The sequence below is a fragment of the Carassius carassius genome, chromosome 47 (genome assembly GCF_963082965.1).
Source record: "Carassius carassius chromosome 47, fCarCar2.1, whole genome shotgun sequence".
NCBI lineage: Eukaryota > Metazoa > Chordata > Actinopteri > Cypriniformes > Cyprinidae > Carassius > Carassius carassius.
In genome coordinates this window covers 24207620-24316494 of record NC_081801.1, presented here as the reverse complement: position 1 = coordinate 24316494, position 108875 = coordinate 24207620, and the positions used below count along the sequence as shown (strand labels likewise).

Here is a 108875-nt window from a genome sequence, read left to right as displayed (position 1 = left end):
TCTGCTATTTTATTGATGCTAAAGTTTACTGAGCATTCTGTGCAGGTTAATCATTCCCAAGTTTGTTTCTTGCACATCTATCTTGGTTTGCCAAACATGAACTTGTGTTGACATCAATACATTGTCATGCTGAAATGCTCTAAATTATCAACAAAGGTAAAGGTTGATTATGAAGGTGAAGGATGAGGCCTTCAAAGCAAACCAAGAACATGAACTCTTACTTCTATCAAATATGTGGTATTTGACATTGAGACAAACTGCACAATGATGCAACCGAATTGTGTATTTCATGCTCCTTCTGAGCCGTTCATCGCCGTTGGCAGATATTGTGCAAGAACAATGACCCGATTTACTGCACTTCTGTTTGTTAAAATTCTCAAAAATATTTCTCAAAAATATTAATAATATCTAGAAAGTCACTGTCCACATGTGGTCCATAGTAGGGTTTCGTTTTCAACAAACTGTTGATCATCTTCAAAATATTATATAACATAATAAAAATTATATAACTGTTAAATCAAGTGCTTGTATAGGTTTTTGTTTGATAATAATAAGCATTAGTTAAATTTTTTTTTTTTTTTTATAAAAACCATGGCCAGCACAGGTATTTTTGAGTATGTGAGTAAATTCCTCTGGGTTCAATGAAAAGGTGTCATATGCACTTAACCATATCTGCTATTTATAGAGAGTCACTAGAATCATTGCTTTACAGCTCCAGTGTTTATGTAGAATTATTCTCGCAATTATAGAGATTATTAGTGGGTATAACTATTGTAATTGAAAGTTTATGATACAATAGCCTCGTAAATAAGCAGCTGGACGGGTAAAGAGTTTGTTTAGTGTTTGTGAAGATAGACAAGGGTATACCTTGTTTTACACTATTTACCCTAATTAACTATCTAGTGATTATTTTGTTAAATAGCACACATAAAAAAAGTAGCTAGAGCACACATAAAAAAAATAAGATCTTCAACTTCAACTAGGTCTGCAAGGAATCAGTGGTATCATTCGATGTTAACCAATTTAGCCTTTTTAATCAATCACAGGGTTTCCTCTTCCATCTGAATAATTTAGACACACATTCAGCTTGTATTTTTAAGTGTCAAGAATTATAACTTGTATTTGGACTTCCTAATAAAAAGTTCTCTTTGAACTTCATAACGAATTACATATGTAGGACATCATCCACATGTTTTTGTTACGGCGGTGAGAATATTTTTACAATATCCCCCCAATAAACTTTATGACCTCAGAGGCAGCTATCAGCAAGCTTGTGTTTACAATTCTCCTCTTACCAGAAATAGAGCAATGATAAAGAAAAATGGGACAATACAAGGTAACAAGACAGAGCTAAAGAATCATTAAAGCCTCTTTATTAAACAGAATACTTTCAAAGACACGTGCAATGCCGCTACATTTGTCTCGTATGGATAAAATTGTTAAATTTTCACTTTGAGGACTCACAATATATTGGTTTCGTACCTTGAATAATTTAGTGCCATCACTATGTCAATATTATTTAACAAAAGTTCAAGTTCATGATTTCACTTCAACTTCACGTGTTATCACAGTATTTAATTTTGCATATAAAAAAAATAGTTGTATATAAATGATATACACAGAGGTACATAGCAAAGCCCAGTTATTCTGCTCCTATATGCGTTAGCACATTAATGAAATGTGCCATCGTTTTAAGATAAGATAATTCACTCTGTGTCCGACAGAATATAAAGTCTATTTCTGAAGCATGGCCATGATGAGCTAAAGACTGATCACAGTATCTTCTCTAACCTAAATATACCGTTCACAAAGATGAAGATGGACATATGGACACTACACATCAAGTTCGCAGACAGATGCATATTGTTTGCTCAACAGTCCCTTCGCCTCGGCCTTTGGACGCCACACCCTGGCTTTGTTAACGTGGTCATAAAACAGGTCCTGCTGCAGCGGCGCTGTATAGAGGAGATATGTGCTGCCCGTCAAGCTGAGCTTCTCTGTCCCACCGATGATAAGAGAGTCCAGAGTGTGCTTGATAATGAAATAGCTCACAGTTTCTCAGCGTGCACTCGTCTCTTATCCAGCGATGCCGTTACACTGTGCAAACAGCACCAGCTCCTGTTCTAGTGCTGTCTATTCACTCACACGCTAGTCGTTGTTCTCCTGCGCTTCTCCATTTCGATGAAGTGCAGATAAAACACATCTGACATTTTCCTCAATGCTTTACACAGAGCAGTAGCACTCTGGGTGAAAATGGAAACACCTTCAATAAAGCTGACAAATCAATGCTGGACACAAACTGCTGTTTCTGATATCTGAGGGAAGACACAGTTGAACAGATATGAAAATGGATGGTTTCTCCATGGCAAGTCTGGAATGAATCGATTTGCCACGATAAAACATTTATTTTATTCATACAAATCACTTAAGAAGTACACTTTTTTTTTTAATTCACTTTCACAATCTCAAAACATATTAAAGTTTACAGTGATGAGCATAACACCAGCAGGAATAAAGTATTAGAATAAAGAAACCGACACGACCAGAGGAAAAACACAACGTTTTTCTCATCCATTTCAGAATGTTGCTGCATTATTTTTCAATGGACTACTTTTTATTTCAGTCTTTGTCACGGTTGCTCCATTCATGGTGAGTTGATTTGAAAGTACCCTGTGTGTAAAAGTGTAAAAGGGCTCTGTATAAACTTCAGTACTCTTCTTTGATAGTCATTGGCATGGATGGTGATACCAGGCCACCGCTGCTGCTGGTCACCATTGCAACATTGCCAGGCAGAGCTGATCCAGGGGGGGTCGGTGTGGTCGTGGATGCCGGCTGCGGCTGTTGCATTTTCTTTTTATTGACTTTCCTCTCTTTAGCACGCCGGTTCTGGAACCAGATCTTCACCTGTCAACAGCACGCTATATAAGTTAACTGAAAAACATTTTCATTTACATTTATTAAGGTAAAAGTTGCATATTTCATCTACACTGCATTACATACCACTGATCGCAATCAGCTTTAAAGATTACCTGGGGGGGGGGGGGGGGTCACAGTGAAGCCATATAAGAACCATTTTTGGTTCCCGAAAGAATCTTGGTGAACAGTTCTTAAAAGAACCATTTCTCCATTATTTGTGGAATGAAAGTGTACATTCTTAAAAATAAAACCTAATTTATTGACATCTGTGGTTCTGTGTTTCACATCCATGGAAACTTTCCATTCCACAAAGATTTTATAAAGGATCATAATGGAAAAAGGTTCTTTAGGGAACCCAAAACATCTTTTGGAACCCCTAGTGTCTCAAAGATGTTAAAGGTTCTTCGTGGAACCAAAGATGCCAATAAAGAACCTTTTTACAGCATGAACAACCAATTCTACATTAAAAAGGTTCTTCATGAAACCATAAATTCCAAAAAAGAACCTTTGTTTTTAAGAGTGCATTAAAGACTTTTAACATCCACGGAACCTTTCCATTCAACATAATTTTCTTTATAGTGGAAAACTTAAAATGTTCTTCATATTAAGAGAAACATTTTTTCTTTTTAAGAACTGTTGAATGAAATGTTTTTGGGGGAATTGTTTTGTGGCATCACTGCAAACTCCCCTTTTGGAACCTTTAGAGTAAAGATGAAAAATATGTTTTCTAAGAAATTGTGGACAGTATTAGAGCAGCTGACCTGTCTCTCTGACAGACTGAGTGCGGTCGCCAGTTCTGCCTTTCTTCTTATTGTGATGTAACGGCTGTAATGAAACTCTTTCTCCAGCTCCAGTCGCTGATGATCCGTGTACACTACCCGATATTTGTCTTTTGTTCTGGTTTTCCCCCCTAAAAGACAAAAGGCATAACAAAAAAAAAAAGATTAATTAAGAGTCGAGTCAATTTTAAACAAATCATTGTGAATCAGTGCTTTTGAGAAGTATTTTCTATACAACCCTTTCCTTTTCACGTGTAGATGAGTATTTCATCACATGACAGAAGAATAATTTTAGTGTACTTTATTATTTAGCAAAAAATAGTTTGGCATATTTAATGTAAATCTGGTCCCTTTAAATGCTATTTTCCCTTTTTTTCCACTGAAAAAAAAAGATATATATATATACTTTTTTTTTTTGTAAAGCTAACAATATGTATTTTGAGAACTGCTAAACAAATCAAACTGACTATGATTAATGATAATGTGATAGAAATAAAGAGTCATTTTTTTTAGTTAATGTCATTATGTATTTATCTTTTCTATTAAAAAGTAACTGTGTTTGCTCCCTTAATCAAGCCAATCGTCAAAAGCACACATATATTAAATACCAAGATGTCCATGTTATGAAGGTCTTTGGAATCGTGTCTCCATATTTCAAACTCGGTTTACCCTGTCAGCGGCAAGAGGGGACTTAAGTGGCCACAAGTTAAATATTAAAACATGAGCGGCACAGTTAGGACAGCGTCTGTCTAGGGCAACCGCCACAGAGGGAGGAACTCCAGATAATTAGGCTTCTCCACCACAGCATCTTCAGGCCATAATCTCTTGGTATCATTAACCCAGAAAAGCAACTCTCACAGTCCTCCATTTAAAAAGCCAGGTATTGAATCATGTTATATAAAATGCATCTGAGTAAAATAATAATGAGCTAATAAGACATCATTTTAGGCTTGGCTCCAGACTTTTTTCAATGAGAAAGTCTGGAGACTGAGTTGTATTTTAATGTGTGGTAATTAAAATTTAAGTCTTGAGGAATTGCATCAAGATTCTAATTTAATGGCATATGTATTTTTCATATGTATTAAGCCTATAAAGCTAAAGCTAAACTAAATTTGCAACAATTTCTCCAACTTGCATATTATGTCATGGTATGGCATTCATATGAGGAAGAACTCACAGTTAATTGTTTCTTCATGTTCCAGTCATAATATAAAGGCTCCTGAGCTGGGATAAAATACCTTATTAACAATATCAAACATCAAAGTTTATTATTATTAATTTATTTTTTACAGTAATTGCACTAATTACAAATATCATTGGTGGGTGTAAATATAAGGCCCAACTGTACATGTAAACATAATTTATTCTTATTTTTTTTGTAATTTTTTTTAAAATCAGTAATATTTAATTTAAGCTTTAACTGCGTGTTTGCTGACATTTCTTCCAAATCCTGTGAGCAAGGTGAGCTTTCATTCTGTTACACATTGTGTTGTTTTTATAAACAAAAACAAACAACAAACAAAAAGATCCTATGAATAATTAATCTTTTAAATTATCTCTTTTTTTATTTTTCTATATTTTTTCACTTTCTGCTGTTTTACTAGCTATTAAATGTTAATTGCACATGCGCATCCGTGTATTCAACAACTTCGCGGCATCCAGGCAAAAAAGAACAAAGAGTTACATCAAAGTAAAGAAACTCACACAAATCACTATATTAGCATGACAAACGCGTGAAACAGGAAAGTTTTCTTCCTAACTATTACGAGACCGGGATTAGCAGTAGTTTTCCCGAGGCATATACCTACAACACAGGCCTTTTTTTTCTTTCTTTTTTCTTTTTTGCGATTACGATAGTTATTACTCTCTATAATAATTATTAGATTATATTTTTCAAAATATAATAAACTTTTTTATTTTATTTTTTATTTTTATTTTTTACGTTTATAGAGGTTTAAAGTAAGGCACCTGAGTTTGGCGGCGGCGCGCTCCGACGCATCCAGTCGTAGGGGTTCCGTCTCTGTGAGTTGGGCGACAGCTGACCGACTGATGTGTTTATGGAGGATGGGAGAAGGCCGGACGCTTGAACAGATGAAAACTCTGGAGGACTGAAGCCCAGCTGACCAGTGCTCGAGGTCGAAGCTCCAGTTCCCGGCCCGTAAGGTGTCCATTCCTCTCGCGGAGGAGGGTACGCGGGATTCCAGGCTCCTGTCTGGCTGTGGTGAGGGTCGCTGGGAATTCCAGGGACGTGATGGTATCCTGTGAAGTCTGGATACTGAGGAGGTGTGGGGACAAAATTCTGAGGGTTCAGGTTTAGGCTTGAGTGTCTTACGGAATTCGGGTACATACTGGTGTCCTTCTCCAAGAGATAACTCACGTACATTTTCCCGCCTGATGACTCCAGTGCATACTATGCACCCAAACAGTTGATCTTGGCTCCTTAGACCCAGGTTTCCCTATAACCTGACGGCTCCTCTCCCTGGCCAGATTCTCTGAACCCTCAGCCTCGGTGGCTGCTAAAGGTTGCGTCGTTGACGTCACTTTTATGATCATGATAATCACCCTCCCACGGTATCGAAACCTTGTCTTGGTGATGTTCCAATTCACAGAGGCCCTCGATAGAATGCCATTCAGAATGTTTAGGCAACCTATGAAATTAGTGCAGGCCCACGTGCAAATGCAAAAATGCAATGCAATTTTGAAAAGACAACACGTGCAAATCTACAGTAGGCTATAATAAACGTTTTAAAAATTAAAATATGATTTAGTTCATTACTGGCGGACACACAGACACACACACACGTTTGTTTTTGTGAAAAGTGTGTTCATCCCATAGGTGTAATGGTTTTATTACTGTACAAACTGTATATTCTATGGCCCTTCACCAACCCTACACCTAACCCTCACAGGAAACTTTGTGTATTTTTACTTTCTCAAAAAAATAATAATAATAATAATAATTCTGTAATTTTACATAAAAATACAAGTCCAATAAATAAACGCTTATATAACCGTTTTGAAAAATGGGGACATGGGTCATGTCCTCACAAGTCACCCTCTCCTTGTAATACCTGTGTCATACCCATGTCATTATACAGAGTTGTGTCCTGTGTGTGTGTGTGTGGGGGGGGGGGGGGGGGTGTGTGTTATTTTACAATGAATTATGTATATCTATGTTTAAGGTAAATTCGGCTGTTGTTAAAATTATATTGTTTAAAAATGTCAGCGTGTTTGTTTAGATTTTACTTCAAGTTCAAGTTATTCTTAATTTTGTTTTCATGAGTTGTAATACATTTATTTTGATTAGTTCAGTGCTATTTTTGCATTTGTATTTTTTATTGGAAACATTGCAGGAGAAAATAATAATCAAGAACAACAATTCTTATGTGGCCTTACATTTTGCCATTTGTGCTATTATCATTTTACATATAAAAATAGCCCAAATGCATTTGTATAATATTTTATGATTTAATGACATGGACTGTAATACTGTGGCGTAATACAACGCAGTTTCAGTGTCACTGTATTTTTTATCTTATGATGGCAAACAAAACTACCAATTTTTTGCCTAATTTTTTCCAGAACATTATTCTTGCAATCGAAATAATTTTATATTAGTGAACATAACACACGACATTCGATTATCAGTTGGTTCAAAACAAAGAGCAATGTCTATGCGTAGGCTACAAGGCATAGATCGTGGTGGTAAAATAATAATTACAAATTCTACAGAGTATGCATGATTTAAACGTACATTTTTAGACAACACTGATTATATACAACTTTTTTATTTTATTTATTTATTTATTTTATATTGAACTGATGTGAACCGTGTTGAAATAGCTATGTGACGTCGTGAAGCTGATATTTTAAATTGTATACGTAATATGCACTGCTGATCAATAATATTTATGATTGATTGTGTTCATGTTGTAAAGACAAATAAGTGTGTGTTTGTGGGCTAATAATTTTATAATCGTATAGTAGCTTTTATTCCACTGTTCGGCTTGAAAACGGTGGCCTATTGATAAGATAACAACATGGAAGACACTTTATTACATTTTGAGTGGTTTACATATTTTTATTGTGTTTAACCTTTATTGATCTATATCTTAAGATGAGTTACTTAATATTACACACGATGTATCAAGCTCTTCATCAAGCTGTTCTTCAGGATTCAGTCATTTCTCTTTGCGGAGAGATATGAGTTTGTCCATATATTTGACTCATGCATTGCCAACTCTAAGATTGACATGCCATTTATGTTAATGTCACCATCTGAAAACCGTGCAAACACTTTACAGTCCATTAGGCACAGCAGTAAATAAACAGTTTCTCAGATCCAAAGTAAAAGACCTCGAGGAAACAGAATAATGCAATCGATTTTGGATCGGTTCGGAAGGAGAACAAGGTTTCAAAGCGACCTGAGAGGATTTAGATGTGTGGGGTTACATTTCACATCCAAGTGTGACTTCCTTGTGTTTGAAAAAAATAAAATAAAAAATAAATCTTCAGAGAATATTGTCATCGACGGACAGCTCTGATGTGATGGTTCATATGAATTACAAATCAAGCATATTAATATGAATAAGAATCTATTAACAAATATGACATTCAATGTTGATTACAATTATATAATTATTATTTATTTTTTGTACAGTGTAAATTGTGTATTTTCTACACCTGTGGAAGCTCAAAACGACCTAAACAGAGCTAAAGTAACGCTGATGATTGATAATAACTCGAGGAGAAAGCATGTCGTCGTTTAAACCACGAAGGGTAGTCAGGTAAAAACTGTACTGAATAAATGCATACAAATATTTTAATAAATGCATAATAATAAGTAAATTAACAGCATTATAAATAAACGCAAAATGAATGCAAACATGCCAAAAATGAAATAAATAAATAAATAAATAAATTAAAATTAAAAATAAATAAATAAAATAAACAGAATTCACTGATTTGTATTTAGTTCGCTTTTGTGTACATAATATATACAACTCTATAAACAATTTCCATAGCCCTATTTACATTTTATCACACACACACACACACACACACACACACACACTGTCCTTGTGGGGACTCTCTCTATTGTTTGTATACTGTACAAATCGTATTTTCTTACCATATTTCCTACCCCTCACAGAACATTTTCAGAATTTTTACATTCCTGATAAATAAATTTTCAGTTTTAAATTTCCTATATTCAGGATAGGATAACATACACACTCACACAAATGGATGAATGTTGGTAATCAAATATTTGCTATATATATTCCTTTTTTTCAGTACAATGGAAGTCAAAGGCTACCAGCAAATATTTGATTACCAACATTCATCCATTTGTGTGAGTGTGTGTTTGTGATATATATACACAAAGTACCGCCCCTCCCTACACGCAATGTAAGCAGTCTGCGTAGGGCACCAACTCCCAGAGGGGGCACCATCCCAGTTGCTCAAAAAAAACAACAACAACAACAAAAAAACCTTACGCCATTTCCCATCCGCGCTCGCGCCTCATGTTTGCGGCTGAATGTTCACAATTCATGGATGGACATCTATGCCCGGGTAAAGGACATCAGCAATCCGGCGCAGAGAAAAGAAAACCACAGAAAGCAAAAAAAAAAAAAAAAAAAAAAAAAAAAAAAAAATCTCAAGTTTAGGGACATCTAGTTTACAGAAGCTGCAGGTAGCTTATGAGAATTTTACTAAAGAGACCTAGATGGCATAGTGCAAGTGAAATGTTTGTGAGTGCTAGAGTAATCACTTTTAAAGCACTGTTACGAATTCTTATGTATAGATTTATCTGCCTGCTAAATGATTAAAAAAATGAGATTATTGTGGGTCTATCAAATATAAGGGCTAGTACTACACGGTATCAGTCATAGCTGTGGAGACATTGGTATTGTTGCATTTTGTAACTTTTTATTGTGTGGGTTGTATATGTTGTCCTATTGTCTTGGTTGTTGTGTGTTTGTTTTTTTAATTTGGACCTTGAGTCTGTAATAAAAGATTGATTGATTGATAAAAACAACAGTAATTGTTCATCTAGGTGTCAGCTAATGCACAATTGAATTGAATGTTTGATATTTATTAAAATAAACTGTAAATCATATGTAAATTATGTTACTTTCTCACATGGGCTCAAACGCAAATGTGAAGCTCAATAGCATTTGAGGAGAAAGACTTGCAGACATAAAAACAACTGTAATGTGTTCATTTAGGTGTCAGCTACAATGCACACCTTATACATTTTTAATATATATTAAAATAAATTATAAATCATTTAGGTAAAAACTAGGCCCGTTAATCACTTTTAGGCACATTCCTGTGAAAGTTTTTTTTTTTTTTTTTTTTTCAGGTTCCCTTATGAAAATGACCCATGGTTTTAACAATAACACCACAAATCATCGTTCTTGTAGCCATGGTAACTGCAAATTAACCATAGTTTTGTTACTTTAAATAATAATTTACAAAGAAGTATTAATTTACTGTAATATTTTGTTGTTGTTGTTGCTATAAAAACAGACCTAAGCCATCAATAGCTTTTAAAATGACTTAAAATGCATTATGTAAAAAAACAATGAGGCAATAATGATTGGTTAATAATAACACTGTTAAAATACATAATGCAGGCAAATACAAAATAAACAATTTATGTAAGCTATTACAAATGCCTGCAAAGGGAGCCGAATGCCATGTGATTGCTGCTGTTACACTTACAGGACAATCACATCCTTGTTTAGGCTACTGACCAAACATTTATGTATATAACATAAATGTCGACAGCTACAATTGAAATTTGTAAATAATACAATTTATTCATTAACATTTTTATTTGATTAAAGTTCTATTTTCACCCCTCTAGTAGGTTTTTTTTTTTCGTCATCATATTTGAGGAAGGGGGGCACAACAATACAATCCTGCTTAGGCAGCGGCCCTGTGTGTGTGTGTGTGTGTGTGTGTGTTTGTGTTTATTTATTTATATATATATATATTATAGAAATCAATGGGGACCAGAAACTGTGACCCCTCATTTCAAGCTGTAACAGAAATGACATTAAAGTATTATTTAGTACTTTAGGACATATTTAGAAGAGAAGTCATTATGAATTTCTGTACCGAACTCTTACTTAAGTGGGTCAAAAAGCACTCTAGTTCCTCTAACTGCCTTTAATATAATTCAACTATAATACATTTTCATTTAATTGTAAACAGCATGCAGTTAAGGGTCTGAAAACATTGCATTTTGTTCATTTAAAGTGTAATGACAATTAAAAGTAATGCATTACAATATTGCGTTACTCCCTAAAAAAGTAACTAATTACATTACTTAGTTACTTTTTATGGAAAGTAATGTGCTACGTTACTTTCTTGTTACTTTTTAAATATGAGCAGGACTTGATTGTTTTTAATATAAGAAGTTCTATTTCTAGCAAATATAGAAGCCCTTTCACACCAAAAAGTGTAATGAATAAACCTCAGGCTGAAGGAAAAGTAAATTCACGTCTGTACAGTAGAACACAGGAGAAGATTCAACACTCTGCAGCAATATAAAACATTGATTAGTTTATCCAACGTCATTCTCGCTTATTAGTATGGTTGAACTGGATCATCAAAGGTCAGCAGCAAAGACACTAGTTAATAAAATGGGATTAGATAATTATTATAATTATTATATAATAACAATAATTGCAGGTTTGCATCAGTTTGCATTTCACTGTTTGAATTCATTTTGATGAATACTAAACCCATTTTTTTTTTTTTTGTGAGTGGGATGAATTAATTAGCATTAACATTTAGTCTAGAACTACATCATGTTCACACAGTGCACACAACGCCTCTGTACTTCAGATTTCCCCCAATATGGGGACAGGAGACTCACCAGTCAATAAATAGGAAAACAAAGTAACTGGTGTTACTTTTTTGAAAAAGTAACTCAGATATTTTCTTGTAAATTAAAAAGTAATGTGTTACTCTACTAGTTACTTGAAAAAAAGTAAAATCTGATTAAGTTACGTGTAATGCTTTACCCCAACACTGGTAATAATAAGTCTATTTAAAGGTATGAAAAAATGTTTGTCTTTTTCACAAGGGGGCAGTACTACTATCTAGATATCTCAAAGCACTGAATACCCAATGAGGTCATCAGATACATCCTCCATATTTCTGTGTAAAAACAATGAGGCATATTTCAAAATCATATATTTCATTATATATATATATATATATATATATATATAAAACATAAAATATGAACACAACTGCACAAATTATTTTTCCATCACCACTGAATTTTAAACTGTAACGGCGAAAGAATCGGAACAGTCATTTCTGTCTATTGTCCATCACCAATCATTTGATGAAAATAAGGAGGAGCACATTAGCACTTCTCGTGTTCCTCCATTCAACAAAGAGAGGTTGTTTGCTCGTCCCTGATTTGTCTCATGCTTCCACAGAATGCATTTGTGGGCAGAGGTTGGTTTGTGGAGAGCTTTGAACGGTCATACAGTTCCAACATGAGGTCCTTAAATGGTATTTGACCTGACCCCAAGAAGACCGTATCATCCATCCACCAATGCCAGTGCTATTGGGCATTTGTTAAGAAATATCCAATGAGCTTGAACAAACAGCTTGTACTTGTAATATAGAGTTGAAATGTAATGACGTCCTGCGCTGGTCTCTTCGTGGTCTCCTGGTGCTCAGCAGCAAGCCATATGAATTTTACATTACAGTCAAATAGGATGCAAAAACAGTTGAAACATAAGAGGTCTGCAGGTGCTCAAACCATTGTTAATAACTGTAATTAACCATTGTAATAGTTTCACAGTTCATATCATTTCACCAAATGTTGCAACATTGCATTAACTTGACGTTTTATTTGCTCAAAAGAAATAAAAGACAATCAAACTGCTGTAAACAGAATTTGTCAGTACAACTGTAGTATAATAATACATGCAGTTTTATAAGCTCACACAAATATTGGTATTTTTCGACTTGTTATATATACCACACAACTATCAACCTCGGTTTAATTCTTTCCCCGCTAGCACTTTTTTAAAAAGTTGCAATCCACCGCCAGCGATTTTGATGATTTTCACTAAAAGCCTCCAGTATATTTTGCTGTATGAATATTTGAATATGCAATACATAAAAAAAATCTGTTTTAATCTAGCTTAAAGCATTCTTTTTTTTTATCAACACTTGAATATTGGTAGGTTTGCATATTGCATATTTTTGAGCAAAAGGGTGAGGAAATCACATTTTTATCAAAAACTACATCAGGATAATATTCAGTATGATTATCAAAGAATAAATCCAGTAAATCGCTTCCATCATCACCTCCAAAGCTTGCACAGTCATATACCACTTCCTGGATCAACATTTTACTCTGTAACATTATGCAGTTTTCATTTATATGCTGTCTATTGCTGATGTGCATCTGTTTACATGAGAGAGCGCTTGTTTCTCCGTCCTCGTCGTGTGTTTCTGTTCGGGAGGTTTTGTACTCGTTCAGAAGATGTGTAATAGCACCCCCCAGTGTATAACAGTGAAAACACGGAAAGCCGTAAAACAGCAGAAGAATCTTATATTTGTTTTGACATAATCTTTAAATTAAGCTTCTTGAAGAACGATTGTACTTTGCAGAGCCTACATTTCTTTCTTTTGCGATTCTTTCCTCTCTTGTAATAAATTCCATCCCAGTTTTCCTGCTTTTCGTCGTCGTTCACCCAAGGTCTCCATGCACCGCCATTCAAACTGGGGTTAGCGCGGGCATCATCTGGCGGGTAGCGAACAGGTATTGCAGTGCGATTGTAAAACACTAGCCGTGCTAGCAGTTCCTTGACGACGTCAGGCCTGTGCGCTGCAAGGTCATGCCGTTCATAAGGGTCGCCTGTAACATTGAAGAGCCAAACTGATTGTCTTTTTATTTCAATCTGTCGCTCCAGGTGCCACCAGCTGCTAGGGAAGTTTGTAAGGATCTGGGGCGGCACCCAATCCCCATGGCCAGGGTCACCCGTCAAAAGCTTCCAGTCGCCCACTCTGATGGATGCTTGCACGGTGGTGTCCCACAATCCATAGCCGTCCTTCAACGAGCCCTGACTCCGCCTATAAAGAGGGTCGATGTTGTGCAGAATTTCCATTCGTGGGGATTCCTTTCCTTCACTAATGGTAGGCCAAACATCAAACCCGTCTAAGCCCTGATGCTGCGACACATTGCCCCCAGCAAGTCTAACTAGAGTTGGATACCAGTCAGTGATGTGTATAAGGGCTCTGCTGACCCTTCTTCGATGGCGTATCAAGGGACTGTGCACGAAACCCACCCCTCTAATGCCACCTTCCCAATATGTCCCCTTGCACCCTCGTAGAGGCCAGTTACTGCCCCCTGTTAATGGCTGGGCTCCATTGTCAGTGGAGAAGATGACGATGCTATTATGGTAGAAGCCATACTTTCGCAGCGCGTAAGTTATGTTTCGGACTGCCTCGTCAACGATAGAAACCATGGCTGCGTATTTCCTGCGGGGGACATTGCCCATGCGGCGGTATGGGTAGATGTACTCTTTGGGTGGCTTTAGAGGTGTATGCACCGCCTGAAGGGAAAGGAAGATAAAAAGAGGCTGACTGGTTGAGTCGTGTGTTGCTAAGATTTTGCGCACTCTTTGGGTGTAGAGGTGAGTTGAGTACTTCCCCGCTTTCCCCCATGCCACTGACTCACCTTCGTGGAGGTCAAAGCCACACAATGACTTGCCGTCACATGAGCCATATGTATAATAGTCTACGCTGCCGGTCAATGAACCGAAGTAGCTCTGAAATCCCCGACGTGTGGGCAAACAGTCTTTCCGATAGAAGCCCAAATGCCACTTCCCCACCATGTGAGTGGAGTAACCGACTTCCTGTAAGCGTTGAGGGAGTGTGACCACATCCAGAGGGAGGCAGCTGGGTTGACGTGGTCTGATGATGGAGTGCTGGAGGCCAGTGTGAATTTGATATCTAAAGAAATCATAAATAAATTCCCAGTGCTTAGACACAGAGGACAAAAAATGAATTGAAACAATAAGGTCTTGCTTACACCTGTTATGAACTCAAAACTGACTCAATACTTTCTGTATAAACATCCTAAGATCCTAAGGGGCCATTCACACATCTTTGCAACTAAAAATGAGAGATGTAGCACTCAGGAATAGCGCAGAATGCCTCCTTTGCCATGTTGCAGTAAAATAAAACAGTTGCCATGCAACTTGTTACTGTGTACAAAAGCTTGCAACACTTGCCCCAGTCTTAGGGGTCTTCTGATTGGCTTCTGAGTGTTTACATAGAAAAACAATGTATAATACGCATATTATACATTGTAATGAAAAAACGTGCTCTGTGTGAACGACCCCTTATGTTGCACAATTGATCAGAGAATATTATTGTTATCAAATACAATAAGTGTTAGATCAACATCCATTTTTGACCTATTCCCCTTTATTTGTCACAGTTCCATTGGAAATCAATCCCTGATGTCTTGGAAAACAGCAAAGGACTAAAGCTTTTCCAGGAACATAGAGCTTTAAAAAAATGACAACAAATGTCCAATCAAAACACATACATGCACAAGATTTCACGCATCATCATAGATTTTGATGTGAGAGGACAACAAGGCCTTTTTCATTAGACTAGAGGATGTGTTATTATAGATTATGGACTCATATTTTAGCCTGAATCAATGATTTAAAGTTAAAACACCTTAATGGATTAGTTTCAGCTTTTGGCTTCACGAGATGTTAACTGATGGATTGGATTACTTTTGGATAATGTAATCAGCTGTTTGGACTCTCATTCTGATGGCACCCATTCACTGCAGACGATCCACTGGTGAGAAAGTGATGGAATGCTACATTTCTCCAACTATGTTGAAGAAACAAACTCATCTACATCTTGGATGGCCTGAGTGGGAGTGAACTTTAAGCAAATTTTCATTTTTGGGTGAGCTATGCTGACCGCTTGTTTTAGGGTCATAAATCAATTGACCTATATCTTCCAGATCTCATATATATATATATATATATATATATATATATATATATATATACTCCCTACGTTACAGCTCAGATTTGATATCAAAAACTGTTTTTTAAATAGTTTTTGCTATCAGTTATGTTTATTAGGGTTTTATTTTATCTCATGTTGTTTAATTGCATTGTTGTGTCATGATTGCGTTTATACATATAGCCTACACACCATCTGTATATTAGCATTTATCTCAGCTTGTGGAAAGCTATTTTTGAAAAACTTTTGACACTGCATATCGTGCGAAGGCAGAGAGGTGAATGACCTGCCTGTGATGAGCTGGCTGCGGGACGGGGTGCACAGCGGCTGGACATAGTAGTTCTCCAGGCGCACTCCTTGTGAAGCCAGCTTATCCAGCGTCGGGCTGCGGATGTGTCTGTTGTGATATCCGATGTCATTGAAACCCTGGTCATCTGTCAGTATGAAGATGATATGTGGGGGTCGTTTGGGTCCTAAAGGCGCAGCTTGTTCAACCCGAAAGCGCTCGGCGTCTTCTCTGCTCGACCTCGCGTCACTGCAAGACGCAGAAGTTTGTGGACTGAGGATGAGGAGTCCGAAGAGCACGAATAATGCCATATACTTCAAAAGCAGTGGCAACTCTATGAGCGTGCTCATCAGCTTCGGGCTATTAATCTTCTCTTTCTTGCTGTCAGCGCGACGTGGCGATGAAGATCTGCTGCTACTGCTGGGTTGCGTCGCCAAACCCCCCCCCCCCCCAATGGTATGTTCCCCTACTGACCAACAAATGGGTCATATTGTGCAATTCACCCACAAAAAAAAAATCGGCGTTTTTAAACAAGCCTGTAATTCGTTTATTTCGTAACACATAATAGGCAACAATGAAAAAACAAACAACAACAAAAAAAAACATGTTTTCTATATTAAAACCACGACTCCTCCTTTCTTTTTCTACAGTCCAACCCCATCATGACGAAGGCGGTAAGAACTGAATAGTCGATCGTCTATCTCTCAAAGCCTCTTGAGATTTGAAACAATGTTCAGAGTGTGATTTCATCGTTGTGCATATTTATGGCTTTTCTTCCCTTGTATGTGCAGGCCGCATATATCAGTCATTTAAAGGAACCGTTCACCCAAAATGCGATTTCTATCATTTACTCATTCTCAAATTGTTCCAAACCTCTACGAGTTTCTTTCTTCAGTCGAGCACAAAAGAATATATTGACAATTACAAAAAAATATTACTATCTGAACAGTTGGCGGTAGCCATTAACTTCCTTTTTTCATACTATGGAAGTCAGTGGTTACTGTAGGCCTAATTGCACATTTAAATACTGAGAATGAATAATTAACATTTTACTATTAGGAAAATTGCACGCAATTATGCATAATTTACTGTTATTACTGTGTAACTACATGTGACATGCAACAAGGACACTAAAATCAAGTGTTACCAAAGAACTGGTGTAGGGTTTGTAACAACAGAGTAATGTACAAAAACCATAACGGGAAACATACTTCTGCATTAAAACAGATCATTGTCATGTTTTATTATTATTGTTACACTTCTCTTTGTTTTGTGAAATATATCAGTGAATCCCAAACTTTTGTCCTTGAAACCTCACATATAACCATACAGTGGCCCTTTAGATCAAAATACATATTCGCAGTCTCCAAGAAATTTGATGATACAAAATTTCATGTGGAATGGGAAAAGCATTAAATTAAGCAAGATGTGCCTGGGACATGTCCTGATTGTTAATTACCTAATTCATATATATATATATATATATATATATATATATATATATATTAGCACCCCCCAAAAAACTGAAATTAAAACTGGGACTGGGAAGACAGTAAAACAGATTGGATTGATCTTGAATGCAAGTTGTATACTTTACTACTCTCATTTAAGTATTATGTACGAATGCTGGTAAATCTCACAAATGCTGCTCATTAAAAACAGAATGCAAGACAAATAGTGTAACTTGACGGGATTTTCATGTCACATCAAGGAGTGTTATAATCTTATGGGAAATAAATGCTATATTAAACCTTTTAGAGTACGAATCTATACTTCTAAAATATTGTTAACACCCATGTTATGTCTGGGACCCTAAATATGGATTTGATCGTGCTGTTGTATATGCCTAAGGCCAGGCTAGCATTAGCAATGAGCAATAAATTATCTTTTCTGATTACTGGAAATCTCTATATTGGGTATATTGGCAATCTACACACTTACCTCCACAGAAGCACGCACATAAAAACACTTTAGAATCTTTAGAACACATTTATTTTCAGTTGGGGTAACAAATAACATGTACATTATTTTACATCAGGACGCTTACTTAGGGCTTTGCATTTACTACTGATTCAAGAGCTTTGGCCACTTGATCGACGTTCATGTTGTCCAGTGAAACACTGCGCTCTTTGCCAAAACCTGAGGCACAGAGATGCATCATTATGTATATGTGGTCGTTTGTATGAATAATGCTTTTGTATTGTTTTCTGGAATATTTTCCTACCGTATCGTGCCCAGAGCGTGGGCTGAACTCCAGAGCACTCTCGGATCAGGATGGGCAACTCCGGGTTTGCCTCCTTTAACGTCACATAATGCTGCTCAATAAAATCTCTAAAATAAGAACAACAAATAATAATTACAAAGACATAATTAAGAAGATGACTCAGAACTAGTTTCACATTGAACAAAAAAATAAAAATAACAATGGTCGCAATTGATCAATTTGAATAATTTCTAATATAATGATATGGGGCTCAATTTCTTTTTATCATCAATGTTTAAAACAGTTTTTACTCCTTAATATTTCTGTGGAAAATGTGATAGATTACCATTTATGAGTCTTTTTTTAAAAAAAAAAATAATATTTTTTTTTTTTTGTTTATAAAAAAATTCACAAAAATGTATCCTTTTTCAAGAATTTCAAATGGGGGGAAAATCATTATGATATAAAGGTTTTTCTCAAATACTCGTTAGACTCAATTGTTGCCCAAGAAATTATTATGAGCAAAATCTCTAGTATATTCCCATTTATATTCAAAATTTTTCAGCACTCCAGCGTTATTATAAACATGAAATTATCCAGACATGGCTTCCTGTTTCTCAGAAATATAAAGAGGAGGGAAAACAAAGGCCAAATTCCCTTTATCATCCATTACAACTAGAAAAACCAAAGAATATATTTCTGATGTGCAGCAAAAGATAATTGAGCTTCACAAATTAGTGAAGTGGCTTTAAGAAAAGAGCTAGAGCAGTGAAAATTCCCATTTCCACCATCAGGGCAATAATTAAGAATTTCCAATTAACATAAAATGTTTATAAACTGCCTGGAAGAGGACACGTGTCTATTGTGCGGTGAGAAGGAAAGTTTGAGTGGCTAAAGAGACTCTCCAAGGATCACAGCTGGAGAATTGCAGGAAACGGTTGAGTCTCGGGTTCAGAAAACCTTTAAAAAATTGTCAAACAGAACCTACATCACCACATGTTGTTTGGGAGGGTTTAAAAAAAAATCCAAAAACAAACTAAAGCATATTCAGTTATAAGACACGACTGGAACTTCAAATGGGACTGGCTTCTATGGTCAGATGAAACTAAAAATGAGTTTTTTTAGGAGCAAACACTCAAGATGGGTTTGCTGAACACAGAGATAAAAAGTACAATAAAATATACAGCTGTATTTTTGATGTTGTGGGCCTATATTTCTGCTGGAGGTCCTCGACATCTACATAGCATCATGGATTCTGTCAAATGCCAACAGATAAAAAATCCGTAAGTGACTGACTTAGAAATCTTATAATGGGCTATGTTTGAATCTTACAACCGTTCAATAATTCAAACACAAACCTCAAAAACAACACAGAAATGGGTCACTGAGCTCAAAACCAAGCTTCTGCTATGGCCATTCCAGTCCTCTGACCTGAACCCTGTAGAAAATGAATGTGGTAAACTGAAGAGAAGAAGCACCAACATGGAGCTGGGAATCTAAAGGGTCTGGAGAGATTCTGGAAGAAGGAATGGAATTGTGGCCAATGTGTATTAGAGAAAAACATTTATTTCATAATGATATTTCCTCCCCATTTTAAATTCTTATTATCCAATGAAAGGATATTTTTTTTGTGAATTTTTTAAATAAAAAATCAAAAGGATTAACAATGCAGATTAATTTTCACAGCCTTCTTTGATCATATTTACCAAGGGTGCCAATATTTTTGGCCATGACTATATATATTATACTTGTTATATTTATACTTAGTATATCAAAATTGGACTGAAAGATTAATGTTCAGGGGATAATCAGTTGTTGTATATATACAAACATCTGATTATTTATTGAACATTTATCTTTCATTCTGTCAACTTGTCCGTGATGTTTATTTAATGATTGAAATAATAAATAATGATTTAATTAGCCTCTTGAAGTTTACTGTTAATTATCTGTAGGAACCCTGTACTCTGAATTAACAGCGAGTGTGTCTCGTGCAGTTTTCAGTCACGCGGGCTGTCAGTCAGTATCTATAACGTGCATAAACATTACTGCAAGTGATTCAAGCAGCTTCTACAGAGGACAACCACACTCTCTACAAAACATCCACCCGTGAAGGGCGCCAGTACTGCACCTGGTTCCCTGACTGCCAGCTGATTTCTGGCATAAATGCAGGCGGACCTCACGCAGATGTTTGGACAGATTTGAGCCGATCCCACGAACCACCGCCGCCGCCGCCATCACTGTCACCTTCACGAACGGAAGTCTTCTTCTTCCGTTGTTTGTCGGCTGCTGGCAAACCGATGTCTACATTACCCCACCTACCGACTGGACTGTATAAGTTCCTGATTCTTTTTTTCTTTTTTTTTCTTTTATTAACCAAAAAACAGAAATATACAATAATAAACATTAATTTACATAATAATGCACAGAAATAAAACATACCAGAGTGTACAAACCATTGATTGATTCATCAAAAAACTGAAAATTCTTTAAAAATATGACAAGTCTTCCTTGCTTTTTTATTTATAATGTTCTCCAAACTGGTGCAGTAGTCCTTTGTCTCCTGAAGAAAGTGAATAAAATTTGGCTTGGATCCTGACCATTTCTTCTTGTGTATATGAAATTTTCCCAAAATAATAAACAGTTGTACAAATTATTGTAAAATTATTATTATTATTATTGTTATTTTCATTGGAATAATACATACATATATCAAAATTATTTAATTTAAATATAACAGTTGTTTTCCTTCTAATGAAATTTGCCACATCCACCCAAAAAATTGTTGTGTATATACAATTACAAAACAGATGGACAATAGATTATTTTTCCATTGAGCAAAAATCACATAAATAATCAATCTCTAACTTAAATCTCTCTAACACACTTTTAACTGGATATATACCATGTCAAATTTTAAATGTAACCTCTTTTACTTTATTATTTAAACAGTATGCTTCAAAAACACACCAAGCTTTTTTCCAGTTTATATTCCCAAATACATTGGTCCACAACAAGCTTTTATGAGTAGCTGTTTCACCAGTTATAATATTCCTAATATGTTTATTTGTACACCTATGTTTCGAAATATCAATATTTCCTATAAATATGCTGCCTTTAACAAATATTGCTTCAGAAATCACTTCCACAAGCTCTTACAAAATGTATAACTTGTTGAGGTATGGCATCAAATACAACAACATACTCTTTTGGCGTTATTGGAAACCCAAATTTTTCCAAGAATTCACTATAAGATAATAAATTACCATTTGAATTTAAGAGTTAAGTGTCTAATTAACACAATATTATTTTCATACCAACTATTATAGAAGAGAGATCTATTTTTATATTGAATGCACCTATTATTCCAAATAATGTATTTATTTGGGGAAAAATTATGCTTAAACACCAGCATCCAGGCCAATAAAGCTCGTTTATGAAATTTGGCCAATTTGACAGGTAGTTTTTCAATTTTAAAATCACATCTCAAAAGAAGATCTATGCCGCTCACCATATCAAACACATGTTTTGGAAAAGTATACCACCAGTGTTGGGGTAGTTACTCAAAAAATGTAATTAGTTACTAGTTACTAGTTACTTCTGTAAATTGTAATGAGATTACTTTACTAGTTACTGCATTTGAAAAGTAACTTCACTATTTATTACTTTACTTTACTTTTTATTTTTCTCAACTCCTTTTTAATGGTTACATTTAATTGTATTCATCAAAAAGCATGTCTAATTCATTTAATTCATAACACATACATTTTCACAGCAATTTATTAAAAGTTTAACAAAAATAATAATAAATGTTCAGGGCCCTATGAAATGTTTTATTTTTTCTTCAGCATATGTTTTTTTTTAGCATGTGTAATTATTTAAATGCATAAAAACAACTTCATTTATAATTTTTTTCTTAAAATAGCCTTATGAAATGTTTTTTTCCCCTCAGAAATTCTGTTGTGTATTTACATTTTTCTGGTTATCAAATGAAGGCATAAAACAAAACAAATTTAGATTTTATTTGAAAGATAAATTGCATTTCTTTTTTCTTCTTCTGAGAAATATATTTTCAATCTGAGTATGAACAATAAACACAAACTATGCAGCATATAGTAAAAACAATTGCACAAATTGTCTTCAACAATACATTGCAATAACAGTGCAAATGATTCACAAACTACACACAAAATGAGTGAAAAATATTCAGAGTGCAACAGAAAAAAATAGTGCAACTATCTTTATGAACTGTATAATTATATAATGATTTACTTAGTATACATAATATGCATATTATAAATGATCGATTCGTTGGCTGTAATCTGTGTCAGAATCGATTTTACTGGGACATCGCCTAACGACCCAAGACATAAATCCCAGTACTTTATCAGATATGTGTTTCTGTCACAGTGTCTGGGTTGTGTTCCCTGGGTTTCCACTAGGTGTCCTCAGTTCCCACGGTGTTTATCATATTATCACTTCCTGTCTCCTTATTTGGTCACCTTCCTCCTTGTTTAGTTTATTGATTGTTCCCCACCTGTCTCCTGTTTCCCCATTATCCTTTTGTGTATTTATACCTGGTCTGTCTGAGTCTTAGTCACGGAGTCCTTGTTTAATGTGATGTTAATTCATGTCCGTCATCTAGTAGTGCCCTTGCCTTCGACCCGGGGCTCGTGTGGGATGGATCAGAGCCATCGTCTCACCATGGCGGACGGAGAGGGAGAGGAAGCGCACGTCCGCCACGGTGGCGCCACTGCCCATGATTGCCGCGAGTCCAGCGCCACGGTGCAAAATGGCCGCCAGCTCAGCGCCAACGCCCAAGAAGGCCGCAGACTCATTCTTGGATTATTTCGCTACGCTGTCCAAGATCCTAGAGATTCACAAGACGGTTAACGTCATGGCTGCAGAGCCAGCGCCTCAGCACAAGATGGCCGCCAGCCCAGAGCCACAGCACAAGATGGCTGCCAGCCCAGAGCCAGCACAAGATGGCTGCCAGCCCAGAGCCACAGCACAAGATGGCCACCAGCCCAGCGCCACAGCACAAGATGGCCGACTCAACGCCTGAGTCTCCAGACAAGGTGTCACCGACTCGCCATCATAGAGGGCGGAGGAGGAGGAGACAGGCGTCACCCATTCCTCAAAGCCCAGAGGACGTTCCCGAGGCGGTGCCCGATGCTGTTCCGGAGGCCGAGGCAGTGCCCGATGCTGTTCCGGAGACCGATGCTGTTCCGGAGGCCGAGGCGGTGCCCGATGCCGAGGCGGAGCCCGATGGTGTTCCGGAGGCCGAGGCGGTGCCCGATGGTGTTCCGGAGGCCGAGGCAGTGCCCGATGGTGTTCCGGAGGCCGAGGCGGTGCCCGATGCTGTTCCGGAGGCCGAGGCGGTGCCCGATGGTGTTCCGGAGGCCGAGGCGGTGCCCGATGCTGTTCCGGAGGCCGAGGCGGTGCCCGATGCTGTTCCGGAGGCCGAGACGGTGCCCGATGCTGTTCCGGAGGCCGAGGCGGTGCTCGATGCCGAGGCGGTGCCCGATGCTGTTCCGGAGGCCGAGGCGGTGCCCGATGCCGAGGCGGTGCCCGATGCTGTTCCGGAGGCCGAGGCGGTGCCCGATGCTGTTCCGGAGGCCGAGGCGGTGCCCGATGCCGAGGCGGTGCCCGAGGCCGCTCCCGATGCGATGCCCGAGACCGGTCTAGAGTCATGGCTAGTTCCTGTTGACCTTCCAGAGTCGAGTCAGGTGCCAGTGGACCCTCCAGAGTCGAGTCAGGTGCCAGTGGACCCTCCAGAGTCGAGTCAGGTGCCAGTGGACCCTCCAGAGTCGAGTCAGGTGCCAGTGGACCCTCCAGAGTCGAGTCAGGTGCCAGTGGACCCTCCAGAGTCGAGTCAGGTGCCAGTAAACGCTGATCCTCCAGAGTCGAGTCAGGTGCCAGTAAACGCTGATCCTCCAGAGTCGAGTCAGGTGCCAGTCACCGCTGATCCTCCAGAGTCGAGTCAGGTGCCAGTCACCGCTGATCCTCCAGAGTCGAGTCAGGTGCCAGTCCCGGCTGATCCTCCAGAGTCGAGTCAGGTGCCAGTCCCGGCTGATCCTCCAGAGTCGAGTCAGGTGCCAGTCACCGCTGATCCTCCAGAGTCGAGTCAGGTGCCAGTCACCGCTGATCCTCCAGAGTCAGGGCTAGGTACCATGGACTTTCCAGAGTCAGGTCAAGTCACTGGGTGGCCTTCTGCTCCGCCCTGTTGGACTCCGGCATCAACCACAGGGGCGTGGTGGTCATCCGCTCCGCCCTGGGGGGCTTCCGCTCTGACCACACGGACGTGGTGGTCTTCCGCTCCGCCCTGGGGGGCGCTTGCCCTGACCACACGGTTGTGGTGGTCTTCCGCTCCGCCCTGGAGGACTCTGGCCTTGACCACAAGGGTGTGGTGGTCTTCTGCTCCGCCCCGGGGGGCTTCATGTTGTTTTTTCCTTTTGTTTTTGTGTTAATGTCTGTCCCTGTTCCTTTCTGTTAGTCTGGCCCTCCGTCCCTCCCCCTGAACCTCCTCTGGTCCTCCTCCCTCCTGGTCTTTCTGTGTTGTGTTTACATTCTGGTGCCTGTTCCCCATGTTTTTCTTTTCTGTCCCTCCCCCTGAGCCTCCACCTGTCCGCCTCCCTCCTGGTCTCCGTTTTGTGTCTGTCTTGGAGCGTCTAGGAGCCGCTCCGTAGAAGGGGGGTACTGTCACAGTGTCTGGGTTGTGTTCCCTGGGTTTCCACTAGGTGTCCTCAGTTCCCACGGTGTTTATCATATTATCACTTCCTGTCTCCTTATTTGGTCACCTTCCTCCTTTAGTTTATTGATTGTTCCCCACCTGTCTCCTGTTTCCCCATTATCCTTTTGTGTATTTATACCTGGTCTGTCTGAGTCTTAGTCACGGAGTCCTTGTTTAATGTGATGTTAATTCATGTCCGTCATCTAGTCGTGCCCTTGCCTTGTGTTCATGTTTTGTTTATGTTTTGGATTTGGATATTCTGGTTTTGACCCTGCCTGGACTGTTTACCCCTTCGGATTACCCTTTAATAAATATCATACCCGCACTTGGATCTCTCTGTGTTTCTTGTATCACCACACGTGACAGTTTCATCCTTGTTTTTGTTTTGTTTTATGTCAAAGTACTCTGTCGAGTGTTTTTTGTGCTTTTTCTGAGAGTTTTCTCATGCAAATGTGTTATTGTGTGTTTGTATTCATGCACTCACGACAGACTTTACTTTCACTTTGTTTTCGTTCATTTTCCAAAGCAATAGGCTATGTTAAGTAGTAGTTCAAAAGACTACTTATTGGTTTAATATGGGAGAGTTTGAGCCAATCTGCGCACGGGGGTGGGACTAAGCGTCAACAATCATTTCTGTTTGGCTCAGAGGAACGAAAGCATTGGTTTCTTCTGACGAATCAATGTTGTCAAAATGCGATGACGTAATCACATACACTACGGCGCCTCTGAATATCCATAATGAGTCTTTAAGGGTTAAGCGCTAAGATCAATCGTTATCGGGAAACCCCAGCCAGAACTCTACACACAGGCAAACACGGCATGTGTAACGCAGGAAAGCGCGTTCCTATAGTTTAGTAAAGTAGTGTAGTTACCAATATTATTAGTGTAATGCGTTACTTTATTTCGTTACCCCAAAAAGTAATATAGTTACTGTAATCCGTTACTTTGTAACTCGTTACCCCCAACACTGTATACCACATACTATTCTTTTCTTTCATGAATTTAATTAACCAATGAATCTTGAATGTATTGTTTAAAGTGTCAAAACTAAGCACAGATAATCCACCTCTGCTCTTTGGTTTACATAGAATTTCTTTTCTCAAATAATGGCATCTATTTTTCCATAAATTAAATAACATTTTGCCTAATTCTTTACATACATTAGATGGCATATCTAAAGCTAAAGACACGTAAACAGATCGTGATATCCCTTCTGCTTTGGATAGTAAGACCCTACCATTCAGAGATAAATCTCTTTGAAGCCAAATATTCAATCTAGTCTTCGTTTTGTCAATTATTGACTTGAAATTGAGCACACTACATTCACGCTTATCTTTATGTATAATAACTCGTAAATATGTGACTGTATGTTTAATAGGAATATTATGTAATTCTGTTAAGTTACATTCTTTAAGTGGAAACAGCACTGATTTATTTATATTAATTTTAAGACCTGATACTGAGGAAAATTCTTTAATACAATTAATTGCTTTTATTATTTCTAAATCATTTTTAAGAAAAATAGTAGTATCATCAGCCAATTGACACAATTTAAATGGTCTCAGTCCAGAGTCGAGTCAGGTGCCAGTCACCGCTGATCCTCCAGAGTCGAGTCAGGTGCCAGTCACCGCTGATCCTCCAGAGTCGAGTCAGGTGCCAGTCCCGGCTGATCCTCCAGAGTCGAGTCAGGTGCCAGTCCCGGCTGATCCTCCAGAGTCGAGTCAGGTGCCAGTCCCGGCTGATCCTCCAGAGTCGAGTCAGGTGCCAGTCACCGCTGATCCTCCAGAGTCGAGTCAGGTGCCAGTCACCGCTGATCCTCCAGAGTCAGGGCTAGGTACCATGGACTTTCCAGAGTCAGGTCAAGTCACTGGGTGGCCTTCTGCTCCGCCCTGTTGGACTCCGGCATCAACCACAGGGGCGTGGTGGTCATCCGCTCCGCCCTGGGGGGCTTCCGCTCTGACCACACGGACGTGGTGGTCTTCCGCTCCGCCCTGGGGGGCGCTTGCCCTGACCACACGGTTGTGGTGGTCTTCCGCTCCGCCCTGGAGGACTCTGGCCTTGACCACAAGGGTGTGGTGGTCTTCTGCTCCGCCCCGGGGGGCTTCATGTTGTTTTTTCCTTTTGTTTTTGTGTTAATGTCTGTCCCTGTTCCTTTCTGTTAGTCTGGCCCTCCGTCCCTCCCCCTGAACCTCCTCTGGTCCTCCTCCCTCCTGGTCTTTCTGTGTTGTGTTTACATTCTGGTGCCTGTTCCCCATGTTTTTCTTTTCTGTCCCTCCCCCTGAGCCTCCACCTGTCCGCCTCCCTCCTGGTCTCCGTTTTGTGTCTGTCTTGGAGCGTCTGGGAGCCGCTCCGTAGAAGGGGGGTACTGTCACAGTGTCTGGGTTGTGTTCCCTGGGTTTCCACTAGGTGTCCTCAGTTCCCACGGTGTTTATCATATTATCACTTCCTGTCTCCTTATTTGGTCACCTTCCTCCTTTAGTTTATTGATTGTTCCCCACCTGTCTCCTGTTTCCCCATTATCCTTTTGTGTATTTATACCTGGTCTGTCTGAGTCTTAGTCACGGAGTCCTTGTTTAATGTGATGTTAATTCATGTCCGTCATCTAGTCGTGCCCTTGCCTTGTGTTCATGTTTTGTTTATGTTTTGGATTTGGATATTCTGGTTTTGACCCTGCCTGGACTGTTTACCCCTTCGGATTACCCTTTAATAAATATCATACCCGCACTTGGATCTCTCTGTGTTTCTTGTATCACCACACGTGACAGTTTCATCCTTGTTTTTGTTTTGTTTTATGTCAAAGTACTCTGTCGAGTGTTTTTTGTGCTTTTTCTGAGAGTTTTCTCATGCAAATGTGTTATTGTGTGTTTGTATTCATGCACTCACGACAGACTTTACTTTCACTTTGTTTTCGTTCATTTTCCAAAGCAATAGGCTATGTTAAGTAGTAGTTCAAAAGACTACTTATTGGTTTAATATGGGAGAGTTTGAGCCAATCTGCGCACGGGGGTGGGACTAAGCGTCAACAATCATTTCTGTTTGGCTCAGAGGAACGAAAGCATTGGTTTCTTCTGACGAATCAATGTTGTCAAAATGCGATGACGTAATCACATACACTACGGCGCCTCTGAATATCCATAATGAGTCTTTAAGGGTTAAGCGCTAAGATCAATCGTTATCGGGAAACCCCAGCCAGAACTCTACACACAGGCAAACACGGCATGTGTAACGCAGGAAAGCGCGTTCCTATAGTTTAGTAAAGTAGTGTAGTTACCAATATTATTAGTGTAATGCGTTACTTTATTTCGTTACCCCAAAAAGTAATATAGTTACTGTAATCCGTTACTTTGTAACTCGTTACCCCCAACACTGTATACCACATACTATTCTTTTCTTTCATGAATTTAATTAACCAATGAATCTTGAATGTATTGTTTAAAGTGTCAAAACTAAGCACAGATAATCCACCTCTGCTCTTTGGTTTACATAGAATTTCTTTTCTCAAATAATGGCATCTATTTTTCCATAAATTAAATAACATTTTGCCTAATTCTTTACATACATTAGATGGCATATCTAAAGCTAAAGACACGTAAACAGATCGTGATATCCCTTCTGCTTTGGATAGTAAGACCCTACCATTCAGAGATAAATCTCTTTGAAGCCAAATATTCAATCTAGTCTTCGTTTTGTCAATTATTGACTTGAAATTGAGCACACTACATTCACGCTTATCTTTATGTATAATAACTCGTAAATATGTGACTGTATGTTTAATAGGAATATTATGTAATTCTGTTAAGTTACATTCTTTAAGTGGAAACAGCACTGATTTATTTATATTAATTTTAAGACCTGATACTGAGGAAAATTCTTTAATACAATTAATTGCTTTTATTATTTCTAAATCATTTTTAAGAAAAATAGTAGTATCATCAGCCAATTGACACAATTTAAATACTCTTTCGAATACTCTTATACCTTCGAACTCTGCTTTTTTGATATGTATAGCCATAATTTGTGTAACTAATAAAAACAAAAATGGAGACAAAGGGCTACCCTGCTGTATACCTCAATAAATCTTAAATCTACCACTTGTACCCATTAATAATTTGACTGAACTATTACATCCATTGTAAATAGTTTCTAACAGCTTTTTGGAAGTAATCTCCAAAACCAAAATGTTTAATAGATTTGAACATAAACTCATGACTCACAGTATCAAATGCTTTGTAAAAGTCTATGAATAACAAAAAAGAATCAGTTGGTACATAGCAATTATATTCAATCATATATAAAAATTAATCTGATATTATTACTGATATGTCTCCCAGTCATAAACCCTGACTGTTCTTCCTCAATGATCTCTTCTAGACCTTTCGTTAATCTTTAAAGTTGTTCTTTTTTAAGATTATTAAATGCCTCTACAGAAGGGTTTTCAGCAAACTCCTGAGCTAGACATGACTAATATAACAATCCAAAATAAACAAAACAAAAATACTGCAGGCTGCTACTTTTTTTTAAAAAGCCCCTAAAAATAACCACAAGATTTTAACATAGCACAACCACACCACAATACTGACAAGTTGAGGAAAAGGTAGACTCACGAATGGGCTAAAACCCCAAAAATCACTGCAACCAACAAAAGTCTAACTCGACCTCCACCTGCTTAAACACTAATTCATGCAGTGCACTATTAAATCACTAAAACGATAGACAAAATAAGAGAGTGCCAGAAGACTGGGAGATTCACTGCTACACCCCAACCCCTACTTACCTATCCCAAAGAAAACTAAACTTAGCCTCACTAGTCTTCAGTGGATCCCCTACCCGGTGTACATTAAACGTTAAGCTCGTGAGGACGTAGCAGACCGATTGCACAGTCTACCACAACCCCCGAAACGTACCGAATAAGGATACCACCAAAAATAATGAAACTAAAATAATAAAGTGGCAGACTCAGTGTCTGCCAGGTGACTGACTTATTGAGGTGCATGCTCCTCTACCCAGAAAAAGGATGGTACTCAACAACAAGTCGCTCACAAAAATATTACTCCCTACCAGATTCAAAACAGACGAGCCCCCAAATGTTAGGATCAGGCACACTGGTCAAAACATAAAATGACCGCAAAGTCAGTTGGACTCATTTATCTGGGGGATTTATTAATCAATTGAGTAAATTACAAACAAAACACAAAAATAAGAGGAAGATTATCTACAATGGGACAAAAACAAACGCAGGAAGATCAACAACAAGCGTGGATGCCAGAACTCAAGTCTCTCTCCTCTCCATGGAGTGCCTCCGATTTTAAAGGGTGTCTCTCCGCCCACTCGTTAACGATCACACCTGCACACAATAACACATGAAAACATATTGCCAAGCAGCCAAACATTAATAGAGGAAACAGCCACCACAGGTAGTGGAGGGATGTAACAGCTGGCCAATTAAGAACAGGGATACCATAGTCCTTAAACCAGGTACTTGTAGCTTTGGCACTGTGTGCAGGTGCCAAGTCCTGTTGGAAAATGAAATCTGCATCTCCATAAAGTTGGTCAGCAGCAGGAAGCATGAAGTGCTCTAAAACTTCCTGGTATACGGCTGTGTTGACCTTGGACCTCAGAAAACACAGTGGACCAACACCAGCAGATGACATGGCACCCCAAACCATCACTGACTGTGGAAACTTTACACTGGACCTCAAGCAACGTGGATTGTGTGCCTCTCCTCTCTTCCTCCAGACTCTGGGACCCTGATTTCCAAAGAAAGTGCAAAATGTACTTTCATCAGATAACATAACTTTGGACCACTCAGCAGCAGTCCAGTCCTTTTAGAAGTGAGACGCTTCTGATGCTGTCTGTTGTTCATGAGTGGCTTGACACAAGGAATGCGACAGCTGAAACCCATGTCTTGTATACGTCTGTGCGTAGTGGTTCTTGAAGCACTGACTCCAACTGCAGTCCACTCTTTGTGAATCTCCCCCACATTTTTGAATGGGTTTTGTTTCTCAATCCTCTCCAGGGTGCGGTTATCCCTATTGCTTGTACACTTTTTTCTATCACATCTTTTCCTTCCCTTTGCCTCTGTATTAATGTGCTTGGACACAGAGCTCTGTGAACAGCCAACCTCTTTTGCAATGACCTTTTCTGTCTTGCCCTCCTTGTGCAAGGTGTCAATGGTCGTCTTTGTCAAGTCAGCAGTCTTCCCCATGATTGTGTAGCCTACAGAACTAGACTGAGACCATTTAAAACCACTGTTTTGAGTTAATTAGCTGATTAGAGTGTGGCACCAGGTGTCCTCAATATTGAACCTTTTCACAATATTACAATTTTCTGAGATACTGAGGCCCTGTCCACACGGACACGGGTATTTTTATAACCGTGACTTTTTTTACGCGGTTCGGCCTTTCGTCCACACGAAAACGCAGTTTCAGGGCACCGAAACCGAACATTTTTGAAAACTACGGCCAGGGTGAGCATTTTCAGAAACGCCGGTTGCAGTGTTGTCGTGTGGACAGTATAACCGGGGTTTTTGCCTTGCGACGTCAGAGTGTGCGCCGTTATCCGCTGTGTTTGACGTCAGATTGTGCGCTGCTGACTGCTTCTGATTGGCCAAGGTGACTTTACAATTTGGGTTATATCGCCGCCTGCTGGTGTGGCATGCTCTTGACAGCACTTGATAGTATGTTTTGGCGTTTTCATGTGGACGGGATTTTTTTTTTAAACGCAGGAGGAAAAACTCCCCGTTATAAAAATACCCGTGTACGTGTGGACTTGGCCTGAATTTGGGATTTTCCTTAGTTGTCAGTTATAAACATCAAAATAGAAAGAAATTAACATTTGAAATATATCAGTCTGTGTGTAATGAATCAATATAATTGTTACGGAATACCACAGGAGGCTAAGGATAACAGAAAGACAGTTTTATTCAGGCACAAGCAGAGGAGCGGGTAGTGCTGGGTAAAGTGATGTAGTGGAAGGCAGTGATGAATGGATCCGTAGTAGAGGGGTAGAGATAGAGTTAGTCCTTAGAGTTAGCATACAGGTAAGACCGTGTTGTGAACGAGACCGGACGTTGACTGAGTGCATGTGTGTGGTATTTGTGGTGCAGAGGTGATTGTTGATGAGGGTCAGGTGGAAGTGATCAGTACTCAGGTGAGGGCGTGCGCTGTGATTGGATGGAGGTGGAACCTGAGACGGAAAAATGGTGTATCACAATTTAAACCCAAATCAGAAAATAATCAAAGAAATGGTCTAAGATATCTATCAAACAACAACCTTTGTAAAAATGCCAAAGGTATCGCCATTTGTATGTTCACTTAGATGATGACAAGCACATTGAAGGTTCCGTCATTTTAAGGACAAATGTCTGGCATGGAAATTATAATTCATACACTCATCACTCATCATACTGTTGTCTGTCAGCATAATTGGATTTGCACCTCCGGACATAAAAAGGCCATGGCTTAGTAAGCTCCTTTGCCTGAAATATTGTGAAGTATCAAGACACCAGTGATATTGTACACTGGAAAAGGAACAATTTAGACAACAAATAGGTAAACATTTCTGTGGGTTTATGAGACACTGGGAGTGTCATACACAAAATCACTGATCTGACATTTCATTCTGCATAAATTGATGTATATTACATAATGAAATTGACAAAATAAAATCTTTACTTTGGTGAATGGTTTGAAAAACTGAAAGTGCTTTTAAAAAGCAGAAAATGTACACATCTGTGCAATTAATTTTACCCCTTCAAGGCAGCAGAGAAGAATTTTTCATTATTAAATAGAAGCATTCTGTCAGGAGTTTCCATGACGAGCAACTCAAAGCACCAGTTTGGGTAAAGTGTTTTTTTTCTTTTTTTTTTTTTTACAACAACACAAGCAACTACTGAGAAACAGTTGGTTTTTGTGGTTCCTGCTGTGTTTGCTTCACTTCCCGATAACACACCCAACCTCAGAGACACCTTTCAGTAAGAGAGAGCCACAAACTGAAGAAAAAACAAGTGAAAATGTGTCATTTGTCACTTTCGAATTTAAGGAGTATACAAAACAAAATAATACAACTTAAGATTCATTGCCTCAGAAAAAGAGATGGTAATCTTTAAGCAACTTTAACAGCATTTGCGATGTGAATTTTTTAAATTCTTTTTTGCAAGATGCAATATTAAAAAGCAATTTTTGCCAACTATCATTCTTTTCTCTTCAGCCTTTATTGGAGGATAATTTGGCAAGCAGTCTGTTGACATTTGTCTTCCTTCGGTCTTCTTTCTGAAGTAGGCCTAGTATCCAAAGCGGAAAATGATGTGTTACCTGGGTGCAAAGACAAGAATAGCCACCTTGGTAACTTTCCACACAAATTTAAAGACCTTAAATACACACATATTCATTTTGGGCAACAAAAAATAAAATAAAAAATACATTCTTGGTTTCCGTTAAGTGTCATCTGTGTTTCGTTTAGTTGCCTGTGTTTGCCTCTTGTACTGTATGCATCCACCTTTTTCCTATGCCTTGTGTTACTTTGTGTGATTTGTTGAAGTAAATTCCATTTAACTGTAAACAATCAGTCAAAGGTTCACTCTAAGAACTCAGTAATAAATAAAACTGGGCACAATGAGGTGACATTATATTCTTCTCACTTTTAAACCATTGAACATTCAAAAGAAATGTAAACACGTAAAAGCATTAGCATATTACTACAACTGGGGCCGTATCGATAAAACTACTGATCTTAGCACTAAGAGTTCTTCCAAATAACAGTAAAAGTTCTTAGCTGTGAGTTTCCTCTTATATCCTGTTCTCAAAGCTTCTGAGACGAGGGCACTATTTCTTAGTTGATAATGAGGTCAACCCGCCCTTTCTCTTAAGATTTCTTTCCATTCCGTAGTTAAAGTTGGTCTCAGCAGCTTTGCGAGCAGGAAACTCTTATAGCTAAGAACCTTTACTGCTATTTAGGAGAACTCAATGTTTTGTGAATATGGCCCCTGATTCATAGTGCATTCAGTGAAATATCCCTGGCATAAACTGTAAATGAAATCACAAATGCACAGTATATGTTTTCTTTTTTTCATAATGATAAACATGAATATAATTTGGGGGTTAATAATCGTTTGAAAAAATACTGAGATTTCAATAGTCTTTGTCCGTTCTAGTAGTATTTAGTGTGGTTTATGCTGTACTTCTCCTGCAGTCTCCTGTGTTTTCTTCTTTATTAATAAAGAATATGATTATTATGAATTTACCTTGTTGTTCATGCGTGTTTACTTGAGTGTAAACAGAGTGAAAACCGCCAAAGGGGATAAATACTTTAGTAGACATAGTATCTGTTGTTTTGGCTTATCATAATGCATGAAGTCCTGAAAATGGATTGAGTTATAATTAATAAATAATACATTTAAAAAGTCTTAAATTACAAAACTGAAAAAAGAGAAGGTTTTTAAACAATATTTACAATAAGTATGCAGGCCCCCAACAGTGTAGCTTTCATTTTGACATCCAGGTCGCTTGGAAACCTCAGCACAAAATCTGCACCTGTGTTTATTACACTGCATGAGAAGGGTTTGATGATCTTGCCAAATGGTTCGTCTGTGGCTGCCCCGTTCAAAGACACCAGCTGTGGTCACAGTGTAAGATGGGTAACTATAACACAGTAAGTATTCAAGCACAGGTAGTCCTCATATACAATATGCTTTCACTGTTATATTTTAGTATAAAAACAGGCCTATGTATGTGTGTGCGCGTGATCTTCGCTGTAGGCATCAGATTTCCCCAGAAGTGTAACACAACCTGAAATCACCTAAATCTAAACCTATGCAATCAAAGTGGGTCAGGAAACAAGGAAAGTGGCTTGATAAGCACAGTGTTAAAATCATAATCATAATAAAAGGTTTATGTGAAGGTTAAAAGGTAAATAATATAAAATTACTTTGGCCAAGTTATTTGGTCATTGAAAGTCAAATTGAAAAGTGAAACTTGTGCATCACCTCAAAGTTCTGATCCACGCAGCAGGTAAGAGGTAAAAATGGTCCTGCGATCTTAACGACTGGTTCACCTCGTTTATTCTCAACTGTGAACTGAGGCAGGCAAACATGCCAGTTTTGTCGAACATGTCCGATGGTAAAGCCTGGTGGGGACTGAACCTCCAGCTAAAATATATATACACAGCATATAATATACTGGACAAACTACTCAAGTGCTAATCGATAGAAGGATAACGTTCATACCTCATGATTGAAGCTGCCGCAAACAAATGGGTGCACCAGTCTGATGACCTCTTTATTAGATTCATTAATAACATTCATTATGAAGGAACGTCCTTGATAGAAATGCCTGTTACAATAATCACTGTCCTCAAGAATACTAAAAAGAACATTCCCGACATTATCCTTGACCTTATATCTGTTGTCAGGCTTTATTCCACAGCAGACTGTAAGAAATAAAAAAAGAGATTAGATTGTTGCTTGTTTGATTTTGCTTTATTTAGAAGTCCAAGCACCAAAGGTACTGGAACTCTAGTTTATTTGTACTCATTTTCTTATTTGTAATAGGGGCCAAGCAACGGAGGTGTGATGTACCTTCTTGCAGTTATAATTATTATTAGTCTTTTTTACACTAAAAGGGTCTAGCCAGCCAAAACCGTCAACCAAATTTGGCAGCATGGTCCCCAATCTCCCCCATACTCAGCTGCATACACACATACCTATAATAAGTACTTTTATGTTTTTGCTCATATCTCCACAAAAATACAGCTACAATCAAAATAATTCAAGTCAAACATAAAATTATTCTAAATGTTTTATAAATCTACTTTTTTGAACTCCTCCTAGACCATTTATCCAATTAATGCCCATTTTTGTATGTATCATCTAGAGACCCTTTTGACAAAAAGTTATCAAAAGAATTTTGATTCATTAAATGGTTTAGAATGTATAGTTTAATAAGTGCATGGAGCCATTGCTAGAAAATTAATTGGCTTATATCTTCTAAATGGTTTGACTAATTAAAATTATTTTGATAGTTTTTTTATCATTTGTGTCTAGAGATGATGTAGGCAAAATTTTGTGAGAATCAGTCAAGTGGTTTAAGGAGAGATCGAAAAAGAAGTTTTTGCCTACTCAAAACGGCAGAGGGACCACAACACTTTGTGCTAAAGTTGCCCACTAGAGGGAACCACGTGGTAAGAAATCTACTATTTTCTATCAGTTTCCATCACTGTGAATTACAAATAAATCCATTTTACAGTGGTAAATGTTTACATAGGTAACTCTAACCCTAATAATATTAATAAATATGCATGTGCTTTATATCCTTAGATATATTTTTTGTCTTCCTTTACATTTAATCTAAATTACCAACTGATGTCTGTGGTTCACATATTCAGTACAATACTCACAGAAGGGATAAGATAACTGATATAGTGTATGCAGATTTTTCGAGGGCTTCAGTGATTTCTCAGGGATCAGCAAAATCAATGCGAATGAAATATGAATGCTCATAAATTTAAATCTGTGTAAATGGTTCAGAATAATTACTAGTAGTAAGGTAGATGCAAAGAATAATTAAAATTTCATAGAAATTAATAAACTTAATCAGTTTGCAAAAGATTTGTACCTTAGTGTAAGGTACAAAAGTGTAGGTACCGCCCCAGTGACAGCTTTTGTACCTTTTTATCTGAGAGTGTAGATTAACTATGCATAACATTCATTACAGTTTCATAAAGTTTAATAAAGGCTAAACAATCTCAGTCTAATCGGTTTCCAAAGAAATCTATGATCTCCAAAATACATTTTTATTTATATATACTTTAGAAAACATTTGTCAAGTTGTCAGACATGACTACATATATTGCGGTCGAGTTAAAATGAAGATACAATATTATTTGTCTGTGTGTGTGTGTGTGTGTGTGTGTGTGTGATCCGGCTATATCTCATTCATGAAATCATGAAATGCTGATCTGAACAAACCTTCATCAAAACATTCATCCGGATGAGGTTCTTTGTAGACAAACAACTGATCAATCTAAAATAAGAATAAAAATAACAGAAAATAACTGCATTTGTTAGAGAAAAATACATATAACAGTGCTTGATGCAAACTTTTCTCCCCAAGGAGCATAAGTGCTCATAAGTAAAAAAAATGTAGGAAAACATTAAAAAACTTGCACAATTATAAATATATATATAATATATTATACATAATATATATATACAAGTAAAATTATTACATTTATCAGAATACAAAAAGTACAGTATTTTTTTTATATTTTTTATTTTACATTGTAGTAAACAAAATATTGTGTTAACAATAAAATATTGAATAACATGTGTTAAATAATGTTCTTAGTAGGGATGCACTAGTACCATGTTTTACTGAATGAATCCGATACTGATACTTTCATTTTTGGTAGCCTGCTTGTCGATACTGAGTACTGATACCTGTATTTTCATTGCGTTTGAAATTCGTTAAAATACTGGGTACAGAAATCAAAAGTACAGTACACAATACATTGCACAGTTCAAATCTGTGCTGCTCGACAAGAGTTTCATTAGATTTGGTGTGAACTCACTAAAAAAAAACTAGTTCAAAGGAATGATTTGATTTCTTGGATGGCCTGATGCTAAGCAAATTAACAGCAAATTTTCATTTTTGGGTGAACTAATGATCCACTGATCAGCAGATGCTGGTGTCTGTTAAAAGATGCTAAGTTTATCACTAAACAATGTATTCACTGGAAAGTGCTAACTTTGATCAGTGCTTCAATAATAGCACAATTAATGTCAATATCCAGATAAATGATCTGAATTCACTATAAGCCACAGCTTCTTGTGGCTTTTTTCTTTAATTAATAATAAACATATCCAGTCTTATCTGACCCAGGTCAAGGACTCCAGATGAAGAGGGCGATATGGAGCTGGACAAGGAACCATTGCAGTGTCCACTAGCGGAGCATAAACAGACTGTATCAACCAGTTTTGTTAAACAAGTTATTACACACTGAGATCTATTGTGTATCCTTGCTGCAAAACATTCACATTCGACTTTTACAAGTTTCATATCTGCAGATTACAACTTCCATGTTCACACTTACAGCTCTTTAACACACTCATGCATATTTTAATGCAATAACTTTTTTTTTTTTACTCAATACACTACATTAAGTTTGCAATTATTCTTTTAAAGTAGGTTATGTAGGTTCTGTTAAAATAAATCTTTTTGAAAGTATGCTGAAGTGCACTTCTTTTTCACAAGGGGTCATATCTTGCTTTGGCTGTAGTCAAATCAACAAACCCGCAGAGATAAACATCCAAACGCACTTACCTGACAACTCCATGTTTGAATTTATCTGCAAAGAGCGAGTAAGTCAATTAATGAAGTTTCGTGTTGATTTTTCTTCTCTTTCATTATTTGTCTGTTGTGAATATATAAATGGTATAAAGACTAAAACTTCACATTCATATTTAAAATACAAAATTAAAACATGATTTCGGATGACTTTATATTGATACATATTCCATAAATACCAGTGAGCTGCAAATCGTCTGATCGGCACATGCACTAATTAGAACAGTTAATGTTTCTCTCATGACAAACAACTTAAGCACCTTTTTTTTCTGCATGATGTTTGTGGTTGAACAAGAGGTTTGACCCACTTTCAGGTTTAGTGACTTCCGGTTTTAACAGGTTGACAATGGCCCATTATTTCTGCTGAGTTAAGTTTATATGCCATAAATAATTGTAGGCATTTTTCCATTAATTTCCCTGATTGCAACTCTGTATATAGCTTTATCAAATTTCTCGAAAATCTTTTTTGGAGATTCTCATTTTCATATGCAGGTGTGTGTCTCTAATTGACACTTTTCACTTCACAGGTCACCTTTACACTTCAGCTGTGTTTGAGTGTCACGGTGTACAACATGTAGAAACTGCTTTTTATTTTAAGGGGTTTGAGCCACTGTGCCCTTCTGGCCAAGCCATGGACTTTCAATGAAATGGCATCATGTAATAAATTATTGGATATTATTCTTACCTAGGCTGCCATCTGCCATTTTCTTTAAAGATGAATTGAAATACAGGGGCTCAATATAAAAAGTGCCAAACCTGTACCTTGATGCTGAAATGGTGCTTCACGACTCGTCACAATTTTTTACAATCACTGTGGCACTAATTTCATAATACCATTATTCAAAACAAATCATTGTGCATTCATATCTTAAAAAAAAAACAAAAACAACTAGCACTTGCTTTGTTTCAAATAACTCATTTATCATGTGGTACTGTTGGAACCAAAAGTTTCACTTTGTAGTTGTCCATGCATGTCATTAAATACTGCAGTAAAAAAAAAGTTGCAGATTTGTCCACAGCTCCATCCCTCTCTAAATAAACGTTTGGTAAAGTTCATTACTAATGAAATAAATGTTGGGGTAAAACAAACCTGAACATTCCCAGTCATCAAATTGCTTAACTCTGCATTTCGTTTTCGTCACGTGCCTTTTCTGTATGCATGCAATAGTCTGCAAGCTTATGCTTCCACAACGCTGAAAGATTTGTCATTGTCCAAGATGTGTTGCCCAGTGTCTTTAAGGTGAATATTATTTCTTGCCCAAACCAAACTGACCACAGCCAACTTTTGTTAATTTGTCAGTCAGAATTTTGCCTCTGCCTCCCGTATTTTCTCTATTCTACAGGGAAAATTACAGTAAGAACACATTTAGTCACATCAAATACTCTTTTGTACTCATTGGCATTTTTGTTGTTTATGTTTTATTCCTTTATTTGCATTTTTTTACAATCATTTTTGCATTAATATCATAATCTTCAGGTCATTTTTCAAAACTGTAAACACATAATCCACAGCTGATGATCAAAATGCATTTAACACATTTTCCAAATGCTTGGATACAGTACACATGAACCTAATATAATTTGTTCATTGAACTAAAATCACCTGTTCAAAATGATACAAAGGGATAGCTCACCCAAAACTTCAAATGAGCCCATGATAGACTCACCATCAGGGCATATGCTTCTCTTGTGCTATGCTAATCCCTGCAAAAATAATAAAGGAGTAGTCTGCTCATTATTCCAACAGGATATGTTATCTGTTGATGCTTATTGGACTAATGCAGGCTTAATTCTGTGGAAAAAAATAAATAATAATAATAATTATGGATGCTTCCACATGTTTTTTTTCACTTACCTAACAAAGTAACAGAGATTTCTTACAAAATAATTTACAAGTAATACCCTGCAAACTATTAGATGAAAAAAAATGTCCTCCAGTATTTTCTCCAGTTGCTCCTTTTGTGATGATTCTGTTGAAACTGTGGTCCATCTTTTTTTTTTCACTTGTCCATTTACCAAAACATTTTGATAAGATATTTTAGTATTCTGAATTAAATTTATGATGAATGTGTATTGTTTTGAAAGGATGAAGTGCTGTTTTTCCCCAATTTTAAATTCAATTTATCCGACATAATACAGCTAAGATGGCAATTTATCCGAATATATCCTAATACACAGCTTAATAATAAATAATAATATCTGGAAATTATCATCTCAAAAACTATTACAGTACATAGCGCTGCACACATCTATTGCTGCACAGCCTTCTAGTGGTTAAACAATGGATTATATTTAGATTTTTTTCCCCCCACCAGATGGCACCAATCTGGCACCAATATATATATATATATATATATAGCCTATATATCAATAAAAAAAGTTAAATGTAATGATGTTTTATTTAATGATGTAATGATGTACTCTGCTTGACTGAAACCTGGCTAAAACCAAATGATTATTTTGGTCTAAATGAGTCTACTCCACCAAACTACTGTTATAAGCATGAGCCCCGTCAGACTGGTAGTGGCTGAGGTGTTGCAACAATATATAGTGATATTCTCAATGTTACCCAGAAAACAGGATACAGGTTTAACTCTTTTGAAATACTTCTGCTAAATGTTACACTGTCAGACATGCAAAAGAAATCTAATGTATCTCTTGCTCTGGCTACTGTGTATAGACCACCAGGGCCGTATACAGAATTCCTAAAAGAATTTGCAGATTTCCTCTCAGACCTTCTAGTTACAGTTGATAAGGCGCTAATCATGGGAGATTTTAATATTCACGTTGATAATGCAAATGATACATTAGGACTTGCGTTTACTGACCTAATAAACTCCTTTGGAGTCAAGCAAAATGTCACCGGGCCCACTCATCGTTTTAATCATACACTAGATCTAATTATATCGCATGGAATCGATCTTACTGCTATAGATATTGTACCCCAATGTGATGATATTACAGACCATTTCCTTGTGTCGTGCATGCTGCGTATAACTGATATTAACTATATGTCTCAGCGTTACCGTCTGGGCAGAACTATTGTTCCAGCCACCAAAGACAGATTCGCAAATAACCTGCCTGATCTATCTCAACTGCTATTTGTACCCAAAAATACACATGAATTAGACGAAATTACTGACAACATGGGCACTATTTTCTCTAATACATTAGAAGCTGTTGCCCCCATCAAATTGAAAAAGGTTAGAGAAAAACGTACTGTGCCATGGTATAACAGTAATACTCACTCTCTCAAGAAGGTAACTCGTAGTCTTGAACGCAAATGGAGAAAAACTAACTTGGAAGTTTTTAAAATTGCATGGAAAAACAGTATGTCCAGCTACAGACAGGCTCTAAAAACTGCTAGGGCAGACCATATCCACAAACTCATTGAAAATAACCAAAACAATCCAAGGTTTTTATTTAGCACAGTGGCTAAATTAACAAATTACCAGACGCCACCTGATTCAAATATTCCACCAACGTTAAATAGTAATGACTTTATGAATTTCTTCACTGATAAAATAGATAACATTAGAAATACAATAGCGAATGTAGATTCTACAGCGTCTAACACTTCAGTTTCATCCATCGCACCCAAAGATAAACTGCAGTGCTTTACAAATATAGGACAGGAAGAGCTAAATAAACTTATCAGTGTATCTAAACCAACAACATGTTTATTAGATCCTGTACCCACTAAATTACTAAAAGAGCTGTTACCTGTAGCCGAAGAACCGCTTCTCAATATCATTAACTCGTCGTTATCTTTAGGTCACGTCCCAAAACCATTCAAGCTGGCGGTTATCAAGCCTCTTATTAAGAAACCAAAACTGGATCCTAGTGTACTGGCAAATTATAGGCCTATTTCAAATCTTCTATTTATGTCTAAAATTTTAGAAAAAGTTGTGTCTGCTCAATTGAGCACCTTCCTGCATAAAAATGATCTGTATGAAGAATTTCAGTCAGGTTTTAGGCCCCACCATAGCACAGAAACTGCACTTGTTAAAATTACAAATGACCTGCTTCTTGCGTCAGATCAAGGCTGCATCTCATTTCTAGTCTTACTTGATCTTAGTGCTGCGTTCGACACCATAGATCATGACATACTCATAGATCGATTACAAAACTATACAGGTATTCAAGGGCAGGCTCTAAGATGGTTTAGATCCTACCTGTCCGATCGCTACCATTTTGTTTACTTAAATGGGGTGTCATCTCATTTATCATCAGTAAAATATGGAGTGCCACAAGGATCCGTCCTAGGTCCCCTTCTATTTTCAATATACATGTTGCCCCTTGGTAATATTATTAGAAAATACGGAATAAGCTTCCACTGTTATGCTGATGATACTCAGCTATATATTTCAACGAGACCAGATGAAACTTCCCAATTATCTAAGCTAACAGAGTGTGTTAAAAATGTAAAAGATTGGATGACAAATAATTTTCTCCAATTAAATTCGGATAAGACAGAGATATTAATTATTGGACCAAAAAACACCACACAGAATCTTGTAGATTACAATCTGCAACTAGACGGATGTACTGTTACTTCCTCTACAGTCAGAAATCTGGGTGTTATATTAGACAGCAATTTGTCTTTTGAAAATCATATTTCCAATGTTACAAAAACTGCATTCTTCCATCTTAGAAACATTGCCAAGCTACGAAACATGTTATCTGTTTCTGATGCAGAAAAGCTAGTTCATGCTTTCATGACCTCTAGACTGGACTATTGTAATGCATTTCTAGGTGGTTGTCCTGCTTCTTCAATAAACAAGCTACAGGTAGTCCAAAATGCAGCAGCTAGAGTCCTTACCAGGTCAAGAAAATATGATCATATTACCCCAATTTTACAGTCTCTGCACTGGCTACCTATTAAGTTCCGTATCTGTTACAAATTATCATTACTTACCTATAAGGCCCTAAATGGTTTAGCTCCTGCGTACCTAACTAGCCTTCTACCACACTACAACCCATCACGCACCCTAAGGTCACAAAACGCTGGACTTTTGGTAGTTCCTAGGATAGCAAAGTCCACTAAAGGAGGTAGAGCTTTTTCACATTTGGCTCCCAAACTCTGGAATAGCCTTCCTGATAATGTTCGGGGTTCAGACACACTCTCTCTGTTTAAATCTAGATTAAAAACGCATCTCTTTCGCCAAGCATTCGAATAATGTATCTCTTAAATTGTGAGTGTAGTTGCATCTGCATTTTTATTCTTTAGCTTGGGTTAAACTAATTTTACTTTGTTGGATCAGCAGCTATGCTAATGATGTCTCTATTTTGTTTCTATGTTTTGCCACGGGATTTACATCCCGTGGTAACTAGGATTTACACAAGCTCCAGTCTGGATCCAGAACACCTGAGAAGAGATGATGCTGACCCTCAGAGGACCCCAGATGATCCTAACCTTGAATCAACAAACAGAACTAACAATTATTGCTACATGTGTGACTGCATCATATAATTACTATTAATTAATAATATTGATAGTTCATCATCTAGCTGACTACGTCTTGTATTATTATTATTATTTTTATTTTTCTAAAATCCTGTCAAACGTGCACAAACTACTAGCTACTACTAAATATTGTAGAAACATAATTTTCTGTAAAGTTGCTTTGTAACGATTTGTATTGTAAAAAGCGCTATACAAATAAACTTGAATTGAATTGAATTGAATTTATTAACAAATTTTGGGAATAAGTATTAGGATAGGAATATTTACATAAATCTTGACCTCATTTAGTGAAAGATACAACTACTTAAAAAATTACGTTTAAAATACCCCCGCCCCATCAAGTAGCCTGTTTACTTTTTTAAATTTATTTTTCTCCCTTAATTTTTTAATTTATTTTATTTTACTTAATATACTATTAAAGAGAAAATAAAGGTCACGAGTTTCTGTTGGATACTGGACCAATTCATGGCTGTCTGTGGTCTCTGATTTTACATGCAACTCAATCTATGCAACGCTCACCAAGAAATGACTAATGCTTTCTCAGTGCTTTAACTCTCTATGTAACTTTGTCGTCAGCATTTTCAAATGTCAGATAGTTCCGTTTCATTATGGCAGTAGCCTGTAGTTTGTGTTGCCATATGTTTGTATTTTGCTGCTTTCATAAAACATGTATTCTAAATAATGTACTTTTCCCCATTTACATGAATAATAATAATAATAATAATCATAATTAAAATGATATAATATCTTTCTAGGTTTTCCATTGCCTGTGAACCGTGGGTGTGTGCATTTAGACAGTGTGAGGACAGAAGGGTTTCCTGGCGAGTTTGGAAATAAATAAAAAACGGGCTTGATGCTGGGTCATGGTGATCTCTAACGGCTTCGTTCTCTCTCCATTAGGTTGAAGGATGACAAGACAATAAATGGATTTATGCGTCTTGGCGTATAACAAGTGCGGGATATCAGTGTCCCTAGCTCGGCGCCGTGATAACGTAGTTAGTGAATAGGGAGAAATGCGTATGGCACGCAGGAATCTGTCGTAAACTACGTCCTGGGCTCTGTACTCCGGCGTGAAAGTAGAGAATTCTAGTCCGAGTGCTTCAGATGAACGCATAGGATATTTTCTCCACTGCAACCGAGCTAATGTTAGCAGCTGTGCGCGGAACATTGCGCGAGACCGGAGGAACCACTTCTGACGGAGGCCGTGCTGAAAATGTACCCGAATAATCAGCTGACAGCGCTCCGATCCGTCGAAGGAAAACTTTTGGGTTTAGTTTCCACGGCGGGCGTGCAGTGAAGGGGGTCGTGCGGCTAACGGGGTCCCGAGGGCCGGTGTGAAGCGTGGAGCCGTGGCTGGTATGAACCGCATCGACTGAACGCTTCTCGGGTCGGCTAATGTTCATGGGTCCTGCGTACTCGAGATCCCTACTGCCTCAGAGCGAGACCTGAATCCAACGGGCCACACATTTGTCTAGCTTGACTGTAATTTCATGTATGGATGGACGCGTGCATGCTTTGACAGAGTTCTGCGTGCATCGCTGCAGTTGGCACAGTGCGTCCCAAGGAGGGGCTGTTACTCTAACAAATATACATTGGCTCTGTCGAAGCGTTTAATTAGCGGAGGCTCGCGGCTGCCTGTCTGCCTAAGAACATTACGTAAGGCTGCAGCGTACGCTACGTCTTTTCAAAGGAAAATTATTTGGTGACATTGCAGTCTCTCTCGGTGAAATATAACGTACGCTCCGCTGGGTTATTACGTCTGTCAAAGGAAGGGAAGGTGGAGCACCGTCCGTCGTACGTGCTGACGCAGTGGGATTTCTACGCTAGGTCTGCGTGTCGGCCCGCCCTTCCCGCGGTGACGGTGATGGGTCGGAAGCGGTGTGTCGGTGCAGATTGTTCGAAGATGGCGGCCGGGTGCTGCGGGGTGAAGAAGCAGAAGTTGTCGGGATCCCCCGGAGCGGGGGGTCCCGGCGGGGCGGGGAGCGGAGTAGCCGGGACCGGACATTGTGGATCGGAATTGGGAATCGGGTCGTCGTCGAGTGTTGTGGCCGGGAACGTGACTCGGGTGAACGGCCTGGGGGGTCCGGGGGTTAGTAGTAGCAACAACACCAATGCTCTGTCCCCAACCCCAGGAGGATACAACTCCACCGGCCTCTCCCCGACTCTCAGCCCCGGCTCCGGAGCCAGGAAAATGGTCGTTTCGGCGGAGATGTGTTGCTTTTGCTTCGACGTACTTTATTGCCATCTCTACGGATACCAGCCTCCTCGAACACCCAGGTTTACAAACGACCCCTAGTAAGTAACACTAGCAAGATGGCTAGCTATTTTGACCTGCTTTGCTACAACAACAGACGGTCCTGTTCTCTGTGCTCGAACCAGTACGTTACGCTTAAAGTCTTGGTGTTCTTGGGGAAAGTTTTGATGATGCCCCTACTGCACTATTGTCATGATAATTATTTTGTTTTATGTCCGTACACACCTAACGTTAATACAGTAATTAATAGTTTACTTGCTAATCCAAACCCTCTCTAAAAAAAAAAAAACATACTGTCATGTATCCAAACTCAAGTTTCTAATAATAATATAATAAATACTCGTAACTTAAGTGTAATTATTTAATTGTTAATTAATCGTCAAAATTACTGGAATCAGCACGTTACGTTACATATTTGTTAAATCAATCTGATATGGTTTTTTTTAGATGTGTAGTTTCGAAGACAGAGTTGAATTAATCTGTCTTTAATGCGCTCGTTAATTGAGCATTTTTTCTCTCTGAAAGAGATTAAATGGGTGTTAGCCTCCTCTTTAAGCTTCTCTGCAAGCTAATATGCTAACCAACGCTAGCCGTCAAACACGATTCTCATTCGCCGAATATTTTCCTTTTTCAATGTATTAGCTCTTAGTTATCTATCTTTACCTATTTAGTTAGATTTTTACAGAAAACACCAAGTGATATTTCGTTTCGATTCAATTTGAAGCTGCTGCTTATGGTTAGCTTTAGTGAGCTAGTAAGCTAACAAAGCGCAAGAGTTGTTTACTTTTCCCCCAGATAATTCGTTGGAAACCTCTCAAAGTACTGTTCGTTCAATTTGCAGTCACACGTTGCGCAACTTGTACCAATGCGAAGGTACAATGATGCAATGGTATCAGGACACGAAATAATATTTAACTCGCATGTTAAGTGTTAAATCTACAACGGTTTAATATTCTGCTATTCTGTCGCTCGCTAAACACCGACTCTTTGACATCTGGGACTCTTTCAGGTAAGCGTTCTCAATGTGTTGTAAATGATTATGTATTTGTGTGATGAAACAAAGCGATTTTCTCAAGCCACAGATTGAGTGCTGGGTTTTAAGATAGTTCTTTATCTTATCCGGTTAGTCAAGGCTCGTCGAAGAGGCAATGAATGAATGTCTTCACTGCAGTTCCTTCCTCTGATTATAGTAACACTGCCCCTATGTGTACTGTGCACATAAATGCAGATATTTAGGCAATGCATACACGCATATAACGCTGTTTTGTTAACACAGTGGTGTTGGTCATTTACATTACATTAATAAATGACAGCTGAACATGATTAAATGTAAAGATGTAAAACACAAAGCAGGAAATAGTAATGAAGACCAAGTTCCAGTGAAATGCTGCTTCTTCAGGATCCTCTATGATGATGTGATATACACAACTGAGCTAAGAGTTACACTGTCTCTATTTGTGTAAAAACGATTGTTTATGAAGACCAAAAAAATGGACAGAATGTGAGGCCTTCACAATATTAAAAATAAAAAGTGTATTTGAAGTCATGGGGTAAATATCACTTCATACATAAATTTAACAAAAATTACACACTGAACACAGGTATAATTCAACCAAAAAGTTCAGGATCAGTGTTGAGAAGGTTCCTTTGTGGAAAGATGAAGGGACTGCAATTAAGAGCTGTATTGGGGCCTTCACAGAAAGAAGTGTGATCTAAAACAACATCTAACATATCATTGAAAACATTTCAAATGCACCATTTGTTGATTTTCATTGTTTTATTCTCAATATTTAGTGACAGACTCAAATGCAGTATATTTTCACTTGCTGGTATAACATTTTATAATGATATGGGCCGTCATAATCAGGATTACTTTACCTGAAATGTGTAAATGTGTCCAACCCAGGGGATAATGTCACAACAGGAGAGAAATGCTGGACCTTAAAGTATTTTATTGCTACCTGACGTCAAACATTCATTTATCATTCTTGCAGTAACCATAAAAATGCTCACCTCCACCTTGATCCTTAAGGATTTTATATGACTTTCTTCTACATAAATGCCTCATGAAATGCAATTCATTTCAAACGCAAATTGACAGGAACACTGTGGAATTTATTACAACTCAGACATAAAAGGAAAGGCTAATGTATTCTGTTGGTTTAACGCCAATTAAGTAACCTGGAAAAACTTGTCATTCAACGCTATCTCTGGCTTGGGGTGGATCGATGATACACCCGCATATCATTGTGACAGTTACCCCTCTTATAAGTTTGGCAGTTTCACATCCTGCCACTAGAGGTTGTTATATTGGGGAAGTGTTTATATTAGACATCAAGGGGGCTGCTAGGAAGCATGGTCAGAGAAGCATTTTGCAAATGGACATTTAAGTAAAGAGCATTTTTCAAAAGGTTAACTGAAGTGTTATGTTTGTTTCTGAAATAAAAAATACTTAATTTGTTTGGAGCTTGCACACAACCTTTAAGACACTTTAATGTAGGGTTGTAAAGAACTAAAAGGTCTTAAAAAGACTGAGGAAGTGGTGATAGGATTTCACCACATGCCTTACCAGAGTTCTATTTCTTTTGTCCTTCTGTGGATTTTCCAGAGTTGAGAACCTGCCCAGTTGGAATATTCTTGGTTTAGTGTGTGTAATGGATAGTTCTAATTGATTTAGTGTACACAGAGGGTGTGTTGTGGGGTGTTTTTGCAACATGAAGGAGTGTTTCCAAGTAACTGTCAGTGATCCTCTGCTAGTTCTTGTTGTTTCTGTGACTGCTGTGGCTTTAGTCTGAGTCTGACACTTGTTCTTTTATGAGCCCTATGAAAATACTACCTCAGACCTCTTGTCTTTGGTCTCTGTCCATAATTTATATGGCCATGTGCCTGTTTAGCTCAGTGTCTCCATGACATGGCTGTATTTTCAATCAAATGTCTTTCCAGTTTTCCAGACTTACACAAAGGTTGTCAGTTACAAATAAATAATTTGACACTGTTAACAATCAGTGAAAGGTTCATTGTATGAATGCAATTGTACAGTGAGTTGATGAGTTGATAGAGATTTAATTTTTTGTCCTTATTTCTCACCCCTATAACGAGATTGCGTTTATGCAACAATAGGCTCCACTCTTTCCATCCAATGAATCATGTTCAGGGACACATGCTGCTATTCTTAGATTTTTCTGAGATTTCAAGTGGTTTCTTTTTTTTGTTTTAAATGTTAAATGGGTAAAAATAACATTTAGGTATTTATCAGCATATTTGTGTATATGTAAACATGCTCATATTTTTCCAGAGCATTAAAAGACTGTTGCCAGTTTGTTCCTGGCCAAAGGGCTTAGTCCTTAAATTTCCACCATGATCAACTGATACTCAACTTTAAACAGTGGCCTAAATTTTTTATATCATGGGAGCAGTTAATTATTGACCGCGACCTCAGGCCGTATAATTGTTAATCCTTGTTCTCATTAACTCCATTTTAATGTTAAAGGTGAGATTGGAAGTCTTAGACTGCTAGGATTGTAACCATTGGATTCTGTATATGTTTAGAGAAGAATGTTTGCGTCCAGCACCTACACTTTATATTACGTTCCAGAGCAAGAGAAAAGAAAACAAACGTAATGCTTTAACATCAAAATATTGCCTAAAGAAGATGTGTCAACCTTCTATGTACACCTTGGCAATTGAATCGCCATTGGCTAGTGCATTTTTTTAGTTTACTCACCAGACCGATATACTGAATATCTGAAAGTACACTCTTAACATCAGTCTGTGAAGCAGTATAATATGATAATCAAGTATTATTTAATGATAGAACTTTAGTAATTAGAATTAAAACTTGGTTACCATGTATGAATGCATAGGTATTTTAACGGGACTGGTGGTGATATATTCGTCGACCACTACTTAGGACACCAGTGAAGTACAAAGCTTACAAAATAATTGGTTAGCAGCCAAATGTTACACTGTGACCATTAGGGGTGGGAATCTATGGGTATCTCATGATTCGATTACGAGTCAGAGGCCCACGATCAGATTTGATTACGATGCATCGATGCATCACCATGTTGTCATACATCCTGTACATCTATTAGGGATGGGAATCTTCAGGAGCTTCATGACCCGATCCAATTCCGATTCTGGGAGTTATGATCCAATTCCAAAACAATTCTTGATCTATATTTTTTTTTCCCCAATTAATTATTCTGCTCCGCAAATAATCTTTACAACTTTACATCTTACATTATCTTTTTTCCTCAGCATTATTGCCGTTTGATTATTACTGATGAGATCATAGAAAGTGGCCACTTTAACAGGTTGCATTCGCACTAATGCACAGATCTATTTCGATATCAGATGTTTTGTCCTGCTCTGAAAACATAACTGACTGTGAGTACATCAATTTCATATAAAGTATTTGAAAATGCAAGTGCATTTAACCGCAGCCGAAACTGAGCTTCAGGACAACAAACACAAAGCGCATGTGAAAGTCTGTCAGTGTGTGAGTTTCGTGCATCTACTAGCACTGAATTCCAAATGACATAAATGAAAGCATATCTAAAGTAAAACATGGCGGGTGGAAGCACAGACTGTCAAGCGATGTGCAAGTATCTCACAGCACAAATTCTGTGCATTGAAGCCATCCGCATCTTTAGCGTGCACACTTGCCATATGCGGGAAAAATAAACAAGCTCAGAATTGATTCTGAAATGTTCAGAATCTATTCAGAATTGTTGAAGAGAGAATTACGATGCATCGGAGAATCGATTTTTTTTCTCCCACCCCTAGTGATCATGTAAACATTTGGATTTATGCCGAACAGAAACATAAATTAGAATTCTGTTTGCGCGCTGGGATCTCATTGTTACAGAAAGCATTGTTAGCCAATTTCTTTTTCAGTCTGATCAAGTAATTTGTTGACCTATAATGGTCAAACTGTGTACAGAAGTGGTTATATCTTATATCTGAAATATCTTCTCATTTGTTTTTTAGTCTTTATCTCTTGTAACATTCATAGTTTGTGCTTGTCTAACAAGTTAAGGCAGTCAAGTTTGTTTGTGCAGAGGCCTGGACGTGATGTTGGGGGAAAATGGAGGATAATGTAGCCATGAATAAAGTTTGTTCCCTCATTTTAGTTAAATCATGGCCAAATTATGAATTTGAAATTTCCACAAGAAACTCGATTTGTCCAAAAACAGATTTGTTTTGGAAAAAAACAGCATTGCTGCCATTGCCATTGCTGCCATTAGACGCACAAATGTTCTGCTTCGCCTTTGTTTGGAAATGTTTTTGCTGACAAAAAAAAAAGACAATGTGTCTAAAATGTATGACATTTGTCACATTTGCGATTGCGCTTGCACACTGATATTCAGGAAAACTGCACTCTTGCTTGTGTGATAGTACTTAATTATATAATAGCTAATAAAAAACAAATAAAAAAAAACAAAAGCCTAGTTGCTTTCACACCTTGAATTATATGTTTATTTCAATTGGATTGTGATAGATGTTCTTTTCTTTTCCAACAGCCCACTGTTTGTCACTTGGAAAATTGGCCGGGACAAGCGGTTAAGGGGTTGTATAGGTACATTTTCTGCCATGAACCTGCACTCAGGACTCAGGGAGTACACCCTTACCAGGTATGCCACATCTGTCTTTGAAATTCTGCTTTTTTCTCTGTAATGTGTCTCCATTCATATCATGAAATAACATGTTCAAGCTTGCTCATTTATTTTTGGGGGGTTCCAGCTCCCTTTCTATTATTTAGTTAACTCATTGTCCCACACCAAACTCACACCATTGGTTGAACCTGAATTTCTTTCCTTAAATATCTTTCAGGGCTCAACGCTAAGGATTTTTCCTACTGGCAAATTTTTACTTGCCCTGCAAATATTTTTCACTGGCCCTGCCACAAAAAAAAGTTTCCTGTTATCATTATCAAGTTAGTTTGTTATAAATAAGCTTATATGACACCAACATTTTAGGTTCAATTTTAAGATTCTCAATTCTAATTTCGATACCACTGCAAAAACTACTAGCCTATCAAATATAGTTTAAACATTATTAAAGACAAGTGAACAGTCAGTAAATAAGAACAAATGAACCAATTACAAACAATAACAGAACTGAATATATACAGGAAAGATACAAATTAAATTATGCTTTAGAAAAAACAACAGATAAGCTGAATGAGATGCAAATTCACTCTCTGACAGCAGGTGGCACTAATGGAACAGCAGTGGTACAAGGTTTCCTTGGTTACCGCTGTAAACAAAGCTTGTTAATACTACTATAGATACATTATACAGAGGCAAATGAAAAGAAAACATCACATGAACTTTTCTGAAAACAGTCACTCCCCCACAGAGATGCATTCAGATAATCCAACAATTCAATATTCAGAATTTTCTTCATATATTTTGCGCATTGTGAACAGTGAGTTTGCACTGCCCGCTACAGTATTCTTTGTTTACATCCATTTTCAGCGTCTCTGGCCTCTGTTAAAGGCCGTTTACATATTTGTATATTTCCACTAGGGGAGCACCGAAATTTCGGTTGCCGAAAATGGTATTATCGGTTTCGGGCCGAAATAAAAAATCCAGCCGAAAAAATTTCGACCGAAAATGAATGTCAACCGCGCCCATCCGTGCGCTAGCGCGTGGGTTTCACTCACGGTCAAGCTGTTATCACTTGTCACCCACCCCTCCCCTCCGTGCTGAAGCAGGTTTCACTCACGGTCGAGCTGTTTGCACGCGTCTGCAAAGATTAAGAATGTCAGCGTTATGGAAGTATTTTAAAGTTTCAGATGAGGACAACAAACTTGCAATATGTAACGTTTGTTCTGCAAAAGTCTCAAGAGGGGGCACGGTGCCAAAGAACTTTTCGACAACAGGTTTGATACACCACCTGAAAACACGACATCCAATTGAACATGAGGAGTACCGCAAAACAACATTGGTTAAAAGTACCCCAACTACATCACAAACACCCTCTGTGGCCACGTTATTTGAAAAGACTAAGAAATTTGAGGAAGATAGTGTCAAAGCACGTGGCATTACTGAGAAAGTGATGGAATTCATTGCCTTAGATGACCAGCCGTTTTCTGTGGTGGAGGACATTGGATTTCGTAGGCTCATACAACATATTGAGCCACGTTATACACTGCCAAGCAGACGCTATTTTGCAGAAACAAGTCTACCAGCAATGTATGACCGAGTTGCAAAACACGTTCGTGAGATCATGTCCACAGACAGACCACAGACATTTGGAGCTCAGACGTTAGCCCAACTAGCATGCTTAGCTTAACAGCGCAGTGGATTGACTCTGATTTTAAACTGCAAAACATTTTGCTTCACTCACGGGAGTTTGTTGGGTCACACACCGCAGCAGCGATATCTGATGCTTTGTCTACAATGTTTGACACTTGGCACATTGAGAAATCTAATGTGCATGTGATTGTCCGAGATAATGCACGGAACATGTTAAAGGCTATGGAAGACAGTGGACCGAACAGCATACCATGCATGGCACACACGCTTCAGTTGGCTGTGAATGAAGGATTGCTGAGTCAGCGCAGCATTTCTGAAATAACAGCAATCGGGAGAAAGATTGTGGGACACTTTAAACATTCTCCGCTTGCTTATTCCCGACTGCAAGATTTGTAAATACTGTTTGGGATGCCACCCAAACGTCTCCAGCAAGATGTAGCTACTCGCTGGAATAGTACGTACTACATGTTGCAAAGTAGAGATGCGCGGTTGGCAGTTAAGTGACGAAAAATAATATTTTAATTAAATTCGGGCGGGTGGCGGGCGGTTGAATCAAATTAAAAATATATGTATACATTGTTAAATATTGTTATCTGATTAAACCTACATCCAAAAAAATCAAGCACACTTTGAAATAGTCAAATTTTCATCAGACAGTAATATGGCTAGTCGAGTCTATGCAGATCCGACTGCTTGTTATTATCAGAGATTGCAACGCCGGCAAAGGAGGTACGTGACAAACTCAAAAAAGGAGAATTGAAAACAAAGGAAATAGATGGTCAGAAAAAGTCTTTTGGGGCATAGACTTGTCATACAGGCAATTTAGCCTGGTCAGACTTTGTTCGTTCAAAGAGGGATGGCATATTTATTTTTCTAATTAAATTTTGTGGCGGTGACTGAGCCTCTAGAAGGCTTAGCTACGATATGCCGTTTTTTATTAATTTTTTTCAACTGTTTGCCAAAACATGCGACTATAGCCTATGCCTACATTAAGATATTTATTTGAATCATTTTTTACTGCCTGTTGTTTCTTTTGGCATATAAAATTATTCACATTCAAGTATTCAACATTTTTCTGATAGAGATATCAATAAAGGTTCATCTGTGTCGCAGAATTGGTGTTGTTTCCGATTTCTACAAGCTCAATAACATCCACAGCAAATAATAATAATAATAAATAAAAAATAGTCGAAAAACTGTGCCCATTAATTAGATGTGCAAGGCAAGCAGGTAAGTTTTTAGGGTTGTTATGGACAACTACAAATGTGAACATTATCAGCCTATAATGTAAATGACTTTACTTAGAGCTTTCTATTTGCCAAAAAATAAAGTGAAATGGGCATTTGGCTATAGCAGCATGTTGAAATGATGTGCCAAAATGCGTTTTCTATTAGGCTACAATGAAAATATTGTACAGTACAGTGCATTGAATATGAAATAATAGCCCATCCGCGCATCTCTATTGCAAAGTCTACTTGAGCAGAAGCGGGTCATAGCTGCCTATATGACAGATTACGATCTGCCCGCTACTTTGAGTGCACACCAGTGGATGCTAATGGAAAACATAGTCTCTTCTCGCCCCATTCGAACAGATGACCAAGGAAATAAGCTCTGCTAAAGCCTCGGCTGCAGAGGTTATTCCTTTGATAGCGGCACTGAAGCGTCTGCTGGGAAAAGAGGTGGAAACAGATCACGGTGTAAAAACAGCTAAAAAGACTCTTTTGGAGGCTGTTAACAAGCGCTTTCGAGACACCGAGTCCAACCCTCTCTACTGTATTGTAAACGAAACAAAGACTGCTTTCCATTGCTTGCACAGATTGCACGCAGGTATTTATCTGCCCCAAGCACCAGCACAGACAGTGAGAGACTATTCAGTGCAGCATCTCATGTTCTTAATGAGAAGAGGAACCGTCTTTCTTGTCAAAATGCTGAGCAACTTTTGTTCTTAAAGAGAAACCTGACACATTTCCTTAAATAAACAGCAGTCAAATTTTCTGTTTATATAGTTACATTAAAATTTGCGTAGCACTGCACAACTGTGTCTCCTAAGGCTACATAGGCTTAAATGTTGTTTACAGTTTGAGTTTGGATTAAGTTCTATTGCTGTTTTTGCACTGTTGTTTTGCATTGTTTTGCACAGACATGTAAAATGCAAGTAAATAATTGTTTACATGCAACAACAGAATAGAGGCCCACTGCCATTCTGTGATTTTTGTGTGCAGTTATTCAGATAATTGTGGATTATTTTTTTCCCCCACAAATGTTAAACTATTTTATTCAATGGAAAACTTGAAGAATAATATTATTTATTTATTATTAAAAAATATTTTAGGTTTTATGTATCTGTAAGTGTTAATAAAAGTTTGATGATTATTCTATTGGTTTGTGATTTTTCATTTCAGATCCATTAAAAATTAAGCAATACGTTTTTAAAAGAAGCCATTTTCGGCTTCAGTTTCGGTTTTCGGCCAAGTGCATCCTAAATTTTCGGTTTCGGCCCAGAATTTTCATTTCGGTGCATCACTAATTTCCACACATTTTTGAAAATTATTGCATGCAGTTTGTATGCAAGCCCGGAACAGAGATGGGTTGAAATAAAGCAAAAAAATGGCCTTTGAATCAGATGAATCATTGTTAAAGCTACAAAGATAATCGCCAAGACGGATATTTTGGCATACTTTAATATGTATTTTCCATTCAAGCACAAGAAGGCACAGAAAAAACTCAATTCAGTGTTCGCACGTTAAGACTCATCTCTCAGTGTGCGCTCAGTGAGTACTGAATGGAGTAGTCATTCTCATCTTGCTTGAATGCTTTAAAATCGCTTGAATTTTTAATTTAGCAAGTCTTTAATTCATGTGCAAATGATAACCTTTCGTAGCAATGAACTGACAAAGTCCCGAAGACAAATTGGTCAACTTTCCTGAGCGTCTTTAATTGTGGTCCCGGGCCATTAGACAGTCCTTATTGTTGAACCCTGTATTTTAAAATCACCGTAGTTTTTTTACCTGGGCTGATCAAACTGCGAGAAAAGGTGGCCCAAATCTGAAATTTGAGAGTCACAAATGTGACTTAGATAAGTATGAATTGCACAAACCACATGAAATGTGACATTTTATTTTGATTATTCTTTATTCTCATAAAACTCCAGTACTTGCATATCAAATTTTAAACATAATTTAACACACATTTACATTTAGTCATTTAGCAGACGCTTTTATCCAAAGCGACTTACAAATGAAGACAATGGAAGCAATCAAAAACAACAAAAGAGCAATGATATATAAGTGCTATAACAAGTCACAGTTAGCTTAAACACAGTACATGTAGCGAGGGCTTTTAAATAATATAACAAACAAAAAGAAAACTGATAGAATAGAAAAAGAATAGAGCAAGCTAGTGTTAGAGGTCTTTTCTATAATTGTATAATAAATAAAAAGAAAATAGAATACAAAAAGATTAGAAAGGATTAATTTTTTTTTTTAAAGAATAGAATTAGAATAGTGAGTGCTAATGTTAGAGGGTCAAATAAAGATGGAAGAGATTTTAAGTCGATTAAAAAAAAAGAGAAGAGGTTTTAAGTCGATTCTTGAAGATGGCTAAGGACATTTAATTTAAAAGTCCGTAAAAGTGACTGTGTGCTTCTTTGGGATGGCACAAATAAGTGACGTTCAATCTATTCATCATACTTTGTTAAAAAAAAATCATTTTCAAGAGCTACAATGAATGGCTCATTTGGACAACGGCGTTGTTTTCCGGGTTTTGTCACATTAGAATATCATCCAAATAATTCCCACCTACAGAAATTTTTAATGGTTGGGGGGTGGAGGAGGGGCAAGGTCGTGGTAAGAACACTTGGTTGAGTGCATCAAACAAGACGCCGACGATGAAGTTCTGCTGCAGAGTTAGTGCATCAGATAAAACGAAGAAGAGCTGCTGTAGCATGAAGTTTTCGCCAGGTCCATCCATATCCGTGTGTGCAAAGGTTCTGCGCGATCCTCTTGTTCAATATATTCGGAGGTCTGAATCCGACTCCTATTGATATGGCAATATTATTGACGCCATCCTTAACTATATTAGAAGAGACATAACTTTCTGCTTTGGTAAGGGGCGTGGCAGTACTGAAACACTGTGTAAGCTGTTCACCAATCATATCGCACTGGGACAGCTAACCAATCACAACACATTTTGTTTTATGGAAGGCGGACCTTCATCAAACCTGGAATTTAACAAGCCGTTTGTGCCAGACTGGGGAGAAAGGTATTTTAATTATGTGAATTATGTAAAAAAATAAAAAAAAAGCATGAAAGCATGTTCTGTTACACCCCCAACACAAAATTAAGACTTTGTTAAAGAGCATAACATTACTCCTTTAAGATCAGTGATTTCCTGTTTAATTTTAAACAGTTCTTGTTGAGTGTATTCAATGATCAAAACCATTATCTTCAAAGAAGCTTTGTTGAGAATTTTGCACCATGTGGTATAGACGTCCTCATCATTACAACCTAAAGTCGATAAATTCTGGATATGCAAACCTCTAGGAATTCTCTTTGCTCTCACATATTTGCTCAGGGTTGTACCGTGTAGCTGTAGCCGATCTCATATATATATATGTATATATAGAAATTTATATTTATTCGTGTAATCCTCATCCATAGAGGTTGGTAAATCTGTAGGTTCGGAGTCCGGAAAAAGTATACATTCTATATCCTCATCGGTAAAAAAATGGGTGTGTGCCTGGATATCAGTCATAATATCATAATAACATATGATATCATAATGTCACAGACCAAATCCAAGGGTGGGACTGCAACGCCAAATATAATACAAATGAAGAGACTGGAGAAGCATAGTGCCAGATGGAATTAAATAACTACCTGAACTTCTGGCAGTGTGTAGATCCAAAAATAGCTCAAAGATAAAAAAAAAAATAAGATCCGCACATGAAAAATGGGCCAAAAAAGCTCACATGAAATTATTGTCCGGAGTCCACAAATATAGTGCAGAATTGCCTTTAGATTAATAATATTGTGTGTAAAACATGAAAATTAAGGGTACTTTCATGCCTGTAGATTGATTGCTTTGTTCCGAAACAGGGATTAAAATGATTACAATGTTGCTTTTTATTCTTGGTGTGGTTCGCTATCACACGGAAAAGTTTCTAAATTAACCAAATTTGTTAATACAAGTCATGCACGAGTAAACGGGTCTCTCATTGGTAAAAGTTCCACCATTTATTTTCTGGGATTCCACTTAGCTGTGATGGCTGACATCATCCATCAGGATGGAACAGCTTCACATGCTTATTGTGTTTTTTGTAGCGTTTTCTTTTTTTTGTAACTGTCGTTATATTTATTATTTTGAGCAGGAGCCCAGGATGCATCTGGATAACCTACTAGGAAGAAGAGCAATAAGACTGCATTATAAAATGAAAAAAAAAATTATTTGATTTTGAATGCAGAAGACATGCTAACCCACATTCACAGGTTCATTTTGAGGTATTAGCAAAACAACTAAGCTAATGCTTTTCATGGAACTTATGTAATTACCCATTATACATTGTGATATAGCCTGGTTTGTTTTCTCACTACAACTGAACCACTCAAGAGTTAGTTTTCAATCGAGCCAAGACCACCTCTGCCATGTTTTGGCATGGATCCAAGTGCAATTGCCGTGTTCACATATGCCCAAACTAACCCAGCTAAGGGGAGAAATGTGCCAGGTGCGAAAGCACCCTAAATATTGAAATTCTCTATAATAGTAAGAATGTACAAACTAAATGACATCGATTGGACAATCAGACCTTAATATTATAACGATTATAACGTCCACAAGCTAATGCCATATGTCTCCTAGCATTAACAAATAGACATCTCAATGTGAAATTTTATGGCCTCTCCTGTTAGTGCACAATTAATTCAATGTCAGTCTCAAAATTTGTACAGCCAACTTGCAGTAGCTGAAAGAGAGAGTCATCTGTCAGCCGGTTTCTCTCTGTTGATTCGATGGGCTTCATTGTTGAGAAACTACTTTCGCAGATTTTAAGTAAATAAAATAAGCCTACTAACCTGATATATTATGCAGTGCAGAACTGGACCGTTAACACCACTCTTCTGAAGAAGCCCAATAAATCCAGATTTTGTTCCTTGCATTACAGGTGCTCCATCAATAACAACAGACAGTTTAGCAAAGCCCCATATTCGCATACCATATTCTTAACCGCTTTGAAAATATCCTCTCCCTTTGTGGTGCCATGTAATGAAGCCAAGTTAAACAGCTTCTCTTGAATATCAAAAATCTCTGTGATCTTTCTTGCAAAGATCAGGAGCTGACTGACATCTATCACACCTGTGCTTTCAGGGTGAGAGAGAAGTTATATGAATTATATCATTATATGAATAATATAGTTTATACCACAATAGTTACAAAATAAAAATTACTATTCCCGTGAAATTTCACAAATTTGATATTTCAGCAAAAAAAGAAAAAGTCAACAGTGGACCAAATGTTCAATAATAAACCATTAAAATGTTATTAATGTGTTGCCGTTTTTGAATTAACCTTTTGGAGCTTGAAACTAGATTCCATTGACTTCTAATATTTTGTTTTTTAGTTTTGTTTCAGGTAAGAAAATCATACATTTAACAGCCATTTCATTTAATACCTTGCAAGATGACAATTTTTACCAAGAAATGCATTGGTGTGAGCTTTTGAAAGCAGTCTCCCGTCAGTATCACAGCTCTTGGGAACTGAATTGAATCCGTACCGATACTACAGAAACTCTATTATTGTTACTAACAGAGAAGTTGCCAAAGAAAATCCACCACCTTATTCCTCCTCTCACTGTTGATCTTTCCTTGATGATGGATTTTTCTTATGAAGTCTCTTTTTGAGACATTGTCATGTCCTCTCCTGTGTCTGCCAGTTTTTGTGCCACTAAATCTAGATAGACTCACTAGTCAGCTTCACTAGGTTGTTAGGCAACTAGTCATTCTGATCCCTAAATGAATGGGTGTAGGCATTCATGCCCATAAGTACTTATTCACTGCGATTGGCCGTCTACCCTAGTAGACTTTTTTTTTAATTGTAAATCTTGCCTTCATGTCCTCTTCACAGTGCCCTTAAAGACAGTCGTTTTCCCCCCATGACGAGGGACGAGCTGCCGCGCCTCTTCTGCTCAGTGTCTCTGCTCACCAACTTTGAGGATGTTGGTGATTACCTAGACTGGGAGGTAAGAGCGCAGAAGCTATTACCATCTGTTATTCACAAAATTAAACAAACAAACTCCCTGTGCACTTAAGGGTTTTTCGCTGCAAGCATTTTGGTAATAAGTGTCACTTACCACTAAATAACTATTCCCTGAAGAGCCAAACAGGTGTCTGCTCACTGAATCATTTGCATGAGATTTTAGGCCTTGTCAGTTTAAACGTTTCAAGTCTGTCTCATGTGGTCCAACAGAGATTGAACCACCATTTGAAATGGGAAGTCTGAACTTCTAACCTGACCAGGCCCCAAGAAAAAATCTTTAGCATGATATGCAGGGCTTGCAAAACCGTTTTTACCACTTGGGCTACCAAAATGTATCACCACCCTGCACGACGGGACATCTTTAGTGGTCGAATTTAAGGCCATAAAAGCCTTAAATACCTTACATGGTATAAGAAAAGTCTTAACTATTATTTCAAAAGTTCTTAAATTTGGGGACAGAAAGACAAAAATTGCTGTGATTTTCATTGAATAAATATGAGCTGTATGCATTGTTGGGTAAGTTACTTTCAAAAAGTAATTACATCATCAATATTGTATTTAAATAACTTTTATTAATTACTCTTGTCCTAAAAGTAACTTAGTTACTCAATAAGTAACGTAATTATTCAAATCGCTAATAAGGCTACATCTTAAAATCCCTATGAACCTTAATAGAAATAAAACTTTTTTTCTTTCAATTTGAGTCAAACATAGAATAGTTTAGCCTTTTAGCTTTAAAACAACTGAATTACTTAAACATTTAAAAAAAAAAGTGTAACCACCTTTGCTTAACAAATAGAAATACTCTGAATAAAAACATATCTGAATAACTAAAAAGCTTAAGAAAAGTTAAGATACATTTCAGTTTAGCAAGATGTTCAGGAAAAGCCCAACTTGTAAAATCCGTACAGGTTTATGTAAAAAATAACACGTTAACTTATGTAGGTAAGAATGAATTACATAAATTATCTTCTCTGCTGAATAAAGCCATGTCAGATCACGCTGTTCTGAGGTAAATTCCTCATAGCAGAACTTCTTTCAAAAACTATGAAAATTAGACAAGTCTTGGTTATTATTTTATCTATTTTTTGTATCTAGATGTTGCGCGCAGGTGACTGCATATAATGAGCTCAGATATGGAAAAGACTGTACCTCGCTTTAGTTTCATAAGAATTACATAATCAGAGAATATTCGTTTTCGATTTGAATTCGTTCATTTAAAAGTAGAAACTTCAAACTTTAAGATACGGAAAAGACTGTACCTCGCTTTAGTTTCATACAGATTACATAATCAAAGAATATTCATTTTCGATTATTTCTCATATTTCTAATGTCTCTGTGTGAAATATTCGCTGAGTTTGTGACGTGTAGAAAGTTGCTCACAGAGACCTAGACGGCAGAAAGTGCAACAATGTTTTGTTATTGTCAGTGTACACGAATAAAAGTAGGCCCTTTTTAGATTCGATTTAGTCTTATCTGTATCTGAGTATTTAAGGTTTCTCTGTGTTTTCAGGAAAAAGTGAACGTGCTGGTACGCAGAGGGTTAAAGATGCTGCATTCAATTTTATCTTTAGACAGTAAATTTTTAAATTCAATATTGATTTTAGAACTGTTGAAATTTACTGTATGTAATGCAAGTACTTTATAGGTAACTGTAATTAAATTACTTAAAAATGAGCAGTAATCCCTTACCTTTTCAGTGGATAATTTAATTACCGTAACGCGTTACACCCAACACGGGCAGCAGGTTTCACAATCAAAACACGGTGCGGGTGTTTTTATATGAATTTGTCTCCGAAGGGAACCAACTATTTTGTAAATGTGAAAGAAGCGTATGTGTCTTCTACAAATCTAAAAAAACAAGACACTAAGAGTATGTATTTTTAAATAACAGATCTATCTGGTCCTCAAATCTGATTTGCTGAGAGGATTGCCACATTCTAGTGATATGAGAACTGACTGTTTGTAGCTTTCCACATTCAGTATTTCTTAAAGCAAGTGACATTTCGTATGCCCAAGTCCACACATTTTTTTTTTTTTATAAATGATGCTTTTGTGTGTGTGTGTGTGTGTGTGTGTGTGTGTGTCACAGAATGTAGTTTTAAGAGTTTTTTTAGGCAAGAATGTAGTTGTTTAGACGTCAAATATTTGGTTTGTTATTAAAGATTAACAAATAAGTTAGCGTAATTTTTGGAGATGTGAGCTCCAGGGTGTCAGTGGCCGGCCATTCAGTGCTCATAAATGCACCAAGAGCAGCCTCACCTCGGCCAGATCTTCTGGAATTTGCCGCTGGTTCTGAGATATCTATAGTTTTGGGTTATTCTAACGGCAGTCCTTGGTCTCATTACTCTATTATTTGTTCTATAGCAAATAGTTTTGCACTTTTACATTTGACTGAATTGCCTAGCAACTTTTAGGATGGCAGTTGTTGTTCTTTGTTAAATATTATTATTCAATAAATATTTTATATAAATAGTAGTATTCAATTATAGTGTTTGTTTAGTATTGGGAAACAGTGTGTGTATTTGTGATGGTAATTTTAGTTAGTGGTCGACCAATATTGTTTTTTTGACTGCCGATGCGGATATTTCTGAAATAAAGCCGATATAATTGTATTTATTTTAATTGCTATTTAAGACATTTGAAATCATTTGAAAATGGATTAAATAAATGTGTAAAAATTCTTTACATGACAATGTTTTCCACAAGTAATTAAAAAGGAAGTAAACTGTAACCAACAGAGCACTCAGTATTCTGGGAAGTATTTGTGCATTAGGAATCATATTTTTTCAAATAAAGCCAAGGTGACAGTAATTTTACATAAAGCACACAGTGAAAATGACATTAATATGACAGCGGGCAAATGCATAAAGCACAGCATAATTTGAAATCACGAAATTAATGTTTAAAATTGTTCAACTTGCATGGACAAAAAGTCACGCAGGTCACATGCACACTTCACAAGTTTGCAAGGTTTGTGAAATTAAATTTTCATTAGCAATTTAAAGATTTGTTTAAATGATGTAAATATTTGCTGAATGCTGACGGCAAATGAGAAAGTATTATAATGTTTGCCTTTCTATTACTAATAATATTATATAAAATCAATCGTTATAATTAGAGCCCGACCGATATGGATTTTTGGGGGCCGATGCCGATATTAACTCGAAAAGAGCCGATTTATAAGCCGATATTTTGATTTTAAAAATAATCTGGATATTAGACCCATTTCCTATAAACTGCATTTACACAACATTCAATAGCAAAATATCTGCCTGTTCTATGTATGTGGGCTGTATAAACCATTTTCCAGAATGGACTATGTTTAAAAAAAAGCCTTAGATTACAGTCTCAATGACTAAACAATTGCACATCAAAAGTATATATTTTTTAATGATCAAAAAACAGTCTGGTTTTAAACATTTAACACTTTTACTTTCTTCCAGTTGAAGCTGGTTTTAACAGTCTGTGTATTTACTGTAAATAAATTATTATACTAAAGTTAAAGTATTTGCAGAAGTAGTCCCACACTTTGCTGCTACAGCATTCACCTTTTTCAGCCATCTGTAGGCAGAAAGAGAGACAAAGAATAAGTGTATTAATAATATCACCATGTATCATTACTCATGTCATCATTAGCATTATAATAATAATAAACTGGGATCTCCTACATAGGCAAAAATGAGAAATGTATATATATTTTTTATTTGTCAAGCAATAGATATTACCTACTTATATTTAACAATATTATTTCAACATTTTCCTGTTATGTCTGTAAAGCTGCTTTGAAACAATGTTTAAAAAAAAAAAAAAAAAGCGCTTGTTCAGCTCACATTTATTTACATGTCCCCTTTGGTTTAATCATTTCTGACGCACCTACTGTAGTTACTGTAACTACACTATTTGCTCTCACAGACACATTCACAACAGACCCGTATATCTTCTCCTCTTCTCTTTGTGCAGTCTGAATCAAAACATCGTCTTGCCTACTATTACCGGAAGATTCCGGAATCAATTCGAAGTTGAATGGTTAACGTTAGTGTCATGAACACACCGCTGTCAATTTTGAGAAGAACCACCTTCAAACAAGTTAATAGCAAGCATTTAAGGGGCCTGCTAAAAAGGAAGCTAGCGTTAGAGTAACGTAACCAGCCTGAATTCACCAAATTGTTCTCTGGACCTGACGGTAGCCTCTTCTTCCTTGCTTCTCTCTTAATTCTCATCAGCAGGACTAGCGCTATCGCTCACTTCTTACAACGGTACAGATACATGTTTGCTGCTGACCGAAAGGAGGAACAACAGACTATGAAAGAGCTCCCGCTAAACGTTTTTAAAACTGCGCCATAGCGCAGCGCAAATCGCGTTGTATCTGAAGGGCAACGCTGAACCCAGCGGCAAGCGCCGTGCATACCGCGTCCTTTGTGAAAGGCCCAATTACGCAGTCATTATGTGGGAAACACACCGCAATAGAATAAGAATAAGTTAAACGCTAAGTTATAGTTTGACCTCCTATTAACGTTCGCGCTCTTCCACTGATAAACATGGTATTAGCTTTGTGGCTAATCTAATATAGCAATGCATTAGCGGCTGTAAGTGATGTTACAGAATATTTAGAAGTGATAATGATAGGACCGTTAGCTAGAACTACCACACAGTTTTTATATACAGGGCATGAACTAAATCTACAATCATTTCACATGACGAACGACAGACTCACCGTCAAAACAGTAAGTTACATCTCCTTCATCTCCTTGGCTGATCGCTTTCTTCTGTAGTGGACTTCTGGCGCTGTTGTTAACTCTGGAGCTGCAGAGCTCCCTCTGGTGGGCACACTATGCAACACTCATAACATGAGTGAAGCATGAGACTCTGTTTCTCATGTTTCATCGGCCGTTATAAATGCCGATGCCGATTTAAATGCAATTAGCTTATATCGGCCGATAATATCGGCCGGCCGATATATCGGTCGGGCTCTAGTTATAATACTTTTTGTATGCATTTTAATTCCTTTGTTAAACATTTCTATCGGATTATTAGACAGACCTCTATCGTATTAGACGGTACTGTTAGCGACAACAAGGAACGAGTGAGAATGTGAGCACTGTGTGCTTGCTCAGGTGCTGCCGTTCTCAGCACTGTCAAAATAAAAGTCCCGCCTCGAACGCATTGCCAAACAGAAAAACGTATCGGTCGATGCCGATATTTGAATAATGCAGAATATCGGCCATGGCGATATATAGGTTGCCCACTAATTTTAGTTACATTGTTCCACCATTAGACTATTTTTTATAAGTGAATCAGCAGTAAAGTCTTTTATATTGAAAGAGACTGAAACTGTTGTAAACAAGTTCTTTTTACTTGCAATAACAGCTTGTAAGACGTAGTTAACAAATGCACTGAGCAGCGCGGTCATTGGAAATCCCCCTTAACAGATGAAAGGAGATTATGACAAAGATAGCTCTTTCCTCCGTGGACATTCAGACTAATGTTTTATACATGAGATTGAGCTGAAAAATGAATGCTGTATCAGATGCAGGTAATCGCACTCACTCAGTCCATCTCTCTCATAATATTTAACACCACATAATAAATTGCTTTTAATACAGTTATATAATAAGCTTTTAATGAAGCAACTCAATGTTCCTTCGTTACTATTTGTAAAGTGATGATTTCAAAGTAGTAACCGAGGCTTGAGCTCTGCTGTTAATCTGTCAGACTGAGATTAGAATTTGTGGCGGAAGGAAGTAGTTTTGCACAAAAGAGGGTTTTTAAAGACCCTGTTGTAGTTTCTTATGTATTTATGCACTCGTGCTGTCAAACTGTTGTAGAAATGCAGTATCACACTTGTAGACATGAAATATGGCTGTATATCGGCACTTTGTGATTACATACGGCTGAATCACAGCTGATATGCAGCCATATCTTAGAACTACTTGTGATATTGCTCATACGTTTTAAATTAATATAATAATGTATATGTTTGACTTATCCCTTTTCTTAAAGGTTTAAAGGCTTAATGTGATGTTTATCATTTTATAAGATTTTTATTTTGTGAAAACCATTTTACAGTCATTTTACAGTTTAATATGTTACCTGTTCATATGTTATTCATTTTATTTGTGCAGTTCTTAAAAAGGGTCATAAAAAGCCTTAAAATTATTAACTTTTTTCAGATATCCTGTAAATTGTGGAATACAATTCCTTCCTTGATTTATTTGTGTTTTGAAAATGTTTTTGATTGGCATTTCAACTTTTATCCAATATTTGTTTTATTACAATATTATTTTTTATACTGTCTTACAAATGTTATGCTGGTTTAAAGAGTGTTAAATGAAAATATACTGCAAGCAACGAGGATGGGCACAAGCATCGGTGCCACCACCATCATGAGGATTTCAGGAAAACAAAGCACATTGGGCACATGCACTTAACCTTCTGGCAGTCTGTTGTTGTAAGTGCCCCAAAAACTTTTTTTTATATAAATTTTTCAGAATGGTAAAGACTGCACTTGGGAAAAAGGCTAATTGGTCTTAAAGCCATACCTTGTACCTCATCAGGAAATGAAAAGAAATGTATAAACATGTTTAAACAAACAAATCAGAAAAGCTGCTGTTCATCACAGAGTGTACCGCAGCTCAGTCTGGAGCTCAAAACTAGAGCCCGACCGATATGGATTTTTGGGGGCCGATGCCGATATTAACTCGAAAAGAGCCGATTTATAAGCCGATATTTTGATTTTAAAAAATAATCTGGATATTAGACACATTTCCTATAAACTGCACTTTCACAACATTCAGTAGCAAAATATCTGCCTGTTCTATGTATGTGGGCTGTATAAACCATTTTCCAGAAGTGATTATGTTAAAAAAAAGCCTTAGATTACAGTCTCAATGACTAAACAATTGCACATCAAAACTATATATTTTTTAATGATCAAAAAACAGTCTGGTTTTAAACATTTAACACTTTTACTTTCTTCCAGTTGAAGCTGGTTTTAACAGTCTGTGTGTGTACTGTAAATAAATTATAATACTAAAGTTAAAGTATTTGCAGAAGTAGTCCCACACTTTGCTGCTACAGCATTCACCTTTTTCAGCCATCTGTAGGCAGAAAGAGAGACAGAGAAAGAATAAGCATGTGTATTAATAATATCACCATGTATCATTACTCATGTCATCATTAGAATTATAATAATAATAAACTGGGATCTCCTACATTAGGCAAAAATGAGAAATATATATATATATTTTTATTTGTCAAGCAATAGATATTACCTACTTATATTTAACAATATTATTTCAACATTTTCCTGTTATGTCTGTAAAGCTGCTTTGAAACAATGTTTAAAAAATAAAGCGCTTGTTCAGCTCATTTATTTACATGTCCCCTCTGGTTTAATCATTTCTGACGCAGCTACTGTAACTACACTATTTGCTCTCACAGACACATTCACAACAGACCCGTATATCTTCTCCTCTTCTCTTTGTGCAGTCTGAATCAAAACATCGTCTTGCCTACTATTACCGGAAGATTCCGGAATCAATTCGAAGTTGAATGGTTAATGTTAGTGTCATGAACACACCGCTGTCAATTTTGAGAAGAACCACCTTCAAACAAGTTAATAGCAAGCATTTAAGGGGCCTGCTAAAAAGGAAGCTAGCGTTAGAGTAACGTAACCAGCCTGAATTCACCAAATTGTTCTCTGGACCTGACGGTAGCCTCTTCTTCCCTGCTTCTCTCTTAATTCTCATCAGCAGGACTAGCGCTATCGCTCACTTCTAACAACGGTACAGATACATGTTTGCTGCTGACCGAAAGGAGGAACAACAGACTATGAAAGAGCTCCCGCTAAACGTTTTTAAAACTGCGCCATAGCGCAGCGCAAATCGCGTTGTATCTGAAGGGCAACGCTGAACCCAGCGGCAAGCGCCGTGCATACCGCGTCCTGTGTGAAAGGCCCAATTACGCAGTCATTATGTGGGAAACACACCGCAATAGAATAAGAATAAGTTAAACGCTAACGTTATAGTTTGACCTCCTATTAACGTTCGCGTTCTTCCACTGATAAACATGGTATTAGCTTTGTGGCTAATCTAATATAGCAATGCATTAGCGGCTGTAAGTGATGTTACAGAATATTTAGAAGTGATAATGATAGGACCATTAGCTAGAACTACCACACAGTTTTTATATACAGGGCATGAACTAAATCTACAATCATTTCACATGACGAACGACAGACTCACCGTCAAAACAGTAAGTTACATCTCCTTCATCTCCTTGGCTGATCGCTTTCTTCTGTAGTGGACTTCTGGCGCTGTTGTTAACTCTGGAGCTGCAGAGCTCCCTCTGGTGGGCACACTATGCAACACTCATAACATGAGTGAAGCATGAGACTCTGTTTCTCATGTTTCATCGGCCGTTATAAATGCCGATGCCGATTTAAATGCAATTAGCTTATATCGGCCGGTTTGCAAATTTGCGTGATCAGAGAGTGAATTTGGGCTGTGCAGAATTAGATACTCACTACATCCTTGCTTTCAAATGAAGCACAGGCCTTAGAGACTTAGCCTGGCATTATACTGTGTAAGCTTGATGATTAAGGCCATGCAAACATATGTGCTTGTATAGACACACTCTCTTTATACACTGTCCTCCGTGATCAACAACAGTGCAGACAGAAATGTGCCCTGGATGAGGAGTGATGATGATGTCTTGTGTATTGTGCGTGCATCTTTTTTTGTAGTGTTTGCAGAGTTGGGGGATGTTAGTTTGTGTTTTCCTTACTGTTAGCTGACTGAGACTTTCATGCAGAGTGGTGTGCTGTACATGGTTTGCAAGCATTTAACAACCACATCCAAATAATAGACAGTCCCACCTTAAGATCACAGTTCAGTTTGGGTTCTAATTCTCACTATTAACTTTTAATAGTTAATAATTTAATAATTTTCTATTAATAATTTGTAAGGCAGTTTAGAAATGAGGTAAGAATTAAGGGATCTAAAATATGGTCATGCAGAATAAGGCATTAATAAATACTTTAAAAGTACTAAAACAGCTATCGTATTAATAAATACAAATACAAATACCTTTTTCAAATCAGTACATGCAATAAGACATCTTATGTTAATAATTGTCGCTCAAAACTAATGCTGTCTGATTAACTTAATAAAGCCGTCAATCCCCTTGCCACATCTGCCTTATTTTTCTGTCTGTTCTAGAGATGTTTATTTTTACCGGTTAACCGACCGTTAAGAATTTTGACCGATAAATAAAATTTTCAGTAATTTATCAAAATATTTAAAAAGGTTTGCTGCAAGGTTAAAATAAGCTACGCGTATAAACAAATTGTGTTTTTAGAAAGAGGGAGAAAAAAAACAAGTTGCGTATAAGTTGCATTTTATTATTTCATTCAGAAAAAGGCCTAATGCGACTCAAAATGTTTACAAACATTATAATAAACACTGTTAACGTAGCTAGGCTATTTTAGTTCCTCTCACTCCACAACAAACCCTTTCAATTACCAGTATTTAGAAAAGAACAAGAATGAAAAATATAAGCTATAGCAGTATAAACAACAAGCCAAAACTATTTAATTTAGGTTAAAATGAAACTGAAACCAATGTTGGGTCTCTCATTTGATACAAAATCAAATGGTTCCATATTTGCTATATATTTGAATGCCAAATTATAGATGTAGGCTACTTCACTCGCATTCCAATATCCACGTTATACAATGTTTTGAATGACATCTTGGCGGTACAGTGATAGCACTTAACGGCACAGATTTTAGTTCATATTTAACCTGAGCAGTATGTGTTTATTTCCATATGTTTGACTGACTGTATTTTATTATGATAATGAACAGACATTGTCAAGGTAGCAAAGCTTAATTGTGTGCACACATGCTGCGCCAGTGCAATCTCTTGAAACTTTAGAACAGACCTCATTATTTCTTCAGCATCATGCCCATTTGAGCAGCTTCTTTTCCTTTTAATGGCATTTGGCAAACCCACTTGAAGGACATGCAAAGTTTTGGTTTTGGTCTGTGTGACTCCGCCCACTGCCAATGCTCTTAATAGTATTTTGACACTCCAGGTTGCCAGTTGGCGTTGTAACGGCTCATTTGCAGCCATTGAAGCCAACAAAACGAACTGGGTCAGAGATATTATACCTGACCTAAAAATCCACGGCATCCAACTAGAAAGCTCTGTGACCAGAGGTGTATTAAAACATGGATAAATCAACTCATCAGCTTACCGTATAAGGCTAGTCACCTTCCGTTGTCAAATGTGCTCGTTCCTGTTGCGTATCCTCAATCTTGCAACCCATGCGAGTGCCTGGAGAAACGACTCTCTCCAATATTTTGAAAGGATTGGACTACAGGCAGGCATCTATGATGTATAATTGTTTATTTGGTCTCATATTTCATTTGTCAGTATGTCTGTCTCTTCCTGTCCCTTTTAAAGAAAGCGGGAGCGGAACTGATTGCAGATGCACAGATGAAATTTTTCCTCTCTCAACAACCTATTCTTACAATTTTGATGTCATTATCAGCACCAAAGTAACAGTATTTGTCAATTACACAAAGGTCAAGTATGGAAAAAATATACATGATTTTTCAAGATGTCTTTTTTTCCTAGGTGGGTGTTCACGGCATTAGGATAGAGTTTTTTAGTGAAAAAGGATCAAAGCGCACCGCCACCTACCTGCCAGAGGTTGCAAAGGAGCAAGGTGAGAATAAAATACACTCGCCTGATTTCCGTTTGTGATGTCTTGAATTACATTAGAAATAGGATTCAGACCAAAAAGTAACAATCAGTATGAAGGAACGTGATTTAATTTCTGTCTTGATAGGATGGGACCACATTCAGACCATAGATTCCTTGCTTCGAAAGGGAGGTTACAAAGCTCCCATCACAAATGACTTCAGGAAGACTATTAAACTGACCAGGTGAGACAATTGAGCATTCTGAACAAATTCTTATTCATTTCTTTTCATCACAGGCTATTTATTGGTAGATTTAATCTTTTAGTTTTTGTGTCCAATGGGACAAGTCTTTAGTGAAAGGTGTTGATGAAAGTTACTTTTAAAAGTAATGCGTTACAATATTGGGTTATTTCCTAAGAAAGTAACTAATTGCTTTAGTTACTTTTTATGGAAAGTAATGTGCTATGATACTTTTGTGTTACTTTTTCCTCATCCAGCCTGGAATTGATCGTTTGTTTTTAATATAAAAAAAGTGAAATGAATAAAAGTGAAATGAATAAAAGTGAAATGAATAAGCCTCAGGCTGAAGGAAATCTTTACAGTAGAGGGCGCAGCTCAAACAAACCTTTAAGCTGTGCTTCCATTCTGGGTTGCTTGAAGGAATGTTAACATTCTTAATAAAAATTGAAACTGAAAAAAAAAGGACAAATGATTTATCTAATGCTAATTTTTGCTCATTAGTATGGTTGAATTGGATCGTCAAAGTTAAGCAGCAAAGACATTGGTTAATAAAATTGGATTAAAAAGGATGTTTGTGTTATTTAACATTATTGCAGGTTTGCATCATTTTCTGAGTTTGCATTTCACAGTGTTTATTAATTCTGAGAAATAGTGAATCTATGGAGTAAATGCATGTTCTCATTTAGTCTAGATCTACGGTAACTCAAAAAAAAAAAAAAAGTACACTATGTGCACAGTGAAAGAGTTGGGCAAGCAGTGCCACTTTCAGTGTCGCCTCTGTTCTGTCTGAGATGACAGATAACAAACACCGTGGCAGGTGTGGATTTCAAAGTATGCCCATCTTCCTACTTTGTAGATAAGATTAATTCAAAACTCATTCCCTTCATAACACTTATTTTAGCTGCAGTGTTTCCAGTTTGGGGATTTTGTCACCAAATTTACTTAGCAATGTTTTCATTGTTGCTGCAACGTTTAATAATGTTTTGAGACAAGGAGCTATTTTGGTGATATGTTAAGGGTTAGTTCACCCAAAAATGAAAATTATACCATCTTTTACTTACCCTCAAAGCATCATATGTGTATATGACTTTCGTCTTTCAGACGAATCCAGTCGGAGTTATATAAAAAATTGGGTGTTGGCCCGTTTTAATTTATTTATTTGACGACTTGTGGACTCTCCAACTGCAACACCCGCTGACTGCAACGATAGAGCTTGGAGTAGCTTGGACAATTTTTTATATTTAGTATTTATAATATTTTAAGTACATTTAGCCTCTTTTTTTTTTTTGGGTGATAGTCAAAACAGAAGAGTTACTTTTTCTAAAAAGTAATGCCAGTTACTGTGTTTTCCAATTTATTGACTGAATTAATTCATCCCACTCGCAAAAAAAAAAAAAACAGATTTAGTATTCATCAAAATTTATAAAAACCATGAAATGCAAACTCAGAATATGACGCAAACCTGCAATAATTAAATGTTAAATAACACAAATGTATATAATCCTATTTTATTAACTAGTGTCTTTGCTGCTGATCTTTGATCCAGTTCAACCATACTAAAAAGCAAAAATGACTTTAGATAAAATAACAATTGTGCTTCAATGTTTTTTATTGCTGAAGAGTGTTGAATCTTCTCCTGTGTTCTACTGTACAGACGTGAATTTACTTTTCCTTCAGCCTGAGGTTTATTCATTACACTTTTTGGTGTGTAAGGGCTTCTATATTTGCTAGAAATATAACTTCTTATATTAAAAACAATCAAACCCTGCTCATATTTAAAAAGTAACAAGAAAGTAGGGCTGGACAATATGGCCAAATTTTATATCACGATATGTTTCTTAATTTCAGTCGATACGATATAATTTAGATATCGATATGAACAATATAAAAGCCTCAGAAAAACTGCCCACAACGAATGTCTGTACCTACAATCTTCTGAGGTTAATTCATTTTAAATTAATTATAAAATTATAAATAAATAATAAATTAAAATTAATTTGCCAAGTCTATGAAACCTCCTCCTATAAAACTACATAATATTTAAGAAATAAAAACGGTACAAATAAATGAACGTTCACCTTTTATTTGTATTTAACCTTTATACAAACAAGAAAAGTGAAATAAACATAAGACTCTCAGACTGACCTTATTAATATATTTATCTTTAAACAATAACAGGCTGATTGTATTATTATTTACACAAAACTTATTGTAACAAAACTTGTTCTTATAAACCAAAGTGCTTCAGCCAGGATAAAAAAATATGAAAAGTGCTCAGCTGCAGAAAAAAAGAGAAAAAGAGTGAGCAACAACAAAAAACACATGTTGCTGGGGCAGGGACATTGTTGAGTGTTGATGACATCCTATGACAGGCTCTAGAGGTTTCTGGCAAGAAATACAAGCTGGTCTACATTATCTGGCTCCAGAGATGCCCTTTTACATGTGACAATGTTGCCACCTGTACTAAAAACCCTCTCAGAGTGGGAGCTTGTGGCCTGAATGCACAAGTAATGTTGTGCCAGTTGACTTACTCTAAGGAAGTTGTTTTGATAAACTTTCCACCAATCCAGAGGATTTGAGTCATTGTCAGCATGTGGAGACAGAAGGTAGTTGCCGAGCTCCCTCTCACCTGCCTGCTGTGCACTCAAGTTTTCTGTGTCAGTAGTAGTGGTGGGCCTGTTTGAAATAAAGCTAGCCAGAGAACGCTTTGTTTTCTTGGGTGGTACAAAAGTGTCTCTCATGGCTTCTTCTCTGGACTCCTCTTCCCTGACCACAACAGATCTCTCTCCCTTCAGCATCTCTTTGATGTATTTTCTCTTCTCCTCCTGAGTGTACTGAAGCTTGAATCTTGGGTCAACGAGGCATGCCATGTCAAGTAGATTATCCATGGCTGGGTCATCATATTTTTGGTTAAGGTATCCCATCACTGTTGTCTTTATGGTCCTGGTGAGCTCTGTGTCATCCTCTGCTTCCTTCAAGATGGAGGTGTTGAAGAGCTGCATCACTGGTTTTAGAAATGATACACTGACATAGGATTCACCAGACAAGGCATCAGTGAATTCGAGGAGTGGGCTTAGAGCTGCATCTATAGACTCTAAAACATCCACATCTTGCCAGTTAGGAACCAGCGGTCTGGTCTTCTTGTCCTTTGAGAGGACTTCTGTGATGGCCCTTTTCTGCTCCAGAACCCGCTTCACCATTTGTTGACGGGAGCCCCATCTTGTTGGTGTTTCACTGATGAGCTTGTGCTTTGGCAAGTGATACTCCTCCTGAGCAGCTGCAAGGTCCCGTTTCTTCTTCCAGGAGTAGGAGAAGGCAGCCACCACCTTTTTACAGACCCCAATTGCTCTGTCCACCCACTTGTCTTGGTTAACTTTCTCTGTAGACAGTGAAAAAAAAGCAATATATACTTATAATTTGTATTTATATTTTAACTACAATTTGTCGTTTAATCATATTATTCTTACTGCAAATTCTTCTGCTTGCATAATTTTTTTTTTTACACTTGATTTTTGCAAATTAACATATGTAACAATGTTCATATGTTCACATATGTAAACATATGTTCCAATGCCAGTAAAACACCTTTGAATTTAATTGAAAGAATTGCTGTATGTATAATCCATACAAATACGTCTTGAATAAAGATTAAAGGAATAGCCTATAAAATTACTTAAATAGGGGGAATAAAATCACCTAATCAACTACAGGGTAAGTATTATAGTTACAACTAAGTACTAATTAAGAACAATGATTTAATATAAACAAAATCAATTAAAGCTGCTGCAGTCTGTAACGTGTGGCGCTCTGCATGCATCTTGTGGAAGAACATTGTAGCCGGAACTATTTCTCTCTGTTTATGTCTATGACGAATCACGCAGGTACTGGGCTACTCCGCAGCAGAGCCGAGCCGAAGTAGTTTAAAATAGTCCGAATATAAACACTTATTATAGTGTACCGTAGTGGTTCAGGATAAGACAAAACCGCGGTTTGGATATTGGATTCATGATGTACTGGCTGATTATATACATTTTGCTAATTTTTGACCAAAAAGGTTACATGCAGCTTTAACATAACACTACCATTTATATTGCTGTGTATAACTTACCAATAGCAGAGTTCAGTCGATGCCCGAAGCATTGTAGTCTTGTCCATCTGTTCAACTCAGCGGCTTTGATGATATTGGTCCCGCTATCTGTGGTGATGCAGACCTGCCGGTCCTCGCGGAGTCCCCAGGAGGCGAGCGCATCTGCAAGTCCGGCTGCAATTGATTCGCCCGTGTGATCCTCAGGAAAGTAGACCGTCTGAAGGCATAAGCTGACAAGCTTCCAATCTTGATCAATAAAGTGGACTGTCAGGCTCAAGTATGGTTCTGAGGTTCGGCTTGACCACAGGTCAGCTGTGGTCACGAAATATGACACTGACTTCAGTTGTTCCTCCACTCTTTCCCTAACTTCACCATAAAGTGCAGGGATAGCTACGCGTGGAAAATATTTTCGCCCAGGGAGCTCGTATCTTGGGTCGATGATTGAAATCATTTTCCTGAAGCCCACGTTTTCCACCGTAGTAAACGGCATCATGTCCTTAGCCAAGAAGTTTGTTACAGCCTTTGTATGTCTTTATGACGTTTAGACTGCTTGTCATAAGGCATGAATGCAGCGATCTGTGTTTGCTGCATGGGTTTCTCTTTTGACACAACTGGTGTTGGGGATGATGATGGTGGTGTTGTTTGAGGGACAGGTTGTTGGCTTAAACTTTTATGGTGCCTCATCTTCTGACTCTCAGAATGTTCTATCGGGTGGAACTGCTTCAGATGGTGGAAGAGGTTTGATGTGTTCCCGCTGCTAGTCGGCACTACTCTCCGGCACATTTTGCAGCACGCTGAAACCTGAAGTTTATCAGATCTCAGATAGCCGAACCACTTCCATACCACTGAATTAGTCTTTCCTCTCTTATCAACCATTTCGTCTGATTTCTCCTCACTTGTGGAAGCTCGTTCAGTCACATTTCTATTGCGGTCAGGGGTGCTCATTTTGTAGCTAAAATTTGCCGCGTTGGAGATCAGCCTACTACTGCTGTGCTGAGCACTGGTTGCGTGACTCTGCGGTGTACGTCATCCCGAAAGTAGCCAATGGTGTTCTGCTCTTTCTGACGGCTGCGCGCCTAACGTCAGTCAGTGACAAATGCTGTTATGTATATTATTATTATTATATTATTATATCGAAATATCGAAAATGTGTTTAAAAATCAAAATTTTAAAAAAATATCACGATATATATTGATATTGAATTATTGTCCAGCCCTACAAGAAAGTTACACAAAAGTAATGTAACGCATTACTTTCCATAAGAAGTAACTAAGTACCGTTATTAGTTACTTTTTTTTAGGGAGTAACTAAACTAATGCATTAGTTTTAATTGTAACTTTCCCCAACACTACTGACAACAGGAGCAAAAATACAGATTTTTGTTGCACAATTTTACAGCTTATTCACAGGTCTGTTGTGCACAATGAACATTATTTCAAGCGTCTTTCACTGTTCTAATGCTTACCCCTTTTTCCACCATTGTTTTAGGTACCGTAGTGAAAAGATGACCGTGAGCTACGCAGAATACATCGGCCACCGCCAGCATCATCACTACCAGAATGGCATCGGGCACCCTCTCCCTCCGTACAACCATTATTCCTGACAGCGAGCCGCATGACCAGTCACTGGACCTCTCGGCGGACATCTTACCGGGAGAGCCCGCCCCCTCGTGGTCTAGCTATCTGTACTACTGTACCATTTTATGATGATAGTTTCCGTTGCCATGTCCTCAGTCAGTTGGAGGCATGGCAGCGGGTGGCAAATAAGCATTAGGTGATTATAAAGCGAAAAAATACAATTCATTTCTTTGTATTCATTTAGTTTTTGCAGCGCATATATATATATATATATATATATATATATATATATATATAACACAAATATATATATATATAACACAAATATATATATAATCAGCCCCTTCCCTTTTTTAAACAAATACTATATATATATATAATTTTGTTTTTTTCAACAAATTTCCTAAAATCAGGTTTCTCAGTCTGTGGATGGAAATAAGGTTAAATGTTGGAGTAGTTATGCTTTTGCTCTGATTTTATGTATGCTCTGCTTTAGTGATTGCTCCGTTTTTCTCCCTCTTTTATTGTTTCTTACTAGTTTGACTTTTATATCATATAGGCAGCCACAGGGTTTAAGGGATTCTCGTTCCTCTCTGTGCAGTTCCTCTCGAGTGGCGATTTAGTTTTCTGCTCTCGTTTTATCGTGAGCATTGTTGGGTTATGCAGTGTGGCCGAGGTTAGGCAGTGAAGAACTAGTCAAGTGTTGTTGTTGTTCTTTTTTGTGTTTTTTTTTTTTAACTCTCAGATTATTGAAACCACTATCTTAAATTAGCTTTTGGGTACACCAGAATATTTTCCCCATGATTTAAGTTGATTTGAACTGAACTAACTTAGATAAACAAGCCTTTTTGTGTCTAGTGTTGCTAGGAAAAGTGTCTCTTATTTAGTTTTTCATGGTGATGTGTTGTATTCGTGTTGTTTGAGAGATTAAAAGTGTAGGTCTGTGCTCAGAGTAAGGGTGTAAATGGATAAAGAGACAGCAGATTCAAGTCTGTTTTGTATTGCACCTATTTTGTCACACAGAGAGGGAAACATTTGTGAGAGAACAAGGTCAAATGACAGGGACAAGCTAAAAAAAAAGCCATACTTTTTTTTTAAGCATGCTGTGGCAGGGAGGTTGCTCTAAATAGCTGTTTTTAATTCATTTCTCTCCTGGTCTGTTTACCTGGCTCGGTAATCTTCATTCTCAGGAGGATGCTACAGAAGACACTTTGTTTTAGTTTTTTAATGATCTGGTAATATGGATGAATATGTCCGTTTCTGTCTCGCATGGCAACAATGTTTACACCTCCATATGAACGCGCAGACTTTACATTGGCTGTAATTGAGAAGATAACTAATTTGATGAATGTTGTCATGTCACACCAGGGAGTTTTTTTTTTTAAACTATGGTTGTAAGTGTTTTCATAGTTTTCTCACTGACAATTTATACTCTATTAGACCCCTTTTCAACTCTTGCTCTGTGTTGGTTTGATACAGCTTTATGTTTATTTTTTTTCAAAGACCAGGAGGTAGAGTGAATATCACATATTGTCTGTAGAAGCAGTGGCCTCACTTTTCTGAAAGGAAAATAATGGGAGAGGTCCCTGTGAAAATCGGGTTTTGTTTTCATATGCAAAATGTTAAGGGCTTTTTGGGTTCCATCCACAGTTGTTATCCAGCTCACTTAAACCTAAAGAGAAAAAAAACCTGATTTCAGTTGTTTTGCCTTAAAATGGTTATGGTGTGGACCAGCAAATATTGCCCTGAGTGCTCAACTACCTTGAGACCGATTATTCATAACATGAAGGTTTTGACCAGCGACTTTTGGGCAACAGTCAAGTGTTTATTACTGCCCAACCGTGACTGTTTTTCATCTGATTAATCTAAACCCCACCTACCAGGATGTAGGTCAGCTATGAAAAGTGACACATTTGTGGTCTCTGTCTTTAACATCCCTTTAAATATCTGCTTTTTTTTTTTTTTTTTAGCCCTGGTATTGTTTTCTAGTTGGACGATCAGGGCCCCGTTTGTTGGTCCATTAAAACAGCACAAACTAAAAAAAAAATTCTGCTGCAAAATCAACTAAGTCTTTGCATTTGAAATCTGATGTATTGACCATTGCAATACATTTGTTGCATGAATAAGTGGCCTCTTGTTAAACATGGCATGCTTGTTTCACTGCTATATAGATATGAGAAAAAAAGACTATAAAATGGTGCTAATCGGACCTCTTGTCGGGGGTGGTCGCAGTAAATGTGACTGGTCATGCGGACTCATTGATCATATCAGACTTTATTATTATCCTCAATATATGCAGATCTGTTTTACAGGTGTTTTTTTCTACCAGTGTAATCTCCTGCAGGTTTGAAAGGACAAGTAGTGACGAGTCTAACCCCATCTTTCCCCTCATGGCCTGGGGGATTTGGGCATATGCTTAACATCTCATTTCTTATAGATGTGCACATTTACGCAAAATACAATTACCCTGGAGTATCGCTCTTTGTGAATGTTTGCGTTCATGTACATTACTGTTTTGAAAGATGGCTGGCTCAACTAGCTGAACGCTGTTGCCTCCATATGGCCAAAACTACAGCGAAAATGAGGTTCAGTGTGCTGAATTTACTTTTCTAACAACATTTGTTCAAATATCATCGGTTAGTTCAGTTGCAAGCCATGCTATGTGATGAAAGACACGTTGCTTCTGTCATATGTCTGTACATTTTACAGTTGTAAAATGACTGCAACTGGAACAAAGTATTTTCATGATTCCTAGAGTAGATTGAACATGCACTTTGAGGACATCAGCAATCCCAGGCGCATTTGAAGACTGTAGAATCTCTCAATACCTGTCCTACAGTTACATTGCTCAAAGATTGGTTAAAAAAACATTTTCTCGCTACCCTGTCTTTGGATTTCTGTTGTTTTTAACACCACAACTGGGATTAGTGTTTGGTGTGTATAGCAAATGCTCATTTTAGGCATGCACGTTGGGTTGTAACACCTGCAAACGAGCTTCGTGCTCGGTTGAACCCATAGTCCTTTGAAAGTTGATTGGTTCATGTTACCTTAGTGTGTTCAACGGAACCAAAGATGCCTCCAGCCATGTCCAAATGCTGCTCTACAGACCTGCCTTCCTGTCCTTCCAAAAACCTTGCCTGCAAGAGAAATGTCTTCTGTTTTCTGTGTATATTTTTTTTCTTCTTTTGTACAATTTCTAATGTTGTTTTAGGATTTTAGCTACCTAAGTTCAATGAATTTTCATTGTAGCTGTCTTTGAGACAATGTCAATGTCAGATGTCAATGACCGTAATACTAGGTTGCACTTTTTATTTTTTTTTTGTTTTCATCATTGTTGTCATTATTATATATTTTTGTAAACAAAGAAAACCCCATAGCGTGCCTCTTAGATTTATGGGTTTCTTAAGGTTTTATTTATTTTTTCCTAAGACCAGCAGTTATACTTTATACAAAAGATGAGTTAATCCTTATTTTTAAATGCAATTTAAGGAAAAAATAAAAAGCCTCTTTTCTTTACTCTGGACCCAGTAGCTGCATTGGCATACAATCGCACTGATAGATATGGGGGGAAACGTATAACTAATAATAATAATGATGATGATTAAAAAAAATAAAATAATAATAAAGAACTACAATAAATTTGTTTGAAAACTTTTGTAAAAAAGAAAAAGAAAAAAAGTAAACACAATGACTGTTTTTATATATCAAGTTAATTCTTAAAAAAAAAAAAATAATATTTTGGACCTAGTTTCTAAATTATTTTAGTGGTTTTCTATGTTCTGGAGCTTTGAGAAGATGAGTTTTGAACATGCCCTTCGATGACTGACAGCTTGCAGTGTCATTGCGGGCTGGGGTTGCCTGGTGTAGCCCCATATGCCCACCACTTTTTGTTTCTATTTTGATTTTGGATTCTTTCTTCCTTTCAGAACTTGAAATAAAGTAACGACTTGGCAAAAAAAAAAAAAAAAAAAAGGAAAAAAAAATATATATAACTCCCCTGTAGAACTAGATCATTTAACCCCACTGAATTGCTGTTAGTGTGATGAGACCTGAAATGGGCATTTATTATGAATATGGTAGTATGGCTACAAAAAAAAAGAAAAAAAAATTACAAAAAACTACACCCTAAAAAAAGTGTTGGGGGGGGGGGGGCGGTAGATGGGTTATATGGGTTATATGTGGGTATGTGAGCTATGGCTGTGGCAATGATAATGTAGTTTTAAAACATTATTGTTATTACCTTTTAAATCATTTATCCAATAAAAAATTTATTCTGAAAGGATAAGGCATTAGGTGTCTTTGTATTTATTTGTATTTTTTTGACACCTTGTGAAACCAAGACTTCATCAATGACATGTTTGAGACGACCTTTAATGTAGATAAAAACATATGTACAAAAATGACACCAAGACAGACAGGATTCCCTTTCAGTTAAGCTACATACATTTGAAATGAGAGTGATCCCATAATTCACTAGACTGCTCAAATGACATTTCTTGCATGACTGCAACAGCCGCAAACTGTTCAGCAAATCTTAGTTTCTGACATGCAAACAACTGGGAAAACACGTGATGATCAGAGCAGTTTTGGGACTAGACAAGTGAGCCCCAAGTGTGGTTGGTAATGGAACTTATTTTTCCTTCATTTGACTACATATTGAACTTTTTTTGTGTGAACATACAAAAACACTACCATTTCCCATGGATAATATGATCAGTAGAGCATGTGAACTTGATCAAACAGCAGGTGGAATCACTTTAAGCCAACAGAAAATGTTTAGTGGATGTGACTACAGCTTATAGCGTCATCTTAAAATTTAGTCGCAACTATTTATATACCAGTTTCAAAGAAAGAGACTGCTGGGGGCCTGGAAATAGACGTACAGGACCACTACATGTATGCTTTCCACAACAGGTCTACAATATTAACAATGTCATTTTGAGACCATCTATTACAACTGCCTCAACAGCATGCAAGGCGTGAGGAAATTCAGCGTTTATAACTGCGCACCAGATGAGTAAAAGGAACTGGGTTGGCCCAATGTTGACTAACCAATGTAACTAAAGAAGGCAACTTGAGAATAAAAGTTACATCTGTTCTGAGGTCAAAGATTCTTCATTTTGGTAAACTTTAAAATAAAAATAAAAAACAAGGCAAGGTTTATGTTGCTTGAGTCCTTGGAGTTGCTTGGAGTTAAAACAGTCTTTAGATATAATGACCACGTCTGAACCAAACAAATAGAAAAAAAATGTACTAATGTTTTTCTAGGAAGCTGGACAAGTCCCAGTTCAGGTTAAAAAGACTAGTCCAACTTCTTGTTGCGTTGATGTGCTATATCCAATAAATAGCGGCACATGGGAGCGGTGTGCTGCGAGAGGATGGTCAGAGCCTTGCCGTGCAGTAACGTCAGGGCAGTCTGGTGGCCGGTCGCCCATACTCGGTACCATGGTCCATAGAAGGGGTCAGAGACCGCAGGGCACAGCATGTTATTCAGATTCACTTCTGTCAACTGGTGGGAAGCAAAAATACAAGACTGAGTTAGCATACGGCCACAATAACTAAAGCAAAACATGCATATGCGAAACATAGAATCGTAACACTTCGCGGACCAATTCTCATTAATAACTAGTTGCTTATTAGCATATTACTAGCATATTGTCATATTTATGTATACAAACGTTAAATAATAACTATAAAAATAAGCCCGCACCAATGGCAGATGACAGATACAACCCGAATTCCGGAAAAGTTGGGACGTTTTTTAAATTTTAATAAAATGAAAACTAAAAGACTTTCAAATCACATGAGCCAATATTTTATTCACAATAGAACATAGATAACATAGCAAATGTTTAAACTGAGAAAGTTTACAATTTTATGCACAAAATGAGCTCATTTCAATTTTGATTTCTGCTACAGGTCTCAAAATAGTTGGGACGGGGCATGTTTACCATGGTGTAGCATCTCCTTTTCTTTTCAAAACAGTTTGAAGACGTCTGGGCATTGAGGCTATGAGTTGCTGGAGTTTTGCTGTTGGAATTTGGTCCCATTCTTGCCTTATATAGATTTCCAGCTGCTGAAGAGTTCGTGGTCATCTTTGACGTATTTTTCGTTTAATGATGCGCCAAATGTTCTCTATAGGTGAAAGATCTGGACTGCAGGCAGGCCAGGTTAGCACCCGGACTCTTCTACGACGAAGCCATGCTGTTGTTATAGCTGCAGTATGTGGTTTTGCATTGTCCTGCTGAAATAAACAAGGCCTTCCCTGAAATAGACGTTGTTTGGAGGGAAGCATATGTTGCTCTAAAACCTTTATATACCTTTCAGCATTCACAGAGCCTTCCAAAACATGCAAGCTGCCCATACCGTATGCACTTATGCACCCCCATACCATCAGAGATACTGGCTTTTGAACTGAACGCTGATAACATGCTGGAAGGTCTCCCTCCTCTTTAGCCCGGAGGACATGGCGTCCGTGATTTCCAACAAGAATGTCAAATTTGGACTCGTCTGACCATAAAACACTATTCCACTTTGAAATAGTCCATTTTAAATGAGCCTTGGCCCACAGGACACGACGGCGCTTCTGGACCATGTTCACATATGGCTTCCTTTTTGCATGATAGAGCTTTAGTTGGCATCTGCTGATGGCACGGCGGATTGTGTTTACCGACAGTGGTTTCTGAAAGTATTCCTGGGCCCATTTAGTAATGTCATTGACACAATCATGCCGATGAGTGATGCAGTGTCGTCTGAGAGCCCGAAGACCACGGGCATCCAATAAAGGTCTCCGGCCTTGTCCCTTACGCACAGAGATTTCTCCAGTTTCTCAGAATCTTTTGATGATGTTATGCACTGTAGATGATGAGATTTGCAAAGCCTTTGCAATTTGACGTTGAGGAACACTGTTTTTAAAGTTTTCCACATTTTTTTTACGCAGTCTTTCACAGATTGGAGAGCCTCTGCCCATCTTTACTTCTGAGAGACTCTGCTTCTCTAAGACAAAGCTTTTATAGCTAATCATGTTACAGACCTGATATCAATTAACTTAATTAATCACTAGATGTTCTCCCAGCTGAATCTTTTCAAAACTGCTTGCTTTTTTAGCCATTTGTTGCCCCCGTGCCAACTTTTTTGAGACCTGTAGCAGGCATTAAATTTTAAATGAGCTAATTAAGTGGATAAAAGTGTAAAATTTCTCAGTTTAAACATTTGCTACGTTATCTATGTTCTATTGTGAATAAAATATTGGCTCATGTGATTTGAAATTCCTTTAGTTTTCATTTTATTAAAATGTAAAAAACGTCCCAACTTTTCCGGAATTCGGGTTGTAGTTCAAATGGTGTCATGTTACTCTGATTTTATTTAAATGGGAGTGCACAAGACTGTATGTGTACGTGCAATACTTCAGATAAAACCTTAATAATCATCGGGAAGAAGGAGGCGGGAACCGGCGGACAATCAAATAAAGACTTTAATGACAAAATAAACACAAAACAGCACGTCAGTCGTCCGTGAGGGGCGAGGGGATCCCACGTCTCTCGGCCCCGCCCCACTCGTACATGCTGGTTTGATCATCTTAAAAAGAGTCATATCCTCCAAGTGATTATATAGCTCGGCACTGACAAGCCACAACATAAAATCAAAACAGCTCTGATGCATCAAGACATAAACCGCACAAGACATCTGAAAGCGTCCTGTGGTCTCTGGCACCAAGGCGTTAGCAGCAGATCCTTTAAGTCCTGCAATTTGCAAGGTGGGGCCTCCATGGATTTGTTGGTCCAGCGCATCCCACAGATGCTCAAGGCAACACCATGAACTCAAACCAATCCTGAACTTTTTTTTGCATTGTGGCAGGTGCATTATACTGCTGAAAGAGGCCAATGCCATGCCCAAGGCTTCTATGCAGAGTATATCTCTGCCTCGGTCAGCCAGTCTTAAGAAAATGGGATTCATCAGACTAGGCTTCTTCCATTACCTCATGGTCCACTTGCTCACTTTCCCATTAAAGGTGTTTTCGGTGATGGACAGGGCCCATCGTGGGCTCTCTGACGGTCTGTGGATATGCAGCAAACTCTAAAGCACTGTGTTCTGACATCTTTCCATCATGGCAGGCATGAAGGTTTTCAGCAATCTGAGCTACAGTAGCCCTTCTGTGTGATCAGAACAGAAACCCCAGAAGACTTGCCTTTTTTCTCAAGTGCAAGTTTATACTTCGCAATTCTTAGGGAAAAAAAAAAGTCAACAGCGAAATGTAAACTTTAATGAAAACTGAAATTCTAGAAAAACGCCATAGAACATACTACTTTTACTGTACCACTTTCTTCAACACAATGCAATGAGGTCATGTGACAAAGCAGTGGAATGTTGTAGAATAATGTGTACTCTTTCACTTACATACAGTGGGAAGCATGCAGTGTATACTATGCAGCTATCAGGAAGTAGTAATCAAGCATTCAATTTCTAACATAGTCATAAGCTACCAACTCTTACTATTTCTTCCATATTTCTATGGAAGAAATACAAAGAGCAGTATGGTAGTGTTCTGAATTATTCAGCAGTAGTGTTTGATTGTCATACCATTCCGAGGCCCTGGAGGAAGACAAAGTGGTAGAGGAAGAGGACGCCCGAGGAGAGAAGCGCCCACCACATGTCTCGGAGCGGCTCTGGCTTATACACACCTGACAAATGAGACAAATGGCACAGTCTTTAAGAATCTCTTCAAGTCAGAACAGTATATATCTGGATGCTTGATCATTTGTTTTAAAGGAATATTCTGGGTTCAGTAGAGGTTAAGCTACATCTGTTACCACACAGAATTTCACCTCCTCCTTCAAACAAACAAAATTGTGATTACAGGGAAGCACTAACAATGGGGGCAAGACCACGCACCTGGATAAACATTGCAATAGCATTTCAAAAATATAACCACTAATCTTGAGAATTGTAGGGTAAGATGGGATAAAATGGTAACAAAATATGTTACCATTAAACAAATACTACTTTATGTTGTTGTGAAAAGTTAAAGTTATGCTATAAATGTCTGACACAACTGTGAATCGGAATTATTATATATTATTCCCATTAATTACATATGCATCCTAAAAGTATACATTATTCATCATAACCTGTTGATGATTGAGGCAAATCATTTAATCTGAACTTAATCTGTTGCTATTATGATATCCTGTATCTTCTATAGGCCTGAATTTTTTCGAGACGAAATTCTTCTATTCAACAAAAGTTTATGTTTTTGTTAATGATAGCCTTTTATATTTAGCAAAAATTATTATTTTCATGATTTTACTATAAAAAATGCTATTACAACTAAATTCGCAAATTTCTACATTTATACAGCCTAATATATTAAATAGTGCTGTGACACGATTAATCGCAAGTAATTGCATCCATATGTTAATATATGCGCTGTGTACATTTATTCTGTATATATAATTACACACACACACACATATATATATATATATATATTTATTCATGTTATTTTTATATATTAAATATATTTATCTATGATATAAATTATATGAATATAAATATATACATCTATGAAGCTAGAAACATTTTCTGATATGAAGTACACAAAATGTCTATCGCTGTGTTATGCATGTTCAGTTTCCCCATGTCATGTTAATTTAGCTTTAGACGGCACACACACACACACACATTCAGACAGCCAGTCCATATTTTAATCTTATTATTAACTGTAAAGCAGAAATACATTTCTATGCAATATTGATGTGCATATGCCCATTACAGATAATGCGCTCAGACATGAAAGCCTGGACCTCTCGTTGGTTTCATAAGTATTACTTTATCAGCTTTCTATGGATATGTTCCTCCTGTCTGTGTGTGAAGTTTTCTGCTGTTTCTTTATTTTACAAAAGCACAATGTTTTGTTGATATTGCAAGCGCATACAAATAAAAGTAGACCTTTTACAGTTTTAAATTATTTATTTCTCCGTAATCTGTACGATCAAAAATGGCTGTTGTCAGGAAAACAAGTGATCGTTCAAGTTGCTGTTAAATATTAAATTACTGAAAGTTTCACTTTGTAGTGTATTTTTTTTAGGTTTAATAGCTTAAAAAGTAAAATAAACACAAGAGTAAAGTAATTAGTAATTAATTACTTTTTAAATGTAGTAAGTAGTAATGTAATCAAACTGCAATTTTAATGTAGTGATTAGTAATTGGTACAACAGTAACTTTCCCAACACTGCTCATTTCTCTCTGAGCATCACTGCTCTTCTGGCATATACTGAACTCTGGGCACGTGAAGTGTCTTTCTGACGTCAACATAGTTGTCATTTCGAAAGCTAAAATGTCATCGTGGTGCACATGGATATCGGCAGATATGATGATGCACTACGACAGTTTGACCAAACTTCAGAAACTCACCTCCTTTTCTGAAAAGGTAGACTGGCACAAGATACAGCATGGAGTGCTGAATATAATAGATTTCCTTCTCAAATGGAAGCTTTGATGGAAGAAGAAAAAAAAGCATGTTTAGAAGACAAAACATACATGTTCTAGCCTTATTTGGAGTTAGCATGATTTGAACAGAGCGCTTAACTTAATAGTTGTTGGAATAGTTATATAGTTACCAGTCGAGTGTTGACTACTGGGAAGAGAAGCGCTAGAAGGGCTCCATTCAGCATATGGACCTGAAGTCTTTAACACAGAAAACACAGAAAGCTCACAGCAACAGTACATCTAAAACACCTCAGGATCTAAATATCAACTGAACAACAGAAAGCAGTGACATTCTATTAATCTGACAAAGAAATGCCATCAAACTGACAGATATCAGAAATATCATTCAAAACCTGAAGTTATTATAGGTCAAAACATCACATACAAATCACATACACATACAAAAAAAGCCAATAAATTATAATGACTATAAGACAGCAGTATGGATTATGCTCTTTTATGAAATATTGCACCATATAAATCTTGATCTTGACAACTTTTTTTCATTATTTGGAAGGAGGGACTGATTGTGAGCAGAGCAGGGTCAGAAATTAAAGGGATATTCCACCCAAAAAATGAAAATTTTGTCATTAATCACTAATGTCACATTAATCACATTAATCATACATGTTGTTCCAAACCTGTGAAAGCTTAGTTCATCTTCGGAACACAATTTAAGATATTTTGGATGAAAACCGGGAGGCTTGTGACTGTCCCATAGACTGCCAAGTAAAATACACCGTCAATGTCCAGAAAAGTATGAAAGATATCATTAGAATAATCCATCTGCCATCAGTGGTTCAACAGTAACGTTATGAAATTACGAAAATACTTTTGGTACTCAAAGAAAACAAACAGAATCACTTTATTTCAACAATTTGTCTCATCACCGTAGCGCCATTTTGGAGAATATGAGCTGAACGCAGGCACAGGCAGCATACGCTCTTCTGTGTCACACAAGGGTGCACAAAATGGTGCTACGGTGATGTGTGGAGAGACAGAGAAGAATTGTTAAATTAAGTTATTTTCGTTTTATTCGCGTACAATGAATGGGCACAGCTGAAAAATACAGGGGTAAGCAACTAATAACAACATTTTCATTTTGGGGTGGAGTGCCCCTGCACAATTAAAGTGAATATATTACGAATGTCGATTAAAATGAAATGAATCATGTAAAAATGAATGAAAAGTGTCAGTTCGCAAAATGACACTAAGATCTGTGCATTGCATCCGATTGCTTTTTATGGATTGTTTTTGTACCGTTGAGCATTATAACTTATCACTCACATTTGTGTTGAGCTTATGAATGCAATGGCCAATCAGAGGTGCTTATAATAGTCACCACTGAAAATGCTGAAACAGGACTACCTGCCAGATTATGCTCTCCTCATCCCAAGTATGGTTACGTTTAGGATTAGAAAATCACGTAGAGGCTTCAATGAGCGGCGTATTCATTTGGCAAGAAGATGCAATTTGGCACAAAACCACTTTGCCACTCCGGGCCTGATAACAGGTACTGAGGAGGGCCACTTGTATGACACTCGCTGCTGCACCTATGTAAAGCATTGGATAATTTATCAGATTCCATTACAATTAGGATGCTACTTTAAAATGCAACTGCGTATGTAAGCAGACATTCATTCTGATTGGTCTTGGCTTCTAAATGCTGTTAAGATTCATAACTTCATGTTGTTTGGTTCACAGTGCTAATACTTTACAACCCTTCAGATGTATAAAATAAAAAGAAATGGTATTGTCTCCTGTCAGTGCGTGTCCATGATGTAAATTTGATGCATTGATAAACTCTTCATTACACAACATTAGGCTGTTTTGTTTGTTGGACTATTTAAACAGGAACAGTTTTTATCAACTAAGTTTTGTTCATACACAGTATAGGTTCGTTTTTCTTTGTACAGAGCATGACAGGTATCACCGTACAGTATGTAGAGGAATGAAGGGTGTCTTCTCATAGCATTAGACAAAACAACAATGCTCCTGCAATAGAGTTGGCTATATGTATTGTAAACAGGGTTGCAGATTAGTCTTAAACTAATAGCCTATTTCTACTAATACTAATTTCTACAATTTCAGTTTACAGTTCAGCTAACGATTTATAAATCTGTACATGTATTCTACATAATGCCACGTGTGTACCAACTGAAAAAGTTAGATATGTAACTATTTAAAGTTACAAAACTGTAAGATGGGTATGTTACAAAAACACCAACAAAGGCGAATGGACTATTGGCTTAAATTTGCATTATATGAGAGCTACTGGAACTCTCATGGGGGAACTGTGGGAATACAAACGTGTGGTTAAGTTGTCACCTCGGAGTCTGTATATATGAGGACTACCCACTGAATGCCTACAGAATACAATCTCCTGTTCCAACCTTGCTCCATCACACATACCACGTCTTATTCAAATAAGCCTGAAGGACTTGATTAGCTGGATCAGGTGTGTTTAAGGTTGAAGTTAAACTCTGCAGGGCACACCAAGTTAACGTCATAGAACTCGAGGGGATGATAGCAGACAGTGTTGTCACCTCATGTCTGCTTGAATGCACCGCACAAACTACAGCCCAATGCAAACTAGCATGTGCGTTATATGCCTGCGTGTCTGTATCAGCAGCTATCAATAGTCTTTATTCATCATTCAAAAGGAGAAACCGAAATAAGGATATATGAGATATACGCAGATAGACAAACAAAGCATCGCTTGCTTACAATTTTGAATATCAGTTATGTTGATAACTTTCTTCATGTTAAGCGACTTATGTTGTTATGAAATACCGGTGTATTGAAATGCTTGGGTAAGATTAGGGAACATTAGAACAGCCTTCTGTCTGTGCAGTCTTGATTTACGTGCTCCGTTCCATCACTTTTGCTTGAATTCTCACGCACCGACTCATTTGCTGAACTGAACAGCCAATCAGAGTTTAGTAATATTACTACATTTTAAAGCAATAATATTATTTTCAGTTACGTTCACTTTTTACATTTCCAGTTGGATTTTAGTTCAAACTTTTTTCTGAAACACATTAGGAACATGAAGAGCATCTCTGGTGTTGAATTCAAGTTAGATCTAATATGCTGGTCTAAAACAGGCATTACTGTGCTACTCAAAGCTAACCTCATTAGCACTCATTTGTCATGTCATGGCCACTAGTTTACATGGTAATACACACGTTTACTGATTAGTTCACTTCCAGAATCAAAAATGTTCTGATAATTTACTCGTGCCCATGTCATCCAAAATGTTCATGTGTTTTCTTTCTTCAGTCGCAAAAGAAATGTAAAAACATCAAAATGTAAAAAAAGGAAAGGATTCAAGCTCATTTGATTCATTTGAATAGAAATCATTTTATAATATGATGAATCTAGAACTCTGGGGTTGTTTTTATTAATTTATTGCCATCTGGTGACTTTACCAATTCGGCATGTCTCACATCCAAGACATTAAAAGCATCACCATGTCATTATACTGAAAAGTCAAAACAGGGACATTAACACTGCTCTGTTCAAACTGCAAAGGCTTTACCAAAGTATATATCATAGCCATTGTTCACCATGTGGTATAATATTAATTATCAAGTCACGTTTATTTACATATCACTTTACAGTATACTGATGGCTTTAAAATAGCTTTACATCATGTCCTAAGTAGATAGGATTGTGTTAAAATTCCAATGACAAGCAACACTTAGATCTTCCAGTCTATCTACTGCCCAGATAGTAATGTCAACAAAAATGATTCATGCATCTTGTTATTATGCGTCATTATGTTTCATTTCAATGTGATCAGGCTTTTGTGGACAGCAAACAGATGCCTTTTGCCTTCAAATAAAACATGAATCCAGAATAAGGTTAAACTTGTTACTTATTTATTCAACAACCTTCTAATGTCAAGGTGAAATTCTTGGCTGGTGGCCAATGATATAGGAAGGAATTATCTGACACGCACACCTTAAACTGCTGTTATTATTAAAATTATTATTTATAAAGTCTAAAATCATTACACTTTTGAGGTTGTTAATGTACCCTCAGCCATAGTGTCAAATTAAATATTCCTTGTAATGCGTCACCCCAACATAATAAAAGTTGATAAGAATCCTAAGCATTCACAGAAAAAGATGTTGAAAGGCTATTTTAGGAAGAGTCTGGTGATATGCACAGGTTTGCATTCCTCATATGCTGGAGAGGCCAAACTCTACACCAATTACTTTCACTAGACTTAAATTGCATGAGAAGACAAAGACTATCAAATATATATATATAAAAAAGTGCACAGTGCTCTGCAGTGCAACCTGTTACGGAGTACTTACCTAAAAATAACCATGGCAGTTTTACAGGGGGGACATGCAAGCAGGAAGATCTGCAAAAGAGAGAGTGATAAAGCTCAATAACAATGACTCTTTGTACAAAGCAGCTTAGCTAGTAATGCAAACAACTTTACATGAGCATGAGTAAATGCCAGAAATTGTACAAAATCAACAAGAGGATAGCAATTCCAAATAAATGTTGAAACTAAACTGAACAATCACTGCAGCAAAGAGAAGAGTACTCATGCAAGCCATTAGAGCTGCTGTAAATGAGTGTACTGTGTACCTTAGCTATATTGAAGGTGCATAAATTGAATCTTTTGGCCAAGGGCCATGCTGTGCATATCTTATCAGAACAAGTTCATCACATTTCCAGTGGCTGAGTGTTAAACAAACAGACATTCAGCTAATGAAAAGTGGAGATCTGGAGATAACGTGACACCATTTCACACCAGCTCAGCGTTGCATGGAGAACTACCTAAAACAACTTTTGTAACGGTTTTATTATTGCAAAAATAACCTGTATACACCTATGTATATTCTTATTTAATGCAAAAACACCAGTTTAACAATACCATCCAAGTAAACTTAAAATTACAGCTCTAAAAACGGAGCGATCTTTCTCAATAAAGTGTTTTACATAAAAATTGCACATATTAAAATACATTTCAATGTGTCAAATTTGTTGAGACATTTGTTTATGAGAAAACTATTTTTTGGTTCTGATCTGAGTCAGAATGTTCCATGTGGTCTATTCTCTCAGTAAGGGCGGTCACAAGCCATATCTAATCTAGGGTTAATGAGATCACAAATTGACATAATTTAATATCTGTTTGGAGGGTAGCCAGGATATGAAGAGCATTCTGGGAGCATGGCACAAAAAGTAACTGCTAACTGTTCAACTGGTTTATTTGACCACTAATGTACCAACACATAACTCCAGAGACATCTGCTATGAATCGAAAAATGTAGTGCGAGTAGGAAAAAAAATAATTCAGTCTACCCCTAAAATAATAATAAAAAAGATGTCTATGCAACGATCTCCCTCAGAAATCAGAAACGTCACTGCACCAGTAATTTTAAAGAAATATTACAATTTTAAAAATATGAAAAGTCCTTTCTGCTGGTTAAACGAATTGAAAATAATAACAAAATAAAAATCATGGTCATGATTTTCACACCCTCATGTTGTTTTTGTTTTTTTAATCCATCTTTCCTGGCACACACACAAAAGAAATGTATGTGCATGCTCTTTTCCATCCAACTAAAGTGAATAGAGAGCTATTGATAACTTTCTCATGAACAGACTGAAGTCATTATTCACTCCTAATCTTCTAAAACATCATCCATGTTTTCATATGATCATCTCATGTTTGGTAAGTGATCATGGCCTTGACATCTAGATTGCGCTGAGGAGGAATTATTGCAACAATATGTTAGCAGGAAGGACGCTCTTATGTTAAAAAACATGTTTGTTATTGCTACAGTATAATGTTTCGTTACATTCTGTATGCACTGAAGGATTTGAAAAGCATGTTAATTTCCCCACATCTCCCTGTGTATTTTGGTTATTATTGGTTTTGCTAATTGTTTGTGTGTGAGTTTCAATTGAGCCTGTTGACAATTCCCCACTATTATGTAATATGGACTAATATTTACCAAATGATAAGCCTGTGACCTTGTTCAAATACTGTATGACTTGCACACAAGTTTATTGACATTAGTAGAACCATTGAGTTACTATGGTGTACTGTGCTTGAGAACACATGCTGAGTTTGCATATTTGATGCCTGGCAAAAGACGGGCATTCTGGAGCTGGACTCCGCAAATGCAGCAAGGATTTATCTAGTTGCTAATTATATGGGAAAGCCTCACCTAGAACAGCTGGACAATAAACATAAAGAAATGCTTATGCCTGAGTAGGCTGGGCAATATATCAAATATCGCACCTGATTTAGAAGGTGATATGAAATAAAGCAACACTGGTGATTTCATGCTGCTACTTATTTTACTTCAGCTTGATTTTTAAAGTGCATTATGCAATAGAGATCGTTTCAAAACAGCGTTTAGGGAAGCAATAGAATCAGTGATGCAAACTTTGTTGAATCAAAGTTCTGCTGTAAAGCAGCTCTAAAGTAACAATAGTGTTTTAGCCGGTTGAAACATGAAGGCAGTAGCCAGTAACAGACCGCTGGCTTATCACTGGCCATGAACGTGCAAACAAGTATGAGAATATCAAGACAGAGAGATGTTCCAAAGGTTTTATTATTATATATAATATTATTATTACAGAGGTCTGTTAATGATTAATGGTATTTTAACAAAGATTTATGTTACCGTTCATGTTTATTAATAGTGTTACTGTATTGGTGAAGTTAACTGTAACAAAACTAGGTCATTACTGCGCTTAAACAGCATTTATTCATCTAGGTCAGGGGTGGGCAAACTCAGGCCACTTTCCTTCAGAGTTCAGCTGGGTTGGATCAAATCTCTGCAGGAAAGTGGCCTGGAAGGAACAAGTTTGCCCATCACTGATCTAGGTCAAGGAACCGTTTTTTTTTTTTTTTTTGTCAACCGAAACCCTTAGAAGTGAAATATTATTTACTTGTACCCCCTGAAATTAAATTCATCTCTGGCACATGTTCGCGATTTGAACTGATGTTACATTTAATTCATATGAAACACAAGAGCAAAGACTCTTCTGCTGGTGGAAAGGTCCTCTTAAATTCTTCACTTTCCAACATTCAAACTCTTAAGCTGTTAATATGCTAAATCCTCCAGCTTTTGTTTTGGCAGAATATGCTATAAACTTCTGTCAACAAATATATATAAAAAATGTAATCAAATCAACCTAACAAGCATGTCATATGAATGTACACAGATTATTTGAAGAATGCTTGAAACCGAACAGTTGACAGTAAATTCCATAGTGCCCAAACTACAGTCAACTATTTGGTGACCAACATTCTTCAAAATACTGTTTCTTCTTCTGTGCTTGACAACTCATTCAGGTTTGGAACTACTTGAGGGCGAGGAAATGAATGATTAAGAACACCCCCCTCATTCCAGTAAAAATGTACATCAGTTTAAACACTTAAAAGAACTTATCTTTCTTTTATACTCTCATTTCCTTCCTATGTTTTGAGGGTTATGCCGTGTTATGCCGCCATGTAAGAATATATTTCTTAAATAAGTGATGCATGCAATGACATCCAAAGCTTGGAAACGAAACAAAATGCATAGCCTCAAAAACCCTCACTACTACTCATTTCTAATTTACTAGTTTACCTAAAGCAATTTACTACTGCACACTTAAGCAATCTGAAGTTGAATGTTTTGTTCATGGGATTTTGAACCTCCAGCTCATATCATCTGCAACAAAAACAGAACTACACCTGCCCAACAGGCTACTTTTTATGATTTTTAGGGATGCACCGGTTGACCGCCCATAAATCGGAACCAGTTTTTGGTCTTTTTTCGGTCGATTTTTCCGTAAGTGCGTCCGCGTGCACAGACTACATTGTAATCAATCACTATGTCATTTGTGTGGAAGCATTTCGAAATCTGTGCGCAGGACACGGGCAGCCGTTCAGCACTGGGAGTGCAAAGCTACACGTCTGAGGCACTAGTGATGTGAACGAATCGTTCAATTTAACCGGTTCTTCTTAGTGAACCGGTTGAACCAGTTCACCAAATCGAACTGAATCGTTTGAAACAGTTCGCGTATCCAATAAGCATTAATCCACAAATGACTGACACTCCCTCTGAGTTCAAACAAACCAATATCCCGGAGTAATTCATTTACTCAAACAGTACACTGACTGAACTGCTGTGAAGAGAGAGATGAAGATGAACACCGAGCCAGATGACGAACGAACATGCCCAATGCTGGAGCAGTTCTCGTTCTCGAGTCAAGAACCGGTTGCATCGGTCTTCGGATCACCAGTACACTGAACTGAGAATCGTTTCTGTCGGACGCGTCCGATTCGAAAACCGAGGAGCTGATGATACTGCGCATGCGTGATTCAGCGTGAAGCCGACTGACTCACAGAGCGTCTGAACCGAACTGATTCTTCTGGTGATTGATTCTGAACTGATTCTGTGCTAATGTTATGAGCGCGGGTAAACCGAGGGCTTAGATCAGTGGTCACCAATCTCGGTCCTGGAGGGCCGCTGTCCTGCAGAGTTTAGCTCCAACCAGCTCCAACACACCTGTTTGAAAGTCAGTATGCCTAGTGAGATCTTGATTAGCTGGTTCAGGTGTGTTTAATTGGGGTTGGAGCTAAACTCTGCAGGACAGCGGCCCTCCAGGACCGAGATTGGTGACCCCTGGCTTAGATGAAGGGCAGTTTGGCGAAACGTAAGTTCATTTAATAACAAATACATCGCAATGGATTATGTATAGTAAGTGGATCATGGTTTCTGCGCTGATGACACCTAATTTATTTACTTTATATCTTCAAGACTTAAATCCTCGTATGCACATTATTGCTGTTACTGTATTTGGGTGCGTTGTTGCAAAACTTAATTGTAACCCTTTCATGATTATGAGGTTTTTAACTGACTATTGTTAAGATTACTGACTTTATATATTTAAATGTTTGATAGACTTGACAAGCGGAGACAGTGAAGGGATGTTCAGCTCAACTTCTCGCGTGTTGGATGAGAAATGAAACCGACTAAACTGTGACAAAACGGAAAGGTTTTTTTTTTTTTTGTTAAGTAGAACTTGCATACACGTTTAAAAAGCCAGAAGTAAATGTCAGTTCTGTATAGGATGATTATTTTTATTTTATCTTAAAATTATATTGAGTGAATTTGATTTTAAAATCACCTGCTGTAGCACACTGAAAAAAAAGTGTTTCATTCATCCAATTAAAAAATTTTAGGGTAATGATTCACATTTCTATTTTTTAACTTGAGACAATAGTTATTTATTTTTCATTGGCTCAAGTAAAAAAATATAAATGTGAATCATTACCTTAATTTTTTTTTTTTAATTGGATGAATGAAACACTTTGCATCTTTGTTTTATTTCGCACCAACATTATTTGATTTTAACATTTTTGAATGTATTTATATATCATACTTTTATTTAGTCTCACTGGTAAAGACCTTGTTTTAAATTTAAAAACTAAAATACTGAATGCTGATGCTGAATGTGTGTTGATTGTGTTGTTTGGATTGTAAAACTATGCAGTTATTGCTTTTAATTTCACATGGTCACTGTTAATCTTTTAATTTAAGGCCAGTTCTCTTTAGTTGCAACCCAATTCAAAAACAAAAGCTAAATGCTGATGTCTGTGCCATCTATGTTTGTATTAAATGTAGTCTGCTAACTGTGCAGTTACTGCCGTTAATTTCAGATGGTTACGGTTATTGTTTGCAATAGCCAAAAGCCAGTTTGGCCTATTAAATACCAAATAAACTTCTTCTTTATACACACTTTCTTGTTTGTTGTTTAAAGATAAAAAATAAATAAAAATTGGAATCGGCCATGAAAAATCATGATCGTGCATCCCTAATGATTTTATCATAAATATACTTACTTGCACCATTGTGACCACATGACATGGATTGAGGAGGTAGATGACAGTCTTTGTGGCAAACTTAAACCCAACCTCAACTCCAAAAGTCATGCACAGAGCCACAAGCAGTAGGTTCTTGCCCCAGGTGTCTTCTTTACTCCTCCTGCCATCTTTCCCCACATCTCTGACCTCTTTAGGGACATTAATCTTTTTGATAGCCACCACCACTTCCAGGATAGAAAATAACACAATGATCAGAGTCTCAAATAGTCTCTGTCGTGGAGAGAGGAAGGCTGCGCACTCAGGGCCTCCATTGCCCTCAAACATGGGGTCCACCCCTCCATACATCCAGTCCAGCAGACTGTAGAGGTTATACCGAGACATGTTCCTCTGCTCGTATTGAAAAAGGTACGAACAAGACGGAATAAAAGACAGGACACCGACCTCCTGGCGAAACATTAACGTCAAATCTGTCTTCGGTGAACGAATGATGAAATGATCGAAGAGGTATACAGCCTCTGCCGATTGATCAGATCCCCATCCTTAACGTGAAAGACACCTGTGGGATAGATCTACAGACAATATGATGCGATCTAGGTTGTTTTTAACAGATGAACGTTAATAAAGGCCGCGTTTCCAAACGTGACGCCTTTATTAGAAACTGATTCTCAGCTAAGACAAGAGTCCAGAATATTCCTTGCCAGAGCGGATCATTACATAAAAGCTTCACAGAGAGACCCTTGATCAGCGCCGAGAGGCCGTAGATACACAAACACAACCGCGAAACGCGACTGCGACCGGAGAGATGTAGCTGGCTGCTACAATGTATCATCAGAGAACTGTTTCATCGGAAGGCGCGGTGTTTCCTGGTCCATGTGGCGGATCAAAGACCTCCTCACCATAGAAACGCCGCCCTGTTCACGCGGGACCCCAAATCCACCCACACGGCAACGCGCATGCGCGGTCACTTCCTGCTGAGTGTTGTTCATATGTCCGCTCGTTTTCAGGAAAAGGACCGCTCGAGCTCGTGGGCCCCGCCTGCGCGTTCACAGGTATGTCTTAGTTAACTCTCTCACTGCCGGCGGAGCTGCTTCGTAAGTGATAACCAATACAGGAACACCCTTCTCAACGATAGGCCTACCACACACACACACACACACGTTTGTTTTTGTGAAAAGTGTGTTCATCCCATAGGCGTAATGGTTTTTATACTGTACAAACTGTATATTCTATGGTCCTACACCTAACCCTAACCCTCACAGGAAACTTTATGCATTTTTACTTTCTCAAAAAAAACCTCATTCTCTATGATTTATAAGCGTTTTGAAAAATGGGGACATGGGTTATGTATAAGTCACCCTCTCCTTGTAATACCTGTGTCATACCCATGTCATTATACAGAGTTGTGTCCTGATATGTCACAAAACACCCCCCCCCCCCCCACACACACACACACAAAAGAACACAGTTATAATAAGTCCAGAAAACAGGCCACTGCCCAGTCCAGAAAAGAGATTTAGACACGTAAAACCTTACTTCCTGATGAATCATATCAACAAAATAGTTCATTAAAGAAGCTAAAGGCACTGAAACCCAGACACTTGATGGAATTATTTTCATCCTTCTTAAAGTTCTATTTCATCATTCATCCCAAAAAATATCAATAATACTGTAATAATCACTCACCCTCATTTTTTTTTTTAGCTGGTTTAACTGGTATTATTTATTTATGTATCCTTTATTTTACCATGAATTATCCCATCGAGATATAAATCTCTTCTACCATGGAGTCCTGGCCGAAATGGCAGCACAGAAAGTTTCTCACAAACAGATTACAAGCACTTAAAACCAATTCATATTTAAAGATGGGAGTGATTTAACACATTGCATCATGCTATCAGTTAAAACACAGATCAGACATAGTTCCTTAAGCTGCATAGTTACATAAACGCCGACTTTTATAAAAGACGACTTTACTTTGTTAAATGTATGAGAAATGCAGCTTTAACCCATTCCTTTCATGTTAGACGTGTTTGGGCGTTTTACAAAGAAGATTCCAAATTAAGTCATGATACATTGTTTCAAAAGCGACCTCTCGTGGTTACTGTAATAACGACAATTCAGTCCAATATTTAGTCTTTTTTTTCTTTCTTTATGAATTTTATTTTATATATATTTATTTTGATAAAATTGTGTTTTTTTCAAGGAATAGAATAAACATATGAATCCAAATCCAAGATTTGAATCAGGATTCAGGTTGCTTTTTACGGTGTTTATCACCAAGACAACAGTCCGAGTTGAACACACTTCTCGTGTATCCTGCTTGTAGCAAATGAAAATATCATGTATCTGAAGCTGTAATTAAATATTGAGCGTATTATATATTTATTGTTTTAAATGCTGCTTACTTATTCATAAGAACCCAAGTAGAGGACGCATACACAGTTACTTGTTTGATCGATATATTCCTTAGGTAAATGTATAATTTCCTTTTCATTATAATTTTGTTTTTATTTTCATTTAAATTTAATGTGAAAATAACTTAAATAAGTGTATTTTAAAGTTTAAAATGAGCCTTTGGAGAGTGAGTGCAGGCACACAGGCTTACGCTGGTAACTCATCAGTGGACTTCCCTTGTCAGTATTGGCTATATTTTTCACATTTATCTCATGCTCACTAATTCAAGTTTTTATATGAATGAATGTAGGGAACCGACTGTCTTCAGAAAACTTTCCATGGCAATTTCATTTTATCTGATAAAGTATGGTGTTTATGAGCGCAGCGCTGCTTCGTTTACGGTCGTTAACTGAGAAACCATTATATTTCTAAACTTCCAAAAGCACTTCCTGCTGGCAGAGAATCAATGTGCATTTTCAATAATCCTGTCAGCAGGTTTTGTTCAGACCAATGTGAAAATCCACCCACATTACCCTGTTTTAAATTAATATTATAATTTTTGCTTCTGACTTTTCTTATATTTATACTTGACTCCTTTCTTAAAAAAAAAAAAAAAAAAAAAAAAAAAAAAAAAGCTTAAAGGCTCATTTGTGAGGTTTATTATTTTATCAATTGTCAGTTTTTGTGAGAACTGTAAATCAATTGCTATTTTTTGGTGCCATTATAACATGTACATGAAAAATGTAGAACCACTGGACACAGCTGTGGGGCATCATTATGCAGAAGCAAGCATCACAACAAAAAAAGGAACCTCAAGGCTGAATTTGTAAATGTGTGTAAATACATGGGCCCCCAGTCATATATTTCCCTTGGGCTCCCAAATCACTAAATCTGCCTCTGACTGTTCTTATCTATATACTACTGGTTTCAACTACCACTGTTATTCACTAGAGCCAACGGTGCAGTACATACCAAAAAAACAACAGCAACTAAAGCTGACCGATATTGCCACGACAGACGACCGTCATCTTGGTGTCTACCGGCTTAAACCTGCCCTATACACACAAACTGATTCAATTTCTACTTGCTTAAATATAATAAAAAGATGGCTTAATTCTAACTTCCTAAAACTAAACATGGACAAAACTGAGACCATTATAGCCCAATCACTAACTAATAAAATTATTCATGACTTCACCTGCAATATTTTATTAGCCTCAAAGATGCCGAAACACTGAGGCATGTATTTCTCTCTCCTTATGTCTTGACTATTGCAATGTTCTTTTCATTGGTCACTCCAGGTTAGAATAATTGAGAAGGACCTTAAACTGAATCCTACCTGTTGCAAAATTGCCAGTGACTTCTTATAAAACAGTTTTTTCTTCACTCCAAATCTAATGTTTCATGGCAAACATGTTGGAGATTGATTAGATATAAGGTGGTTGAGTCATAAAATGATAACACCATTACACTTTAATTTTGTTGTCTAATGTGATAAACCATGGTGGCATCCAACATCGCATTTGCTGAAGTGCATAACCAGTTCCAGATAACCAGCTGACAGTGGTTTTTAATCTTTTCAAGACAAACCATGGCTTTGTCTGATTCGGAAAAAGGCTGCCTTCAAAGAATGCATCCAAGGAAAGCATGTATGAATCCAATGTCAGCTTTATGGATCATCGTTCATCTGATCGATTTCTGAAGCCAGCACAGATGTATGTGTCTATGACATCCCACAATCCTGTGCATGCCCACAAGTTCATGACAGTTGAGCTTCAAAATAAAAAACGCTGTTGCAGTTGGTGATCAGTGTAAGTGGTTTTTCACCAACTTTTTCCACTTTAAGAAGTTATTTCCAGCAAATTAGTATTGAAGTTATTATTTATTTATACTTTATTAAATATTTACTTAGTTATTACCAACGCTCTCTCTGTTTTGTTGTAGATCTTTAGTGTGTTTGTAATAAATGTCAAACAAGATTTTAACACTATTACAGGTTTTATTTATTCATTTATTTGTTTTAGTGCTATTTTCACATGAAAGGTGTCGCTACGGTCGCCGTGAATTTGCCAAGTAAGACATGTTCCTGGATCAACATCTTCTGATGATCCTGGATCAACATTGTTGTCCAAAAATATAAACTCAACCCCCTACCCCTAAACCTAACCCTACCCATCATTTATTCCTAAAATCAGTGGGAAATGATAGCTGATTAACAAGGGTGTAGAAGCACCTAACTCTGATTGTAAGCCTAAAACAGATATTTCCTGAAAAGTTACATCTCAGTTGTGATTGGTTGATTAGAATGTTGTTCCAGGATCAACAAGGATGTTGATACATGAACATGTTGTACTTGATGAAATCACGCTCACCTCAAAGGGTTTTTGAGCCAAGTGGATTTTGAATGCAGCTTCTAAAAGACAGAAAATAGCAGATAAATATTTTCTTTATTTAATACAATCACATCGCGTGATTATAACGTTCAGTGCATCATATCATCAGCTGCTAAATGCAGATGTGCATTCACTGGCAGGTGCTGAGCCAGATACTGACGTGTTTATACCGCACTGCACATTATTACCAATCACACGCGATGCTATTGATCACAATGACCAATCAGAGGTGTTCTGATGAGTCATCGCTGAAATGCCGGTGTTTTCTTCACACGCTTGCTGACTGAATACCTCTTTCTGGTGAATTCTCTCATCAGAAAAAACAAACTGCAAATGTTTGTACAAATCTGAAAGATGTTGATTTCATAGTGTAAAGAGCTTCAGTGATTTTACTGGGAGTTTTTGAGAGTGCTTGAACTTGACTGTCAGTGAAAATGTTCTTTGCTCTCTTTCTGTGCATTGAAAGTGTTATGTTTAGTAACTTAACTTCTTATGTATTTAGTCACATTGACTCTCCATGTTAAATTCACATTTCAGTCCACATAATTTTTTAGATTAATTTCAAAGCACTTTACTACTTTTAAAAAAACAGCAAGCAAGCGAGTACATTGTAAACTGTGGGAGGTCAGTTACTTCAACAGTAAATATGACCAGCATTGAGTTTACTGGAATTAGGCTTCTCTTGGGTGGGGAGAATACTGCGTTACTGTTTTTTATTTCTTTCTTCTTGTAGATTCATTGAAAGCTCAGCCCTGCCCCTGAGCTGGGGAAGTCTGGGGGGAGAGAGTTGCCCACCGCATTGCTGTAGATTTATGATTTTGTTGGTTTTAGCCTATTCTGTCAATGACTATACCACCGATGCATACATGCTAAAGAAAAGAAAAGACACTCTAAGAAGTCCGTCAAGAGTCTTGATTTTCAAAAATGTCAATATTACTGCTTAGATTGAAACTTTTTCTTAGTAAATTTGATTCTGACTCACAGAATGCCTTTCAGTTCTACGAGTCTTTTCTGATCCCATACAAATCATATTTACATATAAATACAATTTTCTGTGACCACTTATGACACTGTATACTTTTGTATACATTGTGATATCCACATAGTGTTTAAACACACTGGAAATTAATGGACAGCTTGTCAGTTTATGGTGATGAGCTGTTTACTCACAAAACGCAGCGTACTGAAGTCTTTTTTCTTGTCTGCACCCAAAATCACGTACTTTCCTACTGAATAGTGGGTGGAAACAGTATGTGAGAAGAGCGGAATTCTTAGTATTTGTTAAACAGTAGGCGAAATATACCCGGATGACTTACTAATAACTACTTTTTAAATTGTGAAGTGCAGCACATCTGATGGACTTTATTATCCCATGAGGCCACAAGAGAGGATAATGACAACATAATGAAAGTAGTCTGTCTGGACTATATTACATACATCCATCCTATATAGAACATAACAGTTGTGGTATAATTTCTTATTTAAAAAGAAATCACCACTCAGAGAGTTTGCAGTTTGGCGCCTGTATAAATGGAGATGCACCATTTATCTAGCTTTTATTTATGTATTTTGGTTCCTTGCCATGATTACCTCTGGTTCGCTGTAGGCGACTAATGGACTAAAGAATTGTGGAGTGACGTTCTGACAGAGAGCTGGTCAATATGACCAAAATCTATGATGACATGGTAATGCATACAGTATTACAAAATAGTAATCCAATCTGTAAATCTGCTTTGAGTATTGTGAAAAGCGTTACCAAAATAAACCTGACTTGAAGCCTGTCCAGGCAACATCAAAGACAACATGCAAATAAACAAAAAAAGCCCCGCCTTCAAGTTCGGGTGGTGATGAACACTGCACTGATTTCCTGTACGCCATACTCACAAACTTTGCTTTGACTTCCTGTATGCCACACTCCTTCTTTTAGATGGCAAGGAACTTTATGATTCACCAAAATGTTTATGCAAATAGAACCCTTTCGGGGACGGTTAAGGTTAGACTTTTTTAGCCGAATGATTGCATCAGTGCAGAACCCACAGAAGGTCAAATAAGTACAGAATGATGAGATATAGAATGATGTAATGGTCTCACACAAGACATATACATTTGACACCAGATATAGTTGTTTCCCATGCTTTCCTTTACCTTCAGTATGAGACAGAATCGAAAGTGCTTTTCATCATCAAACACATTCGATACAAAAATTGACTTTAACTTAAGGATGGGTTTTATGTCTGTTCTGTTATCTCAATTACCAGTTACAAGAAAATACAAATTAGGCAAGAAAAAATGAGTCTTATAATGAGATATGAATCAATTTTATACCAATATTTTATTATTATTATTGTACATTTATTTTGTATTTATTTAATATGATACAATTCTTGTCTTGTTTCGATAAAACTATCATATGAAAATTGTTTATTTTATTTAAAAAGAGAATGTATTAAATTTCAGTTAGTTTGTTCATTCATAATTACTTTTGTACATTTGTTTCATTTAATGCTACAATTTTCTTCCTTTGATAAAATCAGCTCATAACACAGTTTATTGTATTTAAAAAGAAAATATTTAATTTCAGTTAGTTTGTTTATTCATAGTTTTTTTGTGCATTTATTTTTTATTTAATATGATACAATTCTTGTCTTCTTTCGATAAAACTATCATATGAAAATAACAAATTGTATTTATAAAGAGAATGTCTTTCATGTCAATTAGTTTGGTTATTCTGAATTATTTTTGTACATTTTTTATTTATTTAATATGCTACAATTATTGTCTTCTTTTGATAACATTATCATAGAAAAATAGTTTTTTTGTATTTAAAAAAGAGAATGTCTTTAATTTCAGTTAGTTTGTTTATTCATAACTATTTTTGTACATTTTTTATTTAATACAATACAATTATTTTCTTCTCTCAGTAAAATTGTCATATGAAAATAATTGTTTGTATTTAAAAAGAGAATCTCCTTCTTTTCAACTGGCTTGTTCGTTCATAATTATTTTTGTAAATATATTTTTTATTTACTTAATGTGATTCTTGTCTACTTTTGATAAAACGATCATATGAAAATAGTTTACTGCATTTAAATACAAAATGTCTATTCATTAATTAGTCTGCTTTTTCATACAAATAAATAAATAAACTCAACAAGCTCCCGATGTAATAAATTAGAGCAAAATGAGGCGGAATTACTTTCAGAATAGCAACTTTGCTAAATAGTTTTAGACACGTTAATAACTCCAGCAAGAGGACCACAGCATGGACCCAGGTCCCAATTCGTCTTAAGAAGTTTGCAAGAGTCCCTGTCCAAGGTATTGCATGTGAGCAGAGATGCTTATTTAAAATGTTGAGATCAAAAGGGACTGTCCCTTGTAAGGTGACTAACACACACAATTCCCAGCCAGGTGAAGGGAGAGACCCAGGGGAAATTTATAGAGGGCAAATAAACGCTGGCCCCCCGCGCAGCCGACACACGCTCAACAGACATGAACAGAGCTCTGCCATGTGCAGACACGACATGCTGTCAAGCTCTTCTGCAACCAAGGAAGTCGCTTTTTCCGTATTCTCAGAATTCAATGTAGACTACAGCAGGAGGAAGGATGTGGAGCAATAGACAGTTTGCGTGAGACGTCGAGTGAGGAGTTCAGTGGAAATCGGTATGGTATAGGGTTCTGAGCCAACAAATGTCTTTGTTAGAGCTTGAACATACAAACAGCATTCAGGAGCTCAGAGATGTGCAGCGCTGCAGGAACAAGACGTCGAAACACCGGACGGCATGCTGAGATGAAGTAAGTCTTTTCTAGATGGACTTAAAAGGCCTAAACTACTATCCTCACAGAATTACTAACTTAATTAAATGTAGAATTCAAATTTAGGGGCTAGTCATCAAAATTGTTGTTTTTCGTTTGTGCATTTTAGAGCTCTAGTGATTCCAGCTACACAAACTATACCTGCAGGGGTAACTATATCTCAGGTTTTATTAATTAAACTATATAACTGGGTTTTGTTTTTATTCAAAATCTACACAGACTGATTTACTTCTTACACAACCAACTCTGAAAAGAGACACTGTTAGTTTATGAACAAAGAAAAGAGTCTGTCATGTAATCATCATAAACAGAGTTTCCTCTGCATTAACTCTCTATGTCACAGATATCATGAAGAATATATTTTTCTGTACAGTTTGTTTTAAGTAAGCGTGGATGCTTTTGGGAAATAACCTAATATGCATGCATAATAAGGACATGGTATTCCCCCTCACAGACACCATCAGTTTCACTTTTTCGGAACAGCTCTGTCAAAAAGAAAGACAGAAAGAAAAAGAAAAAAACCCAGAGAACAGCCACAGGAGAATATGTGAGACTTCATTAGCTGTTAATTATTTCAAACTACATTCATTACATGATTATAGGATGTTTTGTGGAGTACACTGCTACTATTCTTTTTATTGCATCTAACGGAGAAATGTATATGTGCTGGATATGATCAAAGATTGCACTGATGTCATTTGCTTACTCAGTACTCAGTGTAGAGTCTGTCTTGTATCAAAATGCAGCTACATCTGATTACTGGGTCAGTAAAGATTTCACACGCTTCAATCAAAAGTTCTTCAAGAAAACTCGATTCTGAATCTATGAGTTTCTGTTTCTTACTTTCTTTTAAATGCATTTAAAACTTATGCACTGTAAAATGATTATGCTTTATAATCCACGATGTAGTACACAGTTCATGTGACAAAATAAAATTTTGACAAAAACGAGTCTTATACTGTCATTTTTATATACACAAATGTGGATTTTAAATATCACTATCACACATGTTCAAGGAACCCTCTTCATGGTTTTAGAAGTATTTCTTATGAAAGCTCCATGTAATAACACATTTTCAGACTCTGAAAGAAAACAAATTAAATCAAACATGCAAATGAAGAAATGATTAAACTGAGAATACATGGAAATTGTTCTAGATTGTTTTGTTTAAATAATAGATGGAAAAAAAATGTTGCTTAGAAATGAACAAGCCTGTTCAAAAATGCAAAAATAAATAATATTTATAACAGCAAGTGTTTCCTTCACTCATCGGGTGACTGATATTGAAGCATCTCTGGAAACCGAAGAACCGATCATAAAGGGTCAAAGATGAGACGTCACATTCCAGTGTCCCCCTCAAATTAAATGTACAAAAATTATGATATATATATAAAGCATATTAAATATAAATAAGTCTAATTTAATGTTTCAAGTATCTTTTGTGTAAATAAAATGTCCAAATATGGTTGAAATAGCTAATGTTCCATCATCATTCAGTGAAACAGATATATTTTTGCAAAATGAAACAACATACAAAATTTGATTGCATCTGAAGTTATTATAAATCTTGTTGCTGGCAAATGAGTAAAACCTGGTGGTTTTGAAGGATAGTGGCAAATATTGGTAAAGGTTTCAAATGACAATGAATTATTATTTTAGTGGCTGCTTTGAGATTCTCAAATAAAGTCTATTAATTTCTTCAAATGATTCTGGTTCTAAATATGCCTGACAAGATTTTTTTGGTATATGAACTATTGTTACAATTAATGTTTTTTAGTGGGTAGCTTCTGTAAATCATGGTAAAAATGTATGACATCATTTATAAAGGGAAAATAAAATTAAAAAGGTCAAATTCTAATTTATGGGGGGATCAATGTAAAGCTGAATTGGACTTTTATTGCGTTGATGCTTGAAACCCCCCTTTTATCTTTGATCCATAAACAGCTGATTAAATGTTTGAACCCAAACAATAAGGTTACATTATTATAGACGTAGTGAATGTACGTACATCCTGTAAACCAGTCGTATCATTAGTGAAATTGTGGACATGAATGTAGAACTGGGGATCCCCAGGAACATCAACGGAATCATAATAGAACTGCGAGGGGTTTGTGAGATTGTGACAGATATGTCAATAAATAAATAAATAAATACTAATGACAATAAATAAATAACCTGTACAATCAAAACAAAATATAACATTTTACTCTTAAATATTAAATGAAATACAAAGCTACATAAACTTTTGCTGACTTCAGGTAAAGTGGGCCGTTTAAACTTGATTGTACTGTGCTCAATGAGTTTACACTTCCAGAGCATAATGATGTTGTTTAATTAAAGGGACACTATTTCTTTAGATGATAAAATCATTTTGACTGAAGCGATATGATCCTGGTGATTGGCTACAGCTCAAAGAAGGACTCCCTCATCATGAAAGGTGATATGATGTTCATATTTTCATTTCTAAGTTGTAAGGTTGCTCACTAAATGTAAACCAATATTGCTGTGAGGTAAAGTGAACCTTCACTAATTCTAATCATATTCATTAAATAAACTGATATTAGAATATAAAGCTACAACCACCGATCTCGGCCCAGACCTTCAGACTATTCTGAAGTTAGTTATTATATCTTTAATAACAGATCCGGCATACGGTTTTCGAAAACCATAATGTCAAAACCACCCCAAAAAAACACAGACTTTCATTGATTCTTTTATACAATGAGATTATGATGTTTTTAAGATGTTTACTGTTATAGCAAAGCTTAAAAACTCCCTACTGAAAACAA

General features: G+C 37.1%; 6 protein-coding genes across 6 annotated transcripts; 1 reads left to right on the top strand and 5 right to left on the bottom strand.

Moving 5' to 3' along the window:
• Positions 1–1371: 1371 nt before the first annotated feature.
• cdx1b (caudal type homeobox 1 b) lies at positions 1372–6200 on the bottom strand. The gene is made up of 3 exons (XM_059542132.1): positions 5664–6200; positions 3678–3826; positions 1372–2904 (listed from the first exon to the last, which is right to left on the bottom strand). The coding sequence occupies exons 1-3, from the start codon at positions 6076–6078 to the stop codon at positions 2707–2709; spliced, it is 762 nt and encodes a 253-aa protein (XP_059398115.1). The 5' UTR covers positions 6079–6200; the 3' UTR covers positions 1372–2706.
• A 7079-nt stretch (positions 6201–13279) lies between these two features.
• Positions 13280–17137, bottom strand: arsib (arylsulfatase family, member Ib). The gene is made up of 2 exons (XM_059542527.1): positions 16021–17137; positions 13280–14693 (listed from the first exon to the last, which is right to left on the bottom strand). The coding sequence occupies exons 1-2, from the start codon at positions 16368–16370 to the stop codon at positions 13289–13291; spliced, it is 1755 nt and encodes a 584-aa protein (XP_059398510.1). The 5' UTR covers positions 16371–17137; the 3' UTR covers positions 13280–13288.
• An 858-nt stretch (positions 17138–17995) lies between these two features.
• Positions 17996–20512, bottom strand: ndufa2 (NADH:ubiquinone oxidoreductase subunit A2). Its single transcript, XM_059542107.1, has 3 exons — positions 20355–20512; positions 18245–18351; positions 17996–18159 (listed from the first exon to the last, which is right to left on the bottom strand). The coding sequence occupies exons 1-3, from the start codon at positions 20459–20461 to the stop codon at positions 18068–18070; spliced, it is 306 nt and encodes a 101-aa protein (XP_059398090.1). The 5' UTR covers positions 20462–20512; the 3' UTR covers positions 17996–18067.
• A 12588-nt stretch (positions 20513–33100) lies between these two features.
• Positions 33101–38341, bottom strand: LOC132130629 (phospholipid scramblase 2). The gene is made up of 7 exons (XM_059542402.1): positions 38273–38341; positions 37828–37892; positions 36919–36973; positions 35179–35381; positions 34939–35100; positions 34407–34568; positions 33101–34311 (listed from the first exon to the last, which is right to left on the bottom strand). Exons 1-7 carry the CDS (start codon positions 38283–38285, stop codon positions 34216–34218), a joined length of 756 nt encoding a protein of 251 aa, XP_059398385.1. The 5' UTR covers positions 38286–38341; the 3' UTR covers positions 33101–34215.
• A 6509-nt stretch (positions 38342–44850) lies between these two features.
• On the top strand, positions 44851–77370 carry ammecr1 (AMMECR nuclear protein 1). Its single transcript, XM_059542110.1, has 6 exons — positions 44851–46058; positions 51543–51653; positions 60399–60513; positions 71174–71264; positions 71388–71484; positions 77057–77370. The coding sequence occupies exons 1-6, from the start codon at positions 45628–45630 to the stop codon at positions 77169–77171; spliced, it is 960 nt and encodes a 319-aa protein (XP_059398093.1). The 5' UTR covers positions 44851–45627; the 3' UTR covers positions 77172–77370.
• Positions 77371–81495: 4125 nt separating this feature from the next.
• LOC132130458 (transmembrane protein 164-like) lies at positions 81496–98463 on the bottom strand. The gene is made up of 6 exons (XM_059542171.1): positions 97505–98463; positions 91959–92008; positions 87765–87831; positions 87559–87637; positions 85726–85826; positions 81496–82654 (listed from the first exon to the last, which is right to left on the bottom strand). Exons 1-6 carry the CDS (start codon positions 97940–97942, stop codon positions 82448–82450), a joined length of 942 nt encoding a protein of 313 aa, XP_059398154.1. The 5' UTR covers positions 97943–98463; the 3' UTR covers positions 81496–82447.
• Positions 98464–108875: the final 10412 nt, after the last annotated feature.

Bases quoted from the DNA above. Each gene is read 5' to 3' on its own strand.
- ndufa2 (XM_059542107.1), bottom strand. From the start codon at position 20,461: ATGGCGGCGGCGGCGGTGGTTCGTGGGATCGGCTCAAATCTGTCCAAA. The intron at 18,352-20,354 runs GTGCAGTACTGG...TTCTTATTTTAG, and splicing joins GCTGGCAGTCAGGGAACCAG to AGATTTTATTGAGCAGCATT. The intron at 18,160-18,244 runs GTAGGAAAATAT...TCTGTGCCTCAG, and splicing joins CACGCTCTGGGCACGATACG to GTTTTGGCAAAGAGCGCAGT.
- cdx1b (XM_059542132.1), bottom strand. From the start codon at position 6,078: ATGTACGTGAGTTATCTCTTGGAGAAGGACACCAGTATGTACCCGAAT. The intron at 3,827-5,663 runs GTGCCTTACTTT...TTTGTCTTTTAG, and splicing joins CGCGCCGCCGCCAAACTCAG to GGGGGAAAACCAGAACAAAA. The intron at 2,905-3,677 runs GTCAGCTGCTCT...TGCTGTTGACAG, and splicing joins TCAGTCTGTCAGAGAGACAG to GTGAAGATCTGGTTCCAGAA.
- LOC132130629 (XM_059542402.1), bottom strand. The intron at 36,974-37,827 runs GTCAGATAAGAC...TTCTTATTTTAG, and splicing joins ATCTGGAGTCCTTGACCTGG to ATTGATCAGTTGTTTGTCTA. The intron at 34,312-34,406 runs GTAAATATTGTT...ATCCATTTTCAG, and splicing joins TGGGGGCCTGCATACTTATT to GACTTCATGCATTATGATAA.
- ammecr1 (XM_059542110.1), top strand. From the start codon at position 45,628: ATGGGTCGGAAGCGGTGTGTCGGTGCAGATTGTTCGAAGATGGCGGCC. The intron at 51,654-60,398 runs GTATGCCACATC...TCCTCTTCACAG, and splicing joins AGGGAGTACACCCTTACCAG to TGCCCTTAAAGACAGTCGTT. The intron at 71,485-77,056 runs GTGAGACAATTG...CCATTGTTTTAG, and splicing joins AAGACTATTAAACTGACCAG to GTACCGTAGTGAAAAGATGA.
- LOC132130458 (XM_059542171.1), bottom strand. From the start codon at position 97,942: ATGTTTCGCCAGGAGGTCGGTGTCCTGTCTTTTATTCCGTCTTGTTCG. The intron at 87,832-91,958 runs GTAAGTACTCCG...TCTGTGTTAAAG, and splicing joins ACTGCCATGGTTATTTTTAG to ACTTCAGGTCCATATGCTGA. The intron at 87,638-87,764 runs GTAACTATATAA...CTTCCATCAAAG, and splicing joins CAGTAGTCAACACTCGACTG to CTTCCATTTGAGAAGGAAAT.
- arsib (XM_059542527.1), bottom strand. From the start codon at position 16,370: ATGAGCACGCTCATAGAGTTGCCACTGCTTTTGAAGTATATGGCATTA. The intron at 14,694-16,020 runs GTCATTCACCTC...TGATTTCTTTAG, and splicing joins AGCCAGCTCATCACAGGCAG to ATATCAAATTCACACTGGCC.